The sequence below is a fragment of the Oreochromis niloticus genome, linkage group LG8 (assembly GCF_001858045.2).
Source record: "Oreochromis niloticus isolate F11D_XX linkage group LG8, O_niloticus_UMD_NMBU, whole genome shotgun sequence".
NCBI lineage: Eukaryota > Metazoa > Chordata > Actinopteri > Cichliformes > Cichlidae > Oreochromis > Oreochromis niloticus.
In genome coordinates, this window is record NC_031973.2 from 13,480,671 (window position 1) to 13,584,240 (window position 103,570).

The 103,570-nt window shown below is 40.9% G+C and overlaps 6 protein-coding genes, 1 long non-coding RNA gene and 1 other non-coding gene across 15 annotated transcripts; 5 read left to right on the forward strand and 3 right to left on the reverse strand.

Annotated features, from left to right (window-relative positions):
* The first annotated feature begins 28,849 nt into the window (after nt 1–28,849).
* On the forward strand, nt 28,850–44,174 carry LOC102077863 (uncharacterized). The gene is made up of 4 exons (XR_269451.4): nt 28,850–28,959; nt 29,931–30,037; nt 43,650–43,737; nt 44,085–44,174. It is a non-coding gene; the product is annotated as an uncharacterized LOC102077863 (long non-coding RNA).
* A 6,994-nt stretch (nt 44,175–51,168) lies between these two features.
* On the forward strand, nt 51,169–52,617 carry crygmxl2 (crystallin, gamma MX, like 2). Its single transcript, XM_003441916.3, has 3 exons — nt 51,169–51,221; nt 51,572–51,814; nt 52,290–52,617. Exons 1-3 carry the CDS (start codon nt 51,213–51,215, stop codon nt 52,563–52,565), a joined length of 528 nt encoding a protein of 175 aa, XP_003441964.1. The 5' UTR covers nt 51,169–51,212; the 3' UTR covers nt 52,566–52,617.
* Nucleotides 52,618–53,033: 416 nt separating this feature from the next.
* Nucleotides 53,034–55,258, forward strand: crygmx (crystallin, gamma MX). Its single transcript, XM_003441832.3, has 3 exons — nt 53,034–53,096; nt 54,182–54,424; nt 54,644–55,258. The coding sequence occupies exons 1-3, from the start codon at nt 53,088–53,090 to the stop codon at nt 54,917–54,919; spliced, it is 528 nt and encodes a 175-aa protein (XP_003441880.1). The 5' UTR covers nt 53,034–53,087; the 3' UTR covers nt 54,920–55,258.
* Nucleotides 55,259–58,003: 2,745 nt separating this feature from the next.
* aldh18a1 (aldehyde dehydrogenase 18 family, member A1) lies at nt 58,004–73,484 on the reverse strand. 5 transcript variants are annotated; one of them, XM_025909704.1, is made up of 18 exons: nt 73,432–73,484; nt 69,947–70,051; nt 67,653–67,804; nt 67,102–67,251; nt 66,569–66,673; nt 66,329–66,487; nt 65,088–65,178; nt 64,326–64,450; nt 63,780–63,924; nt 63,615–63,688; nt 63,391–63,490; nt 62,830–63,050; nt 62,337–62,474; nt 62,034–62,229; nt 61,831–61,952; nt 61,456–61,642; nt 59,963–60,058; nt 58,004–59,827 (listed from the first exon to the last, which is right to left on the reverse strand). In XM_025909704.1, exons 2-18 carry the CDS (start codon nt 70,041–70,043, stop codon nt 59,631–59,633), a joined length of 2,355 nt encoding a protein of 784 aa, XP_025765489.1. In that variant the 5' UTR covers nt 70,044–70,051; nt 73,432–73,484; the 3' UTR covers nt 58,004–59,630. The 5 variants fall into 5 exon arrangements, with proteins under 5 accessions (XP_025765489.1, XP_005471373.1, XP_005471372.1 ...); XM_005471316.3 differs by lacking the exon at nt 73,432–73,484 and adding an exon at nt 70,267–70,589; XM_005471315.3 differs by lacking the exon at nt 73,432–73,484 and adding an exon at nt 70,262–70,589.
* On the forward strand, nt 70,668–75,959 carry pnmt (phenylethanolamine N-methyltransferase). 2 transcript variants are annotated; one of them, XM_005471317.4, is made up of 5 exons: nt 70,668–70,769; nt 72,648–72,701; nt 72,979–73,661; nt 74,008–74,218; nt 74,631–75,959. In XM_005471317.4, the coding sequence occupies exons 3-5, from the start codon at nt 73,487–73,489 to the stop codon at nt 75,067–75,069; spliced, it is 825 nt and encodes a 274-aa protein (XP_005471374.1). In that variant the 5' UTR covers nt 70,668–70,769; nt 72,648–72,701; nt 72,979–73,486; the 3' UTR covers nt 75,070–75,959. The 2 variants fall into 2 exon arrangements, with proteins under 2 accessions (XP_005471374.1, XP_005471375.1); XM_005471318.4 differs by having other exon boundaries at nt 73,427–73,661.
* A 2,728-nt stretch (nt 75,960–78,687) lies between these two features.
* On the reverse strand, nt 78,688–90,711 carry LOC100705212 (protein phosphatase 1 regulatory subunit 1B). Of its 3 annotated transcripts, none has more exons than XM_025909705.1 (5): nt 90,340–90,711; nt 82,872–82,955; nt 81,970–82,048; nt 80,013–80,132; nt 78,688–79,903 (listed from the first exon to the last, which is right to left on the reverse strand). In XM_025909705.1, exons 1-5 carry the CDS (start codon nt 90,433–90,435, stop codon nt 79,794–79,796), a joined length of 489 nt encoding a protein of 162 aa, XP_025765490.1. In that variant the 5' UTR covers nt 90,436–90,711; the 3' UTR covers nt 78,688–79,793. The 3 variants fall into 3 exon arrangements, with proteins under 3 accessions (XP_025765490.1, XP_005471370.1, XP_003441882.1); XM_005471313.4 differs by having other exon boundaries at nt 78,688–79,906; nt 81,970–82,045; nt 90,340–90,707; XM_003441834.5 differs by having other exon boundaries at nt 78,688–79,906; nt 90,340–90,702.
* On the reverse strand, nt 80,727–80,808 carry trnal-aag (transfer RNA leucine (anticodon AAG)). The gene has a single exon. It is a non-coding gene; the product is annotated as a tRNA-Leu (tRNA).
* Nucleotides 90,712–94,029: 3,318 nt separating the features above from the next.
* LOC100705480 (neurogenic differentiation factor 2) lies at nt 94,030–97,892 on the forward strand. The gene is made up of 2 exons (XM_003441835.5): nt 94,030–94,357; nt 96,502–97,892. Exon 2 carries the CDS (start codon nt 96,515–96,517, stop codon nt 97,586–97,588), a length of 1,074 nt encoding a protein of 357 aa, XP_003441883.1. The 5' UTR covers nt 94,030–94,357; nt 96,502–96,514; the 3' UTR covers nt 97,589–97,892.
* The last annotated feature ends 5,678 nt before the right edge of the window (nt 97,893–103,570 follow it).

A 103,570-nucleotide genomic window follows, 5' to 3' on the forward strand; every position in this document is an offset into this window, starting at 1 on the left:
AGAGGTAAGAAAAAAAATTGCAAGTCTTTGTTGTTCAACATGAACAATGTGTAAAATGACAGGAAAGTTTCTGGTAGTGTTCTGTAGTTTTAAATGTAATGTTTTGTTTGTTTGTTTGTTTGTTTTCTACAATTTTTATCACAATAATCAAAGTTTTAACCGTTTAAATTCCAAAATCTACATCCTCACAGCCATCCAGTGGGCCGGACTGTAGTCTTTGCCTGGCCAATTTTAGGACCCCGGGCCTTATGTTGGACAACCCTGTGTTAGACGGTGCTAAAGATTTGCATTACGTGTGTGTATAAATTCTGTATTATGCTATATATTTTGTATTTTATGTTGTATGTTTAGCATTTTCTAGATGTTTGTATGGTTGCTACTATAAGCTGCTAAAGGTAATAATAATAATTATGCACTCTGTCGTGTCTCCCTTTCCTGCAATGTGTTTACCAGTGCATATTTTTAATAATATTTGTTCCCATTTTTCAGAATAATTTTAAAAGAAAATCTGATTTTGCCTTGAACTCTTTGCACAGAGGTGTCAGGGTAGCTCTCCCTCGTATCCAAGCATCAATACTGACCAGACTGCATCCCAGACACAACAGCTGCTGCTAAAGGGGAAAGAAATGACACATCTGTACAAGGTCATGCATTCAAACAGATAAGAGGATATTCTTCTAGTGTTCAGGACCTTCATTAATCCCAGGCTAAGTTAATCAATTATTATTACTCAGTATATGAACACTACAGATTTGAACAGCTGACACTGATCTAGGTTCACGTTCTATTACCATTTGACTCCAAGCTTCTCTGTATTCCTGCCTGCGTTACCAACTGTGCTTTTTTATTTCAAGTATCGAACAGAGTTGAAAGTAGAGTACTTTGTGCCTAAGTTTAAAAAGTACAGGACAGCACAGATGTGTGAGAGGACTGCAGAAGTAGTCTGGTAAGAAAGGCAAGAACTACTGTGCTCCAGTCTTAACACTTCATAAGAAGAATCTCCTTTACCCACATTGCCTGAACACATTCAGTCATTCGTGTCTCATGCAAATGGACCTCTTGTGCTAAATTAATGATAGGGTGAAACTTCTCTTATTCCCACAGGGAAATTTTCCATTCCCTAGCCTCCGTCTAACATGGAGGCCAGAGTTCAGGATGAGCTGAGGGCAGTGGGACCTCTGGAGCTGCAGAATCACTGACATGTAGAAGAACATTTAAATAAGACTTTTTCTTGGTGACAAAAGGAGCTTGTAACTGGGGTTGGATGTGTGCTCCACAATGAAGTATTGGGACATTAACGCAGATTAACATAGGGTGGTCCCTGAACACATTCAGCATTTCAACACAGTTTCAATACAGAGGTTTACAGATGTTTGATCATAGCAGTCATTTATCGCGTTGGCTTTTAGACATTTTCTGCCATATCATCCATTAAACATCACCAGTGCAGGATTTCATCTGTTCCAGTGAAGTTGTGTTCCTGTGTGAGGAAAGCTGTGTACAAAGTTTCTGTAGTACATGCACTGTTTTTTGGGGAGGGTTGGTCTTCATTTATGAGGCATTCTCAAGTTATCAACAACCACTTCACAAGGAAGAGTTTCTCTGTACGTGATTGTGTTTTTTTCCCCCCCACTCCTTACACTGAGGAGCTTACCACTGATTTCTTATTCATTCCAAGTTTGCATGAGTATACAAAGTAGCCAAGCAAACAACACAAAAGTATTAAAGCTGTAATGCAGACTGAAAGCCAGGCGAAGAAGAGCTGGAAAAGAAAGGGTTCACTTGCGATCAAGGAAATGCAGGAATTTTTCTTCGTTCCCTTTGAATGTCTGCACATTTAATGCATTTGTGCAGTATATACCCTTGAACCCTGAACCGGCGAGCTACGTATAACATGGACGTGTCCGTGATGGTTCTATTGCATTTTGAGAAGGAGGAGAGGCTTTGTGTACCCGAGTAGAGAAATTAAGTGTTTTGATGTGAGTGTGGCATGGAGGAACAATGTTGAAGGCCATCGCCGCAGGCAAGCATACAAATCAGAAAACACTGCAAAACATTAAATATGTCCCCTATGTTACAACAAACAACATACAAAGACATATTGTTTTGGATGTATTCCCCTGACCCTCATCGTGGCAACAAGACAAAACTGAAAGGTTGCAGATATGGCTGCAGCATAGCATAAACAACTAGTTTCTTTTATTAAGATTAAATGGCATATGTTTTCATATAGCTTCATATTAGGGGATGAATGTTGTACTTCATGATCATAATCTATTTTTCATCTGTTAGGTTCAATACAAAGTTAAAAGATGAAGGGGGTTGGTGGGTGGGTGTCAGTGTTCACTTTCCCTGTGCAGACGTACAGCCACTGCCATCTGTGAAAGGAGTTCTCATAACACTCTAGAGGCATACAAAAATTAAAAAGCCTGAATTGCATAGTTAGTTCAAAAGAACACATTGAAACCAATTCCAGTGCATTGTGGTCCTTTTTGTGACCTTCATCGGGTAGGAACAAACCTTTATTCATTCCTCGCGCACTGCTCCCTGAAGAAAGACGTCAAATTTCATAGGTTCAAAAAGCTCTTGAGGAATTGTTTGGGAATAGGAATACCGAGCCAGTGGCCCCGTGTACCGTTCTTGACCGTATCTCATGGAGTTTAGATTTAAGTCTTGAGGATGAACTGAAATCTATTGATTTTTGCAGGACTGTCGAGAAACCCCCCCCCCCACACACAAGTAAAGGATTCTGAGGTCAGGTCAATACTTATTACAAGTTTGCACTCTATAGTGTAGGTGAAGTGCTACAGAACAGTCTGTGTGTTATCAGACAAACATTTTTTTGGTATTTTTAAACACTGGGCTGAAGAAAAAAGGGTAGATGTAAAAGGTGTTTAATTACTGAAAAAAAAAAACGCCCTGAGTCAGAAACATTTGAAAGGTGCAAAGTGAAGGATCTGCCCTAGAAGGCCAAAGATTTTATGGACTACCGTTTTTATTTTTAAAAAAAAAAAAGATATAATTAATTTTTTTTTAATATTAGACATGCTGTTTGAGAGAAGGAACCCAATTCCTTGTAGTGTGTGTGTACACATACTTGCCTTTTTCTGCACATCGTTGATTTTTTCTTCTTTTTTTGTACAAGCAACTTGATAAAAAAGAGAGAAATGTTAGTAATCCTTTGTCTATGCCACTAGCTTTTGATGCTGAGACCACCTTGTTTTCATAAAATCCTAACACACACTGAGTCACGCGTAGACTCAACATCATCTTCCATCCCCAAACTGTTTAGCAAGAATCAGCCCACTCTTTATTCGCTGACGACTGTCCGATAACCTTGAAGAATAAAATGATGCGCATGAAAGGTGAGTATTTCAAGAGATTTTTTTCCTCTTTCTCACAATATGAAAGAATCTCTTTCATCAAATAAATAAACAGGGGCCAACACGTGAGGGAAGATTTGGTACGATTTGGTGCTTTTCCTAAAGGACTATCCCACAGTGTGCCGGCAGCAAGGCCACGTTGAATCACAAAGACTCTGGATGCATAAAGGTGTTACTGTGTGTATCGCACAACAAATAGATTGTGATGAAAAAAAAAAGAAGGGGGGGGGGGAGCATGGTTGTTCCAGGAGAGAAAAATAAATTATTTCTCGTAATCTTGTGATCCTCCTTTAAAAATTAAATTCTGCGACATCGAACGATAAAACCAAAGGTCACAGAATCGAGCAGCAACAGAGGAATCGATTTGGATGCATCTTATGCTTTCTGTTGTTTTACAGCATCCTCACATCTACGAGTGACAACACAGCGAGCCGAGTCACAGGTGTGCCACGGTTTCCCAGATCTGCATTTGACTGACTGAAATCAGGGCTGAGTCATTTATTGTGCAAAAACACAAAACTTTTGCACATTATGGCTTACTAAACGTCAGGAAAATAGATGTGTCTGTAGCAGATGGGAAACGATTGGATTAAAAGTCGTTTCAACTCTGCCAGGATCAAGTCGTGCTTGTTTCTGCTCAACTCAGGTGATCAAAATATTGGATCAGAACAGTTTATTATTTGTCTGCTGAGAGCATGTGCTTAAAAATCCAACTATGCTTAAAAGTCAGCATTAGGTCACTTTGTATTGACTAGGAACCCTGATTGATTCTCAGCAGAAATATACGATGTTTATTCATTACGTTGCCTTTACATTTCCTAATCAACTTTTAAAGTTTACTTACAGCTTGATCTCTCCCGAGTGTTTCTTACAAAGAGCTTCTTACACGGAAGCAGGACTCAAGAAGAAACACCTCGAGATCGAGTGTGAGACAGGCGGAGTTGCAGAGAAGAAGCGCGGCATATTTACAGGTGTTACGTGTACTCGCTGCTGTCTGAGTGCAGGCTTGTGTTTCACCTTCCCAAGCACAAGTGCCCTAGTCCCTAATGATGGCGGTGTGCAGTAAGCTAACTACCCTCACAGTGGAGCGAGCCCCCAGGCTAGTGCCACATCTCTCCATCAAGGCTTGCCTTCATCCCACTTTACACTGGGCCCTTTCCAAAGACACACACATACACACACATACACACACAGAGCCAATGACAAATAATTCATATTATGGCCTGCCTGAAAGTTTGCCACACTACCTCATTAAGCAGCCTATTGTAACTGGCTGACATTCTCTCAGCATAATAACATTCCTTGGTCGGGTTGTTTTTGAAGTGACATCTCACTAGAGGGAAACAGAAATAAATAAATAAATAATAATAATAAAAATAATAATAATAAAAAAAAATACCCCAGTTGTGCTACGCTGTTTTTCACCTTTGGAACTCTCAAGGTGATGCAACTTTAGCTGCTAGATATCAATAATGGATCCCTGTTGTTTCTTGATATGGTACAAGGTCCAGCAATGACATATCAAATGAAGACAGAAATGTGGTTACTTGTGTCATTCGCATGGAAGGAGCAGCTTTTTCTGTTTCAATAAATACCTACGGGGATAAGATGTGACAAGGACGGGAATAGCAGACACACACGCACAGCTTTAGACGTCTTTGCATTAACTTTAATTACTAAATCATAAAGGCAATATCTTTACAAGCTGTCAGCTTATGAGACGGATAATGGCCAAGGTGAGGAGGCTTGCTGTCACACGTGGCATTGTGTGTTGTATATTTAGACATGAAAAGCCGAACTTATGTTACACGTTAGGCATGGCATAAAACAGCACAAGTACCTCAGCCTTCACCTTTTTTTGGACGAGGTGAGCAAAGAACTAAGGCAGCTGGGGATAAATGAAAATTTGCTTACTTGCAGAGAGGACATTTCATTCTATGCACATCTCAAGCCAAGGAAACAAACAAAGCCTCCTCAGCTTTGTGCCCATGTGGGCTTTTCACACACACACACACACACACACACCAGAGATAGATTTATTTGGTGTAATAAAGACACTATGGCTCAGTCCAAACCTACATATTGAGTTTGATCTCCCACTTAGGGCCGCATTGATTTTTCCTCTTAGCCACATGGTCCAGTGCACTGCTTCTGATACGCAATGAAAATTAGTCTGTTTGAAGTAATTTGCAAAATTTACAATGAGAGAGAGGCAGAGTAAGGAGGGAGGGAGGGAGGGAAGGAAAGGAGGAGGAGTGCAGGGGTGCATTAGGGGAATGGGGTGTATGGCTTGATGAGGATGTAGAGTGGGGGTAAGTGAATATGCTCCTTTGATGTGCTTCGTGTTTGTGCGTGTGGCAGCAAATGGCAGAACGGCAACAATGTGGGAGTTTTTTTTTTCCGAGTGGCAATCAGTCAGTTCAGAGGCGCTGAGCTCCTGGCGAGCCTACAAGGCATGTGGCTAGGTGCTCTCTGTCCTGGGGGCGAGACAGGGAGAGCTCTGACTTAGCTCTGACTTTTCCGGGGCAACAACGAGGCATGGGAGAGGAAGAAGAAACTTTCTCAGCAAAGTGAAAGGGGAAACAAGGGGGAGAATCATCCAAGTAAGGCAGGCTTCAAGTTAAAGTACTGACGTGCACTTCAATCTTCACTTCAGTCTCGACAAGTATGCCAAACATGGATTTTGCATAAACACACAGTACTTCAGAGGCGCTCGAAGAGATAAAGATGAAGTTATTCGAATAACAAAAGGGAAAATGAGAGGAAGACGGAAGGCGAAGCCTTAAAACATGAGGAAAGATGGAAGACAACCCCTGCTAAGTTGGAATCTGTGTCTGCTCCGTCTCCCTTAGCAGATATAGCGGGAATGATAGTGGTGCATGTTCCAGTCTCTTGTAATGAAGTCCAGATGTATCAAGTCAGCTACGCTCCTCATCATCACAGGCTGCGACCTTGGGAAAACTACCTCAGCCGCGGGCCTTTTGTCATACTCAGAGAATACAGCAGTAACACTGCCGCTTTGGGATAAGGGAATAGAAAATTCCAGGGGAAATTCCAGGTTACATTTCCCTTGATTACTTCTGAATTAATAGAGTGGTTTGCGTCTACCTGTCCTCCACAGTTTATCCTGTCTCCGTGAGAGGCAGTGCCGTTCAGCTAACCCCGACGTAACCTGCTTAATAACAAAGAGGCCGACCTTTAAGGCGAGGATGCCGTGCACAGCTATTAAAACGGGAAACTTTTTGTTCTATCAAAACAAAACACACTGAGCTAATGGAGATGCATCACGATTTAACAATGGCTTGTCAATAAATTAATCGCAATTAAAATCTGATTGTACTGTGTGCAGAAAACAAAGTAGTCTGTGAATGACCGTGCACAAAAAAAGGGAGAAAAAAAGAAACAAGAGGTAAGAGCCCCAGTTTAACAATGACAATGAGAGTGATGTACTGCGTGCACTGGATGTAAAACATCACCCTAATCAGTTAAAAGTGGCACCAGTCTCTCTGCTTTTTTTAGTTGCAAGGAAAAAATGTGAGTGCTCCTTAAAATAAAACCTCAAATCCCGCTCCGGATCTCCCTGCAAGGTCCTGAATATGAGCCCGGGAGAAGAGGCACTCCTACACCCTTGCGAAATTCAACAGTCTCAATAGCTTTCCACAGAGTATATACTTAAGAAGTTGGTTTTATCCCAAGGCTGACAATGGGAGTAGATTGTGTTTTTGTACCGCATATTACTTCTTATTACCTCTTTTAGCGATGGAAGATTAGAAAGCACAAGACATGGCTGAGAATAGCAGGTAAAAACATTCCACTGAATTTCGACTCCTCAGTCAAGTGCAATGTATCACAACTTCAGTGGCGCGCGCTCCCTGTATGAAACAAAAGTGGCGTAAAAGTGGGACGGCAAGTCTCATCGAGTAGACACAATTACAGTGCCGAGGATATGCTGTGAGCATCGGATGTAAGACAAGAGAGCCATTTTAAAGGAGATTAGTGCTGACACCTCCCTGTGTCTCAGCATGCAGTGATCACACTGCGCCAGCTACTGTGTGTGGGAGGCCTTTTGTCACTTGTACCATTCAAAGTGGGAGAGGGAAAACAAGCGATGGGATGACACCCAGCCGCCTCCGATAGATCAAAACCAAATTAATAAGCCAGGATGCTCAAATTAACAATGAGGCCTCTTGTTTAACTCGGCTGCTTGACTTCCTCAGCCGAGGCACATCGACTACACAGGCACGTTTAAATCCATACGAGGAGCAGACTTTGGAAATAATGACTGCACTCAGCGTCACCGGAGAAATAATTTGGGGCTCTTCTGTCAACACACCTTTATGTTAAACTCTAAAGAGGACGCGCACGGGATGCAATCACGACGACTCGCAACAGAAGCAGCGGATTGTAAGTTTGGCCGAGGTGGAGGCACATTAAGAGGCCAGACATCCACTTAGTGAAGCCAAAGCACACAAGACCCTCCCTCTGCAATAGTAATCCATCTCCATTGTTCCCCTGAAGAGGCTTGTTGAAAATTAATTTGGGCTGGTCAACAGTCAATAACACGCTCCCCAGAGACACGCAGTTTAACCCCTACAGTGCTCAATGTATTAGCGCGCGCACACAAACACTCAAATCCGCATTCCTCTCAATAGTGAGAGGAAGGGATTATTGACCAATTGCTGAGCTTAATGTACCTACATTTCCCCCCTCCGGGCGATCCGCTCGCACCTCCTCCACCCACTTTTACCTCGTTGTTATGTTATCCTCTTGTCATGTGGTCTTTTATTCATTGCACCACTGGATGAGAAAATAGCAGGGACACAAGACCGATATGGACTGCGCCAAGACACCAACCTGATCATTTTAAAATAAGCTGTTATATGTCAAATGACAATAATTCATATGTAACTCTAAATAGACATTTTCTTAATTTTACTTTTCTCTTAGTGCACTTCACTGTGATAGATTATATCAAATGCATGAAACACGTAAATGTTTGAGCTTCTAATTACACACAAATACACACACACGCAAAAAAAAGTCATGCTATCACGTTATAACTCCAACTTCGCTTGTATTTTTTAGACTGATTCAGAGTGACATACATCATCTGAAGTGGATTAAAGATGAGCACTACCAAGTTTGAGAATGAAATGATGTCGGTGTTGTTGAGGACGAATGTTCCTTTGCAGAAATACAACGTGAGGGAAAAGAGAAAGGGAAAAAAAACTGACCAGAACCCCACAAGACCACTTGTTTTACTGCTGTATTTTCATTTTAGATCACACAAAATACCTGACACTGCTGCTGTCAGCTTTGTGTTCAACCACTCACTGCAGACCATGTTTGACATTACAGACTTTTTCACATCTTTTGCTGAAGAGTGCACCGCATTTGTTTTAGAGCAGTCAGCTATTTTCAATGCTCAGCACTCAAGTTCAGCATGTGTGTGTGTGTGTGTGTGTGTGTGTGCAGAGACGCAGGCATGAGGCAATCCTGCAAAGAAGAAACATAATAGTTTATACTGCCCAGTGTGTATTTACTCCCCCATAAAACAGACATTGTGATTCATTCCTAAGGGTGACCCCATAAAAAACACATTCTGTGTCTAGTGACAGACTGAGGCAACAGCCAGCAAAAGAGTTGCAACTGCCTTGAAGAAATTTAGGACACTTACATCAGGACGTTTTATTCAGCTATTATGTTTTTCAGAAGTGAACACAGTGACAGAAGTGTTGTGTGACTTCTTAAACGTAAGAACAGAATACAGTTCATTTGTATGGATTAAGAAATAAGAGCAGGAGTCTCAGTTCTGATGACTGAGTACGGAAAGATGTGTCAAATCAAAACTTTTATTTGCCATTTCTAATCTGTCCGTTTAGAGAACGGCACTTCAGTGGTGTTCGTGCTGGCTGTTATATTTGCTACGACGGATGGAAGAACAAATTAACGCCAACCGAGCTCCCTCCGTCTCATTCTGAGCTGATGCATCACTCCACATCACGAGATCCAGGGCGGAACAGTGGTCAGCGCTGTCCCCGCACAGAAACAAGGGTACTTCAGGTACTCCAGCGTCCTCTCACGTCCCCAAAATTCTATTCAGTTTCATTTATATAGCACCAAATCACAATATTAGTCAGCTCAAGGCACTTTATATAGTCAGGCAAAGACCATAAATAAAAATAAAACAGAGAGAACGAGCAAACGCTTGGCAACAGTGGGAAGGAAAAACTCCCTTTTAACAGGAAGAAACCTCTGACAGAACCAAGTTCAGTGAAGGGAGACAAAAACATGCATTTTAGGTTAATTAGCTGTAGGTGTGAATGTGAGTATGAATGGCTGTCTCTCTGAGTTAGCCCCCCTGATGGCTAACCTGTACGGGGAGTACCAGGGAGTGCAAGCCTCAACTGGATAAGCGGTTTAAAAAGTGGGCCTAATAAAACGTTTCAGAAGCCCACTGAGAACTCTTATTTTAGGGAAATAACAGATAAAGCTTTGGTGCATATTAAGGAAGAAAAGGGTTATTCTCTCATGAAATCACAATGCAGCTGTATATCACTTCTTATTTACTGAGAATTGGGCACGGCGTGCTTTATTGTTCAGATAGCAACATAAAAAATCAAAAGGATGATTCACAGCGCGGTTCCTTTCTTATTGTGCCTTGTGGAAACGATTAAAACAGAACCGAAACCTCTTTTCAAAGCGCAAACTTCACCTGCATGGCTCAACATCGTGGAGGAAAATAAAGGCTTTTCTCGAACACTTTTTGGTGCCAGCTACTCATAACCAGTCCAGCGCCCTGCATCTATTGATAAGAAAACTGTTGTTCTCCAACTCTCACCTCCTCAGAGAGAGAAACTACAAGCCCCTGAACGTTTGGTGCTGCTGAGATGAGTATAGAGGAGCACACATGAGCCATTTTGTCAGAGCAAGTGGTGAAGGTTTGGCGGTGAGAGAAGACACCAGAGGAGAAGCGCCTGTATTGAGGTTGCAAAAGAGTGAGAGAGAAAAGAGAGAGTGGGGCTCAACCCCCCCACATCAAAGCTTTTCCCTCCAGCGGTGTCTTGTGATATTTATTTATTGAGATGATTTTGCCAGAAACCCAGTGGCCTGGCTGTGCCCCCCCACTCTTTGATATGTTGCTTGGTTCTTAGCTGGCTGTCCTCAGAGAAAGAGAGGTCGCGGGGTCAGCCAAAGAGACCCCCACAGGAAAAAAACACGGCTCACAGAGTACACCTAGAAACACCACACACCATACCATATACACATACACACACACACAAACAGCTCACCAGATGATGCACAGGGAAAATGGAGGGGTGGTGCTGGGCGGGGGAATAGGCATTGATTATTATTAAAGGGCCAATGATTTGTTTCCTCCACCATTTGGAGGAACATGGCTCACATCTAAATTAATATCCGATTAAAACCTTGAAGTTATTACAGCGGACTCTTGTCATGTTCAGTCCGAGCAAAGCAGCGAGACAAACGCTGGGAAAGCAAGCCGATGTGAGATGCGGCTCAGGAGGCTTTATTTTTTTTCCTGTAGTGGACACACACAGCCTCAGGGTTCATTTCTCTCATTAAAGCCCAAATAAAAAACAATTTGACACCTTGTAATGAGAAAACCACACACGTCTACACGCTGCGCACGAACACGATCGCATTGCACCACTGCAGCCGCGTCTCAAATAACCAGATCAAGATTCCTTAATGGTAAAAAGAAAATGGTCACATGTGGTTTAGAGAACTAAGATTAGCCGCAGTACAGAGCCAGGAAGGACAATCCTGATCCAAGGTGGAAGACATTTGTTAGCACTATGTTGTGTCCCAGAGGGAAACACCCTTGGAATGGAGTACTTACAGGCTAAATAATTTCCATGTAACAGTAAACCACAGTACATTCGAGGGCTGTGAACTCATGAGAACATCGACTGGCGTAAACAAGTCATCATAATATGAAAGGTTTTTCTTAGATTTGGATCACATAACAGTTTCTGCTGTAATCAACTCGATCTAGCTCTAGCGTACTGGCAGTGGTCCGGGCTCGCAGGCTTTACATTTTAAAGTGGGTGTCATTTTAACCTTGTAGGTTTGTCTGGTAGGATTCAATAGGAGTCCCTCAACATGGGCCATCTGCCATCCCAACTCACTCCTAATTCAGACTTTTAGTGCTTTTTGTTCTTGTTTGTACCCTGCACACCAGAAAAAAACATACTAATGAGTAAAATGCAATGACAGTGGGTTTCTGACCAAATGTTTGCATGTGGCCTATTGGGAGTAACTCAAGACCCACACATTTTTTGCCTCTGTGTGCAGGCCTATAGGAAGACTGCTATAATACCTTGCAAAAGCCTTGTGCCACCCCTCATTTCTTCATAATTTGTTTCTAAGGAGACAAACTTTCTTGCTATTCTTTAAAGTGTGTTGGGGAATAGTTCTCTGAAAGTCGTTCAAATTTTTTCTTTAACCATTGATTGTTTTTTCACTCGTTTTCTGTCCAGTCCTTGTACCTGACCATTGTCAGAGGAATGTGTTTTTTGATCTATGAATCATTTGAGCACAAGAAGACACCTAACTCAAGGGATGAGTCAATGTTGTATCTAGACAACTTAACAAAGAACCACTTCCCCTTTGTATCAATCGATAGATCGATAGATTGATATGGAAGACAAAAGTGACAGGCCCCAAAAAAACTATCTATAGGAGATGAACAGTATCTGAAAGTCATATGTTTAAGAAATTGAGGGAAAAATCCAGCAAAGACCTGACACAGGACCTGAGAGACACATCTGGCCCATTAGTTGATCCATCTACTTTCAAGGAGTCATTCTTAAACAAGGGAAACAAAGGGAAAATACGGAGGTATGCCAAATACCACACAAGAACTGGACTGAAAATCAGCAGCAACAGGTGTTATGGAGTGATGAATCCAGTTTGGGATCGCGTTGACAGAAAATGGAACAAGAGACAGGCAACATCCAAAGGAGAGCTTTAAATGTCCTTGAAGAGGCCTGGAGAGCTATTCCTCAAGTCTAATTAAAGAAATTATAAGAAAGCTTGCCTAAGAGCATTTAGGCTGTGTTGAAGAATAAAGGCGGTTATACAAAATGTGAACTTTCAAATTAGAATTGAACAAACTCTGTTTTTGACTTATATCCTGTATTTCCAAGCAAATCTTTCAATACATTTCTTTAAAGAAATGTTCTGTGGCTCAAGACTGTACAGTGCCATAATTAAGGTTCAAAAGTCGTGTTTATTGGGGAAAAACATGCAAAGTTAAGGTGCCGGTCAACAATATAAATCGGAGACACAAAACGACAGCAGAATCCATGCATACTGATGTTCTTTATTATTTATTTTGGCAGTTACTAACTGTGAATAAGTGAGGAAGCCCGCGGTCAGTGGGTCCTACAGTGGTCCATAGAGAATTGACAAAGTAGGAGCCACTCCTCACTGCACCGCAGGTTGTAATTTCAGCCGCACAGGGAGGGCATGCTCATCTTTTTTGCGTGACAGATCTCCAACATAATGCATTGTCAAATAATTCTTAATATGTCCAGTATGACACGATGGCCGTGTTCTCAATATTCAGATTTGCTCTGGCTCATAAACTCAGACGCCACTGCGCGCCATTGGCCCATCAATCAAGACATCTCCACCCCCGCCCCCTCCACTGACTCTTTTTCACCTGTCAGCCCATTTGAATATGAGGTGGCGCTTGGATGGCTTCCAGAAAATAAGCTTCTGGGAGAACAAGGCTCGGCAAAGCTGTTTACACGTGTAGGAATTTTGATTGAGGAATATGCACGGCTCTCCTGAGACTTGACAACCACTCTCACCCCAGTCACAGGTCTTTTCCAGACTTATTTTACACATTATAACATGCATCACATAATCCTGTAAAAGTCAAGGGTTTACAGATCAATTTGAATATTTACCTCTAAAGCTGACCATCATTGTTTGAACAGGCATTTACAAAATTCTTTGGCAAACACACTGACAAGAACTGAAACACTCGACAATGTCAGCTCTGGTTTGATGACGAGAACAAACATTGACAGAAGAAATCAAGGGCTGGAAATCGCTGCCCATCTTTCTTCATGTCCCCTTCAATAAGTCTCCATTTAGACACCCCCCTATAATTGAACTTGTGTAAACAATAATCCATCTAAAAGCAGAAGGGCCATTTAACACAGACTGATTGTCTGCATATGAGGGTAAACAAACAGAGTGCCACTGGATCTGTCATGTCTTGGACCCTTCTAGATAAAGATGGATGGAGGAGTGGAAAAGGAGGGAGGGGAGTCGAGGGACCGGGACGGGCAGTAAAGAGCCACGTCAACTTCTCTCCCTCCTCATGCATTAAATTCAAAGGAAGCTGGTGTACAAAACTCCCACTGATCAATTGTAAGCAAAGGGGAGTGGAGGAAGGGCGGAGGGGTGAGCGAGCCCCTGGTTTGGCATACGTGATCAGCACATCGGGCCAAATGATGTCATCCATCAGGATGGACACTGCAATTTGCCATCTATTTCCTCATCAATCAAACTTGGACATTGGTACAAGGGGGTGGAATATGCGTTTCTGTGTGTGTGTGTGTGTGTGTGTGTGTGTGTGTGTGTGTGTGTGTGTGTGTGTGCGCGCATTTCAATGTGTGTCTTCTCAAGAAAGAGAAAAACCGGCAGACCTATCGTGAAGGGCATCAAATGGCATTAACAGAGTACAGAAAAGCTCTTAAGGTGTCTTATCTACATTAAGAAAGACTTCCTGTCTGTTTAATTTAAATTAGACACAATTCATGAAATACACCATCATTTACTCCAACAAATTTCCGAGGTGTTAAAGTGAAATTCTTATAAAGCATGCCTTTATTTCCTCAGCAGTCAAACCTTGTTAACAGAATACAGAAGAGTGATTCCCCCCCCCCAAAATAGCCTATACTGTGCATGCTTTTTTGTTCGCTTGTTGACCTGCTATCTGTAACTTCACAGCTGTTGGGCAGTTTTGACCTCAATGCTGCTCTAGCTCTTAAAAATATTCTATCTCAAATAAGATCCTCTAACTTACCAGCAGATGTTATCCCTGCTAAATTTCGCAAAGAGCCCCTCAAGTGTTTAGTGCTAACTTTTTGTTATCTACTATAAACAGCTTTTTACCCAGTGGCACAATTCCCTAAACTTTTTTTAAGCATTCAGTTGGAACAAGCTCATTAATGCAGCTTACGTCTGAACAAGCCAAAATTCAATCTTAAAATATTCCCACAAAATGTTACACAAGTTGTAACATTTGAAACTTTTATACACTCCATCAAAGCTACCACCTGGATCTTGGTTTATCCTCACATACTAAATATTCTGTAATTCTCCCTAATGCTAAAGTCACAGGCTGGAGAGTGTAGCACGATCAAAATTGGTGTGACCGTGTGTAATCAAGTTGCTATCTTGTTGCCTCTGAAATGTTTGCCTTGAAGATAAGGACCAAGTCTGCAACCACACAATCAGCTGCAGTCTTCAAAGCGACTTTGGTGCATCAAGACGGCAATAAAATTACAATAAGATGGAGACTGAATGGGGTCAAGTTGGCAATTTGGAGATTTGTAATAATACAGTGATTAGCTGATTTATTGGTGAAAATCTCTTAGAGTAAATTCTAAATCTGTTGCCATCTACATACAAAGAAATCCACATCAAACAGAACTTTCACATTAACATAATTAGTTAAAAAGTTAACTACAAAATGACACAGGAGCCTGGCAACCTTGGTTTTGTATAAAAATATAACCAGAATGCAACCAGTTGGCAACCAGTTTCTAAATGATTGTATTAAGTTGCACTCATCAACGCGGGCTGACACAGGCTGATTGGAACATGTTAGCAATCTGTCTGCATTTACAAATCTGTTAGTGCAAGTTGCACCTCAGCTTTTTGCACAGGTTGCCTCCTACCAGGCGACCTGTGCAATCACCTTACAACTAAAAGTGGTTGCCCAGAAGTTGAGGGCGTTGCATGCTCAACCTTTCACGACCACTTAGCTACTGCAACTACTTGCATTCACTCTCTGACTGCAAAAACAATTCTGTGTAAATATCGGGCAAGCACCCATTTTTCCTAGTTGCAGGCAGGTTTTGTCCTATTTTTACTCTGGTGTGACTGAAGTGTAACAGCTCTGATCTGTAGGAGGTAGACACCAGACCTCTCATTGTATAGCACTGGGACCCTTTGGGTTTTGTGGGTTGCTTGGTTGGTGGGGATTGGGTATGTCCGACTTGTTTAGGTGCATACTTTGGCTTATTGATCTGATTGGGATCTGGAGAGCTTGGAGACTGGTACAACGACTTGGCCTCTTTGTCTTATTCCTCCAGCCTTCTTAGAGCAGTTCTTGAGAAAATACATGGTACACTGTCCTACTGGTGGAACAGCTTCATGCTTTTTAGACAAGTGGTAGGTATCAAACTCCACATGAATGACCAAATGCATTGTGATTAAATGATCCAAGACATCAAGATCATTTTAATACTGTGGCTCAGTGATGCATATTCACATATTTTTAGTTTTATCTAATGAAGGGGATAAGAATAGCTGCACCTGAGTTGCTCCCGTTTAATGTTTTAATGACTGACACGTGCAAGAGGAACTCTGAGACCTTTTTGGTCATTCCAAAGTCTAGACTTGAGGTCAAGAGTGTTAAAAGTCTTTTCTGTTAGGACCATTAAGCTTTGGAACAGTGTGCCCCGAGGGGATCAGGATCTAGTTTCCTAAATCCTACTTAACACTATGCTCAGCTTTGCCCACTGGCTTCTGATTTTACCATGCATGGCAGAAAAATCAACAGCAAGCACGAAATAATTAAGGAGCACATAATGTCCTGATTAAGATAGTTTAAACTTGAATTGTCAGGTACAATCTTTATCCCTGACAATAAATTCAGTATAAATCCAGTATGAGCTTGATATAGTTATAAGTTTTAAAGATATATATACACAACATTTTTATTTACAGCAACTGTGCAGACAGCCCTTATACAGCTGCTGGTTGTGCAACATTTGAGTCCACTGTAATGCTTGTTAAGCTTGTCAAGTATTAAAAAGGGTTTGTAATGAGGAGTTGGAAAGAAAAGGCAAATTCTGGCACTATAATGTGTACATACTGTTGAATGAGCAGCTTTCCATGAGTCAATGTAGTCCAAAATAGTCTTCAATTGTAGATTTCCGTGTGCTGACCTCATTAAATGAAACATTGGCCACTTTTAGCACTGATCACTGATCAGCATATGTATAGACCACCTTAACGTCTTCCTCTTAATATTGCCAGTACAACTAGGATTTTTACTACTGTCGCTATCAATACTAATAAACCATTTATCTGTAATCTCACCACCATGATCTGGCCCAGCAGTTTAGAACCACTACCACTCTCTCCCTCATCACTTTCCTCTTCTTACATTGCTGAGATAATGGTCTTCCTCCCCTCTGGGGGGAAAGAGCGACTGGTCTTCTCTGGGACTGGAGAAGATCAAGTTCACCTCATTATTAACCTACACACCCCCTCTGACCTTTCCAGCTCCCACCCACCAGGCAGCAACATGTGCATCTCATTGCGGCAGGGAGGAATCATTGGCCCCGTTTTTCACCCTGGCCTTCCCCGACTGGCTTATGCGGAGATCCAGAGCTGATTTATGAGCCTAAGCAGATTGGTCCCAAGTGAGTTAGATGGTTTGCGAAATGTGACGCATGACTAAGGTTTGGCACAAGTGCTTCTTGCATGATTGTCAAACAGGCGGAGTCGGAGTGATTTAGGAGGTCTCCCTTTTTAGAGTCTGGATGTCAGGATTTTTTTTTAAATTGTGCAGAAAAAAAGAGAAAAAAATCAGCTCTGTTATGTTGTAATCTTTATGTTACTATCGCAGTAACAGCTGTGATTTTTTTAAAATCCTACGTAAAGACACTCAGAATCTTCAGAGAAATAACAAACTTGTATCTACTAATATTAAACCCTTAGTAGTGTTTTCTGAGTGTCTGTAAACCCTTGTGGATGCTGGAATGATGAAAACTTAATGGATGTTGATCTATCAAGTCCATAACCTTAAATATAACTAAGCCTGCATGTTTCTTTTTGAATGCATTTCTTCACTGACACATTTATTCCTCATCGGGTTTGCATGGGAGGGTTTTTATTGCATATTAATTGCTAATATCTACAAGGCAGATGGTGAATTCCTGCAAGGCCCAAGTGTTTGGTGCACTTGTGTTTGCAATGATGGACTGTTTGAAATCTTATTACTTCTCTCATGTTGGGTTAATCAATCAAGTGCCTGAGTATCAGCTATTATAATACGTAAGTTCCTTTGATCCAGAATTTCATGGCCCTGTAAACAAACACAGGACACCCTTTATGTGTCTTTCCTTTTGCCTTTTTTTGTTTCCGTCCTGCAAAGGATTGTGGCCTCGAAGCACGTCCACTTTTAAATTCATTTTATTTTAAATGTTATAAAGCGATACGCAAAATATGTGGAATGCAGAAAGGCATTCTCGAAGTGCGACACACCTAGTGTTGGTGCGCAGCAGATGAGACACGAAACAGAAGGACAGAGGGCCAGCAGTTTCGTAAAAGGAATAAATATGCAAAAAGAACAAATATGCAAAAAGAACAAAAAGTAGAGGTACTGTAGAAAACACACACAGACACACACCCCACAAATCCTCTATTTCTCACTTACTCTCTTTCTCACTCTCTTTTTCACTCTCTTTGTCATCCAGTCTCAGTGATAGCGAGAGTGTTGGCATCCACTCGGGCTGGGAGATGTTCTAAGACCTCTTCTCACTTTGTGCCAGCTCTGCTATACCCTAGTGGGTGTGCGTTTAAGTTTCCCCATCTGCTTCTGTTCACATTATCTAGCTCCAGGGCAGGCACCTTGCCTAAAATACACACATGCACACACATGCACTCGCGCAAAGACACACACATACTCAGAGTTTCATCTTTTGTGCTGATGACGCAGTTTTAGAGTTGTGTGAAGCCCACACACACGGCTTAGCAGGGGTGTTTTTTTTATCTTTACCTTCCTTTTCTTTCTCGACAGAACAGGCGAAATCAAGAGGAAGTGCTGGCCTCTGGAGAGTGGAGGCCGCTAACTTCCTCTGAGCGTTGTGATCACTGGCTGCTCATCCCTGGAGGTTAAATCAGCGGTGGAGCACAGAGGACGTAAGGGAGCAAACATCACTGGCAGCTCTGCTGTGAACTAGGGGCCAAATTTGCATCAGAGTTCTTCTTTTTTTAAATGCCTCCTCAATCAGATCACATTCTTCAGCACTGGGTTATGACTTTCGAGGTACGAGCACGCAAAAATAAAAGCTCCACAAGCTTCAGACTATTAAAGAACACTGATGATGAGCTGGGAAAATAAAGGAAGCGAATAATATGTAAGGACAACGTGTAAATGCCCAAAGTGCTTTGCAATGTCACGCTGTTAATTCAAAGCCTAACACTGAGTGCATGTGACTGAGAAAGGGTTACAATGAAAAAGAAGGAAGCTGCCAGTTTTTGTTTCCCTGGGACCATCTGATGTGGCTGTGGTCTCTCTTTTCTTCGCTATGACTGGTGCCATAAAAAGCAGATTGAGCTGTCTGCTCGAGGGGTCAAAGGTCAAACTCATCCTGTCAGAAGGAGGCTGGTGGTGAGCCACAGGGAAGGGTTAGGGGGTTGTGACCTGTTGATTGTCCAAGGTATGATGGACTGGGAGAGGGCAGGGGGAGGTTGCCGTACGTGGCTCCGACTGACCTATGAGGAAAATCAGTGGCGACACGAGGTGACACTGGGTGGTTGGGCAATTTTGTCACCACCTGGCGCTCTTTTTGAAACACGAGAAAGGAAAAAGAGACGGTTGAGGAGGAGAAAGAGAGAGGAAAATATGTCCAGCAGGGGGGCTGTTCTTCTAAGGATATTTTAGTTCAAAGATTTAGGCGGACATCATTCAGAGTTACTTGAAACTACATCAGTGGAGGTTAAAAATAAAAGAACCATGAGGTACCTGGCACGATCACATGGCTATTATGTAACCAAAATTCACGATATTGCCTCAGTCCATCTCTGGAAGCAGCATCTCCACAAATTAATGCACGGAGGCAATTTCCGCTCGCGCTAAAAAACCTCAAAGGCAGGGGAGGCGATCGGCCTCCGAGCGCTGCAGACCATCAGCGATGACACCTTCCTTACAGTACATCCAAATGAAAACTAAGAGACCCTGACAGCCAAGCAGCGCCATCAAACAAACAATTTTTCCCCCCCATTTATAAACGAGTGCTTTCACATGCCTCGTCTGGGAGGCAAACGTTGTGTGCATGCCTGTCTGTTTGCCTCCCCTCTGCCTTATAGCTTTACATTTGCTTATCTGTTTGCCTTTACTTATTCATATCTGCGTTTTGGGCACTCCTTTCTTGCCTCTTGATATTTGTCAATATGGGCTTGACCTCAGTGGGCCAAGTCTCTCCTCTGAAGTGGGAGCTGGTGATAGCCTTGAAAACAGACCTTTAAATTAAACGAGGGAGAACACAGATTGTTGTATAATTCATCTAGACCCCCCGCCGAGGATCCTCTGTGCAGTCGTGTTACTGTCTAGATTAGAATTTCCTTTTGTTGCTGCCTGTTTGTGTAATACACAATGTAGATCCTGCCAGGGCCCAGTAAATTACCTCTTTAAACATTCATTTGCCTTAACCAAGAGGAAGGGGGAGAGGGAGCGGAGGGGAGAAAGGAAAAATCCTCTTGATTTCACATACAATGAATAAGTTAATAAAAAGATTTCTTCCCTCTCCTGTGCATGCATTTTTTTCCTCCCCTCCACACTTGAAATCATCCTTACCAAATCAAAAAGTAAGAGGGAAAGAGAAAGGGAGGGAGGAAGAAAGAAAGACAGAGAACTACAGTGAGACAGAGAATGTCTGCGTATGCAGAAGTACAACAACAACAAGAAAGAGGAGAGGAGTGAAGCCGATTGGAGAGGAGAGAGGAAGCAGGAGAGAGAGAGAGGGAGACAGAGAGAAAGAACCAGATGAGCTCTTGGAATGATGTGCCTCATAGTCCCCGCTTTCGTATCCCAAAATACCTGGTGCTGGAAATGTGAAAGCCAGGCGCACGACGGACGCCATTCCCCAGAGAGGCTCCGCTGGTATCATTAGCGAGGGAAACGGCGGGCTCAAGTGGCGTACAAACTTCAGCAAAACGTCAAGCGAGAGAAATGTGCACGCATTGCGCCTCTTTTTTCCCCCCTCCCCTCCCCTCTTTTCCCCCCTTTTTTCTCACTCTCCCTCTCTCTTTTTTCTTTCTCTGTGTTGTGTTTCAGATACGACACCACTCTTCTACCAAATTAATATTTCTCAAAATAAAAGCCAGGACAACTTTAAACTAGCGAGTGAAGAAAAAGGGAGGGAAGAAAGGAGGAGAGAGAGAGAGAGAGAGAGGGAGAATTCAGTTCAGTTTGCACGCTTCCTGTGAAGTGGAGTCTCTGTCTTCCTGCTCCTCTCATTTTGAGGTCTGCGGTTTTGTTGTCTCCGTCTTGGAGTCAGCTCCATCTAACTGATGAGGTCGTCACAACTGCTTATGAATGCCAAATGAAGAAGCGCAGCAAGCATCTGTGCTAGCAGGGGGACATTTCCATATAGTTTGTATGATAAGCAGAAATCATCCTTGACCCAGACAAAACATTTTCAAATTGCTGGACCTGTGCTGGCATTTTGAAAACACAGAATAATACGTCAACCGAGCCTGCAACCACATTTACTCTGGTGCGCTTCTGCTGTGTGCTTTAGTTTAAACTTAACATATACCCATTTAAAATGAAAGTGTTGTTCTGTCATGTGAAATAATACCTGATATTAACACATTCAGAACAGTGGAGTCACTTACAATTGCCTCTTAAGTGATATTGTGGTTCTCCTCTCCCAAAGCCATCGGGATGGCACGGCTACAATGCACAACTGTAATCAAACGGGACAGCGACCGCCCTTTGACGACTGGCTGCTGAGTGGAGCCAAATATGTCTTTTCTACGTGGTGCCGTCTGTCGGAGACATAATTACAAGTTAGAGCTAAATAAACAAACAGCTGCAGCCTGACTGCCCCTTCAGGAGCTGTTTGGTGGCTGCTGCCGGAGATGCACGCCTGCTTTGCTGCAGCACAATCACAGACGTTTTCTATATGCAGCTCACTAGATACACACAGCACAACTAACCCTGCTATCATGCAAGAACTGACATGTACTCCATACCACCTAATGACACAGGGATAAATATATATATGTATATAATGCACACATTCAGATGTACACAATGCATAATTTGGGATGTGACGCCCTATAGAGAGGAGAGAGAGGATGTTCCTGTCTGAGGAAAAAAGAAGGCACAAACTAACAATTAGCCTTTATTTTAATTGGAGCATTTCAAAGTAAATCAGAGGGCCCACTCAGGCCTAACCAAAAGTACAGAGTGGTGCTAAACTTGGAGGGCGCAGAGCTGTTTTCCACCTCTCCTCTTTTAGACATAGAGGAGGGACATATAGATACATACAGTCGAGAGCCAAAATGAGACCTGCTCCGGCGTCTCAGTGAAACATATTTGTGGTAAACCTCGATAAAATCAGACAACATGTGAAACATCTGCCTCCCTTCGGGGAAAATTACAGGTGGTGAACAATTTAATCTGCGTGCTGTGTACTTAAATGTGTTTGAGACCAGCAGATGACACGGCGTTAGACGATCATTAACAGCTGACACAGTTTAAACGGGCCCAGCGTTTAAACAGCTGGAATCCGGAGCAGAAACTAAAAGTGAGCATGCTTCCGACTAATGTGATGTTAAACTATGATCTGGTGTGACACGTCGGATGAAAAGAGAACACTTGTGTATAGCAGTTTGCACAAACTGACAGCCTTGTTTGTTCAACGTTATTTTAAAAGACAACTACAAATCTGCTCTGACGTCTATCTTTGGATTGTTTTGGGGGATTTTCTCAGAGAATAACTTCATATTTTTGAATTTGGTAAGACCTGTGCCATATTTAGACATACAGAAAGTACTGATATTTTAGTGGAAAAAGAACCTGTGTTGAGCATTTTTATGCTAAAATGCTAACAGACTTTTAAATCAAATTTGATTATTGCCAAAGCTGCTTTTGTTTTTATCTGATATGTCACCTTTCAATTAAAAAAATATTCCAATTAAACCACTTTTTAAACAAATAATCAGATTCACTGAAGGCCAAAAACAGAAGAAACACTAAAGCGAATTCAAATTCCTGGAAATAAGAGTTGAGCCACTGATTGTGAAACCAAGCAATAATTATAGCTAGCACTTAAGCCAATGTATGACCATCTGATCAATCAAAGATATGGGAGGAGAGGAGACAGGACCGACCATAAAAACAGTTACTGCTGCTCCTCCAGTTAATCCAGATGCTTTCCGGTGAAAGTTTTTGGAAACTGTCCTGGGGAATGGACACTGCAGATGTGAATTCTTAAAGCTGCTGGCTTCCAAAATGTGTATTTTCTTTTATTTATTTGTTTTTTGTTACAACTACCCAGCTACTAATTGATGAACTGTCAAAGTGAGAAGTTGGTATGACTATCTTAATACTGCTGGATTGTATTTCTTTTCCGAGAGACAGGCAGGTAATAAACTACAGAGCAGGGCCAGCATAAAAACAGAAAAAAGCATGTGAAATTCAAACTATGTGAGGAATCTGTTATGTGTGTCAAACTGCTGTTTAGGGACTTCATTTGGTTTCTCCGATCAGAACGTGAGTTTCGTGGGATGAGGATCCTGCAGCTTTCTTAGAAAAAGGAAGAAAAAAATATTTGCAAAGATTGTCCAACACCAAACACACATAACAAATTTAAGATGGATTAATATTTTCTGTCAGAAAATAAGATGCACTCTTTAATTAATCTGAGTGTCCAAAAAAAAAAGCTAGGGGGGAAAAAAAGTGCATGGTATGAAATCAGTGAGGGGAGAAAGCAGAGTTGATAGGTCGCTGCTGTTTTTCAAACTGTGTTACACTGTCCCCTGCAGAAACATTAGCCACTGATAGTGGTTTTAGAGCAGCTAATGTGCTGATAACACATTACATTTGAAGGTTTCAGTGCTTTGAAACACTGGAGGGATGAGGTGTGGGAATCCAATCCATTAGATAAAGCCAACAGTAATAGGTATCCAGTATCAAAGGAATATAGTCTAAACTGCAGGGGCTTTGGATGCACTCATTGCTATTTATTGTTTTAAGTGGAGCTTTATGCACAGGAGGTGATATCAACACACTAACAAAACCCTTTCAACACCAGTGGGCTTTGAGTGACATCAAATGTGTCTATTAACCAACCTCTTGACAAGCCAAGGTGATTCATCTCTACTGTGCTGCTTCTGTGTGTGTGTGTGTGTGTCTTTGTGTGTGCACGTGCGGATGTTCTCATCCCAGATACTGATTTGAATGTAGCCTAACAACAAACCGAAATCCCAACATTAACTATTTTAACTACTCGTTAGAAGTGATTTTCAAAGTCACTTTCTTTTTTCTTTTCAAATTCTACCCTCCAAAATTTGGACTTTTCTTCTAAACCGGTGCCGGATAAAAAATACAACAACAATGGAAAAAATAAAATTTAAACACAAAATCCTAAAAAGACCAAACCTAATTTCTTCCCTTCAAAAGAATGGACTCTGTGACTTGCTTAGTACAATAAATTGTTAAGACCGAATCTCCTTTGTGCGTGGCTTTTGGTATATTTAAAAAAAATAAAATTAAAATTAAAACAAAAGTTAACCATCATTCGCTGACAGCTCACCAGATTCCTGAAGACTGGTGGCTAAACCCAATGCCATTCGGAAAAAACAACAAGAGGCCCCAAAATCAAAGTCCCCCTTCAGCTCAATCACTCTGGCTGCCTCTCCCAAACACTAATAATCACTTTCCTCCCTTCCTTTTTTCTCCCTTGTGTGAAACATCGCATTGCCTTTGATTGGGCTGTTTAAATGATTAGCACACCACCTCGGCAGAGACGGCTGGCAGTGGCACCGGGGAGAAGGGGAGCGCGAGCCCCCCGCTGAGTGTGCTGAGATGCACGGTGTAGAGATGGAGGCATGGACCCCCTGTCACATCACAAGAAGATGGCGTCCAATAAAGGCTCACAATGGCCACAACTCTCCCGCAGTTTGTCTATCTTACCTACATGTTTTCACTTAGTATTTGTTCCCTAGAGGCTTGTTTTCAGTGGGGGGGGGGGGGGGGGGGTAGTATGTGTCTGATGCAAATCTGGGTGCTGTGTATGGCTTCACATCTACCACCTAAGAGTAGTGTAAAATTTAATGTCCAAGGTAACAGATACAAAAGACCAGAGAGAGAGGAGGTATTTTTCAGCTGCAAAATAATCCCTGCTTGTACCTGATCTGACACTACACCAAAGTACAACATGAGGACAGTTTTCAAGGAGTTTATTCTACCCAGAATCCTCTGTACTGGCGAGCACAAAGGCTGACAACACCGTCATACAGCGCGCCTTTGTAGGGGAAAAATACACGGCCTTCATCTTTGACTACTTAACGTCTAAAAGGGGTGAATTGTGGTGACCGTTGGTATTCAGCGGCCATAGTTCCTGTGGGCAGACTGGAAAAATACAAGTGGGCAAACAATTGGAACAAGCAAAAAAAAAAAAAAAAAAAAATGAAGCCAATGCCAACGCCAGTTATTTTTTCTTTCCCTCCTCACTTTGAGGACACAACTTTGGTCTCGATGCCCAGAGTCTTAAATGAATAGCATGGAGAGAGACTTTGATGTGACAATCATTCCCAAGTTAATTTGTCTTCAGTCACAAGCGCTCAGGGCATCTAGTGTGCAATCAGTAGAAAGACAAAGAATCACTATAGAAAAAGATGTTTTCCAAATAATGTTCTCACTTTGATATGCTGGCTGATCAGTGCCTACCTAAAGCCGAGGATGAAAATTTAAGAAATCAAGACAATGCATCAGTCAGACATGATTATTATGCAATATGTAGCCATTCTTTAATGTCTCTCCTTTGCGTTTGTTCCTGGAAACACACACACACACACGGAATTCACACAAATACTCACGCGGATGCATCCAAAATGTTACACTATGTCTACACTATCTGAAAGGGAACAAGCTACATGTTGTCAGTTCATCAAATTGTGCCTTTAACTGTTACGTTTCTAAGCGTTAATATTAAGGCCGTTTCTTTTTAGATAAATGTGTAAGATAAATATGGCTGAATCTAATAACATTTAACTAGATCTCAGATGCAAATCGTGCACATAACTGCACAGAGTCAAATAAAACACCATGTGCAATGTGTTTGTTTTAAAAGAAACACTTGGTAGTTAAAAAATTAATGAAAAAGTGAGATAGTTTAGATAACTTTTATCCTCACCTGCTATGAGCAAGCTAGTCTATTTCTTGTTTTCGCCTTAATGCACTGAATTGTTATTGAATATTGCAAATTCTTTAAATTATGCCTTTCATCATCTCAGTCCTCCAACACTTTTACTTGACTCTGCCTTTACTTTAGTTCATTATAGCAATTCAACAACTCGTTTTTCACAAAGAGCCCTTTTAAGAAGAATAAAGGGTTTGCCTTTTAATGCGCTTGCATGTGTACAGCTGCAGCCATGTGATCATGAACCATATCTGTAACTTTAACAATAATTTTCAGGGCTGCTGGGGTAGTTTATTTTTTATTTTTGCAGTTGGTTTGCTCATAGGGGGGAAAAGCTTCTTCTATTCCTCTGTGGTGTGAGAAGACGAGCAGTTTCAAAGAGCTCTGCGTTCCTTGTGCTCTTCTGCCACCCGGTGGCCACTGGGGAGAACAGAGAAAAATCTCCAAAGAGGTTTTGCCTGGAGAGGTTGATCACGTCTCATCCTGCATCAAAATCTCATGATTGCATCTTAGGAGATTCTTAGCCATCAGCCTGGAAGGCAAAAAATAAACCTCTCTTAACTCTCTTTTCTTCACATTCTTCTGTCTTCCCTTCTCTTTATGTCTTTGTCAGTGGCATGACAGCTGATACCCCTTTAAAGACTAAGACAATTAACTTTCTTGCGGGTGCAAAATAAGCAATAAGGGGCTTGCAGTGGGGGTGGGCTGGGACTCTTAAAGACAGAAAAGGAAGCTGTCTGTTTACCCACGTCATCATTAAAGTGACGACCAACACTCGCCCAATGGGCTCATCTGCATAATTGAATAGAGTTAAGAGTTTCACCAAAGCCCATGATTTCAGGCGTGTGTGTGTGTGTGTGTGGACTCTGGAGACTCAGTTTCTTCCTCTTGGTACAAACGTCATCATTAGACCTCCTTAGCCCAGCGCATAACAAAGAGTTAGCTCATTACTGACAAAAATATCTTTGCTAATGTCCCCCTCGCTTTGTCCGTTTCTCTTCTAATCTCTCTTGGCACAAATGACTTCAAATTCATGATGATAACATGGGGGAGAGAGCGAGAGAGGGGAAAAAGAAGAGAAAAGAAACGTGCACAGAGGAACTGGAAGAGAAAAAGACACCGCTTCGGTGACATGGCCACACTGTGTACAGAGATAGGCATGCCAAAATACAGAGAGAATAAAAAGAAACGAAAGAGCTTTCTTCCTGGCAATATTCCTGCCAACATCTGTCACAGGCAATGCTGGCTGTGTGAAGGTGTGTCTGTGCGCTATACAGTATGTGTCATCTGTGTGTATGGCTGTGTATTTGCTCCTTAATGCGAACGGAATACATATTCATGTCGCGCGAGAGCGTGTACATCTGTGTACGTATCCAGCAAACGTGTGTTTACGTGATTCCATTTCAATGTCTGCAGGAGTATGCATTCACACGCATGGGTACTTGTGCATGTACCTCCAAAGCCTCCCCTCCTCATTTCCTGCATATTTTTGTATACGTGTGAGAACGAGAGACTGCAGTTTCTATGCGCGCGAGGCCGACCCATACATCCAAAGCTTCCTCATTTACCCCGTATTTGTAGGTGTGTGTCTGTGTGTGTGTAGGTTTTGCGCGTGGCGACGTGCATATGTGTGCGCACACTCCAGTATGCCATTAAGATGAGCTATGACAGCTGTAGCCTCTTCACCCTGCAGCCCTCCTTTCTGCTTCTCGAAATGTGCCTCCTGCTTGTCATAGAGGATCTTGGTCTCTCGCTACCACCACATATCAAACTGCTGAACAGAGGTGGAGAGAGTGCAGCAATATTTTACTCAAGTACAATCACTGCAACTTCAGGAAGTGGCCCTTTTGAATAGTGTCGCAAGGCTGGCTTCAGTCAGAGCTGAATGAGATGATAGAAAAGTGCTTTTAAATGAATCACGGAGAAGTAGGCGGGAAAAAAGGTTGTGTTACACTCAATATAGCTTTTCAAGGAAAATAAGAGATGAAATAACTAGTTAATTTCTACCTTTGGTCTTGAGTGTATCTAACAGACGAGAGGAGCTAAGAGGGGAAGTGAGGAATGTTGATCGCACATATCAGAAAATACAGATAAAAAAGTGCGCTATAAACGAAAGAAAAGGATCTCATGAGAAGCGTTGGATTTGTTATTTAGCGGCGATGTGAAAACAACTTATCACACCTTTTCTAGCTCTGTCACAATCCCTGCAGCCAAAGGAAAGAAAGAATTTTAAGGTCAGTTTTGAAAGACGTCAGAACGTCTGCTAAGCCGTTACTCAGAAATGAGGTATAAATTCCACTGAGCAGGGAGACGTTAGAAAATGACAATTACAGCAAGGACGGTGGAATAACATCGTAAATTTTTAGGCCAGTAAATATCAAGCTTTCAAAACAACTTTTTTTGTGTATTCTATCAAAACTACAAGCGAGTCTGGCACGAATTACAGCATCTCTGACTCTGGATAGCCTTTACTGGGCCAATTTTTAATTTGACTGGCCAGATTTGAGCCTATCTTTTTGTCTGGACTTCCTTATTTGGCCTTATATCTGTTTGGTAGTGTTGGAGTAACAGGCACGAAGGTTATTTCTCATCAGGTCATGCATTGCATTCTCTTTTTTTCTTGCAGTACCAATCTTAATGCCTCTACCTCCCTCTGGGTGCTGTTCCTGCCCAGTTTGATCCAGGAATTTTTTATCCATTTGTACCTTGCTTCTGATGTCCTGAACATCAAGAAGGGTTGACATACCTTCATCTTCTAGGGTAGCCAACTCTTCCCTGTTCAAGGTGCTTTACTACATGTGAGACTAACTGACCACGTGTTTTATTTGTAGCACACTCTTTTCCTAGACCTGCAATTTAAAGTGCATCGCATAGTTTAACCAGCTGTCTACAGTCAGCTGATTCAGTGGTCCTTTAATTTAAACTTCTGGTCAATTTAAATTTAGCGTTAGCGGAGGAGTTAGCATAAGCGGTGCAATGACGTTTTATCGAACTTAACTGGCTTTTACTGCCCCCTAGTGGTCACTTTGCTAACTTCAGAACACTTCCGTCAGCCTAGCAACACCTCAGCTGTTTGCTGTGCTCCTTTCTGATGTCTGGATAATCCGTGGGGATGACTGACATGAAGGTTTCTCTTAAAGGTCAGGGAAAGTTCATGAACCTAACAACCAAGCAGTGCCTCAAAATGTGGAAAACAAATTTTACACTGTGGGCCACATGCAGCCCACTTTAATTTTGAATGGGCCGGACCAGTGAATTTGCCGGTTTGGGCTTAAATTGCAAGAAATAACTGTGTGAAATTACAGAAAAAGTTCTCCTGTAATTATAAAACACAAATATTTTGTAATTCACAGAAAAATCTTTGTTTTTATTTTTACTGCAGTCACAAATTTCTATAGTTTATAATTTTAAAAAAAAGTTTTTCTGTAATTTTTTAACTATAACTTAATTACGTTGTTGTAGTATGAATGGCAATGTAAAAGTTCTTTATAAGAAGAAAAGAACAGTAAAAAGTCCAAAATTTATGCCCTCACTTTTTCCAAAGCCGTCAAGTTGAATTAGTCTTTGCCTGGCCGATTCTAGCCCCCTGGGCCTTATGTTTGACACCCCTGCCTTAAACAGTGAAGAGAGATGAATGAAGAGCTGCACACCTCTCAAGTTTCAGTCACAAATACTTCAACCAAATCCAAGTTTTCTCTGTATCTATACACTTAGTCTCAGGATCACAGTTTCCAAACAAAGTTATCCTTCTTTTCTCTTCTACCTTGTTAGCTAGCGCACATGAACTGTAACGTGAAGTAAACACATTTTTTAACTTGTGTATTTTAGCTAACTTATTAACGGACTTTTCACAGTAAATGGCAATTTTTTTTTAAGTACTGTACCGCTTTCAGTAGCTAAATTAAATCCAAACAATGGCAGAATAACTGTCATACAATATAGTGAGACAATACCAAAAGCTAGCTTCCACAGTGAGTTTCTATGAAAGTGCTCGGCAAAAAAGTCCAAAATTCACCACCTTCTCGCATAAATGAATGAACATAAAGAAGTAACAATTAACCATAACATGTTGCTAAGCTTATCGTGCTTTTTGTGTGGTAATTACCTTCAGCAGGGGAAAACCAGAGAGGAGATGAGTGAAGAGATTACCACTGAGCTGAGATTCCTCCTACTGGAGCCCTAAGGCATTACCAATGGGTCAAAGCACAATCAAACCAGGTAAAACCCTGTATTAGCCATTTCTACTCTTTGAATTCAGGGTGCAGACTTCAACAGCAACACAGTCAAAGTAATTGTCAAGGTAACAGTAAAATTATTTTATGACATAAAAGGAACAAAATTATATATATATATATATATATATGTATATATTAGGGTATTTCCATAACAACCTCATCTTCATCTAGCACACAGACCAGGTGTACCACATTTTTGTACACTGCATCCATCAATAGATGCTCTCTGCAGGTAGATGCAGGCACTACCACCACTGAACAATAATTTCCCCTTTAATTGCTGAGTTGCCGCTGATAAAAATTTCTCCCTGATTCATCTGAAAAATTTAACATAACTATAATTTGGAGCTGTTGAAGACCAGGTAATGATAACGTACATACTATCTCGGTTCAGTCATTTAAAAATGAAAACAAACAAACAAAAACCAAAGCAGCTGAGTTGCTCTTTTTTCATTATTATTAAAATATTGTATTTATAGGTAGAGGCCTGATCTACCTTCCATTTCAGTTGGTGGCACTATAATGTTGTTTCCAAACTGTCATTAAATTCAAGAATAAGAAGAAAATGGGTTAAAATTTACGCAGACTTTATATGACCCTATACTCTTTGAATCGGTGAATGAGTAGAAGTTCCATTTACCACATGGTTCACTCGATATATTGTCAGTATTTACTGTCAGGTTGAGTTTAGTTACTGGAAAAGTAAGTAACTGTAACTGGAAAAACCCGTGCCTACAATGTTACACACCGAGAAGCACATATCCAAGAAAGCTCTGAACATGTATTCACTGGAAAGTAATAGATGCAGTTCTAGCAATCAATGGTAATAATGTTTTGATGATACCTGAGCATGTTAAGTTCATTTAAGCACTCTGTAATTTAACATCATTATTCTTTATAAACCTCGGTCACTGCGATAAAATTTCAGCAGATTATAAAATTAATGTAATTACTGTTATTTCATTTATTGCAAACCCTTCTGTTGTTACAAATAGTAATCCCATATGTGAAGATTGAGGATGAACTCTAATCGATTATCATCGTTCACAAAGAGTCAATCAACACAGTGTTAAAATGAACATTTGATCCTGGTGACCAGATCAGGTTTTAAAAATCCACACTCGAGCCTTTCCATCTATAAAAGCAGCCTCCTTCAACCCCAACCTGATCTTCTACACCCGGGTCGCCCATCGCAGAGCTCTCCAGCTCCAGCCGAGGTCTCTCTCCTCTCAGCCATCTCTAGTAGACAGCTGAGCTTCAGCTCCTCCTCTAAATGTCCATCTAAAAAGAGCAGACCTGGTGATCGTCTGGTCTCCTCTCTCCACACATCTCCCCTGTTCGAGAAAGCCTCAGTGCTTCCGCTGGGCTGATTGGCCGGCTCAGTGCAAGGACCAGATAGGATCTTTCTATTTGCCCAGCGGCGGGGCTGCCTCTCTATCAGCGCTACCTCTGGAGGGGGTTTATCTGGCCTGCTGATAACAATGTTTTCCCCTGCCTTGTTCCCCTCCCTGATGGTTTGTTACACTAGTAAATGGGAGTCAAGGCTGGGGCTGAGCTGCAGCAGCAGTCTGCAGTCCTACGCTACTCCTTGTAAACAAGATTGGCTCAGTTTGCTTTTACCGCTCAGTCGTGTGTGTGTGTGTGTTTGTGTGTGTGTTTAAGAGAGAGAGAAAGAGAGGGAGATGGAGTGAACAAGAGATTAAAAGAGAAACTGTGAAGAAAAAAAATCTTTTACACAATAAACACTTCTTCAACACAAATTAGCCTGGATTACGAATTTGTGAACAGACTCATAATTCATTCAGCATTATTTTTACACTCCTGCGCGGCGCAGTCTAAGTTCTGTTTTTGCTGCGCTGCTGCCAGTACATCTGTCGCTGGAGAGTCGCCAGCTTTACAAATCTGTGCAGAACAATATGCACCGGAGTTCACGGAAGCGGCACTAAATAGCGTCTGTGTCAGATGAAACCTTGGCCAGTGCAGGAAGTAGTACTTAGCAGAAGTGCACCAGAGTATACGTTGTAGATCACTTTCCGAGCTTGGCTGGGGCGAAACCTTCAACATGCTTTTTCATTCATGGCGTGGTGGGAAAAGCCTCGTGTTCTCTGCATGGCCGAAACATCTGTAAGCTGTTGCAGAAACAGAGCCCAGAGGAAAACATTTACCTAACAGAATACTAATTCTTTCAGGCCCTCGTGTCAACACTTCGTAAATAAACTTGCACATATGGTATTGTTTTCTTAAGGTTGGTCTGGGAGAACCATTCTGGCTGCTGCAATCTGCCACATCTACTCATGAGGTTTTCTGAATGTTGCTGCTAAGGTTCTTTTTTACTGTAAACTGTCTCTCATACTGTGAACACCTGTCTGCTGCTCACAGTTCCTTCATGGATTGTTCTTGCTAAGACTGATTTAGAGTAAATCATAATCCTGTCTATAGATGTGAACATACTGAGGGCAGCACCCATATAAGATGATGAAATGCTTATAAATGTAATTAATTAATCGATAAAATCTACCTGCCACAACTTTTCCTTTTTTCCTTAAAAAAAATGTTTAGCTACGCCACTGTTTTCTGTCCAGATGTGTATTATTTATATGTAAGAAAAGCTTTGGGTGTTAAAAAAAAACAGTGCGACATCTTTCAAACATGTGGGGTGCCAAAGAAGTCTTCACAGACTGCAAGAATGGCATCCAGCTAATGGCCTACCATCACCATCTCTGTTGTAGCACAGTTAAAACTCTGCTTTTATGTTCCCACAATGAGTGTGTGCATTCCTCTTTGGGATGACTGTCCTAGATTTAAAGGCTTGTCAGACACCACTAGCCCTTTTATTTTTCCATAAACTTTTTTTAATCTTTTGCATTTTACACTGGGGGATTGTTTCTGCTGGGATACTGTTGCAACGGATTATACGAAAAATGTCCACAACTGGGAGTTGAAATAGAAGCCTCCTTCATCTTTGCCTTGCAGCATCTTTTGTTGTGATGCCTGTGTGCTGCAGCACTGGAGTGCAAAAGTATTAAAATACACACGAATTACAGAGCTGCAGGTTTAATGTCAGGCACTGCAACGCGAGTAATCGCTTTACTGAAGGCATCACCGTGCAGCTGATAGTGCTAACAGTTAACAGCCTTTCGGTAAATGTCATAATTAGTTGTGAATCTGCAGCTAATCAGCGCTCCTTGGGAGCCAACTAGGTCACTGTTTGTCTGAGATGGAAAATGGAGATATTCAGCGCTGACAAGTAATTCTGTGATTGTGTCAGCAGCTAAGATACATAATTCAGTGCATTTAAACTGGACCTGTCTGGTGAAGTGAGTAGCGCCTGTGTTGTTGCTTCAGTACATCTGTCTCCTCGTCACTTCGGGAGTCTGACATCTCTCTCAGCGCCGTGGCACAATGGAGGAAAGTGCACTTCCGTGGCGCAGGTAAAAACCCGCCAAGGGATAGAAGGCCCCCTCATGAATAAATGATTGTGACACGCAGCAATAATTTGCATCCGTGTAAAAGTGACGCATCAGCGCTTTTGTCTGCCAAGAAGTCTAGAGGTGTGTTTTTTATTTTATTATTTAATGGAAAATGGCTTTCATTAACAGTGGCAAAGCAAAAGGTGTTGACAGCGATGCACCGACTTGTCAAGCCGATCACAGCCTGTTTTTCAAGCCGATCACAGCCTCTGCCTTTTTTTCTCTAATTAGGCATATGCTGGAGGCATCATAACAAACACTGAAACAGGTTTGTCCTTGCCTAATCCGGGGAACTAATTTTTAAGGTTATTATGCAAATCGATACTGTTTACAAACATGAAAGCCGGCGTCCTATTTTTGATCTGCCACATCGGTTTTCGATGGCTTAAAGCCCGCCTCAGCAGGTGTCATGTCAATAACAACCAGCAATCGATCAGCGGCCGTCTGAGGGGGATTGGGACAGCAGGGCCTTGAGGTGTGGAGGGGGATTTTCATCAGCTGAAGGCTCAGGCACAGCCACACCATTAAATTTTTTCTTCGTGGACACGTAGACGACACTGTGGCTATTGTTAAAACAGGACAGATGTTTATGGTTTTGTGGGACTTCTCATTTCACTGTGGTGACTTAGGTCTAAGAAGGAATAACATCATTTTAGGGTCACACAATTACGACTCTATGATCAATACATAGTGCTTACACGGACAATAAGATCTAGTTCAAGGTCTCAGGAAGATTAAAACTTGCATTTGTTTGCTTATAAAATAAAGATAAAATTACATAAAACCATATAAAAGTGTTAAAGAAACAAAATAAAACAATGCGAAACTGTGTTTTGGTGTGACATGACTTCAAATGATAAATATTCAAGCTAGCCTTGGTACTCTTGGCAGCTCTTCTGTGGAGTTATCAATATGACTGGCCCCTGTTTCTTAGTGAAATCTGAGATTGACTCTGTGATCCTGACATCAGAGTTCAGCGAGGACTATACTCTCAGGTTCAGGACATTTACAGGTAGTTATTGCTTCACAAAATATGGATCTGTTTAGAAAACTGGTCGCAGCAGATGGCCCCGCCCCTTCCTAAACCTGGTTCTGCCTGAGGTTTCTTCCTGTTAAAAGGGAGTTTTTCCTTCCCACTGTCGCCCAACTCCTTGCTCATAGGGGATCATATGATTGTTGGACGTTTCTTTGTGTATATTATTGTAGGGTCTACCTTACACAATAAAGCGCCTTCAGGCGACTATTGTTGTGATTTGGTGCTGTATAAAAAAAACTGATTTGAATTGAAAACTAGGCTAAATTTTATTTGAAATATACATACAGCAACAAAAATGCTCCGCCATGAAGAAGAATGGTTCAAGCAAGCAAATATTAAATATTTTTAAAATTCCCAGACAGAATAGTCTTAATAAGGTTGAAAGGAAATTGAATACAAGTGGCCTATATAATAGTCCTCATTTGTTTTACCTAAAATCCGCTGTTCTTAAGTGATTTGTATTTATGTTTAGATTTGAATGAAGAGGAGGAGGTGGATTTTTAAGTACCTTTTACACAAGAAATAGAGAAAAGATATTTAAAGTCTGACTTAAAGGCTTTAAATATTCCAAAATAGGAGACGGCACTTCTGAGATTATGGTCCATATGGTAATTGTTGAACCAGCACGAGACCTGGCTGTATGCCAGTGCTGTTTGCATTATTCTTTGCCCTTTGATGTATACCACATTAGCCATGTAATGCACTCGGAAAACGTTTGAGGCAGGCATGGGAGTCAATCTACACTCAATTTACAACAAAACAAAAGCGCAAGTTGGGTTTGCAGCTGGTCTTTTTCTGAATTCTTGGACTTTACTTCAACCTGTTGTCAATTGTCACATGTGACGACTAAACATCTTCCTCTGCTTTTTGGTTCTGCGGAAAAAGCAGAGCTCCTTTTGATCTGTGGTGCACCACAATGTGCACCTGCCCGTCACATGAAGGGATCAACAATGTACATCCATGATCAACACACACTGCAAGCTGTGTTGGCCAACGCTCAGCCTCCACTTTCCCTGGATCATACGTAGCAGCCTTTAGCCTTCAGAGCTTCAAAGCTCTAAAGGCTAAAGAGAGATGTATTGTGTATACTTCCTGCCTCCAACATGTTTGCCCTCCTTTCCCTTCAATAGGCCTCCAGTTACTGAATGCATTTGGTAAATACATGTTGATAACTTTTTTTATTCAGCCTGGAAACAAAAGGTCCAAAATGGGTAATGTTTAACTGTTAGTTTATCCTTTATTTTAAAAAACAGTATTATGGCTTAAAAAACAAATATCAAAGACTCTATATAAATATATATATGTATATATGTAAGCAAAAGGCCTGCACTAATAATATATATTACTTTACTTGGATATGTTATTAAAAATTTGGCCTGAATCCTAATGTAAGTGTTTTATGAGTTGCAATATTGCTGCAGTAATTATGTCTTTTTACCTCTCTGCTATGAAATTACATTTTTAGTTGTAAAAACTACAGATCAGTTCCAAGGTTTTAGCCTTTTCCTTAACTTCGATGTCAGACTTTTCCTCGTAATTTCAGTAGAGCTTTTCATTAAATCAATCAAAACTCTGCTTTTCTGAATTTTTAAACTGCAAGTTTTCAAACTGAAACAAGAGCACTTCTTCTTCTTCTTCTTTTTTTTTTTTACCCCTGCCTTTCCTCTACATGCTCGGTCAAGTTCACATCTTTGGTTTTCCTCCTGTGATTTCAGTCCAGCCATTCATTTATCAAGTAATTTATTCATACATTTTTTTGAAGCATCGCTCAATAGCATCTGACCCTGGTGCCCCATCATCCAACTCTCCCTTCCGAGACAGAGCACAAGTGTTCCCTCAAGAGTGAGGGAATGCGGGTCAGAGGCGGCGTTTACTTGGGGAGGAAGGAGAGGGGGGGGTGTGCACAATTTTCACATTGCGCCAGAGTTAAGCGGGTAATCATAATGTGATAGTGCTCTAGCTGCTGGGGTCATGTATGCTTATGAATGTTAAGGAGGACTGTTTTAAAGGCCTTCAAAATTACCCCTGATATCAAACACTGACCTTTTGTTGAGACTCCAACACGCTATGATGATTAGAATTACAATGTGTGCAGTTTTTTTTGTTGTTGCCAAATTTCAAATCAGGGAACGCTAACCCCCCTTCAAACTTCCTTGTATTTATGTAAAAAAACTGTACATAGAAACAGATATTGATATATAGCTAGGTAGACACCCAGATAGCTAGAGGGATATGGATTTTAAACAATGTAACAAAAGTTGTAATAGTAGTTGGAAAGATATGCCCCATTAAACATCGACACATATTCACTGTCAACATGGGCGTTTACCAGAAGTAACTAAATGATCTCTCATTTGACACGGAGCGTCGGCACCGTCGCGAGGTTACCAATTAAGCTCCATGTGTCTTTAAAGTTTCACTCAACAGATCAAAACTCATGCTGCTATGTTGCACTTTAAATTAAAATACAGAGAGATTTATAGATCTATTTATAATATTCCGCATCACCTTGTTTTCTTTCTTTTTCCCTTCACAGTAATCCCGCCTTCAAGTGCTATGAAACTGGGGCTTGGAAGTTAGAATACACAAGACTTTGTCACCAATGAAAACTTTCAGTTAACTCGACGAAGCACACTTCCAAAGGAGTTCAGCTCTTATCAGAGAGCAGGATAATTGTTGAAACAGGTGTAGCTGTCGAAGTGTCAGCGTGCCGCTGTCTGTGTTCTGGTCCCCGAACCAACCTCTGCCTATGACTCCATCTCATAAGTCTTTCAGACAACCTTGGTGTGATTTCTTGACAAAAGCGCGCTCGCTCTCAAGGTGCACTCGAGAGCGATGTAAAAAGGGACAAAGACAGAGCCTGAGAGAAGATAGGAGAAGAAATGGATTTCTTCTCTAATTATGCAAGAAAAAGAGACTTTGTGAAGATAAAGTTGGGTGACACAAGGGCATATTGAGGGACACACTCACTTTAGGAAGATTTTTCAAAGTGGGAGGCACAAATGGATGTTTGTGCTATAAGCTATTGCTGCTAATTGGTACAAACTTAATGAATGCAGGGTGCTGTGTGGAGACAGATGCTTTGTGCAATGTGGCAGATTTCAGTGGCTGCGCGTCTCTCTCCATCGCTGGAACATCAAGAAGAGGAGAACATTTGGCAGGTCACGAAATTATGCGAGGAAAAGGGGAAGCCCGGGAAAAAAAAATGTAAACAGTTGTTTATTTTTTCGTTAATTTATGGGTGACTGTGTGTATGTGTACATTTGTGTGCGTGCGCGCGTGTGCGCTGAGCGTGAGAGTTAGCAGTTCTCAAGCGCTTGTCTATTTGTTTGAGCCCATCGCTTTTGTTTTGGCTTTCTTGCCTTGCCAGCTCTGTGGCTCTCAATTAGCGTGCAAGCCTCAGGGACCTAATTAACCAGTTCAATTAATAAATAATTTTCTTAAAAATCCCATACAAGCCATTCTGACATTTGTCAGCCACTCAGGAGCTGCTGTGTGTGTGTCTGTGAGAGAGAAAGAGAGAGGAAAAGAGAGGAAAAAGGACAGAATGATTAGCTTGTTTGCAAGCTCTGCTTATCCCCCAGGTGGCTTGATGCAGGGGACAGTGCTGCGTGTGTGTGTTTGCATATGTGTGTGTGGTTGGATGGAGAGGGGCTTACTCACAGCGCTGGACCCCATAGCAGAGGAGGGCCCCCGTGACCTTTTATCGAGTGTCCAATCAATAATGTGCGAGCGTCCATCTCTTTGAGTTGCAGCCTGAGCCTGGGCTTCTGAAGGCCTGTGGCCAGCAGCAAAGCAGGATGGGAACAGGCTACACAGTGGGGCAAAAGAGTCCTTGGGGGGCCACGAGTGGAACAGAACCAACCGCCTCATGTCATTTACTCATAATGATGTCTTCCTTTGGTCGAAAAGGGAGGGGTGCATGGGATGGAGGAGGGGGCAGTGTCCCCCTCCTCCACTAGACACTGCAGATTCAGCCTCTCTCTTCCTTTGTCTGAATGGTGAAAGCATCCTCTTTGGTCTGTCACCGGGCTCTGTGATTAAGCAGCAGAAACAGACCCCGGCTTTTTTCACATTAGAATCCCATTTAGTGGTTCTTATCGCAGGCATCTATCCGGTCACATGTTGGGATGGAGTTATATTTCATTGTTTCGTGAACTGTAACGTATATTCCCTCGTGGGCACAATTGGACAGATGTGCTTGTTTAATTTGTAGCATTATCTCAAAACATCGACTTTACAGGATCCGGTTGTCACCGCCAAAGAGGCAGCGCTGATGGATCTGACTGTGTACCAGTGTTCATTAAACACACTCCAAACAGCCTTCAAACCGACTCTATTAGTGGCTGCCTCCAGAACAAGAGGCGCCTGAATGCAATTTTTGACCATGAAATGCTCTTTAAGCAGATGAACGAGACTTGAAAGATGAGCGGGACTTGAAGTTTCCTTTTTTTCCCCTTGAAAATGCCAGTGAGGAGTCAATCACTGGATATCAAAGCAGCGGGGACACGCACACAGACACACACGCAAGAAAATCCAGTGATAATAAAACGTAAGGCTTCCCACACCCACTGAAGCCCGCTAAGATGGCCATCACAAGTATGCGCGTCGACACAAAGAGCAGACATCGGCCTTTCAGCGAGCAGCTAGCTGTCGCTCTGCATTAGCTGCAGGCATGCGACGACAGTTTGCGTGGAATCGAGATCCGGTTTTCCACGTAGCTGAGCAGGAAGAGACCAGAGACTTGTTCAAGATACTTGGCTGACCCACACTGCCTACAGCAGGCAACATATGGCTCCCTGGTTTGGCATTGCCTTGTTTATTATGTATGCTGCAATTTATTTCTGCACTGCTCTACTGAGAATACCCACACAAAATGAAGCTGCCTGACTAAGTGAGAAATATATTCTGGCAGCCAGATGAGATAAAAAAGTGAGTTAAATATACCAGCAGACAAATAACTATTAAAGTCTGCATGTTCATATTAAGCATCATCTGTGGTAGTCATTCCTCATCACAGCTGAGCTAGAGAGATTTCAGCCTATCGATCGGTAAAAGTAAGTGTGTGAAAGAGAGTATGAGTCAAAAGGGGATCTGAAGGTGGGCTGACAGATGCAATACACATGGAGGACCTAAAGATGGAGAGATCACGTTTGTTCTCTGTCAGGTTTGACCGAGGCCTTCTCTGCTCAGAGGTGACTGTTGCTCTTTCTGGTGCCCTCTAACACCCCCCTGAGATCCTTCCACTCAACTCCACTGCCTCCACTTTGATGCAAAAAAAAGGAAGGGGGGGTGGGGGGGAGTTATTGTGTAAATATTTTGCTTGAGCATTTGAGCATCTTAATCTTCCATAAGGTGATCTTTGGAGTGGAGCAACATGGGGTGCTGATGTTCAGAGGAGCTCCCAGTTGTAGAAAGAAAGAGGGAGCGAAAGAGACAGAGAAGGGAGGGAGAGGAAGAAGAAGAAGGTCTGTGTACTTGCTAGAGTGCTGGGAGCTAGAGTTCACTACGGGGGCGTAAGTGTGTCAAGAAGAGCGCTTTCCCCCCATCCGCAAGCCCCGGGCCCTCTCCACAACATTAAAAAGCATAAACAGTCAATACTGAATGTAACTCAGAGAAAGAGCAAGAGAGGGAGCGTGGAAAAAAAAAGAAACAAGTACGAGAACGCAAGGGTGTTTCAAGCGTTACACAACATAGTGAGATCAGAGAAATGGAGGCTGGGCTATAGTGTATAGTTGCAAAGCTTTCTGATGGAGGAAGGGAGCCTCTCCAAGTGAATCATTCATTGCGGGCGGCAGGGGTGTAAATATGAAGGGGAGGGTTGAAGGAGAGCGGGATCAAGGAAATGCACACCTGGTGCAAGACAGGGGTCAGATTGGCCCTACACAAAAGGAAACGAAAGAGAAAAAGAGAATGAGTTGTTTGGCATACCTCCGTTTAGACAGCAGCAGTGCTTCTATCGGCGCGCTTGTGCAAAGCAGGACAGAATGGAGTAGGTAGAAGGTGCATATGGTGGTAGGCTGTCTGTGTCGATACACATGCTGAAAACACATGCTTTCTATGCCGATGAGAGGGAGGCTCGTCTTATTTATAAGGAAGAAAAAAAAAAGACTTTCAAACGTTCAACATTTTAGACTTCCAGTTTTGAGATGTGAGGGCTTGTTTATCTGTGGCACATTGTTCCTGCTCATAATCGCTCAAGAGTCTCAATCAGTCACTCCCTCTCTCTCCGTCTCTCACAAGTTTTTCAAACGACATCTCCCAAACACTCGACACCTGGCTGGCTGACTTCAGAGCCGAAATCAGCGGAGAAGTCTGTGTGTCTCTGTGTTTCTTTTTTTTAATCATCCATTCAGTCGCTCCTCACATGTTCAAGCCTATGCATTCGGGGAGATCTTCCTCTATAGACAGATCATAAAGACTCAGAGCTTACTGGAAAGCAGGTGTGGGCAGGTTGGTACGTGACGGTATTGAGGACATGTGAATTGTTTGTATGTTTGAGATTAAAACCAGTCTCTGTTTTTATTTTTTCTTTAATTAACTCAAATGCTCGCCATTCATTTTTAGCCCTAAAAGGAGATCTAAACTGTGAATACTAAAGGACGTGTCAGGTGAGAATTATTTAACGGGAAACTGTTTCTTTAAAAATAAAAAGTGCATGTGGCATGTGTGTTTATTTTCAAGGTTCTCCAGTTTATAGAGAACTTATGAACCGCTGCTTTCCTCTTAAAAAACCAAGGACATTCAGACTCACCTGCTGTTTTTTTGTTGTTTTTTTTCTCCTTGAGAGAATGTTCTCCTGGTTTATGGCCAAACAAAAGTTGCTTCAGTGCAAAGTACTGTTTGAGCCACTTCCCCTGCCAGAGCAAGACTCCATATTTTAAACATTTGGAGGAGGAAACAATATCTATGAAAAGTGTGAAATTTGATTTCTACCCCACGGAATAGGCCGTTTCCTTCTGTTGTCAAACAGAATGACTAAACATGCTCATTCACATGCTCCCATGGTAGGACGTTATTAATTTATCACTTCAGAGTTATCTGTGCTCTGTCTCTCACATGCACGCACGCACGCACACACACACACACTTTGCTTCTTGATGATTGACAATGTGATAAATTTTATTTGAATATGGCTGACATGAATTATGTAACCATAGAGACTGGTGGCTTTGTTGCTTCCCTCTTGCTCTTCGCTTTTCCTCCAAGATAACATACAGTTGATAATTTACAGTAGAACACATTCTGAAACTATAAAGAAAGATATAGCGACAATGCCCCACAGAGAACAAAACAGAGTGCTTCAGTGCAACCAGCCGAGCTGATTGTGAGAGTTGCAGAGGAGAGGAGAGCCGAGGTTCATATTGTGGCAATGCTGCCATAAGATTAGGTGGTTGACACTTTGACACCACTCTGATGGTAGCGATGAGGTCTCAGGGGAATGGGTTAGGCCAAGAGAAGAGAAAAAATAAACACAAATGAAAGGAGAAAAAAATCAGCACAGCACCCACGGTATCTGATGTTGATAGCTGTGGCGAAAGACAGTCTTTGAAAGGCTTGAGGGAAGTGACAATACAGTATGTTTTTTTCCTTGTTGATGCTCTTCCAGGCGGCTAACAAAAATACAAAAAAAAAGAAGAAAAAAAATAACTCGTCTGATTGGTCTGAAAAGACTGTCAAATGTCAAGCAGTTATCAAACAGAAGACTTGTTTTCTTTTAAAAAGATACCAGCAGAAGGAAAAGCCTAACCTTTCAGCAAGTGAGTGGAAGTCACTCAATCCATCATGTGCGGTACTCTATACAAGCAAAAGCCCTCGCTCTTTACAAGGCTTACACTTTCCCCTCTGATTCAAATCCATAGCTGCTGACACAAGTTGTCGATGGCTGAAATAAATGGAGCTCTAAAAATACCCGGTTCTGGGGAATTATTTATCGGTAGCTCACAACCGAGCAAAAGAAAAAAGAGGCCAAACTAACATTCACGCACAAAAAAGGGAGTTTTCTGTAGGTGTGGGCACATAAAATTAAGTCATTTTACAGTAAGTAACCCACCCAGAGCTCGTGTTTTCCCTCAATTCACGGTCACATTTAGATCTCAGATTTCAAGGTCCTTACTGCAGGTCCTTGCTCTTCCGTCTCATGTTTACATCTCAATAGGGCCCGTGCAGGATTTCGCAGCACCGTCGACGACCCAGGCTGACAGAAACAGCTTGCTTAACACTGCACATACAGTTGTATTTCGGTGTTCCAGTTCCTGCAGCTGACGTTGTTCAACTCCCTTCACGCCGAGCCGCTCTTGCGTGAAAAGAGAGATGGGACGTTTTTTTTCTTTTTTTTTGTCCTTGATTTTCAAAGCGCTGAGACTTGTTAATGCCCTCGTTTTTATGTAAACCACTGAATCAATCATCACCGCTCCATTGTACCGTTCAAACAAACTTCTGCACAACTTTCACATGAACCTGCGCTTCTGCTCTCATTATTTTTTGATTTTATTCGCAGAAAGTCTGCAGCTTTGTGCTCGCTGCACGGGGAGGTCAGAGATCAGGCTGGAGCTGGCAGCGATTCAGTGTCTTGCTCAAAGACACTCGAGCAGACTGGGTGCTCTGCTACTGTGGGCCCCGAGCTCAGCTATGCTGCCCTGCAACTCCAACACTGGCAGTTGATATGAATCTCAAAGACTGAATATTTTTATCCTAGACTTTTATTCTTGGGCTGTCTAAAGAGGCAGAGCGTAATCAGTGACTTTTATCTCCGAATAGGAAATTACAACATCCCTAGAAATGCTTAATCTGACCTGCAATTCAGCTACACAACAGCTCAAGCGAGGTAATTACCTAAGAAAGCAAACAGAAGCATCTTGTGTGTCTGCCAAGTTTAAAAAAAGAATACTTTTTACTGGCGATGGAAATAGAGGTGAGGAAAATATCGGCGGCTTGTTGTCGCTCTCCTCCATCTATTAGCTGGTGCATCACATCAGGTGAAGAGTTTTCTTCCTGAAGATGCTATTGTTAAGAATTGAATTGACTCATATCCGTTATTCCAGTTATCAACACTCTAAAGAAAGAAGATTTTTGTATTCTTCCACCAGATCTTGGCACTACCAAGCTTTTATTTAAAGGGGGAAAAAACTATTGCAGACAAGGCCACAAGCATCACATCTTCAGTTTCAAACAAAGGTGAGTCCAGGACAAACTGTGTACTTGGGAATTTCTCTGCATTGAAGGGAGGTGATAATGAACATTAATATGTACAGCTGGCTCTTTATACAACTCTTGCTGTGCTGCCTTTGGTGTCCTGTTGAGAGAGTGTCTAAGCAGTGTACCATCAATAGCAGGGAACAAAGCCAGAGAAAATATCAAGTCTTTTTCCACAACTGCCTCCCTGCCTTGCTCTGCCTTAAGATTAATCTAATTTGGTCTTTATTGAGAAATGGGTAAGAGCAGTTTTGTTTTATTTATGTATGTTTTTTTTCCTCCTCTGCTCCTTTCCTTTGTTGCTTCTCCTCGGCTGCCTCTGACAAAAGACAACCAGCCTGCCAAGCCCGGTGTTGCTCTGGGACGGACCTGTCAATCACTCCTGACGGCACCCTGACAACATGTACGTTAAAATTTCAAACGGGACTCAAAGGCGGCGCGTGACAGCCGAGCCTTTGAAAGTGGCTGTAGCGCTCGGCGACAGCCAGAGGAGTACGGATGGAAAACAAACTAGAAAACAACAGTGCGGAGGGAAAAGAGAAAGAGAGTCAGAGACTGAGAGGGAGAGGGAAAGGGGAGAGAGGAAAAAAACAAACCAAAAGTTAAAAGCAAAACAGTGAAGAATGTGGGTCTTGATGATGGGAACTGGCATTAGTTTCTCCCTTAGTGTATCATTGTTTTTTAATTTGGTTGAAACTCCCCTGAGTGGAGCTTTCGGGCTTCCAGGGACTGTGCCGAGGGCCCGTTCTCTCCGCAGTCCAGGGACAGCAGCATCTCTCTCCTGCTCCTCCGAGGCCTCACTCAGATCAAGTCAAGCCTCACGTGCGTCTCGCTGCTACCCTTTAACGCAAAACAACTGTGCACCGATCTTAATAATATTCTTGATTCCACTTCGCATACATGCGCTTCATGGCTGCAATTAATTCCCAGTAGGAAAGGGAAAAACCAGCAGTTTTCACAGAGTGAGATATAGAATTTATAACTCTAAAACATATAGTCTTCAATACCAACTAGAAAAAGGAGAACTCAATTTGGATTCTTTCCTTGCTATCCCAGAATGGCCAGGACAAAACACTTTTAAAGCAACATATCTCTGAAAAGCCTTTGCAGTTGCCATATGGAGTAAAATGCGCACGCACGAGCTTGAGGATGCACTTTTAAATGATCACCTGCCACAAAACAGAGAGAGAGCACCACCAGTCTCTTTACTGTGGCTAAATGAACAGTGTAAACGGTGTACGACACAAAAGGCCTGGGCTGTGCCAGACCCTATGGGAGAACTGCCATCTCTGCAGTCCTGCAGTTTGTGCACTGATCCTTCAGTCAGCATCCACATCTGCAGTTCAAAAACACACAGTGGCTTGAAACTGCTACAAAGCTAACTGTTCATTGTCTATCTGAGACTTTGTTTGACCATGCTGTGTGGGTGTGTGTGCGCACACAAGTGTGTGCGTGTCTAGTCAAAGTTTGTTTGAAACTAGCATTGTAAAACCAACTCTAGAGCGTGTGTGTTTGTGTGTACAGCAAATGTGTGTTTTACTTCTACAAACAAGTGGACAAGCAGTGTGTGTGCTGAGGGACACAGGTCATGTCAGCCTGTTAGTGATTTTATAAACTTCTCCCCTGGTGGAGCCATGTTGGACCACTGATAGGCGTCAGTACAGACACGAGTCGTGGCACAGACTTACACAGAGCCGTATCACATGAAATTGTGCCATTGTCTAACTCGTGTCTATATACATGTGAGTCCAAGCTTACCTACTAATGTATAGATGCAAGCAAACAAACACACATCGAAGCAGCTCTGAGATATGGCTGTTGTATAAAGGACTTAAAAACAGCCACCAGGCAGCCAGATAATGCTTTAGCTTCCAGTGCCCTCTAGTGCTTGGAACTGATTGGCAAATATCTTCTGAAACTGGTCAACTATCAAGACAAACTGAGCCCCACTGAAAAGTCCCAGTATAACAGAAAAACAAATCTGTATGTGTCTATAGATTTAATAATAAAGTTTGAAAATATGTAGTCTTTTAATGGATTAGAACAAAGAAGCAGCTATTGGAAATTTCCTAATAAGTACACTGGCATTAATACAGGGAGTAAAGCAGAGTTTTCAAATAACAATAAATATATGTATAAATATGTTCGGTGTGCAGTAATATAAAATCTAATTATCACGTTTCAGGCAAACAACTGGTTATTAATAGATTCAGATCATAAAGCAATCAATCGTTTAACTGGTTGTTAGTGTGTAAAATATTCTTAAACTTTTAAAATAATCATTTCTTTCTTACTAAATTGCTGCTAATAATAAATATTTGTCTACAAATGATTTGGAAATTTTAAATCAAAATCAGTTTAAAAAATATACAGTGTTATTTAAACGAAAAAAGTCTGTTTCATCTGTTTACTTTGTGATATTGATCTAATTTTTTAAAAAAATCACATAGCTTTTAGTTTGTAGTTACCTTTCTAAAAGGTCGGATTTGAGTTTTTTTGGATTTGACATTAGAACATAAAATAATCAAAATAAGCTCTCACAAAATCTCGAAATCAAATGAGCCAAAATCTTGTTTAGATTTCAGTAACTTAAATGCTTCTCAAAGCTGAGATGTAAGCAGTAACATAATAATACACATAACATAAAAAGGCTTTATTAGCTATAACACTTTGTTTAAATTGAGCGTAATAGAAGAGAGTCATCTAGGACTTTAGGTTATTTTAAACCATGGGCCCGCAAGCATACGTGTGAGTCACGACAGAAAATAGACCCTGTTATTATGCTCTTTGTTGTCTATTATTCATGTGCTGCGCGTGCACACACACACACACACACACACACACACACACACACACACACACACACACACACACACACACACACACACCAAAAAACAAACAAAAAAAATCTAAAAGAAGATTGGGGTGTCCAAAAATGTAATGTTGTTTGCTTAATCAAGAAACTCATAGTTTTATGGTTTTTCTTTATATCTTCATTTATATAGTTAAATAGTTATAATACACTTAACTCTTGCTTTTTGTCTTGGGTTTGCTTATTCCTTGAAATGATTGAATTCCCTCACCTTTCCTCATTTTTGACACATTTGACATGTAAATATAGTCAATTATACTAAGGTCAGGTGGGCCAGTCACTTTTCAGCAACTGGATCCTCCACGTGAGGATGTTAACGTAGTTTTATATATACTGCCTAATTTAATATAGTAATGACAGGATTTAGTAAATGATATGCATGTATTTTTGTGCATGCATGACAAAGATGGTAGAGGTGGGATTTGAGAGGCACCTCAAAGCTATGATTATCCTGAGTGTCTCTGCCCAATAATGTTACCTGCTGGGACAGCAGCACTGCTCCTCTAAATAAATTGCAAGTGGCCTTGGGCAATAAGAGGAACCCTCCTTTGATCTGCCTGACTGCCAACGAGGAAAATGTGCAGGCAGTCAATCAAGCTCTTAAGGCTTTGCAACAATGAAGCTGACCCCACTTTATTATTTATTTTCTAAATTGATGTATTTCATTATCACAAGGTGTCTACTTGGTGGGGTAGCGGGGGGTGGAGGAGAGAGTGTGTGGGGGGGGCCAACATGATCAATAATTGATATGCGGTGTGAAAAAGCTGATTTGCTGCCTCTCCTCTGGTGCACTTGTCACTAGCTGTTGTCAGAACACATTTGCTTTGATGACAAATTTGAAGAAGTGAACAACAGCATCACATCTTATTATAAATTTAGTGAGTTGGTGAAAGGCACGGGGCCCTTCTCGCCGAGGCTCTGTTTGTTCAGGGCGCTCTGGAGGAATGACTACCAAGCTCTGAGGTGAGTTACAGTCTTGTAAGCAAAGAGATGAGAGGGGGGTTGAACTTTTTTGTCATGTGTCAGTAAACAGCGTGACTTGTTTGAAAGGCACCTGGATTACAGGGTGAAAAGTTGCTCTTTAAACCTTTAAAGCTCTGGGATACGCGAGACACGCCACGTCAAAAACAAAGTGTGAAGATGAGGAGTGAGAGCAACTAAAAGCCATCACTCCCCAAAGTGCGTCTGCTGAGAGACGAAGGAGTCGTCCTGCTTTTCACAGAGTTTGGGTCATGGCGGAGCATCTCAAACTGATCTCGTCAAATAAAGAAAGATGCTCGGTTCATTCGATCGGCACAGATTTGTAAAAAAAACCAAACAAACAGAAAACAAATATACAGATCAGGGAAATCAAACACTGAAAAGTGCTGCGAATAACCTCTAAGCTTAAATTTAATGTGTAAGCACAACACAGAAAGGAAGATCTGACATAAAGGTTGGAAAGTGTGGCCCAGGTATGAGAAAACTGCCACAGTAGATAAAACAGAGGTCATAAAAAAGTCATAAAAAGGTATAAACTAACATTAACAGTTGTATCTTTCTAATCACCTGTAGGCCATCAGCATCGCACTAAAACAAAATCTTTATGGTGATTTCATTGCTAAGAGAAGTTCTTAATTAGCCTACATATATTTTTTTTAATTACATGTAGAGTCTGAAGATTTACTGCAAACTTTAAAACTAAATCCTGATGGAGAACAGTTCAACACAAAATCTCAGAGAAAGGAAAACAAACATATCAACAATTCAACATAATTGACAGCTGCATCCATTTGCTCATTCCAAGCCCCCGGCCCCTCCCTCCTCTCCTGCTTTTCCACTCTGTTCTTCCAACACCATTTCCTCTTTTAATTATCCCCCAGCAAAAAAGATGGAGCACATCAGACGCATCGCGGTAAATCCTGGCCCTGGCACGGGCTCACAGTGGCTCCTGCGTCTGGCAATCCCGATAGAGCCTGTGCGCTGGCAGTGACAAGACAGGGAGGATGCCTGGAGATTTTCTGACAGAAAGAATGGAGAGGATGATCTCTCAGCAAAAGAGAGGTCCTCATTCTACTCCCGGCGTGGGAGGCTTTTTGGCAAGCGCTTTCCCATCATACCACATTTTCAGCACCAGATTAGCCAGTTCTCAGGAGCAAAACTCACATAGAACCCTTGTTTACACCTCAGTACCATAGTGTTTTTGTAATGACTGCTCAGTAAAAGAGCACATTGGAGCCACTGCAAGCACGGCTGCTCTCCTATCTCCACCAGCAACATTTTAGGGGTGACACTTATTGTATGTGTCAGGGTCAGAGAGACTATGGTCTGGATTAAGGGAATATGATTTGTTTCATACTGAAAGAAGTCTCCTCTGACCAAAAAAAACTGTGTTTTACTGACTGAATTGCTCATTCAGATTCTAATTAGGTATCAGCAACACGAATGGGTTTTGCTTTGGGAAGCCGGATAGATGAAAAAGGTTGCAAGTTAACTAGTGTTGGGCTGCTATCTGTCAGAGTTTCTCCTCTATCCGTGGGGTGCGCATCAATCACTGAGGTCCCCAACTGACAGTCGTTCTGTGGGCTAATAGTGTCGTCATCTCCCATGCGATTACACAGATTGCGCAATGAGATCCTCGGACACAATGGAGCAGCGAATACAGCCCCCCCATCTCCACCCCCATTCTGTTCCCCTCTACTTTCCTTTTCTTCCATCATTCTAAGATGAAGAGTGGAAAGCTCCGCAGCGGGTAGCTTTCTTCTCCTCCGGGGGGAACTAAGAAAGCAGGCAAGGGTCTCTGTGATGTTAGTTTCCCTTCAGGGTGGGGAGGAGATGTCTTGTAGCACAGCTAAAGATGATCATTTGAGAGCCCGTGAAACAAGGTGCCAAAGAGACACGGCGAGGTCCCGACTAATGAGTTAGGGTTAGCTGATGTTCCTCAATGATGAAAATGAGAACAATGACAGTAATGACAGTGGCAATCACTTTTTTCCTCAGTTTAGACACTGTATTGCACCACAGTTACACGCTTCTCTCTGCAAATAGGTCAGAGGTCAGGCTTAGCTGTAGTCCAACTCAAAGACACCTCAGCACAAAACAAAGAATAAATTCTAGCAACTGTATCACGGTCTTAAAGCCTAAACGAGCGTTTGACGGAGTACAATTTCTTGCCCTCTTGCAGCTAAAAAGGCTTTACGTTTAATTAGCATGATGAAAGAAACGATTAATCTGTGAACATATGAGAAAAATCTAAACATGTTTCTTATGTATTCCGATAAAAACCTTTCTCCCAAAGTAAACATTTGCTCCAGAAACTCACAAAACAAAACAACATCCCATCTGATAATCCGCCACAATTACGCTACACAGCATGATGAAAGGATATCAATGGTCTACTTATGTCATAGAAAAAGAGAGGAGCTTCAAACATGAAACCTATTGAAGCCTATGAGAGTTTCAAGTCAATCAGTGATCAAAGGAGCAAAAGCTTATCGGTGCCGTTTCTTAGCAATGAAATAGTGTCATGTGGCTTTGGATATACTATCAGGGTAGGAGTGTTTATGCCTAGAAACATAATGGCTATTGTGTTTTCTGAAAACATTGGCCCTTTTTTTCTACAGTTAAAGCTGTAAAAAGCATACAGAGTGGAGAGGGGGCACGAGCTCTTTATCCCCATGAAAGGCTAAAGGATGGAACTGACCTTTCTGGCATCAGCTGGGCTTTGGGAGCACAATACATGGCGGCAACTCTTTCTGGCCTTTTCCCCTTCGGCTCTGGGCTATGCTTACAAGCCAAAGACTCAAGTCCAAACATCTATCATTTTATACAAAGACTCAAACGCACACATGCCCCGAACCCCTTCTTTTATATCATAAAAACACACACACACATACAAAAACAGACACACACTGAGCAGTCCTGTCTGTTGATCTGCAAACAGACCAGTCCCGTCTGACATCACAGTACAACTGCAGGCTATGGAAGCAAAAAGAGACAACAAATCACTTTAGATTACATCAACTCAAAAGCCCAACTCAGTATCAACATAAACTCCCTTTAATGGAAACTGAGCAACAGTTAAATTATAACCTAAACCTCGTCGGTAATGCCCCGATCTAAACTTGAGCTGGGACCGGATGAAAAGCAACTGTTACAATGTGACATCCAAGCAAGACAAAATGAAAAGCATGACCTCATTGAGTCCAACTTCAGCAAGTGCTCCGCAAAAATGACCTGAGCTGCTGTACACTTTAGACGCTTTGTTGTCAGGGGGGCCTCACACCCAAAGAGCCTTTGTGTTATATTTGAAAAGGCTACATCACAAGGTCATGGCGGAACAGGGGTCACGCAAATACAGAATAGCACTTGTGTGGTGGTCATTTTTGTGAGCGAGGGGGGGTTGCCAATTCTATAGGTAAACTCTAGCAGTTTGGAGATAAGTTACCCATAGGATATGAGACAAAAGAGAACAGTAGCTGGCATCTGAAAAGGTAAAGATAGTAGTCCCCAATGTGTCAGAGGCCTCATGGTCAGCAGGAGAGTATAAAAGGACCTGTAAGTGTGTCTAACTCTACGGTGCGCAAACATCCACAGTCCTACAACCATGGGAAAGGTATGAGCTCACCTGCAGTAAGGCAACAGCTTTGGACAGGTGGTGAAGGAGAAAATAGCATTAATTGAAAACATGCAGTCATGTATAGGAAGGAGATTCAGTGAAGGAGAAGACAGGGCAGCAGAAATACTCTTTTGTCTTTGTTTTGATGGGTTTGGATCGGACAAGCAGAACCCCCCCCCCAGCTCAAACAGTGGTTTTAGTTACCTTGATTTTCATCTGTTAAGCAGTGCAAATAAATGTGTAAAGAAGTGTAGAGGTTGGTAAAGAGAGCCTATTCACCAGTCTATGAGATTTATAGATTTATAGCTAACATAAACTGTATTCTCTCTCTCCCTTCTCTCCTCGAGATCGTCTTCTACGAGGGCCGCAACTTCCAGGGCCGCCACTGGGAGTGCAGCAGTGACTGCATGGACACCTTCAGGCACTTCAACTACTGCAACTCCATCCGTGTCAGCGGCGGCCACTGCGTGCTCTACGAGAAACCTTACTACATGGGATACCAGTACATCCTCGGCCCTGGCGAGTACCCTGACTACCACTGGTGGATGGGCTTCAACAACTGCATCCGCTCCTGCCAGATGTTCCCTCCTGTAAGTCAATCAAACAGACAGAATTGGTAGCACCCTCCTGCCCTCCCACCCCCCCGTTACACTCACCTTGTACATCAAAAGCTGCTTTGGATATGGATGTCAATCACTGGCTTTTTGATGTCATTTACAGATACTCACACAGGTCATAGCATAAAAGTCTCTGCTGCAAGGCCCACAAAGGAGACCGAGTCAGCCTTTAAAAAGAATATGACATACCCCCCATAAGACTTGGTGCCTTCACTCTAATTCTGTTTGTCACATTGAGTGTTTCTGGCAGTTCAGGGAGGAGGAAAAAAAATCTAATTCTGTCATGCTCCAAAAGAGTTGTTGCTCAATCTCGTTTGTAGTTAAAGAAACCAAGTAGTGCGAGTACTGAATTAAAAAGTTAGCTTGGTGTGGAAAGAGTTCTCTAGAGATTACACCTACTGAAAATAACATAATAGTCATGATTACCCTGTTTTCTTTCACAATGCAGTATAGGGGATCCTACAGGATGAGGATCTACAACAGGCCAGACATGATGGGACACTCAATGGAGTTTATGGATGACTGCCCCAACGTGTATGAGCGCTTCCGCTACCGTGATATTTTCTCCTGCAACATCATGGAGGGTTACTGGATCTTCTACGAGCACCCCAACTACAGGGGACGCCAGTATTTCCTTCGCCCTGGAGAGTACAAGGCCTGTGGCGACTGGGGCTGCCACAATCCCATGGTGGGCTCATTCAGGAGAATGAGGACTCTCATGTAAACTGCACCTGTGTGCATCTCAAATGAACATTAAACACAAAACTTTAAAATAATGATGTCCTTTGTGAGCTTTTTTTTGAACGTAGACATGAATGCAACGTGCAATGACACTCTAGCGAGGCAGCATATTTGCTTCCTGATTATATTCAACCAACAAAGCCTGCTGCTTGAATGGGTTTAACATACAAGTCAGATCTCAGACTGTTTGCTGCTCTGTCTAGCTTCACAGTCTGCGTGTAGGTTTCAAACATTCATGCCATTAAAGGCAGATGTTTGCAACTCTTATTGTAAGCCTTTGAGAAAATGCAGTTGGACAGTATTTTCCATAGACAGACAGAGCTTTGACAGAGACAAAGCGGCTGCGGTGGCTCAACAGTGCCATAGTGTTGTGCAGTCTATAGAGCGCACTGTGCTGACACGACAAAGCTTTGTTTCACTATTGCAAAGCCCTGATCTAAGCAGGGTCTATAAAGAGGTCTGGGAGAGCCCGCATCTGGTCTGGTCTGAACTTAACGCAGTTACAATGGGCAAGGTAAGGAAGAAATTTAACAACTGTAATGTTTCACTGATATTTGATGTGCGGTATACCGGTTTGTGTAGTAAATATAGTGCTTTACAAATTTGTTAGATCACCTGTTATATATATAAAAAGAAAACACAAATATTTAAAAAGTATATTTTTATTTATTAGGAAATACCAAACTGAATTCACTTTTTCCCACTGGACTTCAAGCATAACATTTAACCACTAAAACAAAAGTTTCTTTTCAGGAATGCAAGTAAATACCTATAATTTGGTAAAAAATAAGACTTAATTTGGCTTTTTAGTAAGACTGTAGATTTAAAAATTAATGGAGAATAACAATAATTATATTTTAGCATTAAAAATATCATTTTATCATTACCAACACTGCCAATTTAGGGTAGCTGTGGCAAAAAACTTACTTTGAGTCGTGATCTAATATATTTATTAAGCACTATAGATAAATAATTAAGTTGAACTAATATATTCTGATAACGAGCAGTAAAAATATATACATTTTTTGGTCATATGAAATGTAAAAGACCTTTAAAGAGTAACAACGTATCGCTCTCTGGGTTAAACATGTCATTAGTTCTTAAGGACTATTAACCATATTTTCATAACCTATAAATTAATGTAAGAAATGCTAAAAGTGCAGGGAAATGTAATTCTTCTCTCAAGAACAGCATAAGCCTCAAATATTTAATTGATCTTATAGTCCTATTTCCTGTGAAAACAGACAAAGAACTTGTGAAAAGTATTATACAGTTCATTCATTAAAATGTACCAAATGCTATACTTTATTTTATTCAGCTTTGCTTCTAGCACATCTTTTGGGACTTTTTTGTACTCCCTTAAGCTTATCTTTTTTTCAAATTTCTCCACTTACAAATGTTCTACTCAGAAACTTTTGTTAGATAAAACTAACTTTAAAAGTCTGGCTCAGAATACTGAACAGTGAACACTAAGCGTTCATGTTATTAGTGTTTAAGAGCCTGAAAACCTGACAGGTAACTACACGGTTACATTTCTGCTGTGGTCTTTGGAACATCTCTGTGGTGATACACTAATGCTGAGCCATCTGTTCTGTGCAGATTATCTTCTATGAAGACAGGAACTTCCAGGGTCGTCACTACGAGTGCAGTAGTGACTGCCCCGAGATGCAAAACTACTTCAGCCGCTGTAACTCGATAAGAGTTGAGAGCGGTTGCTGGGTGGCCTACGAAAAGCCAAATTATGGTGGCTACCAGTACATGCTGCACAAGGGAGAGTACCCCGACTACCAGCGCTGGGCAGGCTTCAATGACTGTATCCGCTCCTGTCGTATGGTGCCTCCTGTGAGTTTAAACTCATTTTCTCTTCAGGATCATTTGGTTCTTATGTCTACTGCTGTTACTTGAAGCATCAATGGCAGTAGCCAGGGTTATTTTAACACATCTCAAAGTGTAGACTGGGTAACTAGTCAGGATAATTTATTCTGGCTGACTGCAACAAAAAAGTAAAGACATTTTTACCTTAATTTGTGGTATTATCTTATTCTCTTATTTCTTCCCTAGTATAATGGGAACTACAGGATGAAGATCTTCGAGCGATCTGACTTTGGCGGTCAAAACATGGAGCTAATGGAAGACTGCCCAAACCTGCATGAGCGTTTCCACACCCGTGATATCTCCTCCGTCAACGTCATGGAGGGCTACTGGATGCTGCACGAACACCCCAACTATAGGGGACGCCAGTACTTCTTGCGTCCTGGAGAATACAGGAGGCACAGCGAGTGGGGAAGCACCAGTCCCACCATTGGCTCTCTGAGACGTGTCACCGAGCTCAACTGATTCCCATTACTTTGATTTTTAACCCTTATTTAATCCCACCATTAAGAATACCACCCTCTTGTTCCCTTAATGGCAGTACTGTTTCAGTGTGGTCTCAACACTGTGATGTTCAAACCTGAAATCATACATTTTAATGATGCAGGTTTGGATGCGTCGGATGTTGGGGTTCTCGTTTTGTTGTGTTGCTTTGCATTGTTGGGTAAAATTACTACCCAACTTAGTGCTCAAGCAATGCTTTGGTCGTTCCATAGCAGAATGTTTTGCCTCACCGGTCCCTAACCTCCTGTCCTCCTGGAATCACAATAAATGAAAACTTGATGAAAGTCAACTAAAGGAAGCCTTTGTTAATTTTCTATTGACTGCTACAGCTGTCACTGTCAAAAGATCAGGGGGATATAGCTTGTCATAAATCTGAGGGGTATTTTTCTCTTTAATATGGTGATTGAACTTTAGTTTCATCAGGCCACAGAGTTAGACACTGTAGTGGAATCACTGAGGTCCTAACAATACCAAGAGTTTCTACAGTTTTTCGTGATATTACAGATCCACATACACAAAGAAAAATTATCAAGGAAACAGAAGCTTATTCTTTGAAGTTCACTATTAAAGACCATAAAAAAGGGTATCTGAGGATGGGCATGTTGGAGTCTTTATGAGATCACATGGTACAGAGTAAGCGCTTTGGGTCCATGAAAGTTGCCCATATTAGATCCACATCACAAGGCCAGTGCCAACTCAAAGAGTTGGAGTCAAAGTGGCCTGGTATTAGCCCCGAGCATCAAGCTCTCTCAGAACAAAAAACAAAACCCAGTCCATATCCCTGCTCATGCATTTTTCATCAGCCCAAGATACTGAACCCTTTCAGAAATAAATATCAATTATTGAAATTGTTAATTAGACACTACGTAATTGGCGAAGATACACATGAATAAATAACACTGACCATTAATTATTGATTCAAAAAAAATTGAAGCCCAGCAGGGAGTGCATTTGAGAATCTCTTAAGATCAAGCACAACAAGAAATATGAGTTTTGGCCTTGAGTAATGTCCAATTAAAGGACTGTCAGCTTTGCTGTTCAAGTCCAGTGATTTGCCCTTATCATCTTTTTTTATATCTGTGGACAACAATGCCCAGCAGACAACACAACATCAACAGAGTGCAACATGGGATCTGATCACCCGGGGTCTCAGGGCAAAGCCAGATAAGAGATGAGAGGAAATTTTACAGGCTGCCTGGCCTGACACATAACTGGAAGTTAATCCGAGGTCAAAAGGAACATCGACATCAGATATTTACAAAATTCAGTAAGGAAAGCATTTCGGGCATACACAGAACTACAGAAATAGCTCTGCATATAATGTTGCAGTTAAAAAAAAAAAGGGTGCATGCCAAAAAACCCCCCCAAAACAAACAAACCCAAAACAACCATGCAAACAAACAAACAAAAAATAAATACTGAAAATGATCTCGCATAATATTCCGTATAGTAAATTTCACTTCACTGTCCACTTTTAACATAACTGAAAAATCTACTTGGTACATAAGGACAAATGTTACAATACTTTTTCTATTTTTCTATATTTTCATCCATCCTTTTTCTTCCACTTTTCCAGTTCAGCGATATCACATTATTTTCATTATTGGTCATCCCAATATTTCTTCCTTTGAAAGCTTCAACCAACTCAAAGCTTGAATTCAAAAACAAACCATACTGTGGAAACATTTCAACCAGGTATCTGTAAAATACAAGAGCAAAGCTTTATCCATCCATGCATTCTCTGCCACTTATTTGGGTTCGGGTCGTAGGGGCAGCAGTCAAACTAGAGATTTATGCTTCAGTGGGAAATCTAAACCGTAGGTATGTTATAACTGCAAACCCTCTGGGCACCCTACTGCCTGATTTAAACTCCTGGGGTGAATCTTTGCAGAATCTACGATGTAACCTACATTGGCCAGTCAGGCTGACCAACCCAATCAGACCCTTTCTACAGCCTGACAGCTCCTTTGACTTCCAGTGTGACTGGGATTACTGCTACAATTGGCACCAGTGATCTTGCAGTTGCAGCTCCTGATGACACGATCACCTCACGTACTGCACCAGGGAAGTGACGATGCATGTGTCACAATCCTTATAGTACTGAACCCCTACAGCTCCTGTAGGTAGTGGGCCCACAGGAGGGCAGACCCATATAGCTGCTTCAGGCTAAGGCCCAGCAACCAGACTCTCCCATGTTAACCCTGTTCCAGGAAGGGTAAACTGGTCCTGCAAAGGTTTATTTCAATGCAAAATGGAAATTATATTTAAAATAGCAGTTTCAGTTAGTAACCTCCCTGGTTCACAACAAAAACACTCCTCAGTGTCCCGTTACGTAGAAAACTCATGTTACTACGAGAACTAGATGCACACACCTGCACTTCAATAGCTACTGTAACTGTAACAAACAACTCTTTACACTTAAGAGATGGTAAAATACAATTCTATCAAACATTATGTATCAAAGAAGCAATACTGAATGTCCCTAGATTGTTCCTTCTCTACCTCCAGTCATTTAGATGATATTTTCAATCGCTCCACACATAAAAAGGACAAAAGAGTGAGATCCGAGTTTTGTCTCCCTCTTCATCTCTGAACCCTTTGGACTTGATGATGGGAAGCTGATTGAAGGGTAAGTAGTGCGTTTTGGAGGATGAATTCTTTAGATGATAGAAAAGAAAAAAGGAAAAAAGAAGAAACAGAGAAACCCAGAACATAAGACTGTGATTCCATTATTAGTCTCAGTTCTCCTTTTCTCCCTTTTCATTTCTGATGGCTGGATAATTAAACCTCTATAGTATTGTCTTCCATGTTACTTGCCCCACTTCCAGCAATGCGAATTCCCCTATGGGCAACTTTAAAAAGGGCCTTTTTAGACATCTGTTTTTCAGATCAGTATGACTTTTTTCCCCATTAATTTGTGTTCTTTGTGAAAGTAGAAAGACTAGTGCCAGGACAGAGATGAACATACATGTGAAAATGCTCAACATTTCATCTGCCAAAAAAAAGAAAAAAGACAAAAGAAAGAAAAATATCCAAATATTCTTTTTCAACTTTTATTCTACAATACTGCTATTAAATAACCCAAACTAATCCTTAAGTGTGCATTGCAAGACATCTGATAGCAGCTCAGAGGCTGGAATGTTACAAAGCTTAATTTAAAGGCAGTCGCATTCTCCCCTCCAGCTTGAAGGAGGCAGCTTGTCAATTACGATTCCCGCTCTGACAGAAGCTTTGGGCACCAAAAGGAACAAGCAGGAAAGCAACAAAGCATGGAAAAATGAACACAACATGCAACAATAATCAAATAAATAAAAAAATACGGGAATAAATGAATGCATGTAAATTGGAGTGTATTTAAGTGTCATTATTGCAGAGCAAAATCTCATTTTCTGATGTCCTAGAATTGCATATTTTTAATCCTATTAGGTAAGATTTTACGAATACATTTACAAGCTGCATGTCTGATAATGTCACGGGTATTTTCAAAAGACGATATATCAGAAACATACAGAAAGTTCATCCCAGAATTAAAGCGGGGGGTACAAATATTGTTTGAACAAAGAAAGCACTTACAGTACAGTCAGTGTGAACCTCGTGGGTAATGAACCAATGTAATCCACTGAGCCCTTAGTTACAGAGAGGTTACAATATTAAATGTAAATTTAAATTAAATCATCATTTTACCATAGTAATACTGTAGTGGCTAGAGAGAAGCCATTAGCTATGTGTATCCATGACAACACATATAATAAAGTTGGGGTAGCTTCTAATGATAAACGAGTGCATTTTGTTATTAATATTTTTTGATATTTTTGATCAAACTGAAAAATCATGTTCTGTGGTTGTTTAAAACACACTGCTAGGGTTTCTCATAGGTTATTAGAGTAATGTGTATCTGTGAAGGTACTTAGAGTCCATTACCAATGTGTGCTTAGAAAGATTCTTAGCTTGCACAGTTACTGTCAGAGTAATTAAACAGGGGCTCTGGCTTCTTGGTACCAGACATATATTAGCTAATCAGAGTCAGTGCAGACATATGCATGCTAGTTATCTGTAATCAGCATACAGCCACACTTTTCGCATAGAGAGACAGGGACCGTATGATCTGTCAGCTTAAGGTGGGAGAAAAGCCAGACAACCATTATTAAAGTGAGATATTACCAGGAAGTAAAGTAAAAAGAAATGACATCAAGCAAGGAATTTAAAGTTATTAAACAGACGTGTAAATAAAAGAACAGTTTCAATATTGTTTTCTACCAAAATCTTTTTAAAAAAATAAAGTAATTTAATTAAAAGATACCATTATTAAAATTAGTTTGCCCAGTACAAATTCAAATGAGAAAATAATGACGAATCTCAATCTGTGTGAAGTATCTTTTTGCATGGTTTAAACACAGTTTGGGGTTTTTGCATAGTTTAATATTGGGGCTTATTGACTTACCCAACCTAAGCTGAGGTAGAATATTTTAGACTCTTAGTCCTTAAATAGGAACATCTTTTTTAATGTAGTAACAAAATGAACCATTGCTGTTTTGAGCAGCTATGTGCTTCAAAGGTTGAAGATAGTGAAAACAGTCAACCATCATCTTGAGAAAAACTCGAGGGAGCTTCTGGATGGTGATGCAAACAATGTTTGTAATAAGGCCAAAGGAATGCTGTCAGACTCTCTGGCCTAGTTGCTGTCTCTCTGTCCAGCTAAAGGCTGCCCAGCAGGCAGGTTTTCATGCAGGTACTTCATGGTACCATGCTCCGAGAAGTCGGCTACTGTGTGTCCATCACCTCTCAGGACCCACTTGGTTGTGAGCAGGCCCTCCAGGCCTACAGGGCCTCGGGCATGTATACGAGCCGTGCTGATACCTACCTCTGCTCCTAGAGAAAAGTACAGAAAGAGTGCAAATAATGAGGACTACATGAAGAGAACATATCAGTGAAATGTGAGTAAAAATATTCAGGCAGGATTAGAGAAAACAACACAGAGGATGTCAACACAAGACCACCACATACCCAGTCCAAAGCGGTAGCCATCTGCAAAACGTGAACTAGCGTTCCAGAAAACACAGGCGCTGTCCAGCTGCTGAAGAAACTTCTCTGCTGTGTCCTCTGACAGAAAAAAAACATCTCATTAGTGCTATTGTGTCTGTAAACACTTTTGGGCCTTAATTTAAAGAAATGAGAATAGAAACTGAGCTAAACTGACACATTAATGCACAGAATGAGACTGAAAGCTTATAGAAAACCTAAACCTATCATTTAAAGCAGGGGTGGAAAACTCCAGGGCTCAAGGTGTACTGCAGGTTTTAGATATCACCCTGGGTCAGCACACTTGAATCAAATGATTAGTTCATTGACAGGCCTCTGGAGAACTTCAAGACATGTTGAGGAGGTGATTTAGCAATTTCAATCAGCTGTGTTGGATCAAGGACACATCTAAAACCTGCAGGACACCGGCCCTTGAGGCCCGGAGTTCCCCCATCCCTGATTTAAAGGCTTTCCTGAAAACAAAGATATGTCCCCTGACATAATCTTTGAAATTCACGTGAACCGTGCACATCCATCCAAAAATATATCTACAAGCAGGTTAATGAAGACAGCGTATTCACCATTTGTATCAATCTTCCTCTCTGATAATATCCAACTTTGATACAAACTGATCAGTCTGGAATTCACTAAGGTACCTTCTGTGGTCACTAGATGGCAGCAACACATCCTCCACTGCAGGTGAGATCATCCTCAAGGTGGAAATCTTACCAGTTAACACTTTGCTTTATTTTTTAAAAGTTAATTCTGACTGCCGGAATAAAAGCACATAATGTTTTTAATATTTATATTTTCAAAGGAACGTGAACCTGAGTTTCTTTGCCTTATTGAAAAACTTAAGCTCACACCCTTCAAACAATACTCAGAAAATAGTGTCCACATGTGAATAGAAAATTGTAAAATATATGAGACATCATTTTGTCCACATGGTAATGACCACAGCCTTGAAGTGAGAGAACACACTGGAAACTGCACAGGATAGCTTCTATCAAAATGAGTTAAGGACACACAGCGTGATGGCTCACTTCAAAGACAGAAGTGTATCTGAGCATGTTTCAAAGTTATGAGAAGTCTTTTAAACTGTTAATCAGCTGCTCTACATTTTAAATGGGCTCCGTCCACAATGTAGAGTCACAAAGGGAGGATGTGCACTCATCCTGACAACACCTCGTCACTGCTCATTAATCGCTATGGCAGAAAGTGAGATGCAAGGTGGACTGAATCCAACAGAGAGAGAAGGAAAACTTGATGAATATTAAGACACTAAGGCACGGAACAAAAGAAGAATGACCAAACTGACAGGTGCTACTCAGTCATGGTGAGGTAAGATGTGACAGAAATTGTGAAACTACAAGGCAAAGGAATTAAAAAGCAAATTGGTAGAATGTATTTAAAAAGACAGAGAGAGAAAGAGACTGGGCAAGAACAAAGTACTATCAGCGAGATATTGCATCACCTACCATTTTCCGTGATTATAACGTCTGTGTGGGAGCTGCCATACTTATGTATGTGCTCTATGGCCTCCTGCATGCTGTCCACCACCTCCATGCAGCACTCCAGCTCACCATACTCTGTCCGCATAGACTTTGCCTCTGAGGGGCTGAATGTCAGGTAGGAGGCAAACCGAGGGCCTGCGTGAATCTTCACCTAGTCATCAGACAGAAATAAATTATTTCTAACTTTAATATATTACAACAAAAAAGGTTTTCCTTTTGTTGGATGACTAGTGATGTATCTAAAAATGAGTAACATTGGTTTATGCTTGAAAGTCAGCTGCAGTTTTCCTTAATTTATCAATCAGAATATTGACTTAGTGCATGTATTTGGCATTTTACCCGTTCAGTGCGGAGCATGTCAATAATTTGGTCGAACATAGGGGTCCTGAGGATGTCCCGGTGAATCAGCAGAGTTTCCATAGCATTACATGCAGCTGGGTAGTCACACTTGGAGTCTCTAACTAGAAGAGAAAACCATTAGTCGGTCGTTGGCATGTTATGACTGACAGGCATTTATATGGGGGGGGACTGTTCTAACTGACCGATTTTTATGACTTTGTCAATGCTGGCTTCTGAGTCCACATAGACGTGGCAGATTCCTTCGCTGTGACCCAGCACAGGAATGCCCTTGGCCGCTCGCTGAATGTCCCGCACCAGCTGGGATGAACCTCGGGGGACGATCAAGTCTATCATCTTATCCAGTCGGCACAGATCCTCCACTTCCTCACGGGTGCTCACCTGGGAAGAAATACGGGTTTGTGAATCACATCAGATAGAAGAGTGTGCTGTAAAGTGCTATAAAGATGACACAAGGTTCTCACAAATATGTAGGAAATCAGTTTTACCATCTGCACAGCCTCCTTGACTCCATGCATGGAAAGAGCTTCCTGGGTGAGCTGGTGGAGGACACGGTTGGTGTTGGCTGCCTCCTTTCCCCCTTTCAGCAGGAGGGCATTGCCACTGGCTATTGCCAGTGTTGATACCTGGTTATTACAGGTGTTCCAAGAAAGAGTGACAAAGTACGTTTATAAAAATGGAAACCAAAAAGTTAGCTAAGCATATAAACCACAGGATGTGTTATGGTAAGTTCTGCAGAAATACCAGGTGTTATTATTTATTCACATGTTAATCTCCTATTCATAGTAACGTCCCCATATATCCATTAACTTCTAACATTTGAGTTTTATCCCAATCTAGTACATATGTGTGATGAAATACAAGGACATTATGAGGTCAAATATCAGCCTTGTCTTGATATTGTCCCATATGTAATTTTTTTCAACAATGTTCAAGTGTTTTATATATTTATATAAGATTTAAGTTCTTCTGCAACAATACCTGCGGCAGGCAGTCGGGTCGGGCCTCAAATATGACCAGAAGCAACCCGATGGGTACAGTAATCTGCTCCAGCTCTAAATTATGAGCCACTCTGGTCCTGCGCAGCACTCGACCCACACTGTCCTGGGCAGCCATGGCTATCTGGCGGAGACCTACTGCCAAGCTGTTAAGTTTGGCCGGTGACAGGCTGAGACGCTTCAGCATGGCTGGAGGCAAATGGCCTACAGAAAGAAGGCATAGCAGAGTAACACTGTGATAGCAGGTAGTGAGGTATAAAACTCATATGTAGAGAAAGGGAAAGTCGCCCTCTGGTGGCAACACATGAGAATGTCATCCCTTAGGTTCAAGTTAAGTTATTGTAGCAATATACATGCAAAAGCTGCTGAAGTCTGGAAATCTGTTACATACATGGCACATGAATTTATTATCCTTATTTTTTTTTTTTTAAGAGAATGTGAAAGCACTAGCACTACAATACCAACATAAAACATCAAACAAAGAAAACGTCTCTGCAAGTCTAGTTTATATTTCCAAACCAGACTTGATGCGGTGTCCTGTTACCTGCACTGACAGCCAGGTCCATATCCATCTTGTTTGCAGCCAGAATCTCTTCCTTCCTTTCAGTCAGCAGATCTGCTAGATGGCAGATGATCTCACTCCTCTGACAAGTCAACCAAACAATTCAGTTTTTCTCTTTAAGTGATAAAGCACCCAAAGAGCTGTTTACATTTTTAATGTTTATAAAAGATGTTGCCCAAGTTCTTTATCTGAAAACACTGTGTCACCTGGACTGGATGCAGAGATGCAAGGGTTCTTCCAGAACTGCGTGCCATTTCTGTCTGTTCCTCCACAGATGGGCCTGAAGGAGAGTCAGGACAGAATTAAACATCAGAGCCTGCAGATGCAGTTTTACAGCAATAAAAAAAATTATTCAGCTCAGGGAAACTCACCGGCAGGTTTAAATTCAGAGAAGAAGGTTCCTACTTTCTTGCCCTCCACAATGTCAGTGATGACATGGCCTGTTACTTTGGGGTTGGTGCCATTTGCAATAACCACTGAGGTGCCACCTTGCAAGGCCCAAAGGGCAGCTTTGACCTGCAGCCAAGCAGAGATTTAAAAAAAAAAAAAAAAAAAAAAAGTATAAGATTTACTTAATTTTAATACTCAGTCCAATCAAATGTACAATCTTTTATCGCATCCAATATGACATGCAAGCATTATCATATTGGAAGATACCATCTGAGAGTTGGGTCATTCCAACACGTTACATGTAATAACAAGCACAATCTGACCATCTTCTTGCATCTTATTTTATATATCACCACTCACACTTTAAGGATTTTTGCCCCCAGTCTGTGATATCTGCCCTGAGTTTTGTTGGTCGCTTGTATTTCTCATTTAGGTTTATGTAAAAGAATTTTCTCAAGAAAACTGATGCAAAAAAAAGAAAAGAGAAAAAAAGAAATTGTAATGACTTGATGGGCGACTTCACCAACCTTGGCCTCCATGCCTCCGATCCCAACTCTAGACTTTGTACCATAGGTGATGGACTGCTGGTCTCCAGGGTAGAAGATGTCAATGAGCTTGGCATCATCTGTTCCAGGGGGGCTGTTGTATAGTCCTAAAATATGAAAATTACGCATATGACTTATTTGCTCAAGATGAAAATAACCAGCATTTACACATCAGCCTAAATTTTTCTCACATGCATTTTATTGCTAGTGTTACTAAGGCCATAAACAAAGCTGGTGAATAAAGAGTTTAGTTAGCAACAACAAAGCAAAGGTTGCATCCTCAGAAACATCCCAAACACGTAATAATACAGATATAGAAAGAAAATGCAAGATCTCAGTTGATAAGAAAGCCCTACGTGATGATTGAAAGGTACCATTTTTGCACAAGTCAACCCTTTTTAAAAGGAAAATCCTGGATAGTACCCTTTTATTGTGCATTATCATATGATAATTTACTATGATCACTCTTCTCTGCTGAAGTTTTGTTTTATTTAATATTCTAAAAGCCATCCAGATGGTGCTGAATGACTACAGTCGTGATTCTGTGTGCACATGGACGTCATGTGTCAGCCCCATCAGCATTAGTTTCAAACACGAAGGCAGAAGGTGTGTGTTTCTCTTTCTCGTATGGCTCTCCATTGACCCTGAGAGGGATGTTTTTTTCCCCCCGTCAGCAAAGTGAGCAGACAGATGGTGTTGTTACCTAACAGCTGACCCAGAGTGTTGTTGCAGTGACACACATACCCTCCACATCAGAGAGTGCGATGAGCAGGTCAGCCTTCATCTCTACAGCTAGCCGTGCTGCCAGGCTGTCGTTGTCCTTAATGCTGATCACCTGCAGAAGCAGAAAATTGCTGATGTAAGCTCCTGAAGGCAGAAAAGCGGCAGCAGAGAGTAACCCATGAGCTTATTTTTTAAAGACAGAACTAAGCAGATAAATTGAAACGCAAATATGTTAATACATATGACTCTGCAACACTGCTGGCAGCAACATCTGGAAAATGTTAAACAGAGCTGATCAACTCAGAGATATGCTTGTGAAGAACTCTTTTGATGCTTGAGGTTTGGCATTTTTTGTTGGTTGTTTTCTATCAGACGTGATGGATTTGGACAGAGCTGTGGAGTTAACACTGACTCCTTTAAAGTTAAATGATACAAAAGTAGGTGTGGCCACTCTAACAGCTGATTTAGACATTAGTGATTAATGTTTGTAGAGATTTTGGAAATCTCCCACCAGAAAATTTGTGAGTCCTTACATTGATGCTAAAATTATTATTCCTTGTACTGAGGTGATGATTGTTATTTTCTCACTGATAAATTCAAAAACTGCACAAAATGAATCATAAGCACTGAACAGGCCAAACACTGTGATTTCTAGGGAGGTGCACCCCAGGTTACAATGTAAGATTTGTGTTTGTGGCATACATACAGAGTAGATTTCCCACCACGGCATAAATTTTAGCAGATAAATTACATAAAATAGGTAGTTATTTTTATTAAAATATTGATTTTGCTAGAAAGTTGGGTTTTTTTTATTTCGAAAATGATTGTTTTCTGTTAATTAAAGAAAAGCTAAAGTTATACCAATCACTTATAAGTAGTAGTCTTCTAGCTGCCTAAGTCAACAATTAGTAATATTAATAATACAAATACAACACAGTAAAAAGTGAAGCTAAATAATCTGATAAAAAGAGGTTAGTTATCCTCACAGGATGCCCGGTGATCACATGCACTGCTGTCTATCCCCTCCCTGCATACACATGCCTTTATGGTTGATTGCAGAGCTGACAAGGTAAGGTGGGGTGGCAGAGGTGTTTCAGCGTGTGTGTGTGTGTGTGTGTGTGTGTGTGTGTGTAAGACAGAAAATGTTGTAGTTAATGAATAGTGGATGTAAAAAAAAAAAAAAAAAATCATAAACACCGTCTGCCAACCCCTGCTGCCACCATCACTACAACCAGCGGCGCCCCCCTGCTGTCTGTACCCACATTTACCCCCTGCAGGTCGCTGTTGGGCTCCGGAGGGGGCACCACAGCATCATTGGTGTTGATGATTGGCACGATGTTCATGCGCAGCAGCTCCCGCAGTGTGCTGTTCAGGTTCTGCCTCTTTTGGTCATCGTGGAAATCCAGATTTGTCACCAGGACCTGATGGCACAAAATCAGAAAATGTAGTGAGGGAGAAATTTAAACAGTAGTAATTCATTAAGCGAGAATTTTGCAAAGCACCTGTGCTGTACAAGTGCTGTACTGGGTGAACATGGCTTCATACAGGGCCATCAGGCCGCTCTGTCCAGCTGCAGCACAGGCTCGGGCCTCCAGCACCGGCAAAGACTGCAACACAAACAAACACAAAGAAATTACACCACACCGACCAAGTGCAATTTATCAGCAGTAAGCTTGACAGAAAAGCATGACCTACACACTTTATACACAAAGAAGAATAAATGTAACCTAGTGCAACATATGATAGTATTTGTACTGAAGTGCACGTGTTTGTTCAAGTGAACTGTCTGATAAAGCTAACTGCACCATAGCATAAACATAAAGTTTTAATAAACTGCAAACAATGAGCTTCACATTAATAGAAATTATTGTGGGCTTATATTGGGATGATATTTCATTGTATTTTCAAACTGAATAAAAACTAAAGCATTTGGTGAAGATTTTTGCAACTTACCTCGTCAACAAAGTGGCAGAGTTTTCAGCTAACATCAGCATCTTTATTTTCTGAGATACCCTAAGTTCCCATCTTTTCTCACCATGTCATTGAGTTGACTGTGTCCGGAGTGCAGCGCCTGCCGAACACTCTGGGACAGCAGGATCTCATGTCTCAGTCTTTGCTTGCCGAAGGCCACAGCTCCACTGGTGACAATCATCATCTCTCTGCCTTGATTCTGCAACATAGCCACCTGCGCAACAACGGAACCATTTAGTTTCACTGCTGGGGCCATTTTCTTCCTCTTCAGACTCACTAATGATTTTGATTTAAAGCTCAGTTTTAACAAATTATGAAACCAGACATTCTGTAACTTGGTGATAAATGTCCATTTTGTACCATCTGTAGCAAGTACTACAGCACATCCGTCTACAGATAGATAAAAAATGAGATGAAGCAAATGAAAAAGAGAAATTAAAACATCATCAGTGGATGGGAAACATCATGAAAACCCACAGATTGGTTTACATGTCATTGAATTTTAAAACAGGTCAAAGCTTGTGTTACCTACTGATTTTTTTCCCCTGTGTCAAGAATTTTATACACATTAATCTCTAAAATGTATAGAGTGCATCATTTTATTTGGTTTTTCACCTGTTCCACAATCGAGGCCAGCCTCCCAAGAGCCAAGCCACACTCATCTCCACGTGTGACGACGGCACTGCCGAGCTTAACTACGATCCTCTTGGCCTGACGCAGCTCACTGCGGTGTGCGAAGGAGCTGCTATGGGCCCTGCCCTGGCCACCTGGAAGATATTTTTCTGATTATTAATCACACTTAACTTTTCAGTACTGTGCTTAATAAGAGCCAGCTGCCAAAATAATGTTCATGATGCTGCCCAAGAGACTAAATACTAAGATGATCTCATAACACCTGATTACATTCACTCAGCATTTACTCTGCGAGGTACAGCTAGCAAAAAGCAGTTACCTAATCAGCCAGTCACATGGCAGCAAGTAAATGCATTTAGACATGTAGACATGGTCATGATGACCTGCTGAAGTTCAAACTGAACATCAGGTGATTTAAGTGGCTTTGAATGTGGCATAGTTGTTGGCAATGGATGAGCTGGTTTGAGTATTTCAAAAACTGCTGATCTAGTTGACAGAGAATGGTCAGAAAAAGAGAAAATATCCAGTAAGTGGCGAGTTCCCTGGGAAAAAAATCCCTTGTTAATGTCAGAGATCAGAGCAGAATATCCAGACAGTTTTCAGCTGAAAGGAAGGCAACAGCAATACAAATAAATATTTGTTACAACCAAGGCATGCAGAAGAGCATTTCTGAACCCACGGCATTTACAGCAGCAGAAGACCACACCGAGGGCCACTCTTGTCTGTCACTGTACTCAAATGGTCTCCACAGCCACCAGATCTCAATCCAATAAAGCACCTTTGAGATGTGGTGGAATTGGGGGGGGGTTCATATCATGGATGTGCAGCGGGCAAATCTGCAGCAATTGCATGATGCTATTTATGCCACAAAGAATTAAGGCAGTTCTGAAGGTAAGGAGTCCAACTCAGTACAAGCACGGTGTAACTAATATGTGGCAAGTGAGTGTGCATCTCTTTACTTATTGTAGTTTAAAAATGTCTCCCTTCCACATTTGCTGATGTAACACTATCTGGGTAAATATTTTTCCTTTAACTGACCACTTCAAACAATCTTTTTTTTTTTTTGCTGGGTTTCCGTTTCATTGATTACATGAATGAAGCAAACAGCGTGAGGCCCTTCCACACATCCATTTGCAACCTAGGAAACAGATAATCACAGCCTTCAAACTGCCACATCAGCAGGACACTCAGAGAAAGCCTGTGCTGACATTACACATCTCTGTGGAGCAATGAAGCGCGTGAGAGAGGTGGGCAGAGAGAGTGCACCAAAAAAAAAGAAGAGAAAGAAAGAGGAGGAAAAAAAAGGAGGAAGAGAGCAGCCAGTGACATCTTTTACAGAGTAGAGCAGGTCAGAAACTGCCCTGACCTACAAAAGCACATCGTTTTATGTTATGTTTATGTTTTATCTTAGCAACTTTTTAGCTTGCTAAGATCACTTTAATTATCATTTCATTTGTGATTATTTGTTTAATTCTGGTTCAATGGCTGGTCTATATGGTTGATGATTAACTGAAACAACAGTCACAATATATAGTTATTGTCTTTAAAATGTCTGTTTTCGTAACCAATTCTTAGACAGTCCTCTGGGAAAAAAGATTTGCATGAACAATTATTATTTTGAAGTGATTTATCACATATCAAAAAGTTTCTGTCCTGGGATTAATAAAGCAATTGGCATATTACATTTACTTGCTGGTGTTCGACTGCCAAAAAGTGATTTTTAAATAAGGAAAACTATTTGTTATACAAGTTTTTTTTGTGACTCTATGTTATTGTACCTACATTTTAATCAATCCAGTCCTTTTTGGCCACTTAAAATATCTTTATAGAACTGTGATGGTATATCTGATGTCATTTGTGCTGTTTTCATGGACGGATTTCCATTGAAAAAAGACATTTTATATGTCAATTTACACGTTTTACCCAGAAAAATAAAGGATATATAAAAGTGACTTTGCCAAAAACCAGTTGAGGCTTCTATATTGTGACGAAAATGTTCTTTCTGGCTCAAAATGCCTTTCATCATTCATTAGAGATACATATGTTTCACATGTTTGACAGATTACAGGCCATCGAGGCACTTACAACAGTTTAAATTTGTTTTTTTGGCAAATACCAGAAATAACTTTTTTGGTACAACCCAACCCAGACTGCCACAATATTATAATAACACATAGAATAATCCTTTCCTTTAACTGTCACACAAGGGGAAATTTGGTTAAGGCACTTAAATGTGCCTTATTTGATTAAGGGACATAAAGCACTGGATTACTTGCCTTGTGTCAGTTTTCTGGAGAGCAGCTGGCTTAAGTGTCTTGGTGAATCCAGGGGGATCTTTGAACAGAGGGTGAGCCTCAGCAGCAGCATGGTCATTTTATGGTCTTTAATAGAGACAGAAACACACAAACAGTGAGAAAAAAGAAAACAGAAACACCAATGCACATTAGGACAAATACACCACCTTTTTCCATCCACCTAAGATATAAAGTCTTCTTGCATAGCAACATGAAACCTGATTCCTTGCATCCACGTGTACAGTCAAAATATAAATAAACCTCCTGCTCCATGCATATTAACGTGTTTCTTCTTACTTAACCTCCTGAAATCCCGGTATATGTTGTCCTGTGCGCGAACCAGCCCCTGTCTTCTGTTAATTCTTGTTCATCTTCTTTAAGCTTTCATTCCTTCATTTATCACAGCAGTGCTCTGAACACAGACGGACACGGCTCCTCCCCTAAGTGATGAAACTTTTGCTGCAGCTTACAGCAAAGAGAATGAACACGGAGCGTTTCGCTAACGTTTAAAAAAATATTCGTTAAAAAATATTATACTGATAACTACAATAAAAAACTAACTCTCACTCTGTAGTCTGATATTTAAAAATAAAAACCGTCGCCTTGTACATTGGCTGTGAAGTGGTAGGAGATGACGTCAGGCCGGCCGGCGAAATGCGGAAGAAGAACGGAAGACGGTAATTTTTTTCACTTTTCAAAATAAACCCCTGCCACCCGACAGTCATGCTCTCGTACAGTGCTGTTGGGCACTACTGTAATACTGACAGTGCTCTACTCCAGTGGCATTGGTGGAGGAGCACCAGAGGTAAGGGGTGATAAATAGGTAAGAGTTTCTAGTAAAACAAAAGATAGATCATAAAAAATAAATTTAAGGAATCAATATATTCTAAATGCTTTTTCAGCCCTCACATTAGGACATGTAATGATACAGACGGCCACAGCAGTTTGAAACGCAAATATTTTTTATTAAATGCTACATTTATTATTCTCATTTAGTCAATTTAAAAGTAACTGGAAGTAGTGGATGCAGAAATCATGTCCTTGTCACCTATATTTCAGTTGCTCCATATAGTTAAAAGATATCAAAACATGACTTTATTTTGCTTTTGTATTTTTGTAATTACACTATTGTGCTTCGACAAAATAGAGTAACCCAGAGGAGACTTGACTCACACTGTTGAACCCCCACTGCCCCTGGGACTATAGATAACTAAATTGACTCCTGTTGCTCTGGCTAAGTGTGTATTATTCCATTATACCTGCCCTGTTCTTTTCTCTGTTGTCTGTTTTTTCCCTTTTATCTGTTCTTCCATGTTCCTCCTCTCCTTTGCTCTATTATCTGTCTATCTGACTCAGGGGAAGGAACTGACCCTTACCGTACTCCTGCCTGCACTAATCCACAAACGTGTCTGTGCGAGTGGGTGGTGCAACATTTTAACTCTGTTTATTTTTGGCTCTTTTTAACTCTTTTTAACTATGTTTGTGTTCTTCACAACGATTTCATGGAATTATGAGGACATACACATTCATGTCTCCCTCTTGATAACTACTAGGGTATATCAACCTCAGGTGTACTTTGTGTTCAGTTCTTGTTAGAAGTGTTAGCATCGTGAAATATTTAACAGTTTTGAGCAGACTGCACATTATACCTGCATAACATCAACATGTTTTGAACTTTGAGCAGTGTACCGATATTCACATTTACCTCTAAACATTGAGTACAGCCCGAGTGAAAGTGCACAGTGACATGAACCCTAACCCTCTCCTCCAAAACTTATACAGACATATACAGTGGTGTTAGGGAATAAACACTGGTCAAAAAAAATTAAAGAACACATTTTAATCAGTGTAGCATCAACTTTGTGTTTCCGTCTGTCTGACCCCAACAGGTGGCATAAAAAAAAAAAAAGCCTGGTACATCTTTTTTTTTTCACTTTGTTTTTCAAGCTATCTTTTAACTTAGCCACTGTAGGATGATCATTTTCATTTCCTTTAAACGTCTTAACACATTACCCAGTCCGTATCGGTACATAGATATCAGCAGGATTTTCTCTCCCATTGATATCTGTTTTCAGAGTATTTGTTTATTTTTTTTAAGTAGTAGAAACTTAGTAACAGAATGTTTAATGTGCATTTTATATGTTATTATGTCTGATAACTTTAGTCGAAACATATTTTTATATTTCCAATCCCGGTGGTTTTTATATTCTTGTGTATTGTGTGTGATGGAGCGGCCCTGATACATCTGATACCTTTGCATTGTTTTTTTCTGGTTGGTACTGGAATTTCACCTGGATTTTATACATTGTGGTTGTTGTTTGTCTTAAACAATGCTAATCACGGTTAAATGCTGAATGCATCTGTCTTTGCCCTTTTCTTTTCAGACAGTATCAGTATTTTCTTTCTTTTCTCAGTCATAATTTGCCATTTACATATTCTAATGAATTTATATTTAAAGGATTAAATTTCAATGTATTTATTAAATAAATCTTTCATTACACTGCTGAATAATACCCACAAACCTAATTAGCTTTATTAAAATAGGGCTCTTACATGTGTTAGACTAATGTGTAAACCACTGTACCATGAAGCCTTACACTCAACCTAACAATAATAACAGCTTCACAACTATTTACATATTTAGGACTAATAACAATCCAAATTGTCTCAATGTGCCTTACAGTCTCCAGAGTGTGAAATGTCTGTGGACACTAAGGGGACAGAGGAATGCTTTGAGGTGAGCAAGAGAAAGATTTTCTGTTTGAATGTATATATACAAATATTTAAAGAGCATTGTAATTACATTTTTTTAAAGCTTTATTTTAAAAAACCATCTAAGATTGTTAGCAAGACAGATCATTTATATCATTCTCCTTTTTTTGTGAGTGTCAATGAAATACTTTACAAGTTTCAAACTTCTTTTTGAATCTTTGACTTCTTATGTGAGGCATACGTAAGGAGGCAGTCTTCCCCACCTTTACTTTGCAACCACTTGATATTCCTTATCTCTGCAGCTCAGTACCAAAATCACAAAGTGAAATGGCCAACGAAGACAGACACAAACTTGTTTGTCTTTGAGACAGACCTGTTTGTATTTTCGAAAGGGGTTGCCTAAGAACAAACCTGCTCTGTGCCATTTAACTCCAAAAGGCCCTTTAGAATGATTGTGTAGATATGAGAGGCTTTTGAAAGGTGGGCGAAGGAGCTAAAAGCCACATGAGGAGTCCATTATTGGGTCTAGTGTTGGAGGAAGCCCCCTGATCTGATGGTATCAGTGCCTTAGGGCAGGGAAAGTGAACGGAACAAATGCTATCAGGCAGCATCGACTAAAAAAAGAGGATCTCTATCTCTGTCCATGAAACTCAGAGTAGCCCAAAGCAAAAGCACACGCATAATACCACAGATACACCCACACAGAGACACAGACACAAGTATATAATTCAGCTCAAGGGGTGTCAGCAGCTTACCTGAAGACTGACCAGCCAAAACAGACGTGCAAGGTATCGCAGCAGAAAAAGCAGGATGATGGAAGAAAAAGGAAGAGAGAATGGAGTGGCAGCCATGAAAGCCTGCTACCGGAGATTTGATCCTGCCGCGTATCTACAGTACAACTACACTCCACCACGGGCTGACTTCACAAGAAAAGACAGCATTGTGCCGTGGAAACTGGCATGCCTGCACAGAGCTTTTACTGAAGGTAAGGAGGTTTTAGCGTATTTTGTGTCTGAAATGCAATAAAAATTTGCTTCATCACCCATTTGCTTTTTCATCTCCCCATTTTTCCTTCTCCTAGTTTGTAGCACAAAACAAATAGAGCCTTGGGTGGGTCCAAGCACTGCTGAAGAGCTTTTCCCTAATAAAAATAATAATTTTTTCTTTTGCTATGAGGTTATTTAATGAATGATCACTTTTATTTTACTGAGTGATTCGGTGTCAGGAATGATAATGGACGGAGGATCTTTACATCTGATATGATAATGTTTTAACCAAGAAATCTTTCCTTCATGATCTCACCTTGCTCTTTTTTTCTCCCCTCTTCCCAGGTGATATGAGTGGTGAGCTCCTCGTGGACATAGGTTCAGGTCCCACCCTGTACCAGGTGATGAGCGGCTGTGAGGTTTTTAGTAAAGTGCTCCTGACAGACTTCCTGGAGGTGAACCGGCAGGAGCTGAGGCGCTGGCTGCAGGATGAGGGACAATGCAGTCTTGACTGGACACCATACCTACAGCACGTCTGCAAACTGGAGGGACGAAGGTATGGAAAAGATCACTTTGAACTACAGCTAAAGACTTGGTACAGCTTAAAATGATGGTTACTGAGATTCAGTGACTGTTAGATACCTGGTATATTGTATGGCTAACCAAAGACAGAGAAAGAGAAGAAAACAAGATTTAGATCACAAATTTTCCTTTTTCTTTTTGATTTTCTTGAAGCAACACTCTTTTCTTGCACAGTCCTCAGAATGAAGTTGCCTTCTGTGTCATAACAATTTATTTTGGGTTCTATCGTGGAGCTTTCTTCTTAATAACAAGACAAGAAAAAAGTGTCTAAATGAAAATAAAATACTTGCCAGTTTAATGATAATGATAAAAATTCATGCACTGATTAGAATATGGTGCCAATCTGAAAGAGCTGTTTTATACAGTTTGATGATTCACTCAAACAGGCCTTCAGCGTGGACTGAGAAAGCTGCAAAGCTACGTCAGGTCGTTGCGGACATCCTCCCCATTGACGTGCACTGTTCTCAGCCCCTGGCTCCTGACGCCCTTCCTTCAGCAGGGGCTGACTGTCTGGTGTCCTGCTTCTGCCTGGAGAGTGTCAGCCCTGACCTTGCTGCCTTCACCAGGGCCCTTGGCCACATCGGGAAGCTCCTGCGCCCTGGTGGGCACCTCATGCTCATCGGAGCCCTCGGTGAGAGTTATTATCTTGCGGGGCCTGGGGTGAAGATCCCAGTGGTCCCACTGAATGAGGCCCAGGTCTGTACTAGTTTGAAGGAGAGTGGATACACTCTGATCCGACTGGAGGTTTACACACTGACTCAGGATATGAGGGTGGGGGTTGATGATGTGACTGGAGTGTTTTTTGTAAAGGCAAAGAAGGATTAACAAGGAAGAAAGTAAACAAGTGAGAGAAAAGCAAAGAAGGCAGATAAAAAAATCTCAAAGAAGAAATTAAATAAGTCACTATTCAGACTGAAATAATATAGATTAAGCCTGGGTAAATGTTTAGCAGTTATTTAGAAAGTGGATTGCTGATAATGCTGAGAATAAAATGCACACATATTTCTGTTTTGAGTTAGAACCTGTGCTTTAGTCATTTTAAGGTATTCCAGTTTCCACACTGGGCTGGAATAAAGCTATTCACTTTATTCCACCACATTTTGTCGCATTTTCATCATGTTACTCCGGACCTCCGTCTGTCTTTCTAAGAGTGAAAGTATACGAGAGTCTATTTTGCTGCAGAAGCACTTATTGGTTTAGTAAAGGCAGCCACCTCCTGCAGTTCCTACAGCATCAAGAATGTAAACATTAGTACTACAGTATATAGGCATATCACATAAAATCCCCACAGGAATTACCCAGCCGTATGTAAACAGCATGTGCTTATCTTCGTTCAGCTGCTAATTACTCAAAAGGTTGAGATGATTTTTGATTGTATGAATAAAAATGCAATGCTTATTTATTCCTTTTTTTCTTGGTACTATGTGCTATTTTAGGGAATCGTTTTATATTGCCAACTGGAAACGTCTTTGTGTAATTAGAAGGATTGAACACTGGGTGTCGCTACTTGATCATCTTGAGTTGCTCCTCAAATCTCATCACACATCTCTTTAGTAAAGAGATATCATTGTTGTTGTTGCTATTATTATTATCATTATTATTATTGCTGCAAAACGGTTACTAATTGTTCTCTAAATTCGATTACAGTGTGTAAAGACACTATTAACAGCTTCTTTTGTGTTCCTCTAACATTAAAAAAAGCTTAACAAAACTAACTTGTTGCCTTGGGTAATACGTATTACACTCACATGTTCATTTTGCCTTGAGAACTGTTTTAATTTGTCATTGTAAAGATTCAACAAGATGCTGGAAACATTCTTCAGAGATTTTGGTTTTATGCGTGAGGCAAATCTTCTGTTTTACCATATGCACAGGGCCAAACACAGAACTCTGGGCCCTATACACCACATTTAATAATAATCTAGGATACATACATATATATATATATATATGTGTGTATATGTATAAGTCTGCACAGTTTGCTGAGAAATAAGTGTTGAAGATGGAGATTTCAAATTCTGTTGTTTGCGTCACATCGTCACTATCAGCAACCAAATAAGTGTCCAAACTTATTTGTGTTTATGAAACACTAAAATTTGAGGTACCTTAGTTGAGCGCAACTAATAATAGTAATTAATTTTATGAAAATACACTTAAAAGTCCAAAGTTCTGGGCCCCCGGCCTTATGTTTGATACCCTTGTTTTAAATATTATCACAACACAAATGTTAGTGATGCCATATAGTAGCAGTAACATTTATAATCCACAAATTAAATTTACCCCTTTGGGCAGCTTTCAGATAAACAGAACCACAACAATAAAGATGTCACTGTTACAAACATCACAGATATTAACAAGATGGGCTGCAACATCACCCAGAATCAAAGCACAGCTATGTGCAAATGACACCCTCGACGTAACACCTGGATTTATTCAACAATTACACTACAAAGTATAAAAAACGTCTGGCACAAGAAGTTTGCAGAGGTGGAACCCCATACATTTGTCCTGATGGTAGTAAGTCATACTCACTATAAAGAAGGTGCGTCACTGAGGATGTCTCTCCACTTTTATACCTCTTAGGACTCACTAACTTTTGTCATATCGTGTTGCTGCTGACCTGCAATTGGACTGCCCATGTTCACAATGTTATTGAATTTGCTCTTGTTGACTATAGAGTGAAGCATGCTAGACAATAAAGCAGAAATTTAGAATTACTCTCCACCAATGAATAATAGAGACAGACCAGAATGTGTGAAAGTCAAAAGCATATAAATCAAAAAGCGACAAATATGCACATTTTGGTGCATTTATCCACTTTTGAAATATTATGCAGGTATCTGCTGCACTGTAATGCTGCACCATGGATTTTAATTAAAACTAGTTGAAGTTTAATAAATGATTCCTTGGCGATTAGAAGATATAAGTGACTACCTACAACCTTTTCTTTTAATTCATAAGAAGTGTCATTTTAGTATTTTAGAATGCTGTTTTTCAGCATGAGACGCGGTGGCTTCCTTAAAATACCTCACAGTTAAGAATTGGTGGTCCAACATACAGTAAGGCTTAGTGCTAAGCTTTTGGTTGAGACTGCACTCGATATAGATGAAAACACAAGCTCCCACTGCTTCACTTTTTGGCTGTTCCTGGAATTAAGGACCTTGAGTTTCCTGGTGTTAAGTTGTTTTTAACAACTGCTAATAGCTAAACCATTCTTAACCCATTAGTTATGGTCTGGTCACATCTGTTTTGAAAGAGCTGGCTTCCTTCAGCTTGTTTGTAAGTGATGAACGTTTGAGGAATCAAAGTTCATTCACCGATCTAATTTATTCAAGCAATTTAATTATAGCACATATTTGTTATGGGAAAAAAATTGCAAGCAAAAGCTTTTCATTCTGGGTTTACATGCTCTCTTCTACTACTGGGGCTCTGTGTAGTCGGTACCACGTTTCTTCCCACATCTGGTGACTATCAAGATTATTTTAGTACAGGAAACTCATTGTCATGTCAACAAACCAGGCTGGGAGTATTTGAGCTTTGTGACATGACATGTTATCCTACTGAAAGGAGCCAGATAATGGGTACACTGTGGGTACACAGAAAAGGATGGATATAGTCAAAAACATTATTCAGGTAGGCTCTGGCTTTAAACAAGGATTAACTGATACTAATGTGGCCTGAAGTGTGGCAAGAAATATTACCCATACTATTACACCACCTGCACCAGCCTGAACCATCAGCAGGTTGGATACAGGCTTGTTTACACTAAATTCTGAAAAATCAGTACTCATCAGATCAGACAACATTTTTCCATGTGAGCAAATTTTTGCCTCAGTTTCTTGTTCTTAGCTGACAGTAACAGCACAGGTGTGGTCGTCTGCTGCGGTAATCCATCTGATTCAAGTTTTAACCTGCACTCAGAGATGTTCTTCTGTAAACTTTGTTTGACAACAACAAGGCATTTTCACCCAGAGCTGCAGGTCAGTGAATATTTTCTCTTTTTCAGACCATTCACTGTAACCTGTAGAGATGGCTGAATGGGACAATTCCAGTAGATCAGTAGTTTATGAAATACCCAGATTCACTTATAATCAACCATTTTTCTTCCTCATTCTGATGCTCAGTTTGAACTTCAGCAGGTCTTCGCTATTATGTCTACATACCTAAATGTATTTAGTTACTGCATTGTGATTGGCTAGTCAGAGATTTTTTCATTAATAAGCAGCTGAGCAGGTGAATGCAATAAACTGGCAGGTGAGTGTGTACTGCTAAAGAACACAAATACTCTTGGTTAAATCCCACAAACAATAACAAAAATGTTTAAGCTACATATGACCTAAATATGGTGACATGGTTTGGTTTGAATAAAAATCGAATGAAATATGTCTTTCAAGGAAAAGAAATGTTTGAAGCATTAGGCATACAAATACACAAACACCAACAGCCTCATAAATGATTTATTATCAACCGGCACGAAACAGTGTTTATGTACAGGGTCATGAATGAACCTTCATATGTGATGTTTCTGAAAGTCAGGTAGATTTTATTTCAGCATCAAGCTAACATGTGTGGCATCCCAAACATATCATGTCCGCTAATCTCCATGTTACAAAAAAAAAAAAAAACAGTTTAAAATATCTAGCCTGAAACAGTTTGCTGCATTATCGTGATTAGTTGGATTAATCTGTTAGGATATAATCTGGTCTACTGTGACTGCGCTGAATTCGTCTGTAATCCTCCGTCTTTTGATTTCTTGACCTTGCAGACAAATGTCTGAAAGACTGAGGAAAGCAAACTTCAGAGATGGACATAACTTTGGAAGCAGTGTCACAGTTTCTGAGCTAAATTCCAGTTGGAACTGGTCATCGCACTGCAGTCTGTTACTGTCTGCACTGATACTACATACAAAATATAATCTTGTGCATTTGTACAACACACATATTAGCTGCAGATGTATCTTCATTACCCACTGTGACATTTGGCATTTGATTTTTTATGTACTTCTTTTGCTTCTAATCGGACATGAACTGTAAATTTAGCACCCGTGTCACTTCAGCTCATGCCCCATTTACATGATGTCAACAAAGGCTATTTAAATTCTAATTCTTCAAACTCAGATGTCTCACAGTATTCCCAGACCTTCAAACTGAATAAAACAAAACAAAAACAAAACACCTTTTTGAACTAATGAATGCTTTATGAAAATACGAGAGTTTTTACCTATTCTTATATTTCTTGTGCAGTGTCCTTGGCTGATTGGAATTTAGCCCTCGTTTCTTTGGCTGACGGAGACAGAATTTCCTTCACAAGTCTCCAGCTAAAGATTTCCTCAGTCAGCTCAATGATATTCTGACCTTTATCATATAATCTCTGTTGTGTTTCTCTTTTTTCCCCACATTCCTCTTTTACACTGTATGTTTCCACAAACCCACAGACCCAATTAATACACACTCATACACATATCCATACACGCACATGTACGGCACACACATGTGCTATGCATATTGATTCATCTCTAAAACTGTCTCGATCAGGGCCCTCTTCATTTTTCATTCTGCATTTCCTTCCTCTCTTTCTTTGGCATCCTCTTTGTCTTTGTGGCGATGACCTTCTGTCAGACTGTCCAGGAGACCACGCTGATCCCTCTGTGCCTTGCTTTCTTCTTTTAGATCCAACATGAAAAGAAATTTCCAAAGTGTAAGTGTCCATACTTGGTGTAAGTGCCAGCAAAAATCCAAAAATGGGAAAGCCTATCCTAGCTTACCCACCTGAGGCTTTCTGCTGCCTTTCCTCATCATGTTGCTCCTCTTCTTCCCCTGAAGAGGACTCTGTGTCTACAGACTTCATGTCAAGTGAGGACAAATGGGCCTGTGCCATCTTCTGGACAGCTGAAAATACAAATCAGTTATGATGAATGAAGTTACACTGCAAACATTTTACTAATAAAAATACCAAATTTTCTATTAATCTGTCCATTGTCCTCTAGAGGACAAAGAATAGGTTGATAAACGAGATTATTGTGTTTGTATTTGTATATCTAGAGTTGTAATGTTGCACATCAACTGTGTGCAATGCGTGTGAAATCTAACACTTGCTCTTTACTAATTTTGGCTTTGATTGATTGACTTAACAAATGATATCCCCTTTGCTCTATTACCGCTATTATGGGATTATTTGCTTATTTTGGTATGAAACTGAATGAACAAGACCAGCCATGCAGACCTCATTTAGTTGAGCTGGGTGTGTGTTGTAAATCTACTAAGGGAAAAAGGCTGGGTTTTTGGTATTCCAATGGTATAGAGAGGGAGCCACAGAGTCATTTTGATGACTACTACTGTTTAGTCAATATTTGTCTATGTCTATGCTTTTTCTTTTAACAAGAATCATGTAAAGGATCTTATTCCATTCTTTGTAATGTTATTTAGATAGAAATAGAATAGCCCTTTATCGCAAATATATGAGAAATTCTGGAAAATGTGCTTTGGCAGCAGTGGGATTTGAACCCACACCCCCAAAGAGACTGGAGCCTTAATCCAGCGCCTTAGACCGCTCGGCCATGCTACCATCGCTAGCTGACCACTGGGTGCAATGTGTTTTAAGTACAATGCAGATGAGTGGAGGCTATTCATTGACAGCTTGAAAAGGAACCTAAAATGTGTCCTAGTGCATGCATGCCAAATGGCTGTTATGTCTTGTTAAAAGAAATGTAATATATGAAAATTTGCTAATTGTTTTGGAGAAGCAGAAATACAATTAGCACAAATGGACCAAATGTGAAAAAAGGTGACAAAAATTTTAGATTTATTATTTAAACTGACATTTTTGAACTCAGCATTAGGTCATGTCAACTATTTTCTGCAAAGGTCAGAATTTTATTTTATTTTTTATACAGGTTAGTATAATCACTTTGGAGTTATGTTTCTAATCACCTGTCTGGTCATTTACCTAATGATCAATATCCACAGGAAAGGACTATGTCATCTGCATATAGAGACAACAAGTTAATGCCAAGGTAAAGAACTCTAAAGATAAATAATGTTCTGTGAAGCAATGAAAATATATCAAACTCACGAAGATGTTGAGCTATTAAAACAAAGTAGAAATCAATCTTAAAATTTTGTTACATTTTTTTTAATGTGGATTTTCAATTTTAAAATATACATGCATGTCTTACGAAATAAAAATTTTTTGTTATATAAAAATATAAATGCTATACATCACACAAATAAAGCCAGCAAAACCCAGTTAATATTATGAGTGGCAACTGTCATGGCTGCAGGTGCCAAAGCCACAATTTCCACAAAACAGAAGACGCATAAAAACGTATGTTGTATAGATATTTATAACAACAGAGTTGTTTTTATTCTGTGTATTTAAGTCTGTGTGACTCTGGTTGCATCTGATAGTGTGTGTGCATGTGCCAGCGAGTGTGTGAGACTGTGTTACAGCTGTGCAGCCATTCTATAATCCAGGATGATCCAGAACAGACTCACAGCTGCCACTGCTCCTAATCTTACATGGCACACACACACACACACACTCTCATTGTGGTTTTTGGATATGTGCGTAGTCCAGACAGATAGAGACCACATGGTGGTTGCCACAGCAGAATTAGGTCTCCCAAATTCTTTCATTTGGTGTCATTTGTTATATAAACATGAAAAACCAGTGTGTGGGTACAAGGGAAAAACACACACAAAATGATCTGAGTCAGTGTTCATTTACCTTTAAGAGATGGCGGCTGGTAGGTTGACATGTGAACCAGTTTGGCTTTCAAAGCTCCATTTTCCCCAAGAGCCCACTGCTGAAATAAAAAATGCAAACCAGGGTTTACAGCTAAAAGTGTACGCAACACTTTTTTGTCTTATTGTTGCCTCAAACAAATGACACAATATAAGAAATCTAATAATCGCTCCTTTCTAGTTGCAAGGATTAGAGCAGAAAGGCAGTAAAGCACAATGTGCAGGTTTGTCAGCAAGAGTCAATGAAAAGATAAAACAAAATGTAAAAGCACTTTCATACTTGTAACAGGCAAATTATGGAGTAAAACATAAATAAAAACTTCATCACTTATTCACATATTTGTTGTGTTATTAAATGAAGATGCAGAATTAGTTGTCACTGTAATGTACATAATGTAAGTAATCAAATTTGACATTTCCTATGAAAATTTTTTCTGCAGCTGTTTTAGAAACATCTTGAAAATGTAGAAGCTGGTTTCAAAACAGAAAAAAATTATTTTTCATTATCAATAAGTCAAAATTTCAAGTTATTATTTCAATTTAATAACTTGGAATTTAAAGTTATTTTTTCAGTCTCTAGTTCTTTTCTCAGACGTTTGAGTTAGGAAGTGAAATGTTTGCGATACCTGTCTAGAAATTTTGATATAATAACCTGAAACTTTGACTTTAATAGTGAAATGAGGGCTTAATGATAACAAAAAACCAAAACAAAAGCGGCATTCAAAATGCACATAGAAAGTCAAAACACCACCTTTCCACTTATTTCAGAGGCCATGATTGCATTGTATTGTGGTGTTTGGGAACTTATCACCTTGTATCATTGAAATTATATTCAAACCTTTTACTACTGGATCTTTAACTCGTATAATTCACATGCATATCTACCTGATGTGGGCTGCTGTCTTCTTCTGGTGATGGTGGGTCCGTCAATCTGAACAGCGTGGCAGGTGTCGGCCTCCGACGACGAATCTGCAGAAAAAGAGAGATAGAAAAGTTTTTTCTCTTTAGGGCTTCACTGCTTCAATAATAAACATTCATTTATTCTACACTGTGGTTGTATGTATGCAGAGGATTTCTTCTTTGAAAGCTATATGCATTAAAAAATAAATGCATATCATTATGCAACACCATTCAAGAGCCTGTCCAGCTTGTTTGTGAATGAGGATTACATTTTATGATAGAAGGCGGAAGGATTATTTAAATTTATTTCCTTTTCTGCTACAAGTTCCTATCGCTTGGATGAAATCATTTCAATTTTTCTAGTTCTTTTGTAACATGTTTACAATATGTCTCCATCATACAAAGCAGCTGGTACTTCTTCATCTTCTTGTCTTTTATGTGTGAAGCAAGGAGAGTCAAAGTAACCACAAAATACACAAAACATTAAATATACACCCAACTGCCAAATTGTTAGGTACACCTGTTCAACTGCTAGTTAATATAAATATCTAATCAGCCAATCAAATGACAGTGCATTTATGTATGAAAACATACATAAATAAAGTTGAAGCCTTTCTTTACGTTTCTTGAAGAAAGATGATTTAAGTTACTATGAATGCAGCATGGTTGTTTGTTAGAAAGGCTGGTCTAAGTATCTCAGAAACTGCTGACCTACTGGGATTTTCCCACACAGCTATCTCTAGAGTTTACAGAGAATATGAAAAGAAAATATGCCTTGTCAATGTCAGAGGTCAGAGCAGAATAGTCAGACTGCTTCGAGCTGAAAGGAATGCAGCAGTAACTCAAATAACAACTTGCTACAACCAAGGCAGAGTTAAAGAGCAGAAGAAGAAAATGTCGAACCTCGAAGCAGATCGGCTGCAGCAGCAGACCACACCAGGTGCCACTCCTGTCAGCTAAGAACAGGAAACTGAGGCTACAGTTTGCACAGGCTCGCCAAAATTCGACAACAGAAGTTTGGAAAAATGTAGCCTGATCTGGTCAGTCTTAATTTTAGCAGCAGCAACATTTGGAAAGGGTAGGGTCAGAATTAAGTGTAAACAACATGAAAGGGTGGATCCACCCTGCTTTGTATCAGTGGCTCAGGCTACTTGTCACGCCTTCATGTTCCCTCTGTCTCCCCAGTCAGTCATTTCTCTATGTTTCAGTGTCAAGCCTGTGTCTTTGTGATTGTATCCTGTTTCCTGTTTTATTTTGATAGTCCTTGTCCTGTGTGCAATGTATCTAGTTTTGCTTCCCCTTGTCACATTATGTCTGATTAGTCCTAGCTGTGTTTCCCTCCTGTTTTCCATTCCCTTGTTACTCCCTTGTGTATTTAAGCCCTGTGGTTTCCTTTGCCCTTTGTTGTGTTGTACCTCCGCTTCTGGTTTCCTAGCATTTTTGTTCTTAGTCCTACTCAGGGTTTTGGTTTGTTTTATGAGTTAATTTTTATGGAGGAGTTTTCCCAGCTAGCTGCTTTTCGAAGTTTACCTTTTTGTGTTTGAGTCCTGCAATTGGGCCCACTTCCTGCTTGCCACTGCAAGGTCATGACACTTCTGGAGTGTAATGGTGTGGGAATATTTTCTTGGCACACTTTGGGCACCTTTGAGTATTGTTCAAACACCACCGCCTCTGTGTTGTTGCTGACCGTGTCCGTCCCTTTATGACCATATGTGCCAAAACTTAAATCATTTCAAACCCCTTTCTTGAACATGAGTTCACTATATTCAGCTTATCTTCACAGTTACCAGATGTTTGGGATGTGGTAGAATGCGTGATTGGTGTAATGAATTTAAAGATTCATGTCAGTATGAACCAAAATCTATAAAAGGTGTTTTCCAGCACCTTGTAGGGTCTATTCAACGAAAAATGAAGGCAGTTCTGAAGTTGTAAGAGGGTCCAACTTAGTACTAGTCGGACCCCCAAGTTTCCGATGAGTGTTTATCTACAGCATATCCCGACCTGTCACATTCCTCTGATAGTCGGGCATCACAAAACTAAGCCTGTCAGTAATATGACTTGTAAACGAACTCTCTAACTTTGAATTCGGTTCAAAAGGATGCAATTTGAGGCCAAGGGGCAAAATTTTGCTGTATTCGTCACCTCCTGTGACACATGAATACTTTGTACTAGTAATGCTCTTTTATTCTTGGACCTCCAGTTTATAATTTGCTTTCCCATAACATTTCAAAGTGAAATAATGTACTTTTTCATGCTCTATTTCTGGATAGTTTTCAGATTAAGATTTTAAAGGAGAGTTGTTAAGGTCATTTCCAGGTTTCAAAGTTCCAAAAGCAAAATACATAACAACTTACAAATCAATTAATTTGCTGCACACTAAATAAAGTAGGGAAAATTAAGAATTTATATTATAGAAACAGCAAAAATCCAATAATATAACACTGTCAGGATCCTTTTTGTGTCCTTTCAGAGAATTTTTTACTTTTATTAGATTGATTACATTTTCTCACCATTATTTTTATATCTTGTTATTTATGGAAAACACGCACTATACTCATCGCCGGCTCTATTTTGTAATGTGTGATGGTGATAACATTGTTACGAGATACAAGTGGCTGCCAAGCCAATCACAGCGAAGAGTGTAGGCATTGAAACGTGTGGGCAGCTTTCACTCTGGAGTAACTCTTACAGCTTCTGCTTCCCTTTGTGTGCTGCATTCATCCATATTCATTAGTCACACACTAGAATTAAATATGCAGCCCCTTTTTGGGGGAACAAATTTAAATATGAATCACAAAGCATCCTATTAGAAGTTAAAGATGTGTTAACATGAAAATATGAGTGTGGCAATCCAATAAACACATAAAACATGTGCAAACAGCACTCAGGAGGGGGAAAAAAGCATGTGGGGCCAAAGGACCAAACCACATTTTGAGCACCTGTCTGAGAGCCTCTTCAGACATAGTGACCTATGTTTTGTTAACACTGTAGCCGGAAGGTCAAGCACCTGCAGGGAACATATTTTATTTTCATCAGGTCCTTGTTGTGCATGTCTGAAATGCCTGTAAATACCACTGATTGCTCAGTGTGGCTGCAGCGGACGTCTGGTTTCACTGGAAACAGATTAATGTTTCATAGTTCCTCCTCACATGCTGGGCTTTTTGTGTTTGTTATTTTCGAACAATAAATAACTTTAATATTGTATTTTATGATATGGACCTTATTATTTAGGTGATACTCTATTCTTCAGGTTTTTAAAAACTGTATTACCCAAAGTGTTCTTTGAAAATGCATTTTATTGGTCCAATAATGTCTTAAACCAGTGAGGTCTAAGTTATCATGTTATCATTGATGATTAGAAGTAACCTTAACCCTAAAAAATGTAAGGTTCGTTTTTGACGTCAGCTGTTGGTTTTATTGTATTTATCTTTTATCCCCTGATTGCTTTTTGAGATTTTTGAGGTGATTTTTCAGGGGACAAAGTCCCTCTGCCATGTTCTGATAGCATAGGGTTAAGGCTGAGGATTAGGATACTGATAGAGGGACAATAAAGGATAGCAACACACAAAGACTGAGTGAGGGGTCTGACAAAAATTTGGAAAACAAAAAGCAGAAGGAGACTTCTTTAAAGAGGTTTGGGCTATTTTTTAAAACATCACAGAAACCTATTTAAATGAATTATGCCTAACATTTCCTTTTAATAGCTAACTCTTTACTCTGTACTTTTCAATATCCAGAAAAGGTCAACTTATTGATCGTATTTTTCAATCCATTTAGAAATGTAATGTGTTTTAAATGTTACTAGAACTCGTTGATAGATGCTTTGGGGTTATAAGAAGCCATGCAAAATAGCTCTTTTCATATTGTAGCTACCATCAAAACACAGACGCGTCTAGAGAGGCAAATTTAAGCAGCAGCACGGGTTCTAAGTTTAGTGGTCATGTAGTAAATCATTAATCCCACACCCCATTTTTTGGTAGGTCGGATGACCTTTAGTTGCATAACATTCAACTCCAGTGCGTCATACTCGATGTTTAAATGAACAATGACAACACTGGGTGGGGGGCAGTGACCTAAAAAGCCTTTTACGCAAAAATAACTTATGTGCTTAATGATTAAATGCATGCAATAAAAGTATAAAACTGTGTACACAAAACGCTTTTCAGGGAATAATCCTTTGCAGAACTTGATTTGACCACAACACGACTCGTGACTTCGGACTTTTGACCTGTTTTTTTCTTTCTTTTTTTCTAAATGAACTTTAAATGGTGTAATCTTGTTGTACCACTGGCCTGGATAGTGGAGAACAGGAGCTGAACCCACACAAATTAAAGGAAACATAATCAATGCGCTTGAAAACCGAAACTGTCTTGTTGATTTTAGTTTATACCTCCCGTTGTCAGCTACAGTCACTTCATCTAGGTCTGAAGATTTACCAATATTAAGACCAATATTAAGCCATCAGCCCACTCTGTAAGTAGCATTAATGACTTAACAGGGGCGTGTGTGCTGGGTTTGTAAGAATAAGACCCTATTAGACTTTAGAGCTTTTTATTTGTGCTGTGGTGTGCTCTTGGCATGAGTTGTCCTTGCCCTTGATTCATTCCTCAGTCATCCAGAGCTAATCTCTTTCTTTTTAATCAGTCGTCTCCTTGGCTGATGATTTTTCTCCTTTTGCGTGTCTTGTTCAGCTTCTGTCAGCTATCTTTGTCTCTTTTCTTCCATCGTTTTTCCCTTTCCAGCTCAATGTGTTCCGTTTATTCCTGCCTTTATTTTGATTTATTCTAGACGTTTCAGTCACTATCGATGGGCGGCCTTTCTCAAGGACCACAAAAGGACAAGACACTCTTGATGAGACCTCATAAGACTGTAAGAGAAGGTGGCTACTGAAAGTGAAAACAACCTTCTTGGAACCTAAAACTTCAGTAAACAGAAATTTCAAGGACAGACAAGAAAAAATACATTTCAGCACTGCTCCTGCAGCTCTCCCCTTGTTTTTTGAAGCAAATTCCACCACTGGATGTAAACAGAAGTATTACAAGACAGATCGTATTAACTAGTCATGCTGTTGCACTCACACATGCATACAGTAGAGGCTCAAGACTTTTGGTGGCAGCCATATCTACTTGTTATTGTGGAAAGATTTAGGTAAGCAAGCTGATATTGTCCATAACATGAATTAGCATGGTGTGTGTGCTCTGATGTGCTCTGTTGGCACCCTGGAAGAGCTGTTAATGATGCCAAAATATCATGTGACTTGTTGCATGTGTAGCTCAGGTGTAACTTATAATCAAAACGCTTTTAAAATCAAAGTAAGCACAATTTATTTTTAAGCATTAAAAAAAACAAAATCAGCTCTGACTGCTTATTATGCTCTTGCAATTTTTATGTGCCGAGAACTATTGGATTTAAAGTTATCGCTCTCTCCTCTTTCACTCATGGGACCTTAAAAAAAAACTGCCAAAATAACTGCCTGAGTCATTACTAGGATTGCTGCCAGGGTACAAGACTTCCTTACAGAGGAAATTTGCTGAATATAAGTCATTGCTGAGGTCTGGCCTCACAGGATTTGAATCTCCTCTTTTTTTACTTGTTGTTGTGCCACCTTTACTGTATGTATGAATTTGAAATCACTTCCTTTTATGTGTGTGTACACTGATGCCGAAGATGGTCATTTCTAGTTCAGCTTTTTAAAAAGTGATCAAGAAATTCAGCCGATGAGGTGCTATCAAGGTCTTTCGAGCTAGGAACCCATTCCCACAAGGACTTGCTACATGTTGGGTTCAGTTATCGATGAGAGTTGTGGTTTTAAGCATTCATACGAGTCTCATTCCACATGATATGACCACAGGGCATTTTTGGTCAGTTAGAAAGAAGAAATTCGAAGATTATCATACAGGGTTCCAAAACTATAGATCACAAAGCTCTTTTTGCAGGTGAATGAGTATTTATCTCCTCAGCCTGTTTCTTTGTATCTCTTATACATTGCAGGACTTCCTTAGTTTGATCCCGTCCCTCTTATTTTCATCAACAGATGACTGAGGATTATTATTTTGTGCACACTGTTCCAGCAGACTTATGGTCACTTTGGTGACGTGATTCACCAAAAACACAAAAAATGAAGCCCTGTAACCTTATGTAGCTCCTACTTTGAAGGAAATGTGCGTCTTCAGGGTCCTCCTGATATATAATGTCTCTGGCTTCCTGCAGTCTTATTTAATCAGTGGAGGAAGATTGCCATAATCTTACTAAGGTCTGAGCTGATAAAACTGCCAGAGCATCTTATAGAGAAAACGAGTGAAGAAGTAATGTGAACAAGTCTATCAGGTAGAGTATAGCAACTAATTAGCATCAGACTGTATTTAAGTTAAAATATCACTCAGAATTGTGCCATCCTAATCAGTGGGTTAAAATGCATGGCCTTGCTTAGAAAAGCAAATAAAATACCCCTTCTGTTCTGGACGGGGTATGAATCAAGCAAACAGAAAACCCAGAGACCACGAGTGGGCTGTAAACAGCAGATGCAGCAGAAAATATCTGCCCAGAACTTATTGATTTATCAGGCTGAAACAAGCTTTCCAAACAGATGCCATTTGAAATTTTCCAAATCTCCTACTTGGAAAAAAAAGAACATTTCTTACTCTGCACCTGGTCTCCAGTAAAACTTCCCTTAAGGGAGCGACTTAAGAGATGAACATCTCCTGCAGAAGGAATGGACAGGCTTGTCATTTGCTGCTTTTTGTGTCCAAATATTACCTCATTGGTAACTTGGTGACCTTTATGGGCTCTTGTCATTAACACCACCAATAACACATGCACATCCCTGCTCATACTGTGCAGCATAATACCTTCCCTCTTCACCCTGCCCTGCACTGTTTGCATTGACCAGCGCTTGCTTTGGGATGATTCAGCATAAGCAACAGATAACGGATCTGACTTTACATAATATGCTCACCACCTCCACGAGCGTATGACTAATACCTTCTGCATTTTGTTTCTTGTGTGTGGTAAAGGATTTATTACTCAGGCGCAACTAATTTTTAATGCCACAAATGGTGCTTTATCCCTCACTTCCTCCTCTTCCTCCTCCATTCGGATAGAAGGGCAAAGATATCTCATCAACTTTAAGGACTCCAAAAAAAAATCTGTAGCTGCAGAGCTCTGCTTAATCCCAGCACTGCCTATACCCTGCTGCCCACAGAGTAACATACAAACATCAAAACAGAGTTTTGCAAAGTCTTGCTAGAGCAGTCTGTCAGCTTCAGTGTTAAACACTGATGCCCCTGAAGAAGCATTAATGATGGAGCTGGAGGCGAGCATGTCTTAGATATTTACTTTTAAAATGTACAGATGCAGTTACCCAGCCTGAGCTTAACAATCCTTCCACACACTCACTCCATCTCCACAACCACTGTCATCATCCGTGTAGGCTACAGCCACACTCAGATCTCACCATCTCCACCTGTCGCGGGTCCAGCTGGGTGGGCACGGAGGAAGGCACGGAAAATTGGATCTTCCTCCTCGCATCCGCGTCTGCCTCTCGGTCCATCACCTCCGTCTCTGCGGGGAACAGCACCGGCAGCAGCAGCAGCAGCAGCAGCAACGAGTCCCGCCTGTCACCTCCGCGGCCGAGCGCACAAACTTAGAGTCCAGAGGAGGTCAGCTTCAGTGGAACCGCCTGTGGAAAAACTGCAGTAAAGTGCTTATACTTGACAAAAACGCGCCGTTAGTGAGTGACCAGCGGCATCTCTCTGTCCCGCGATCCTCTGGTCTCTGGAGTTCCGTTTAACAGCAGCGGTCAGCTCCTCTTCCCCGCCTCCCCGCCAGTCACCCCTCCCCTCCCTCTCACACTTTGTCCGCTGACCTTAATGCGTGACGAGGAAAGAAGAGCAGTGAAGGTTTTGTTGCCTTTACTGGAGCCGGAAACTTCGTGCATTTGCATTTTAAAGTTGCCCGATAAAGAAATCTACCCGAATGAAGGGGAAATTGAAAAAAACAAAACAAAAACAGAGATGACGAGGATGTTACACAACTTCAAAGAATTTCACAAACTGATAAACAACTAAAGTCACAGTGAACTAAAAGAAACGAATATTAAGAAGATGCCACTCACTGCTATCTTAGCAAAAATGTACTGAATCTTGATTGGGAAGAAATAGATTTTTTAATTTTAATTAATTAATGAATTAATTAATTTTAGGCATGCACTTAAGGTCGTATTTTATTGCACTGACCTTGTGCAAATTTGCGTGCTCACTTTGAGGACGAGCAACAAACTGGAAATATAAATAAATAAAGATCTAATCGCTCCCCCCTTCCAGAGGCAAAAATGTTAACCACTGCTTTCGCCGGTGCCCACCTTGGCTTTACTATATGCACAGCGAATATATGCGAGGCACTCAGTTGCCATGACAACAGCTTTTCTTCTTAGAGTGCTGGCAGTGCAGGAAGTGTGTTGGAGTGTGTGCTTCAGCATAAGTTCGAGGAGAGGAGAGGCAGGGCAAGAGAGGACAAATGCATTTGTCAGCGCGCAACACAATCAGTGGCCAAGCAGTCACGAACTGTCATTTATTTGTACGTGGGATCCCCCCGAGCATGTAGGCTATTTCAGGTGGAAGTGTTCTATTCTTCATGCGTCATGCAATTCGTAAAGAAGTGGAAAAAGGTATACTTTCACCCAAATCATGATGTTTTCCTAAAACTCAAATAACAAGATACATTTGGTGACTAAATATAACCAAAAGGAGATTGAAAAACAAACTTTTCTAAAGGTTGTCTCCTTGTAGAGTATATTATGTGTATACTGGAGCCAGATGCCCCTGTAAGCAGAGGGCCCCATGCTTGATCCCAATTGCCACAAGCCCAAGGGTTCACCCTCTACTGAAGTACTGGACTTGAGAAAAGCTCTGGACATCTGCCAGCTTCAGGAAGAGTTGCTAATGACAGCAAACTAAGGCCTGCTGGGCGAGGTCTGCAGATAAAAGAGCTCGCCACCTTGGACATTTTAAAAGAGCCCATCTGTGGCTCAGTTCCGTTTCAGTTCGTCTGTCGTCCTTGAAAACATAATGTATGTTTGCGAGCACTTTCAACAACACGTGACACCAGGCAACACTCGGACGACAAGTCAGCACCATCTTATGGCCAGAAGTAAAGAAATAATTTCACTGAGGGGAGGTTTGAATGCAAGTAAATATGTGATAATCCAAACTCAAGACAGCACAAAAATGAGCAGAGCTGAAGATGAAATATTTATAAGATTATTGTGTTATTATAAATGTAAAGTAGAATCCAATACAGATCATATATGTGAGCGTTCCTGTGTGGCACTGTGTAGTTCCTGAAACCACCAGAAGGTGGCGACAGACTGCTAAGAAAAAGCAGCCATTTCTAATTTCTTATGACTGACGTTTGCACACAGCAATATTTAAATTTTTACATTTATAGCTCAAAGTATAGAAATAACAAGAATATTTATTTGGAATATTTAAAAATATGAACATTTTAATGTATTTCACAAAACCTCAAAGTAATAAAGCATGATGTAAATATCCACAAAAGACTGATGTCTTTACTTCTGCTGAAGAAGGTAATTATTTGGCTGTGTTTATTTACAACACACTCTAAATTATAAACGTCGTTCCATCCTCTTTTGGAAAAGCTGAAAATGCGTCATTTTATTTCATTTTTACCGAGGACGTCGTGTATTTGCTTTCTATTTCCAGCAGGTGTCACCCACACATAACTGTGGAAAGAGTAGTAACTGAGAATTTCAGTGATATGTGAACCGAGCCATAAAATATACATGTTTATAAGATTGATAAAACCAAAGGCTTGTGGCAGTTCAGGACATATGAGGTCAAATTAACTTTAAAGCTTCTCCCAATCTCTTCTTTTTCCTCTTTAAATATAATAACTCAAGGCAAATATGAAATAAACAATACTATACAATACTCTTCTCCAGGTTTTAAACCTTTTCAACAATAGCAGAGGGGAAAAATGCATTTATTTGTTCATTTAGTTCTTACTTTTAAACTGAGCTGTGACATGACGCCTTTGGTGGCTCCTAAAACCGAGAATCTCGAACTCTCCTTTTGCCTGTAGGATAATGTAATGATATGATGATATGCATGACATGTCTTCATTATTTAAATGTCCATTTGATGTAAGTGTATGTTTGGCATTTAATAGTGAAAGAAAAATAGCATGAAATTCTTCTTATTGGTTTGCTTTTGTTATGAACCTAAAGGACTCCTGAAAATGACACATTATATCTCACATTAACTCTCATTCACATTTGTGCCCGTGTATGACTTTGATCAGAGATTTAAATGTGTGAAACAATAAAAAATAAAAATACTTGTCTGTCAGTCACTTTGGATTTTCCACTGAGAATGCGCAAATTACACAGCGGTCAGTAGAGTGAGGCTCAATAGCATGATGATGATGATGATCATGATGCTGATAAGCCTCCCCACCACCCACCCCGCCTTTCATTTTTAGTCGCTTCTCTCTACCTCTTGCCTTGCCCCATCTTCTGGCCCCTCTCTGCAATCTGTGCCTTCGCCACCTTTGGCGTCAGTCCGGCCGCTGGCACCTGTGCCAGTCCTGGCAACCTAAACCAAGACGCCTTGCTAAGCTCAGTTCAACTGATTCGTTTAGGCAATTGCACTCTGACTCTGATCTGTATGAACGGCAACTTACTCATCCCAGACCTTTGTGTGGTGTGTGGACACGCTGGTTTGCTCAAGTTTCTGTTGTTGGAATCGGGGATGAAGTGTTTCTTTGGGCCAATATACTGTTTCACTGAAATACTTCCAAAATTTTCCCATATGTGGATGATTTCCATCATCATGATTTTCTTATCCTACACAATTAGCTCATTTTAGATCTCCGCGCTGGGGATATTTGTTGTGGCGTAGCCAACTATATGAATGCTATTACATGTATATTACAATTAATGCTATAAGGGGATTTTCCTACATATTCTATACGAGATTAACCCCATTTTCCCCAAAGATGGAGGCTAAGAGAAGCAGCCTGAATCCTACGTTTCTTTTTTTGTGTGCCATCCTCTCCTTATTCCATTTTCTCTTTCAGCTCAGTGACAGATGGCGAGTCCCTCTCCCCCAGGGGAAGCCAGTCTCTGTGAATGCGGCCGCATGTCAATCACCGGCTCTCATGTGATGGCTCTTGCCAATGACGTGCCAGCCATATGGGCCTGGCATCAGAGCTGGTATGTAACCCACCCAGTCCTGCCTCTGAGGTGCCACACGGCTCCCTCCTCGCGTTTGGGCTGAGGATAGCAGCAGCAGACAGAGCAGGGTGGCAGGAGAGGAGAGAGAGGTGTGAGAGCAGAACGCAGCGCCTCGCTCGCACAAGCATCCGTGCAGGGCGTGTGGATGTGATGCCCACCCGGAGAGAGATGGTGTAAACAAACCCGCTTTGCCCCGTCACTGAGCTCCACCACGGAGGTAGGTTGCACAATTCTAGTCAGTAGACTATCAGATAATGATCCAGATTTGTTTTTGTCTTTGTGCTGATGTCTCTTACAGCCACGGTTAGGGGAGGGCAATTTGGGTTTCGATGCCAGATTGAGATAATGTAATGCTTTAAACCTGTTTTGGAAGAAGGGTGCAATTTTCCTGGCTCTTTTTGATCATTTTCTCGCAAGCGATATGATCAGATTGGGCTTGTAATCTTTTTTTTAAAGGCTTTTTTATTTTATATATATATATATTTTAAATATTTTTATTACCGGAAGACATCGATCCTTCTGTGTTTCGTAGATTTCGTTTAAATAAATCCACAGTGACCCTCAAGAGATAGGTTCTACTTGTCACTTTTGCATTCATAATCTGCATTTTATTGTCTTAGAAAATGAGCAGCATGTGTGTGTGTGTGTGTGTGTGTGTGTGTGTGTGTGTGTGTTTGTGTGTGCTCTTGCATGATGCACGTCAGAGCACTGTGGGGGTAGTATTCTCCACAGAGATACATAGGCTAATTGACAAGGTATTGGTAGGCATTAATTACATTGTGCTTACAAGATTAGATAAAAAATACGCCCTTGGACACCAAACGCACAGCTGAGCTCAGGGTAGTGAGAATCTGAGGAGATCTGTGGATGTGGCAGCTTTTATAATAGCTTTAAATTTAATTTTAGCACAGAACTTGTCTATTTAACCCGTGTCGTCGGTGGGTATGGTGACGTGAATTCGGAGAGGATTGACATTTTGACTAAGTAAGGTTTCAAAAAAAAAAAAAAAAAAAGAATATGAGGAAAAATTTAATTAAAAGCTAGATTTGTGTAACTTTAAAAGAGCTTTGATCGGGCTGGAATCTCTGATGGAAAAGAAAGGTATCGATAGAATTATATATATATATATATATATATATATATATATTAAAAAAACCCAGTCAAGGTCAGTATGAAAATATACTCTAATTTTTGCTCACAAATCTATTATTTATCTATTTATTAAGTCCAGACAAACTAAAGTCATCAGATGAGGATTTATCTGTGGCCTGCGTGATCTGCGAAGCTGTGCCAAACAGGGTTCATGAACCCGCAGAGAGTTTACTGAGGCTCTGGTGCATTTCATTTTTACACTTTCTGGATGTTATATGTAAAACGCACATATCTGATTTTTTTTTAGTCTTCACGGTTAAGATAAAATAATAAAATAAAATTAGAAAAAGGTGTATTTTAAAAATGTAAATTTTAACAAAAATCTGTGGGCTCTCTTAGTCCTGTGTGCGGCCTGTGTGTAATGGAATTCCTCCAAATTGGTAATTTATTGGACAGAGGAGGGACCCGCACCCCAGTGAGCCCCTTGGGGTTCAGCTGAAGCAGGCCAGTCTGCGCCGTGCTGCTGGAGGGAACAGATCGAAGCACATGCTGAGGCCGAACAGTGGCCTACACTGTTACTTCATGCCTGGAGAATAAACCAAATGCATCTGATTTTCTTGAAAAAAAAAAGTACTAAATTGTAAAGTTTTTATTAAGAGAACCTCCCATAAATATGTTTTTGCTATATTTTTTTTAAAAGGTGGAAACATTAAGTTTTCTTGACGAGCAATTTTATACGACCAATTTGGTTAAGCACAATATCAAACTAAATTGATTCAAATTGAACTAAATATTAAATGTATGCATTTATTTTTTACACAAAAGATGACAGTGTTTCTTTTAGCAATTGAACAATATTTTATGGCATATAGATAACCTGCCTTTTAGGATTTTGAACCCTAGGTGATGTGATAATTTTTTTTGTCATAGCTCTAGGTTGTCTCGTGCGACTCTTTTTCAAACAAAGATGTAACCCACTGTGGAACAGCTGGGATACCCTGCTTGGTGGATTTCAGTCTGAAGAAGCCTTGGCGTTCAATGCAAAACTCGGTGATAAAAGCCACAGGGCACTCTCACTGCTTATAAAATAATTAGCGAATAATAACTGTTTTTTTTGTTTTTGTTTCTTTCTTTCTTAAGATTAGGGACGTCTATAAGATACGACCCTATGAGGGCTCACCGGAGATTTTTTTGCAATGCGTGCTTTTGGGTGCGTAAAAAGCAGGGCGCCCAACAGCCAGGCTGAAGCGCTGTTTGTCTGTCTTGCAGGTTGCATGCCACAATGTTGAGCCGTCTGTTCAGCGAGGTGCTGCCAGACGTCCAGAGGCTCGCAGCCGACTGGGTGGAGGACAATGAGGTCGAGGACTGCAAAGCCAAGGAAGATGACCACGAGCCCTGCCACCTCGGGGAGGACGAGCTGGACGAGCCACAGGAAGGCAGCAGTCGAGCTGAGTCTGAGATGGCCGGCGACGATGATGAGGACGAAGAGGCCGAGGAAGAGGAGTGTGGGGATGAGAACAGCGGGGACAAACCCAAGAAGCGCGGCCCAAAGAAGCGTAAGATGACGGCGGCTCGCGTGGAGCGCTCCAAGATGCGTCGGGTAAAGGCAAACGCTCGGGAGCGCATGCGCATGCACGACTTGAATTCCGCGCTGGACAACCTGCGCAAGGTGGTGCCCTGTTATTCAAAAACCCAAAAACTCTCCAAGATCGAGACTCTGAGGCTGGCCAAGAATTATATATTAGCCCTCGGGGAGATTTTACGCAACGGAAAGCGTCCAGATGTGGTGACCTACGTGCAGATGTTGTGCAAAGGCCTGTCCCAGCCCACCACCAATCTGGTGGCAGGCTGCCTGCAGCTCAACACCAGGAACTTCCTAACTGAACAGTGTTCAGACGGAGCCCGATTCCACATGCCGAGTTCTCCTTTCTCGGTCCATCCCTACTCGTACCGGTGTTCGCGCCTCTCAAGCCCTCATTACCAGCCCGGAACCGGTGCTCTCAACTTGCGAAGCCACTCCTACGGCTCTGGGTACGAGGCCGTGTACCCGCCTGGAGGCACGTCCCCTGACTACAGCAGCCCGGACTACGAAGGCCAGCACAGCCCTCCCGTGTGCCTGAACGGCGGACTCTCCGGGAGGCAGCAGGAGTCCTCTGAGACTGACAGGAACTATCATTACTCTGTGCACTACTCTGGACTGACCACTTCTCGACCCAGCCACAGCATACCCTTTGGGCCCTCGGGTACGCGCAGTGCTGGTGCGCACTCAGAAAACATTCCACCATTCCACGACGTACACTTGCATCACGACAGGGCGCCCCCATACGAGGATCTCAATGCTTTTTTCCACAATTGATTCCATACTACGGTCCAATCAGGCTTATTGACATTCTAATGACAATCCTATAATGTTTAATATTGTTTGGGAAACAAGAAGAGCCTCTAAAGGGAGGTGATGGAGGTGGCAGAAAGAGTCTTCTGATTATCTTCTGTATTCTACTGATGTCATCCCTATACTGTTGTACATCATATCAAAGTGTGTCCAGTATTATCCTGTATGCAGAATGAGTGCAATTGACATAAACGATGTATAGGCCAACATGAAACATGTTATGACTCAAACGACTTAAAATAAAAAAGTGTTTTCTAATCGTCTGAAATGAGCGAACAAATCTTCTTTCTTCACTAAGGGAGCTTTCACTCAATCACTGCAATAATTCACGAAAAAATTCATAAAAAGGTTCCTTGAAAATAAAAATAAAAATTAGTACTTAACGGTTTTAACTCAGTAATATTTTAAAAATATAACTGGGTACAAATTTTCACTGTGGTCAGCAGTCGTGACTAAACACATTCTGGCTGTAAATAACACATTAAAGTCGCTTTTCGCATTATACACACGTCCTACAGCTCACTCGCTCTCAGGGCAGTGAAAGATTTACAGTAGACAGATTACAGCAGTAGGCTAAAAGCCTTTTATCTCTGCTTAGTGCCAATATTTACTTTATCTCTGCTTTATAAATTAAGAATTTATGTACGTGGCTAGACAACAGCTTATTGGATCAAACGCAGAAAGGAAAATCATTAAATCTGGGGGTGAAGTCTGTGGGCTTTGCCTTTAGGTCCCAAAATATCCGAAGAACCAAAAACATTTTGAAAACAGCTGATAGTTAGAAAATCTGGACTGCTGAAGGCGTGGGTTAATTAGGTTAACAACCACTTGTAACAGAAATCGTGCCTCTAAGCATGCGCATTGTAAAGTAAAGGCTGGGATAAACAGGTATAGAAATCAAACAAACCTGTTACACAAACTGAAACAGAACTTTGAGTAAAAAGAAAAAGAAACGAGAAAGAACTGGCCTGTATTTCACTGCGCCATAATGTGCGCCTATTAAAGGCACATTCTCCTGCCTTCCTAGCAGGATGCATCCTTGAACTTTGAAGAGGCCTGGAACAGAATTATCATCCATAAGGAGTGATGTACCCTGCTAAATGGCAAGTATGTAATGCTAAATTTGAGGCCAATTTTTTGAGATGCTATGTAACCCAGCCACAGGGAAGGGGGGCACAAGCCAATGTACTCCTAGTGCCGCTCACAAGCCCAGAAAACGGGGAGAGTTGCGCTAGGAAAGGACGACGTTGCCAAATGAAATATGCGGATAGTATACTTGAGATGCTATGTGTTGCTTTTTAAACACATTTTATTTTATTTTATTTTTAGCTGTTCACACGGCAACCTTAACGAAACCCTCAAGTGTTTAGCGATAAAAACGTGCCAAATCTTTTTTGGCTTCCATCTTTTTGTTTTGTGGGTTGCGTTTTTTCCTCCTTATTCTTCTTTTTTAACTCCACGGTTTTGAATTCTCAACAATGGAATGCAAGGGATCCGTTCAAGATGGCTATAGTTTAAAGGCCCCTGAATGCAGAGCGTAGGAGGGAGAACAAGTAGTCTGCAGAAACTGGGCGCCTGGCATTCAGATTAGCGATTCTCTTTTCCAGCACACTGCGCATGGATCTGGGCCCTGTCACACCACCGTGGTTTGATTCTCAGGTGAGTGTATTTGTCCAACAGCTTAAATAATAGAATGACCTCATTAAAGATTCACAACACTTACTTAATGCAAAATAATAATATTAATATCAACGATGACCACAAATAAGTTATTGGTAAAGTTTTTAAAGCTCGCTTTAAACCACGTTTTGGCAAGAACTGAAGTTAAACTCATCCGTGTAAGAGAAGAGTCCACAGTTTAATCATGTGTGGTCGAGATCGTATTTTTGGTGATTTCTCATATCACTGGAGAAAGCAGCCACCATCTTTGGACCAGTGCCCTGGGTCCCATATGTTGCTCTGGACATCCAGGGGAAATCAGTACCGGGCACCGCAGGGTGGAAACGGTCCCATCCAAGCACTAACACAAGCAAAAAGAAAAAAAAATGTCAGCAAAAATGTACGTGAAAATGATTTGCACTGCAAAAATGTCGATTAGGTGCTGTAAGACTTTTATTTTTGCATTTTCATTTAATTACATTTTACCATAAAAAAAAGTCCATCTCACGTCCTAAAACGGTGAAAGAGATGTGCAGGTGCAAAATCAGGTGAGTCAGTGGCCCGTTCCCCTGAAGATCAAGTCCGTGCCAGAATACACATGCACGCACACCTGCACGTGTAAAGTCTAAACCACCAACATAAATGGTACATAGTAGTAACATATATCCTGTATAAATACAGAAACTGCACAGTTTTGAAAGGTTTTGGCAGGGCCGCAGTTTTGGTGATCGTGGAAGGGCAGACAAGCAAACATGAGTTTAAAGGCCATTTTTGGTCCGAGAAAGTTCTCAGATAACGAGCTTGATGTCTTTTAGGAATTTGAATTATTAATTTATTCTAATTTATTTAACTTTAATATTTACTAAACGGATCTAACCCTTAAACATAGTTTTATTTATTCATTTATTTATTTCTACTTTTGAAGGGAAAATCGCACAGTTTTGTATTATGCGTGCACTCAACTATAAACCGACTTAACCTAAACAGGGTTAAAAACATTTGCACGCTAAGAAATATTTGATATCAAAGTCATTTTAAAAAATCGTAATTTGGGGTTTTCATTTTTTCTTTTGCATCCGGCGTTTAATATTTATTATGTGGTGTTGCCCACGAGTGCGTAAAAAAACCGCAAAAACAATTTCCAGAAAACGATTTTGATCAATTCAAGTAACGAAAAGCTTCTTAATTTTGGAAACTCTCAGATTATATATTAATTAGCCAGCATAAGAAAGAAAAGGAAAGCTCTATGTCCCTTGAACGCTTGTATCCTACAAGTGGCTGCGTGCCTGAAAGCGAGTGTGGCTACACAAACGTATATTTTTTAACGTTTTACACAAGATAAAATTAGGTTTCATCAAACAATCTTGGGAAAAAAAAAAGTGATCACCACCTGATTTTTCCAGCATCCCCTCTCACCAGTTGTCCACTATCCTGTCCCGGGTGAAGGGCAGATCTCAGAGGGCAAGGTGAGAGGTACGTTTTTGACTTTATTTTCCGCTGTAACCTGACAGTTCGCTGGTGGATTTCTTTTAGCGAGGAGGGTGTCGGCTGGCAGTGGATTTGATGGCTGAGCTCAGTGCCAAGTCGCTAAATGTCTGAGCACCAGTAAAGCCAGAGACTACTAGAGCCCACCATCACCAACCCGGTGCCAGCTGCGCCACGTGGCAGCCAGGCGGCCCCTGCCAAAGTGGCCCTTGTGGGAGGGACCCAGTATTTCTTTCCTAATTCACTCAGCATCTGTTCATTATTCTCCGCCGTTAAAGGAGGCTGAGTGCCCCGGCCCCGCGCAGAAAAGGACCCCTTTTCCCCGGTCGTGCACTTTTGAAGGAGACTGCAGAGAGACCGAGCGTGAAACTAATCGGACACTGAACTGGGTTAAAGAGGTGCCCGTTTCACCTCCTGTTAGTCCCCCCTGCAGCACTCTTTTAAATAGTGCGTGACTTTTAACCCTTTAAACTCACCTGTGGGTCCAGGGGCATTTAGAAAATAAAAACAAATTATTATTATTATTATTATTATTATTATTATAAATGTCAAATTAACCCTTGAACAGTGTTCCACTGACACCCATATGTCTATGGTCCTCGGTCTAAAACAATTACCCGATTAATTATTTATCATTACGGGTTTCAAGTCAGATTTGCCAGATCTTAATAAAAGATATTTTCCATCTTACATTATCGTAGCTACACGTGGTATTTCTGGATATCTATGACAAATCGGGTTAAGTGACATTACTAATGACCAAAAAAATAATTTCTCTGGGATCGCGTTTAGGCATAATTGTTCAAATGAGTGTTTATAAAATACCGTGCAATTACTGTAATTAAATAATCCAGCTCAGAGCTCCAATTTGGCGATTCGCTAAAGTCGCCGGACACCACACAACACTCACGACACTGCAAACAGGTCACAAAGTAGTCCCAGGCTTACGGTAGCCTACACAGATCTCCATCTGGACCGCTTTACTCCCATTTATCAGATTAGGTAAACATTTGCCGGATTAATTGTATTGGGATTAATCTCGAAAATGTATTTAATGGTTTAATGGGACTAATAAGTGTCATAGCAAAGAGTGTTTGTGCGTTAGAGGATAGAGAGAGACAGGCGGAAGGCACAAATAAATCAGGCTTAAAATAACTTAGTGCTATTAAAAGAAGAGTGACAAAGTCCCAATGCAACGCCAGGATCACTCACTGGAGAGCTTCTGTGGGGCCCAGTGTGTGTGTGTGTGACACATAGAGAGGGAGCTCTGTATAATATGCAACATGTTTTGTCACTTACTCCCCAACAGTTGAAGAGAAGGCACAAGAACAAAAAAAAAATGTGTCTTTTAATTTTTCATCCTTGATCCTTTTTTTTTTCTGGCTAAATTCTGCACTCACCTCCACTGCAGTGGGCACTGCATCATATTTAGCCACCGTGCCCCCTCCCACCATTACCACCCTGCCAGCCTGAGCGCCACGCCCAGCTCTGTGAAAAGAGATGAAGCTGGCATGGGGTGAAATTCCACTGCATCTGTGGAACAATAGTGTTGCGTGCAAGTCTGTGTGACTGGGTACAGCGTGGATACCCATGAGCACGGCTGACTGTCTTTGTGTGTTGCAGGATTATTACGTTTATTATTTTTCTTTTTAAAATGCAAGTGTAAAAGTATCAGACCTCGAAAAAAAAAAAAAAGATGCACACACAACTCAAACACACTGATACCCGACCACTCACACACTTGATGGTGAGTATGAAAGCACACAGAGCCCATCAGTGAGGATTTGTCATGTTTGATGTGTGTGTTTGCCCCAAGTGCCTGTGTGTGTGTGTCTGTGTGTGCAGTGTACAGTCTGTGTTGTGCATGGTAGGCTATAGAGGTTGTTGTCACTCTGCACAGATGGTGGGAGTGTTTTTTATTTATTTTTGGGGGGAGTGTGAGGAAATGAGAAGGGGAGGAGGGGGGCAGAGGAAGAGGGAAAGGAGAGGAGAGGCGAGGAGGAGGGTTGCGTCTCTGATGCTGCCATGCCACGGTCACACGGGCAGCAGTAATTGGCCTCCATATTGAGGGGTTTTGCGGTGCTGCAGGGTGGGCAAACTCCCAGCTGGACCTGTCAGATGGTATTCAATCCAGCTCATTGCCCTCGCTCCTCTGCTCCTTTCTCCTCTCTTTCCCTCCATCTCCTCTCCTACTCTGGCATGTTCACTTCTTTTTGTTCTCCTCCTCTCCTCCCTGCCTTTTTACCCATCTTTACTTCATCCCACACACAAACTTACACAAACTCTCCCTCACAGCTCCTATTTTCTTTAATCACACACTCATCGCATATTTCTTTCTTTCTCTTTCTCTCTCTCCTTTTTTTTTTCCACACAGCACTTTCTCCTCCCGGCATATCACTTTTTTCCTCACCTTTCTCTTCTCTTTACTTTTTTTCGCCTCGGTTTTTCGCACTAATGGCACATGGTCACTTCTATCTAACACGTTCAGTATCTAAAAGTACATCACACCCTTGCCTATCTCCTCCGTCACTGGTCACCCACATTCACAAACACATGCACACATGCAAAGTCGTGTTTTCATAACTTCGGAGGACATTACAACTCACAGCGAGCACTCACTTCCAGAAGATTTACCCTAAATCGAACCAGAACTCCTACTTGCCTAACAACGTGTGAATGCGAATTTATGTCCCCACAACATGAACAACACAAGTACACTTTTTCATACATGTACACACCTCATGCAAGCGTTCCTTCTAAGATACTCAATATAGTTCCCACCCTCGCAGTTGTGTCTCTCTT

Coding starts and splice junctions, on each gene's coding strand:
- aldh18a1 (XM_005471314.3), bottom strand. CDS start 70,237: ATGGAGCAGGAGGTTTATTTATATTTTGACTGTACACGTGGATGCAAG. Junction 66,674..67,101: donor ACAGTCAACTCAATGACATG/GTGAGAAAAGAT, acceptor TTTGTGTTGCAG/TCTTTGCCGGTGCTGGAGGC. Junction 66,488..66,568: donor ACAGCACTTGTACAGCACAG/GTGCTTTGCAAA, acceptor TTGTGCCATCAG/GTCCTGGTGACAAATCTGGA.
- LOC100705480 (XM_003441835.5), top strand. CDS start 96,515: ATGTTGAGCCGTCTGTTCAGCGAGGTGCTGCCAGACGTCCAGAGGCTC.
- crygmxl2 (XM_003441916.3), top strand. Junction 51,815..52,289: donor CCTGCCAGATGTTCCCTCCT/GTAAGTCAATCA, acceptor TTCACAATGCAG/TATAGGGGATCCTACAGGAT.
- pnmt (XM_005471317.4), top strand. CDS start 73,487: ATGATGGAAGAAAAAGGAAGAGAGAATGGAGTGGCAGCCATGAAAGCC. Junction 73,662..74,007: donor GCACAGAGCTTTTACTGAAG/GTAAGGAGGTTT, acceptor CCCTCTTCCCAG/GTGATATGAGTGGTGAGCTC. Junction 74,219..74,630: donor TGCAAACTGGAGGGACGAAG/GTATGGAAAAGA, acceptor TCACTCAAACAG/GCCTTCAGCGTGGACTGAGA.
- crygmx (XM_003441832.3), top strand. Junction 54,425..54,643: donor CCTGTCGTATGGTGCCTCCT/GTGAGTTTAAAC, acceptor TTTCTTCCCTAG/TATAATGGGAACTACAGGAT.
- LOC100705212 (XM_003441834.5), bottom strand. CDS start 90,435: ATGGACCGAGAGGCAGACGCGGATGCGAGGAGGAAGATCCAATTTTCC. Junction 82,049..82,871: donor AAGACAGCAGCCCACATCAG/GTAGATATGCAT, acceptor TTTTTATTTCAG/CAGTGGGCTCTTGGGGAAAA. Junction 79,907..80,012: donor AAGGCAGCAGAAAGCCTCAG/GTGGGTAAGCTA, acceptor TGGATCTAAAAG/AAGAAAGCAAGGCACAGAGG.